General features: G+C 37.8%; 7 protein-coding genes across 13 annotated transcripts; 3 read left to right on the forward strand and 4 right to left on the reverse strand.

The window, feature by feature from the left end:
* Nucleotides 1–1017: 1017 nt before the first annotated feature.
* spi1a (Spi-1 proto-oncogene a) lies at nt 1018–3453 on the reverse strand. Of its 2 annotated transcripts, none has more exons than XM_044124441.1 (5): nt 3296–3453; nt 2902–2992; nt 2644–2828; nt 2010–2139; nt 1018–1913 (listed from the first exon to the last, which is right to left on the reverse strand). In XM_044124441.1, the coding sequence occupies exons 1-5, from the start codon at nt 3320–3322 to the stop codon at nt 1603–1605; spliced, it is 744 nt and encodes a 247-aa protein (XP_043980376.1). In that variant the 5' UTR covers nt 3323–3453; the 3' UTR covers nt 1018–1602. The 2 variants fall into 2 exon arrangements, with proteins under 2 accessions (XP_043980376.1, XP_043980375.1); XM_044124440.1 differs by having other exon boundaries at nt 2010–2172.
* Nucleotides 3454–5752: 2299 nt separating this feature from the next.
* On the forward strand, nt 5753–9264 carry tmem276a (transmembrane protein 276a). The gene is made up of 4 exons (XM_044124439.1): nt 5753–6573; nt 7032–7145; nt 7314–7451; nt 8414–9264. Exons 1-4 carry the CDS (start codon nt 6186–6188, stop codon nt 8659–8661), a joined length of 888 nt encoding a protein of 295 aa, XP_043980374.1. The 5' UTR covers nt 5753–6185; the 3' UTR covers nt 8662–9264.
* A 434-nt stretch (nt 9265–9698) lies between these two features.
* On the reverse strand, nt 9699–13922 carry fibina (fin bud initiation factor a). Of its 2 annotated transcripts, none has more exons than XM_044124443.1 (2): nt 13081–13921; nt 9699–9820 (listed from the first exon to the last, which is right to left on the reverse strand). In XM_044124443.1, exon 1 carries the CDS (start codon nt 13721–13723, stop codon nt 13097–13099), a length of 627 nt encoding a protein of 208 aa, XP_043980378.1. In that variant the 5' UTR covers nt 13724–13921; the 3' UTR covers nt 9699–9820; nt 13081–13096. The 2 variants fall into 2 exon arrangements, with proteins under 2 accessions (XP_043980378.1, XP_043980379.1); XM_044124444.1 differs by lacking the exon at nt 9699–9820 and adding an exon at nt 11320–11343 and having other exon boundaries at nt 13081–13922.
* A 10240-nt stretch (nt 13923–24162) lies between these two features.
* Nucleotides 24163–70217, reverse strand: ano3 (anoctamin 3). 4 transcript variants are annotated; one of them, XM_044124396.1, is made up of 25 exons: nt 70046–70217; nt 51084–51290; nt 48165–48295; nt 47894–48049; nt 47700–47800; nt 47579–47623; nt 44250–44384; nt 43008–43114; nt 41912–41967; nt 41615–41736; nt 39198–39332; nt 39007–39103; nt 36453–36513; nt 34583–34665; nt 34335–34475; nt 33862–34026; nt 33711–33747; nt 33482–33593; nt 33195–33252; nt 32807–32904; nt 32423–32586; nt 31319–31471; nt 29345–29495; nt 29043–29232; nt 24163–27788 (listed from the first exon to the last, which is right to left on the reverse strand). In XM_044124396.1, the coding sequence occupies exons 1-25, from the start codon at nt 70197–70199 to the stop codon at nt 27606–27608; spliced, it is 3042 nt and encodes a 1013-aa protein (XP_043980331.1). In that variant the 5' UTR covers nt 70200–70217; the 3' UTR covers nt 24163–27605. The 4 variants fall into 4 exon arrangements, with proteins under 4 accessions (XP_043980331.1, XP_043980333.1, XP_043980332.1 ...); XM_044124398.1 differs by having other exon boundaries at nt 24175–27788; nt 48165–48292; XM_044124397.1 differs by having other exon boundaries at nt 24175–27788; nt 44250–44381.
* Nucleotides 70218–74454: 4237 nt separating this feature from the next.
* LOC122835393 (small VCP interacting protein) lies at nt 74455–78387 on the forward strand. Of its 2 annotated transcripts, XM_044124450.1 has the most exons (5): nt 74464–74985; nt 75191–75241; nt 76375–76421; nt 76825–76938; nt 77202–77222. In XM_044124450.1, the coding sequence occupies exons 1-4, from the start codon at nt 74923–74925 to the stop codon at nt 76904–76906; spliced, it is 243 nt and encodes an 80-aa protein (XP_043980385.1). In that variant the 5' UTR covers nt 74464–74922; the 3' UTR covers nt 76907–76938; nt 77202–77222. The 2 variants fall into 2 exon arrangements, with proteins under 2 accessions (XP_043980382.1, XP_043980385.1); XM_044124447.1 differs by lacking the exon at nt 76375–76421 and having other exon boundaries at nt 74455–74985; nt 77202–78387.
* On the reverse strand, nt 78381–98767 carry LOC122835562 (growth arrest-specific protein 2). Its single transcript, XM_044124721.1, has 8 exons — nt 98625–98767; nt 94445–94606; nt 91869–91902; nt 86542–86720; nt 85445–85508; nt 85125–85347; nt 84942–85049; nt 78381–79838 (listed from the first exon to the last, which is right to left on the reverse strand). Exons 2-8 carry the CDS (start codon nt 94587–94589, stop codon nt 79629–79631), a joined length of 963 nt encoding a protein of 320 aa, XP_043980656.1. The 5' UTR covers nt 94590–94606; nt 98625–98767; the 3' UTR covers nt 78381–79628.
* Nucleotides 98768–99396: 629 nt separating this feature from the next.
* Nucleotides 99397–100965, forward strand: fancf (FA complementation group F). The gene is made up of 2 exons (XM_044124438.1): nt 99397–99479; nt 99724–100965. Exon 2 carries the CDS (start codon nt 99748–99750, stop codon nt 100813–100815), a length of 1068 nt encoding a protein of 355 aa, XP_043980373.1. The 5' UTR covers nt 99397–99479; nt 99724–99747; the 3' UTR covers nt 100816–100965.
* Nucleotides 100966–106869: the final 5904 nt, after the last annotated feature.

Raw genomic sequence — 106869 nt, forward strand, 5'->3', positions numbered from 1 at the left:
CATCTTCTGGTGTGTGGGCATGTTCGTGTGTCTCGCTAAAGTATTCATAGCCAGTGAACTTTTCCATCTTTTCACACACTACAACCACAAACCTCTGTGTGTTTTATGAGTTCATATGGTAGACTAAAGCAAATCAACACATTTCTGTGATATATAAGGAAAGTGATAATTGATTTTTAAAGTTACATTTGCATTTGTATTCAACACCTTTTACTTTGACATCAGAAGTCCCCCAAATAGTAAACAGACTCTGCCTCAATGTAATCGAAGGGTAATTTCAGTGGGTAGACTAATTGTCTTGCAATTGGAAGATTGCAGGTTTGATTGTAACTTCTGGATGTAGATGTGGGCAATGCACTTAACCCCAAATAGCCCATAAATGTGTTCACATTTGTAGGTTAAAGTTATTTTAGTGGTCAGTTTGACTGAAAAAGCATGTAAATGCATTCCATTTACCGCTGAATCGAAACTCAACATAAATCCAGCTGTTCTGTGAAGGCCTGAGAGGTTTGTTAATGAACAACCAGCAAGTTGTGGAGAAGTTTAAAGCAGTAGGGTTAGGCTATAAAGCAACCCCAGGTCTGAACATGTCCTAAAGCAGTGTTCAATTCACCATCAAGAGAGAGTATATGTCTGTGTATGTACTCTGTCAGGCTAGCCTGACAGAGTACATAGGGTAGCATTAAATCAGAGAAGCAGCAAAGAGCCCCACAGAAGAAGACGGAGCTCTTTTTAAGTTTCATGCTTCTTGAAGCAGTAGGAAACTTGAAAAGGCAGCCAAAGATTCACTCTCCAGCAGGGCAACAACCCTAAAGGTACAACCACATATACAATGGAATGGTTCAATGCAAAGTGTTAAACTACAGACCAAAATACAACTTAAAATCTGAGGCAGTTATTTTCATTCCAATCAGATCAAACTTAAGCCATTGTGTTAGGAAAAAGTCATACAAAATCTTAGTCTCCAAAATGCTGCAAACATCCCCCCAAAGAAGGGATAAATACAAATACAAGCCACACTTGTTGGATATTTATTTCCTTCCTGTTTACAATTCTGTGCAACTTTATGCTACCCTAGCCCATAAATTCCAAAATAATACATTGGAGTTTGTGGCTGTAACATAACAGAGAGTGAAAAACTTCAAGCTGTATGAATATTTTTTGCAGGGTGCTCTAGTATCTGTGCATTTAAATATGTCTTTTGGTACATTTTCCTTTTATACAACAAACACAACAGAGTTTTGATGCCAAGTTCTGACAATCAAGCGTTTCTGAGCCACTTCCAGCCAAACATGTACATTAACATAATTTGGATTAAGTTGTCTCTGTATATCAACGTCAAAGACACAGCTTAATATTTATTTACACATTTAAACAGCTACATTGTGTTTTTTTACAAAAAAAAATAAAAAATTCTTGTATAAAACGCCACTTTTAGAGGAAAATGAAATGGTGAATGTGGATGTTAAATGCCAAAATGTCATTCCAAATAAATAAAAAAATTGTCAGAAAGACAAATAAAACCTGCAAATCCACAAGTTAAACATCATTTTGGGAAATTTAGTGATCCGATCATTGTAACCAACAGCCTTTGTTTCCTCCTCAGTGATGATAATGACGTAAATAGAGGTTTTTGAGCACCTCTTCGCTGAACTGGTAGGTGAGCTTCTTCTTCACCTTTTTAATCTCTCCTGTTTTGCCATAGTTCCTCAAGGCTCTGGCCATTTTTTGGTAGGTCATTTTTTTGCGATTTCCCTTCTGGACGCCCCAATGGGTCGCCAGAGCCTCTTTGTGTTTGGTGGAAAACTGGAAGATGCCTTTGTCCTGGTCCACCCACCAGATGCTGTCGCTCATGTCGCCCTTTCTGAGCAGGTCCAGGAGGAACTGGTACAGGCGGATTTTCTTCTTGTTGCCTGGAATGGGAAATCACATTTTTGTTTATTAAGATTTCAGTAAAGGGGAGAAAAAAAATAAGATCATTATTATGTCATACATTTGCACATTTGTACCTGGGTCTTTCCTGAATGAGCAGGCGTAATCTTCATACTCATCCTCCCCTTCTGACACTTGCAGCGGGGGACTGACGGCTCTCTGGTCCTCCTCTGAGTAGTAACGTCGAGGTGAGGCCAGGGGTGGGTACTGGTAGCACAGGGATGGGGTGTAATATGGGATCTTTAGGGGAAATTTAAAGCATTTCATAAAGCCACTTTTTGAAAGAAGGTTTTGCAATCATGCAATGTCTGATATTTCTTTTTGCTTAAACAAAGCTATTGTCCTAAAAGAGGAAGTTGCTCTGCCAAAATAGATTCCAGTGCTCAGCAACAGCACGTGGTGTGGATGACATTTCAGTGAAAATGTCCCTGGCTTTCCACAACATGGAGGGTGGTTGTTGAAATCACAGTCAAGAGTCATTATTGTTTTTATGAAAATAACTTTGGATTATTTTGGTTTTTATTTGTAGCTAAATCTAAAGAAAATATGGATTCTAAAACCAGAGTAACAGCTGACATGAGGTGTTTTGGTCAGTTAAACAACAACAACTATTGTGAGATCTCAACATTTTAAAAACATAAGAAGCATAAAACATTCCTGGCTGGTCTGTTAATTTTTGTGTCAACCGTACGTTTGCACAACCAAACTCACTTGTGATGACAGGGTGAGCGGAGCCAGCGGCATCTCCAGCTGAAGGTGCAGAGACTCGTTGCCGAGGGGGAACGGCTGAATGAGCTGCTGAGGAGACACGGCCTGCAGCTCCGTCAGGTGATTCACGGGGGAACCCTCAAAGTCTGCCGGCTGGACCCGGTCAGAATGGAACGGCCATCTGTGGTCTGACAAGTGAGGGGTGTTAAAGCTGTGTGATGAATGATCATCTTTTTAAAGCAGTAAATCCCATATTCTCACCTTCGTAAATCTCCCCCACGTTCAAGTAAGGGTACAAGTCAACAGGCGGCCGATAAGTCTCCGGCTCATGTGGAATAGCATCCTCGGATGCCTATTTGAGATTTAAAAATATATTTATCTTCCAATCAGATATATACTGCTTGGACAGTAAAAAAAAACAACAACCTCTCAACATATTTGGATTAAACATCACTGGCTAAATTATAAACATACATCCCTGTAAAGTGCACAGAAAGATAAAAATCAGGTTTACTAATCAGTATGTTTAACTTTGTGTCCTTAACCTGTAAAACAATCAGTGAAATCCCTCCAGCCTCCCTCCTTCATCTGAACTCTGACCAAACACTCATCTCTCCATTTAACTGAAATTAAGCTATAAAATAGAAGCACTTACAGAGGTTATGACAAAGCCATCCATCATGTAAACAAGGCAGCATGAGAGTCTTGACTTTTACAGCTTGTGATAAAAGTTATGTTTTTCCTATTGCTACACTGAGAAACACGCAATGTCGGCTTCGGCAGGCAAAAATGGGAACTGAAAGTGAGAAATCAGCTAAGCTGGACCCTATGCAGGCGACATTCATAACACCCAATTGTCAAACTCATATGATCACCTAGTTCCTGATGGCCACTGATTGGTTTTAAATGCATTTCCTGCAGTTTTTTTAAAAGTTCAGACATACAGCAAAGCAGGTAGAAACCTGTTCACTGTTTGAGTTGGTATATTAAAATGTACATTTGTTATTATACCTTAAATAAAATGGATTTGCAACTCTTTCTGAATAGTATACTCTACTTGTGCTGTGATGTGATTACATTTTAATAAAACATAGCTTTTTCAAACAGGTTTTATAAGTGATCAGGAAAGCAGTTTCTCCCCAAAATCTGCTTCATGAAATGAGCTGATCAGTTGATCTCTCACACACAGATTTAATGGCAGTCTTACCTCAGTATGATTTATTCATGTAGGATTTTTAAAAATTCTTATTTTAAGCTTACTGCTCTCAGTAGCTGAAACCAAAAGCGAAGTTTGGATCCTCGCTTGTTCCCCTTTTAGTTTGGCATTCTGGTTTCAATAGAGGAAGTTCTGACCATGAGAATGAAACCAGTGAAAACATGACTGAAATGGTCTGAGGCTCCATGTTCCTTTGAGTCCCTTTTCCAAGCAAGCTGGGGGGTAGAAGGGGGGCTGCTAACATGCAAATAAAAAGAGGAACTACTTATGCGCAGTAAAAAATATGAGCAGTGTCATTTTAATCGTAATCTGAGTAGCATAGGTGCTGTATCTTTTACATGCATAATCGTTTTTAGGGGAATAAAAAAAGAAAATTACACAGGCTTTGTGATGTTAGAAAAGAAGTGCAGGTTTTCCTTCAGGCAATCAGGTGAACTGGTGGCAGATCAGCAACGTTTTTTAATGCAAAACAAGAATCCCAGACAGGCTGAGTCGAATCAGATGTAAAAACTAGGAGGTGTTTTACTCATTAGACAGGCTGCATGAGACAATCGATCCAAGTTTTGATTTATATTAATTTTGGAATCCTATAATTTGAGCTACACAGGATAATTTGTTAACATAACATATTTTAATGACATTTATAAGTAGCATTTATTCAAAAGAAACATGTTTCATGCAAGTTAAAACTTCATCAAATGTCTAAAAACAGGATCCATCCATGCTGACATCTTTTCTGGTTAGCATGGTCAGTATGAGGAAAAAATAATAATTATATATATATATATATATATATATATATATATATATATATATATATATATATATATATATATATATATATATATATATATATATATATGAAAAAGTGAAATATTTTTCAAAAGTATTTCAACAGTATTGACATATTTGAAAAATAAGACAAAATAATGCATACAAGTAAGAAAGGGAAAACATCGATTTTATTTTAAAAAATGTTGCTTCACCCATGTCTAAAATAGTAAAAATGCAAATCAGGACCCACTTTGAGTGGGAAATATGTTCATAACAATCAACAATATTATTCAACTTCAGTAACTTATCAGTTTTCTTACCAAAACTGCATAAAGGAGACCCAAGCAAAAACTTTCAGTTTGCGTAAAATCTGGGTTTTGATTGGATCAGAAATGAATATCTCCAATTGGCTAATTTGCCTTTCTCGTTGGCACTAAGCCAGATTTGAAGATCGTACAAATACTTGAGCTGTCGACACATCCCCCAGCTCCAGAGTTGAATCTGTCAGTACAGATGTCTTGACAGTTGTGCATCTGTCACTCTTTCTGTTTTTAAAGGAACAGTGCTCCATGAGAAGCTTAAATTGTTTTATGTTGTTTTATAACCTAACCATGATTTACACTTCCTCACAACTTTTCCGGTCTCCTTGCTGTTTGTTCGCTATTGTTCTTCAACAAGACTGAGGGTCTCAAAGCATAGCTGTGTTTGTATTAGATGACTTCAGAAAGCAGTTGGTTATAAGTGAATGTGCAAGACACTTTCTGTCTAGAGTGGAAAAAGTTTAAAGGCAGGTCTGGAGATACTTTTGCATTTATGGTCATACATTAAATATCATCAACACCACCCTTTGGCTTTAAATACTTAACAGTGTTTCTCTCCTAATCTACAGAAAGACCCAGACAGTTATTTGTACAGCTGTGCTGGAATGGAAATTTACCAGAAGCAATCTATTGGATGTGATGAAACCATTTCCTGTACATTACACAAAGGAAGCAAGGCCAGTTTGCGGGGGCTTAATATGGTCTGCCTTTCAGTGTTTTACTACTTGAGACAGCAACGGCTGTTTTTATTCAAGAGACGGTCCATTAAAGGGAGGAGGCAGGATGCATCCTCTTGAGTGGCTCTGGCAGGCTCTGGAGATCTCTTCCTACACATGATGGTCCTCGGTGCAGTGAGTGCAGCTCTGGGGCGACTGTTTCCAAATACTCGCTCTGTCTCCATCTGCTGGAAAGAGCTGCTGGACGCGACTCGTATCCGGGATACACTGAGTTCAGATGCATAAAGGAGACACAACCAAAACAGCGGATCGAGGCCCCAGTGTTTTTTTTTTTTTTTTTTTTAAATCTTCCTCCAAATATATTTGGTTCATTTTGATGGTCGGAATCTGGGAGAAATGAGGGCTTGTGTCCTGCATCCACCTTTCGGATTTGGACATATCGCTGAATTTGTTCCACACCGCAGTCAGTGAAAGCAGCAGCATCCAGGAGCCAGAGTTGCCCCTCCACCACCACCCCGTGAAACCGTCACGGCGCCGAGGACAGAAGCGCATGGAAACATGGCTGCTATGAGGACTTTAACCGTGGCGGGGCTGTTTTTGGCGTTCTGCGCGCTGGGACTGATAGCCGTGGCGATAAGCACCGACAGCTGGTACGAGACGGACGCCAGGCGGCACCGGGAGCGCTGCAAGAATTACTCCAACAAAAGAAACGACCCGGGCTACATCTACATCTCCAACAACAACCTCCCGCTCCGCATGCTGCCGAGGGAGAAACACGCAGAGAGGAAGGGCGATATTCTGCTGCGGGCCAAGAGGCACTTCTTGCCTCCCGCCTCGGCCATGGAGTCCCTCTGCAGTCGGCACTTCAACTCCACCATCACCGGGCTGTGGAGAAAGTGCCACCGGGAAGGATTCGACCTGGAGACGGAGGATTTAATCTTTAAAGGTCTGAATGTTTATTTGATGTTTAATGGTGTTGAATTAATCGTTTGTGTTGTGTGTATGAGCGACGCTGCGCTGTGTACTTTCGCTATCCAAGGTGCTGATGCTGCGCACAGACCGTCAAGGCCTCTACGCAGCAACATGGAGTACAGTTACAATGCAATCGACGAGCTTTGTGTTTTCATTTATTCCCCCCCCCCCCCCCCCCCGGCGCGAAACGGTGAGCTGTAGTAACAGGAGCTGGGAGATGCGTGCGGAAAAGCTTACTGTACAACAGAGTGGGTGGATAGATGGGTGGGTGGTGGTGGAAGAGATGGGAAGGATGGGGGAGGGTGGTGGGGTTGGTAGCTGTTTTATGGCGACGGAAAGAAAGGGGTGGCAGCAGAGAGCCGAGTGATATCCTTCCCATCTGATTTGAGCGCTAATGCGAGTGCGTCCTCTTTGTGTTGTTTATATTCTCAGGATTGGTTCCGCGCTGCACACCCATAAAATACTACTACTCTTCTGCAGCGCTGCCTAGAAACCTGCCAATAAATCTGACGAAGACTATCAGGCAGGATGAATGGCACGCACTCCGTGAGTAGACACCACATTTTATTTATTTATTTATTTATTTATTTATTTATTTATTTATTTATTTATTTATTTACTTATTTATTTATTTATGTTGTATCAGTCTGATTATGTGGAAAAAAGGATGCACCGCCTTAAAAACCCTGTGCTGTACGTTTATTTTTCTTTCAGACCTCCAGAGGATGACTGCCAGTTTCATCGGCATGGCCATATCCATCATCCTCTTCGGCTGGATCATAGGCGTGCTGGGCTGCTGTCAGGAGCATGATCTGATGCAGTATGTGGCTGGACTCCTCTTCCTCATGGGAGGTGAGATAGTCCTGCCTTGGCTCACCACACAGGGGCAGTGTGGTCTCTCTGCTAATGAGGGTGCTTTTAAATGTCTCATCCGCTGCTCTGGCCTCATTTCCCATTAGAAACGATATGTGGGCAAATCCACCATATTGTGAGTGGCAAGTTAATCTAGAAGACGCACGTTTACGAAGAACTCCTCCCCCCTCATAAAATAAAATTAATTTGGATAAATCTGTTTTATTTACAGTAATAAATTAACATATATATCCCTTGTGATAGGAATCATTTAGATACAAATGGATGATAACTGTAAATCAATGTAAGATGGAACAACCACTGTGAATCAGTAAAATCAAATTAAAGTGGCTTTAATTTAATTTGTAATTTGTTAAGAAGGAGTAACGAAGGAAACTGAAAGTAGTTCATTCAAGTAGTTCCTAAAATTAGTTAGTTACCTACCTAGCTAGCTAGTTAGCTAGCCACCTAGCTACCTCGCTATATCTACCTTCAGATAGATAGATAGATAGATAGATAGATAGATAGATAGATAGATAGATAGATAGATAGATAGATAGATAGATAGATAGATAGATAGATAGATAGATAGATAGATAGATAGATAGATAGATAGAACTGGAACACATACAGCTACATAACAAGATATAAACAAGACTGTGTACTGAAGACTGTCCAGGTTAATTAGCCAGTAAGTTATAGAGGTTTAAAGACATATTGAGAGCTGTGATTGAAAAAAACTTGTAAAAGTAGCTGGTTTGATCATTTTATACCCTTGAAGGCTTATCAAAGTTGAGCCTTAGACCTAAAAAAGCTTCACAGTATCACAACCCAGACACATAGCTCAACTCTAAAAGTTGAGCTATGTGGCTTGGCATAGCTCTCATGTCATATCTACTCTTCTATGTCTACGAAACTGTTTTGTAATCATGTCTAACTTGTTTTGTTTGGGCCTCCATCAGGGACATGCTGCATAATCTCCCTCTGCACATGCGTGGCTGGGATCAACTTTGAACTGTCCCGCTATCCCCGCTACATGTTTGGTATACCAGAGGATATCAGTCACGGCTACGGCTGGTCCATGTTTTGCGCTTGGGGTGGACTGGGCCTCACATTGCTGGCAGGCTTCCTGTGCACGCTGGCTCCTTCCCTCTACCCCCCACACACCCCTGTGGCTCACAAGCCCAGACCGGAGAACGGCTGCGTGTGACGAGCCGTGACCACCCAAACAGACGCCTGTCTCATCCTGAAACAGTTTCTGAGCCTCGCTGCGCAGACGGTTTCATCCGGGGTCACTGAGCGCCTTCAGGCAGAGAAAAAGCACAGGCTCCCAGACAGAACAAAATGACAAAGAGATGACATTTGCCTGAAGCTTAGTTCCTCTGGTGCTTTTTTCAGAACAAACTCTTATGTGTCATTGCTTGCTTTACAAGAGAGGGACATCATCATTTCTTCCTATAAATTCTGCTAGATTGAGAAGAAGAATAACAGAAAAAGAAAAACTGGCAGAAACTCAATAGCAGAACTTTGAAACAAACTGTATTGAAGAGAAAATTATTGATGTGCATCATCACATTTCAAAGGGCAACTGTGTATCATTATGTACCCATTCAAAACTATAAATATGTACATGTACTTTTTGAACTGTATGTATGCAGATGCATTTGTGTTTATTCAAGGAAAAATATGAGCATTAAGACCAAACAGTGTTTGAGGGAAATGTTTTGTTTGTTCTCGAGGTCTTACCTTCATCAAGATATTTTTGGAAAAAATAAAACAGCCATTCAAAACTAATAAACTGACATATAAATGTTTTATAGATGACGTTTGAACTGATGTGGGTTCACTGGTGTCTCAGCAGGCAGAGAAACAGCAGCTTGAATTTCTCTTAACTGCTTACATGTGCAAATCCAAGCAGCCAGAACATAACATGAGTCAGAAAACTAAACTGAATTATGAACTTTTCCCAAAAAGGACAGAAACAATTGGAGTAGTAATTTTTAGCTGTCAGTTTGAGGTAAATAAACTCCACTGAAACGTATAATACGATTAAAACCAGTTGTATTCATCAGACAGTCTCCTTTCTTAAATCAAAGAAGTTAAAATCAGTATTTTTAAAACAATTGCTTCACTCATATGTTTTTCCCATGATCCATTTTGCAGTGTAAAAATGTAATGAAATGTTTTAACTTTGAGGGGTTTTTCTGTGTAAAAAGTACATTTTAAAAAGAAAACTGTATGTGAGCTAAATGTAGCAGTGAAGTACTTATAGGGCTGACAAGACCAACAACTTCACAAAGTCCAGAACAACAAAAAATTGTTCCTCTGTCAACAACTATAGGGTGCCTCAGGTCTTCATGGTTCACTGCCTACAGAACAAAACAAACAAAATAAGCAATTAAATACGTTTCTTTTAAATAAATAAATAAAAACAATCAGGAAAAAACGCAATTCATAATTTTATTTGTCTAACTTTTGACTCCATCCATCCATCTATACATTCATCCATAACTTCATCCATCCATGGATACCTTTATGGAAATGTAATGTTTTCAGGAACAGCCTGGATAGAATGTATTTCTGGATTTGTTTCATTCTTATTTTAATTTTAAAATGAATTGTTTTAAAGTTAAATTGGACTTTAGTTCTGCTGTCAACCTAAAGGTCCAAGATGCACTTCCATTATTACACATGCTGCTAAATGAAACATGTGGTCACAGCTGACTCTGCTGTGTGGAAACAGCAGGGCTACTAATACACAATATACTTAGCAATTATTTATGACAGGAACACAAGTTCTCTTGAAGTTTTTTTTTCTCAGTGCAGAGAGGAAGGGGTCAAAGTTTTCTCAGGTCAACTCGGTGCTACATTCCTGACCTTTCTTTGTTTCCCCTGAAAATGTGTTTTACTGGGAAACAGTCGGCTCTCTTTAAACGCACCCTGTTGTTTTGCGCCTCCCCTCAAAAACCGACTAAATCCACAAAACAAAAACGTGCATTTGAGTCAAAAAAGAAAAAGTAAGCAAGAAAAGCTGGATATTTAAGAACAGCTGCAACCCGCTATACCTTAATCTTACACTGTGGAAAATTTACCCTTATTTTTCAGTCAAATCTTCTGAGCCCTGTGCGGTGCCTCTGGAAATTAAGAGCAGTGCAGACATATAGGGTTTCTGTACACACAAAGCTCCTGCAGTTCAGGGTTTTTTTGACGATGCCGGTTAGCCATGTGCTGAGCTACAGAGGGCTGTTTTAGAAAGGGGGTCCCTCAGGGGAAGCTGGACTGTGAGGAAAACCAGACAGAGGAAATCACACCCAGTGGCAGCCCATCTGGCCGTCCTCAAATCTGCAGAAAACATCGCTGGTAAAGAGTGGGCGCACGCTTCTGGCAGCTCGTTTGTGGCTTTTTTGTTGTTGTGTTTTGCAGATGCTGGGTGGAGCGGGGGAATTTTATACAGTAATTAAACAATTCACAGATTACAGAAGGCTTTGAAAATCTGGAGATTTGGGTATCACAGATGCAAACAGGCTGTAAACGTTTTTTTTTTCATTTCTAGGACAAACAGTATGTCTAAAATGAGAACTTATTTTTAAGATGAAAATAACAACAGGCGCAAACTGGATTTTGTTCATTGTTCTATTTACAATAAGCTGGCCTTATCTGGAAGTGTTCAGAAGTTTACCACAGTAATATTTCACATGAATCATGAACTGCATATGACAGATAAACGAGCAGACAATAGCGACAGTGGCTGCTTTGGAACAAACATGTTTCATACTTCGACAGATTACTTCCAGATGGTTCGCAGGAGGCAGCGACAGACTTTAGACGCTCATTAACCAGGTCCAATTTGAAGGGACAGTCGAGTCTGCCACTCGTGTGGTGCCAGGAATAACTGTAGTGACATAACATTTGAACGGAAAGTGAGGGGACAGTTTGTGCAAAATTCACAGTTCAAAGAAAAAGGGAGATTTACAGCAGGATGCCTGAGGGCTAAGGAAAGGCATGAAAAAATAATCATGACATGCAGACCGAAACACAGATGGATGCAGGGCCGGCGTGAGGTTCCATGAGGCCCAAGAATCAGTGTAATAACTATGCACTCTGGAGAGTTGGGAAGACCTGTGTTTGTTTTCATTAAAACCATAGAGGGAAAAAAATGCCATTACTTATTGATCTGTAAAAGGGTGTGCCTGGAATATGACACCAACTCTAAAACAGGCAGTGGAGATGGTTAAATTAGCTTCATAATGAGATTCTGTTCACATTATTTCTAATATTATAAAGATTTTATTTAGTGCAAGTGCATTTAAGCAATTGGAATATTATAAAATTAAAGAATTTATTTGTCCTAATTTGGAGGATTATGTCTTACAACTCATCAAAACCAAAAATTCATTTTCTCAGAAAATGTAGCTATTACATAAGATAAAACAAAAATAGTTTGTTGCATAAATGTTGTTAAGGCTTTCTTAGTCATGCTGAGTTGACAGTTAAGCAGACAGTCATTCCCACATAAGAGAAGAATGATAGAAAATTTAGTGGAATAAAAACGCGTGTGCAAGCCAAAGTGAGAACTTTAGTCTTAATAGTTGGAACTTCTATGAAGGACGTGGGCTACAACTGCTGCATTCATTGAATAAATTAATCACTAATTAACATGAGAAGTGTCTGAAGCTGGGAGAAAAAGCATCGGACTGCTGCTTAGTTGTCCAGTTAACTCTTTCCAGATGAACGTGATTTTTAAAGGTCAGAGTCTGGAGCATGAGTACACAGGCATGGAACCAAGTTACTTGAGGCTCAGCTTGAAGTTTCCATAATGAATGAGGATTTAGGGAACTATGTCATCTTCTGATGTTGATGACATCACTGATCCAGATGATGATGGGTTGGACATCAGATCCAAAGTCAGTGCAGGTTGTTGTAGAGAATTTTAGGTTTTTCCTCTGCTGACAATTTACCTTTAACTGGTCCACAGTACCTGCTTCAATGACAATAACATCACTGTGAACGATTGATAAACTAACTGGCCTGACAGTAATCCGACTGAGAATCTAATGGGAAATGCTAAGAGAAAGACGAGACACCAGAACCAACACTGCACATAAAATGTGGCTGATTTTTATACCTTTCTGTTTTAATGGTTTTTCTTTTATCAATAAAAATCTATATTTATATGAGATTCACTGTTTGAATCACTCAAATTATATTTTTGAGAAGCGCACATACTACTGATGCCTTTGTAAAACTTCCCCTAAATTCAATTTCTGTAAAATGTGCTCTAACTTTGGCCTGCTCATCCACCTGACTGCAACAAAGGGGGAAATTCATTGTTTTGAAATAGATATTTATTCAATGAACTATCAACAACGTTCAAATAATACAGATTGACATTAATAATTCTGACCGAATAAAGCTCTAGTGGTGGCACAGCCATAATTTATCCACCCATTGCTTTTTTTCACTCCTGTCTTACAGGAATGTGTCGATATTTTTGTTACAGCTCCCCGCATAGCTCCGCGTTACGAGAACACCCAAAAGGTCAGGGTGAAATACTTCAGAGGCATTTTCATAAACCACAGTACACTTTAAAGTTGCTTGATGAACTGGGTGGCTCTTTCATATTACTCACTGTCTCAGAAGCACATTCATGAGCCCACATTGAGGAACTCAGTCTTCAGGCGGCTCAGTCTGGTGCCATGGCTGCGGATGATGAGCGACAGCAGCTCATGTCTGTCTCTGAGTCCCTGAGAAATGTCGGTGGTTTCCCTCAGTGCCCCTCTGATGTCGCTCACTTGCTTCACCACGTAGCCGTTCAGCTGCTCTTCCTCCCTCAGCTCAGTCTCTTGACTTTGCTTAAACTTCACCTCCAGCTCCACCAGAGACTTGTCCACGCTGGAGAAGGCCTCGCCGATCTGGGAGATTTCCTTCAGAAGGAACTTCCCGTAGCTGTCCTCTCTGTCCAGGTCGTGCGCCACGGCGCGGCCGATGCCCTCCAGCAGCCGCGCCGCGTCCTCCGCCTGCAGCTTGGTGATGATGAAGTCGTCGCGCACCGCGGCGTCGCTCTCCTCCGCGGCCGCGCACGGAACCACGTCGGAGAACTTGAACAACATCTGGCAGTGCTCCGGGTCGACCGTCTCCTCATAATCCCCGTCCGGGACGAAGAAGTGATGGAAGGTGCCGTTGGAGATCTCCGGCTGGAGGGGCCCGTCGTAGACCGCCGAGGACAGGGGCCACGATGCGAGCAGGATGAGCAGCAGCGGGACGTGATCCATCCTGCACCTTCCGTCTCTGTTCAGCGAGCTGCATCTGGACGTGCAGCCGGATCCGGAGCACAGTTTTCATCCCGACTCAAGTTACACAGTCAGTCCCACTTCACATAAAAGACACAGACTGCCTCTTTCAGTGAGTGGGGCCCGGTGGCCCCTAAATCACGCACACGCATATTTTCACCGCTAATTATTTTGCTGTTCTTCTAATGTCTCATATATCAGAACAGAGACTTCTTCTCTGGTTTTTTTCAAATTAGTTTGTGGAAGTACATGGATTGACTGACAGTCTGTCCAGTTTGTATCCTACCTCTAACCCAACCCTGGACTGAGGTGGACAAAGTACTCGACTCTACTTGAGTAAAAGTATTGATATGGGTAAATCAGTTACAAGTTAAAAGTTCACTCTAAACTTTTAAAAATACTAAAGTAGGATAAAGTGTGACTAATTGCATTTCAGAAAAGAAAAAACAGCAACAGAAGCCTACAAAGCTACGCTGAGCTAAAAGGAACGAGTAAGACAGGCTGTAGTTGACAGCACTATGTTTGTTTTTGAAATGGAGTGGAGTGAAAGCTGTAAGATCCTCAAAAATAAATACTCAAGTAAAGATACTCAAAAATGTACTTAAGTACAAATATGTACTTAAGTACATTCTTCAAGTAAATGTACTGTCCACCACTGCTCCCCTGCAATCCTTCACATACAAGAGGTTATAACCAATGGATGGATGTAGTAAGAGAAATACAGTATTTTGTTAAAGTATAATGTTGTTAAAAAGTTTTTACCCCCCCAGAGATTACTTTGTGCTTTTTTTTGCCACACTCTACTGTCTCTGATAGGGATGCATTGATCCACTTTTGATGCAGGTGTCTGAGGTTTAGTATCGGCCAACATCGATCCGATTTGATGTGAAAAACTGCGATAAACAGAACTTAAATGACTTAAGATGTTTCCTTTTTGAAAACACAGACATAAATGTACTGAATTCTAAATTTATTTGACAACTTCGCACAAGTGTGATTAATGAAATTGAATAAAAATACATGGTAATCAGAGATAATTTGGCATTTAACAAGGAGAAGTATTTTTGTGTGTGTGAAGAACACATACATTTTGATTAAGGAAGCAACTGGCTACAGAGGAATCTTGTGAGTGTAGAGTACATAACAAATGCAAATGTTCAGTGACATTTAAAAGAGTCAAAACAGTTCTCACCATTGTGTCAACTTGAATAAACACACTATTTAAGTATTTGGGAAGCCAAGGTACCTGGAGGACACAGCATTCACAGTTTCCAAGAGACAAAATCCAATTTTCAACAATTAGGCTTCAGGATGATTTTCCATTTTGTCACTGTGGAGCTTAACTGAGCTACAGTCATGCAGAGACAGAATTCGTTCTGGGAAAATCTGAATGTTTTTTTATTTTTCCATGGTGGGAACTCAATGTGCATTTGCAAATGACAAGCAATCTTTCCTAAAATGGAAATATACCAATTATTTCCACTGCAGAACAATGTTTGTTTGCAAGGCGGAGCAGCCAGAAGTACTTAAGATCAACTCACTACTGGGTCAGAGGATTGTTGCTACAAAGATTTATTTGTGTTGTTTAAAGCTTTTTTTTTTTTCAATTATTCTTTATTAACATTAAAAACATGATTCATTGTAATAAATTGCCACACAGACTTTGCTAAAAGTTTTTCAACACTTTGAAAGTATTTCTGGGATTTTTTTTTTCTTTTATAATCTAATCTGTTGCCAAACAACCTTTAAGTTATTCGAAAAATGTTGTTTTTACATCGAAACACAGCATTTTTAGACTATTAGTGGGTGGATATTACAAAAATAAGGTCCTCATAAAATGAAAAGGATTTCATACTTGCCTTTTTAGTTAAGGTAATCAGTGTTTACTTTAAATTATTGCACAAGATTCCAGCTTTTTAAAGCTTCGTTGTACTTATTTCAATGGGGTTTGCTCCATCTGCATCAGAATGTCTGTAACATAATTATTGTAATATCATAACAACTCAGCGTTTACTTGTCCAGAACCCACCAGTTCCTGAAAAACAGAAAGGATGATTTAGAAAATGAAGATGTTTTATTGTTGGTTCAGTGAGAGACTCGGGACTCCTTCAGGTGATTTTATTGTTGTGGGCAGAGAGAGCTTCCTTTACCCCCACCGCCTCCTCCCACTGCGCTGGAGTCTCCTCCACTGAACATCCTGTGTCGGATAATCAGGCCGTCACAGGGTGGTCTCAGTTATGGCTCTCAGCTTGTTGGCACCATACAGAACAACTGGAAACACATGGGGAGCTGTAAACACGGGTTCACATCCTCTGTTTAATCCATCCATCCTCAGAACATACAATATCTGGCACTACATGGTTATTATGCAACACCATGTGGAAGGTTTAAAAATACAGTTTTCTATAAGACAATACACAACTGGCCAGTTTCGATCAGGTGACTCAAATTAAACAAAGTAAAATAGAAAAATGTGCAACAGAGCTGCCGGCTGTGAGTGCACCATATTCTGCTCTCCGTTATCAGCTGAGAGCAGGAAGCGGATCGGAGCAGCAGGATGAAAGCAGACTTAGAGGTTTTATCAGGAGCAGAGAGCCAGCAGTGGCTCAAGGAAAACTGAAAAGGTTCAGGAGGCTGCATGGCGAAACTTCAAAACTAGCATCACGAAGAATGGTTGGAAAAATTATGTGTGTAAATCTCTTTTGGGGCTGTTATAAAGACTGACGCCTGTATCAGGACAGGACTATTGGAACTAGATTACTATTGTGAGAATCCAATATGATCCTCCAAGAGATGCCTTCTGATTCTTGTCCCTGAAAGCTGAAATTTCTCTGATGTAGGAGAGACAGGAGGCCGATTAGAGGTGGAGAACTCGAAGCTTTTATGCCTAAAACTTTAAGAAATTATTGTCAAGTTGAATTCAGTATAAATCACAGACCTTCAAGGCATTGTAATTTTTGTCATGAAATGCGGAACTGGTGGTGAGGACAGGACGCGGCTGGACCCAGGCTGCAGTGAGAAATGATGTTTTTTAATGAGAATCACAAAAGAGAACAGAAATCCAGGCAGCACAGGTGAACAATGAGGCTAGGAACTGATGACACACGACAAGGATCTGACAGGGAGATTAAAAACACAGGTAGATAATCAGAGGAAACAAGAGACAGCTGGGATCAATCAGGGGTAGGAGGCGACAACACAGGGACTAAATTAACAGAAAAAACACGCAAAAAAATCCATATCCTCACAGTTTCTCCTTTTTTCCCCTCAATATTTGAGACTGAAAAATAAAATAAATATAACTAGGGAAAAAAGCCTTTACTGAAGCAGTAATGATTTAAAAAGTTTAAATAGTTGAGTAGGAACAAAATTATAATGAGTAATTTATCTTCTAGCTGCTGAATTTTGTTTTCTTTATTACCTCTGTTTTAGACCTTGCATTCTACATTAGATCATTTTACAGTTTGTTCCATTAATATTTTACTTAAAGCTCAGTAATATATATTTCCGCCGTGGTTCTCCAGTTAGTACCTTAAATCTCTGATAAAAAAAATCAACTTAGGACTCCTGTTGTTGGGGTTGTGGATCGATTACTGCCTTTTGTGTGTATAATATGCATAACTGTATCAGGGTGATACAAGTTATAGTAATTTGTTGATCTTGCATGTCCTATTTTTTCACAGAGCAACGTTTTGGTCCTGATTTAAAGAAACCCACAATTTCTGCACACCTTAGTTTTTCAAGCAGTTGTTTTCCGGAGCTCAGAAGGAAAGCTGAGCTAATTGCCTCCTTCTGTTTTTATCTCTGGTTCTCCAAAGACTCAACAAACAGAAAACAGATAACCTGAGAGAGTCTACAGTACACACCGTGCGGTAGTTCAAACCTAACTGGCAGCACTGTACTGTCCTCTGACACATTTATTGCCTTGTGAACCATAAAATGCCTTTAAAATGTATCCACTTACAACCAGGAAGTGAGTGTGGTAAAGACTGCTGGGATGAGATCCAATGTTTTTAAGGTGGTAGCATTTGGTTCTGAACTTTAATTGGATGTTAAAACTTTTATCTGAGTCCTTTATGTTTTTGGTCGTATAGTTTAGTTGAGTCCTGGTTTTGCACATTGCATTTTTGGGATCAAAAACAGTGACTCCTGTCTTAAGATGGTGGACAATCTGCCCCATCCTCTCATGAATATGTTGGACACAGTGAATAAATTATCATGTAAATGTAAAAAAAAAAAAAGAGTGGCGCCAAGACTGGAACGCCTGATGTTTTGCTTTAGTTCAGATTTATGAAATGATAAAATGATAAAGTAGCCCCATTCTTCCAACGTGGAGTTACCAGTAATTTTCCTTGGGTAGCAAAAATGCTTTTAAGAAGTACAGAGAGCTGAGAGAAAACTGCTGCTGGGTGAAAAGTTCACATATCGTTTCTCATATCTCTCCTAATATTTCCTCAGAGGCGTTACTTTCAGTATTAGTGCTGCTCTCTTTGCTGAATCGCTCACTTCATGTAAACCTTCATGACTTTGTTTGACATGTTTATCTTTTTTACCACAAAGATTTATGAGGCATGTCCTACATTTGCTCACGAATTGGGCCATAACGATGTCTGTAAAAGTACTGTTTAGTCCTAAAAACAGGAGGAAATGTTGCAACTGTTCTTCAGTCGAATCAGTATGAATCATCAGAGTGGTGAATTGTTTTATTTTATTTAAAATATTGTTTCTCATCCGACCGCAGAGCTTCAGTCTGCGAAGGCTTCGCTCTCCTTCCATGAGTTACACACCTGAACAAATACACCGTTTCACAGGCTAAACACAGATAAACCCAGCCGATCAGCTCGCCAAGGGCAGCAACACATGTAAGAACAAATATAATTTTAGTGGAGCTGGAAGGGATGTTCTTGTTGCTCCTCTGCTGTTTCATGTCATCTGTGTGTGTTTCTCTCTGGCTGATCTGAGTGCAGGAGTTCGAGGCGCTGCAGGCTGCGTGGGAGGCTGAAGAGAGGAGCTGCAAACTCACAGCTTTACAGTAAAGTCATTTCAAGTCAGTGTAGTAGTTCCCACTTAATCCTTCATTTCAGAGTTATTATGTCTACAGGTAAGAGCTGCCTGAACAGGAAGCCAGATGGTGAAACTCAAAGTGAAAGAATGTCAAAATAGATTAAAGATGAGGCCACTAATAATAAATCCTCCCAGATAAATACCACTAAGAGGAGCAGGGGCGTACAAAACGTTTGCTCCTTTTCTAGGGGCGAAGACATAAGTCATTTCAATCAGTCGTCAGTGAAATTATTATGCTAAAACACATGCAATAACCAGCAGCAAGAAATAAATTAAAACACAAAAAATTATTTGTTCTTTCATTCACTTTGAGGGATGGTTGTGTTGGGGGTGGAGTGCAGATAAGATAAGATAAGATAAGATAAGATAAGATAAGATAAGATAAGATAAGATAAGATAAGATAAGATAAGATAAGATAAGATAAGATAAGATAAGATAAGATAAGATAAGATAAGATAAGATAAGATAAGATAAGATAAGATAAGATAAGATAAGATAAGATAAGATAAGATAAGATAAGATAAGATAAGAAATTTGTCTTAGAAGATTGGACAAGTCAGGCACATGGTTTATAGTAACAGGAAAAAGAAACTAGACAAGAACAATCAGGTAAAGTAGCAACATTTTGAGATTCAACTAATCTAATTTTGTGCCTTCACATCTGAACTAAATGTTTCTGAAGCTGATTTCATGTCATGTATCTGTTTTATGTACCTCGACATATTAACTGTGTAACGTTTGTGCTGCATTTGTTGATGTTTTCAATCTCAATGGGTTTTTATTCTGGTAAAATGAAGCTAAAGAAAATAACGCAAGTGGAGCAAAAGTAATCTACAGAAAAGCTATTGTAGGCCGGAGGGGATGGGTGGAAACCCAGTTGATGCTGTCCAGTGTATTAACTTAGGAATTTCTGCTTCTGATCTCCTTCTCCCTCTTTGGTCCGAGGTTTAAGTCAAAGTATGTAAACAAGGATTCACTGCCATTCTGGTTAACATCTAAAACCGGATATGTTGTGAAAGCAGTCATGAGAAAGAGGTGGGGAGACATATGATGCTCGTCGGAGGGAGGCTCACATCCAAATACAAGTCAGAATGAAGAATATTTATGTTTGAAAAATGGGCTGCATGGTTGTTCAGTGGTTAGGACTTTTGCATATGGGGAAAGGAGGTTAGCATTCCTTCCTGGACTGTTTCTGCAATTTAAACAAGCTTGTTAACGCAACGCAATTTATTAGTTTGATGTGAAGGTTCATTCTGACATTATTGAGGAAGTGAGTTGTTTATATATTAAACAGATTACAAATAAAGCAAACAGCGTCTCAAAGAGAGAATAAAACCTTTGGTGAAAGGAGTGTCAGTATTTCAGACTGATTTTCATTCATGTTCATCTGCACTGATGACCTTTAGCATCCGTGCTTTTATTCATCTATTTTCCCTTCACATTCGAATTCCTGCGTCGCCCAGCTGAACGTTTGAACCTGGGCCTGCAGGCTGCTGTCTTTACTGAGCTGCTGTGTTCAGTTAATTATTCATGTGCACAGAAAGATAAATATTAGAGTTTCAAACATTCCTGCTGGGGAAAGTGCTTAATATTGAGACTTTATTTTAGGCTAGTTAATATCTTTATTTAAAATACTGCAATTAATAGTTTATGAGTACAGTTCAACTTGTATATTCAAACTTCCACAATATATAGGCTACACTTTATTCATTAAAAATAATGTTTAAAATTTGAATTCATAGACTTAGTCACTGCACTGATGGCATCTCCATTAAAAACACAAAGAGCATGTGAGTGCAACCTCCAGATATTTCTGTGGTTTCTTCATCTTCCCTCAATCACCTTCTCTCTGTAACTGAAACTTGCTGAACAGCTCAGTAAAAAAATACATTAAAACATGGAAAAAAATTGCACCACAATTTACAGTAGCTTCTAACCATCACCACATAAAAATGTAAATGTAAAGTGAGAGTGACATAAATAATCTCTGACAATAACTAAAATAAAAAATATCATGGGTGTTCGGAAGTATCCTTGTAACATAAAAAAATACAATTAAATATGTTAAGAACAAAAGCAAAACTCAAAGTGCTGCAGGTTCTTTTGGAATCAACAGAAAAAGAAAAAAAATATATATTTCACTAAAAAACTGAAAACAAACACACACAAAAAAACCCAAAGTGATATGTTTGAAAACTGAGATAAAAGTAGGAGTTCTTGGGTGTGAAGCATTTTTCAACTATTTAACCCTTTTTTTTTTCTTCAGAATTGACCTGAAGATTCTCACCTAAAACCAGGAAAACTGGACAAGTTCAAACACTGGTGGACTGATTAGTGCATCTAAAGTAAACTAACACAAAGCAAATTACACAGTAAGAAGTGAAATGAGTAGATTTTATATCCTATCATCTGTCAGGTAGAAATCTTTTCCTTTCTCTGTTTGCTGACCTAGCTGCATCCTGTTGTGATTTGTGGACTTTCCTGCTTTGACTCCTTTGCCCTCTGCAGCCAGGTCCTGTTTACAGATCAGTTGGATTTACGACAGCTGCAGCAGCACCCCCACGGATTATCTTCACAGTCCGTTCTGCCTCATGACGCCACTCACTCAGAGGTGTGTGTGGAGAAGAGGAGCTCATGTCTGAGGCCTGAAGCTGGTTGAAATCACTGGAACATCGAGTCTGTGGTTGGAAAACGGTTCCGTTCGAAATGTGAGAAACAACGATGTTGTTTTAGTGGTAGACTGACCCGAAGGCTCCCACTTCGGGGCCCTGTAAAAAAAAAGCCACCATAGGGTGATACACAGGCAAAACATATTTTATGAATAACCAGTGCTTATTTTCCATGTCAGGTGCAGAAGTTAGAAAAATACAATTTTATTGCTTTTCTTCCACAAGGATTTTCTCCCCTGCATTATTATGGGTTATAAATCAACAGAGTGAGGCCCACGCTGTTTGCATAAAGCCAAATGGTTTGGATTAGAGATCTACTGGTAGAGACAGGAATTTCCCCTGCTCTGACCAAAAGGTCAAAATTTTAATTTTTTTTTCCAACTCATTAAAAATATATATCCACATTAGTCAACATTATGTACCTTAATGCATTTAATGATTAAATCAAATAGACAATTCTGTATTTTTACCTTACTTATGCAATTATGTTATCATTTAATTTAATATAAGTGCACAATTTGGTTTTTAAAATAATAATTTCATTCATTTACAGAAAATAATAACTAATTCAACTCCTTCTATCTTTGTGAAATCATAAATGAATTGTAAAGAGACACTTTCCCCCCTGTTTCTATTTTACTAATCACACCAAAGCCTGATTGATTACTATCAGACCGGATACCGAAATTACTGACAAATCACTAATCTACAACCTGTATGACAACATGAAGTAGGCTAAAAGAAAAGAAACAAATCACACGCTGATCAAACAAATGCAAAGTCATTGACATCTATCAGTCTGAAAAGGGACACAAAGTCAATTCTACGGTTTTAGGAAACAAAGAATAGCATTTAACCTTTGCAGGAGAAATGATCCATTCAGGCTCATAAATTGCTCCAAAAATGCATTAATGATTAATCCAGGAGGCACAAAAGAATCTAGAAAAGCATTTAAAGTGCTGCATTTCTTACTTATTTGATAAAACCAGTGTTTATGATTCAACAATAAGAAAAGAACGGCCTAAACGTTTAACTGATTAAGGCCTGATTAAGAATGGATTATTGTTGATTATTTTTTCCCATGTGAACAGGGTGGTTTGGGAAGCCTTTCTCTTCAACAAAAGAAAGAAATTAAAAGTTGAAAACTGAACTTTGAATGTGCTTACACTTTCTTTACATGATGTTAAAAATATAACAAAAGAACGAGATAGAAGAATTGTCTGTTTTGATACATAAATTAGTGGCCATGTAAATAACTAATTTTCTGTTGGTTGTAAAACAAAAACAAAAACTTTGCACCACACTTTTTTCTCTTTATATGTTTTGCTCCTTGGAAGAAGAAAATCAAATCAATTGAAATTTAAACTTAACAGACCTCAAAGAAAACCAAAAATTATAAATATCCATAAAAAGTCTAATCTTTACATCTCTGTTTGGGTTATGTTTACTGCTGTAAGTATATATTTTAATTCAAACCCTGCAGCAAAAAGACATTAATCTACAGATGACATCATTTGTTGCTAACCACGTTATACGGTGGTTTTTTTCTTTCTCTCTCTCTGCTACTTTCTTTTGCCTTCAGTTTAGTCATTTTGTTAACCCATAACACAATGACCATAACGCCCGAGGCGTTCAGCATCAGCATGGATTTACAATGAAGCAATATTGCTGCACTTTAATGAAATATTATCTTTATTTTCTTCTGTAGGATCCAGCCTTGAGAATGTGAAATCAGCCCGGACCATTATGTAAAGTCTGTTAGTCAGCGAAGGTGAAAGGAAATATCATGGCGTGGGCAACATTACAGAGGAAATAATTGAAGCATCAACAATCTGTCATCAGAGCTCTGATGTTTCTTTTGCTGCATTTAGATCTCGCTGTAAAAAACCAAGGCCTGTGGAAGATGGAAAAGCAGTCATCATCCAGGGCCAAGCAGCAACGGCGTGAGCCTCAATGATGTGGTCGAATAATACTGGAAGAGAGATTTTGTTGTAGAAACACAATCTTCTTTAACCGTATGTTATGTGAACGGTCTCTGGCCTGGAGGTTTTGTGGTCTGTAATAATAGTGAGGGGAGAAGAAGAAAACAGCGTCTGCGTCTTGGTGGGCTTCAGTTTGCTTCATAAGCAGATTTAGTTCAGCTTGAACACTGTTTAGGATAATAAATGCCCACAGCCATTTCTTATGGTCATGGGGATATGACTGAAAAATGTAACAAGACATAAGCGTTTAATATCAGCTGATGTTGATAATTATTGGTTGGTTTAAATATCTGAAATAATGCCCAACTTGTGACAAATAGTGACAGTTTTAATTCCATGCTGTTTTTTTTTGTGTGTTTTTTTTAAGCAGTAATGAAGCACCGTGCACTGCCAGAAGTTGTTGCTAGGTAACTCATGAGTGAGAGAGTTGCTAGGTAACCAAAGAATGGGAGAGTTAGCTGATGCCACCGAACTCCCTTAACTGGTTGTGGCTAAAGTTATTTCTCTGCCTACATCTCCCAGAATGCCGTGCAGTTCTGGATCAGAGTTCAGTGAAATGATTGAAAATTCAATCTCATGTATTATTTATTGATATTGATCACGTGTCTATTGGAAAATGTATTGTTATTGATTAATCTTCCAGTCCTATGTCATGCAGTAAAACAGAAATAAAAAAATCAAGGAGACGAGATTTAATTTAAAAGTTACAATCCATGATTTATTACAGAAAAGAGTGATATCCAAAGTATTTTACATTATTATTTTTTTTATACATTTCAATGTTTGTACATGTAAACAGGAATGAAGTAAACAATACAGTCATATCATCCTACTAGAGTTAAATGCATGAGCTGACATTACTGTGCTTCCACATCAACTACATCGTTGCTCAAGCATGATCCTATCAGGAGGCAGAGCGTACCACATGAAGCCTAATCCCCCTCCGGACTGCTATGTTTTCAGACATGTGCAACGTCACGCCATTATTACTTATCATACAACACTAATGTTGTGCTATTGCCAAAGGTAGAGAAGGCTGGAGAAGCACCTTTCCACCGCTGTGCAGCATTTATACCTGTGAGAAGGTGAACTGATGAAGAGCCATTTAGAAATGATTACTAACAGGGTCATCCAAGGTCATTCCTAACACCCCCCTCGTTTGCCTTTAGGTTAAATTCTCGGGCCGTTCATGGGTGAACATCTTTGTGATTCTCAAACGAGAGTCCAAGCAGAGGAACTCTGAGGATTTACATCTAAATCTCCTTAAAATTCCCGGACAGATGGTGTTAAACAGTGCAGAGTCCAAAGCTGTGACTTAGAAAATACTCCTTCAATATAAAATCTTGACGTGACTCCAAAAATGAACAACACTGAAAAAATAGAGGTGATATGTGTAATAACTCTACAGACGCTGGCTCTGCTAAAAGCAGCCGTTAAAGACATGCATACTCTACAGTACGAACGTACCGGTGCATCTACATCTGGTTCTGCTGAAAAGAAAAGTAGCACTCGAGGATAACAACATGCATAGATTTTTAGTGTTCACATCGCAGGGAAGAGACTCTTTAAAAACTAGTTGATGTCAGTAAGACAGTGAAATATTGAATTGAGCACTTCCTGAAAGCGTAATTAGTTTTTGACCAACGTCCTGCTTCGCACAGCAGGGTTTCCACAGAAAGAGGACATTTCTGACCTACTTCACAAAGCTAAGGGCAGCAGTGAAAAAAAAAAGAGTTAAAATAAATAATAAAACCAGCTTTCTACCGAGTGTGCATATAAGTCATGCAAAGAGCACTGAAGCACAACAACATATTTCTAAAAAAATAACAAGAAAGGGATAGAAATCAGATCATCTGCAAACATTCAGCGGACACCTGAGAAATGTGGACGTTACATTGTCTGTCAGAGTGTGAGAAAATGGAAACTTGGGTTGATAGTGCAAAAGAAAAGGTATAAAATGCATGAATTGCATGAATTGATGTACATCAAAATTCAATTGAGTTTTATAAAAATGCCATGCAATGCACACTGGGTAATCTTTTCACATGATGAATAACTTCTTATGATTTATAACTGAATAAGAAAAGCACTCCCCCCTCACATTAATCCACCGCCTTGCTAAAGTAGTCAATCTATTTAAACTTTGCCACTTTTCCTGTTATTACAAGTGTAATTTATATGGGAATTATTTGTTAGACCAACACACATACACACACAAAAAAGAAAAATCACACAAAAGCAAAGTGAAAGAAAAGCACCTATAAACCCAGTACCTATTTGGATTCCACAAATCCAAATAGGTACTTTTGTGGTACACCTCTTCCAACTTTGAACACGGAAAGTTCAACTGTGATCTCATGAGATCAGAGCACGCTTCCCCAAATGTTTACTGTGTCCCTATGAGGCAGAAAACAAACACGGCTTTTCAAGACTTTCTTTTTAAATTAGAATTATATTCTAGGACAGTGGTCCCCAACCTTTTTAGTGGAGCGGACCGGTCAACCCTTCTGGAATTTTCTGCAGACTGGGTGGGTGGTGCGCGCCGTGAGGGTCGACACCGACGCCGTTGTTTATTACTCATTCTGCTGCATGTTGGCGTGCAAGACGTAACCAACAGCTTCCGGTTTAGTATTTTCAAAATAAAAAAGATATTTAATTATTTCTTGCGCGGCCCGGTACCAATTGGTCAACGGACGGACCGGCACTGGTCCACGGCCCAGTGGTTGGGGACCACTGGTCTAGGATACAGAATACAAATGCATTCCATACTTTTCAGATACTGAAAAAAAAAGAAAGAAAATGTTCTTCCATGTCACAATTATTACGTTGTGTTGGTCTATCATGCAAATCCCATTAAAATACGCTTAAAGATTTATGAGGTGTAAACAGCTTTCAAGGTCTTATAAACTTATAATTTTGGGGTGTTTGACTGAGGAATGATCCGGGTCTATCAGACCAAATCTAGCAGAAATGTTTTACTTCTCAAGTTCATTAGAAAGAAACATGCAGTTAAAATCCACGGCATCTTAACTAAACACATCTACACCCAAGCCACAGGTATTTCCAAGATATCCGAGTTTCAACCACATTACATGATTTCCAGTGGCAAATGAAAAACAGACTGCGGGGAGACGAATGGAACAGCAGATTTCTGGGTCCTGGAAAGCAAACACACGCATCATTCACGACGGGAGTCCAGTTACGACACATATACACTGTCGCCGAGACCCGAGAAGGTACTGAGGTGTAGCCGACATCCAAACCAAACATCTCTGACTGAAAAAAAAGGAAAGAAAAAAATGGCATGTGCTGACCAAGCTGTGGAGGGCGATGATGCTGTTACACTGCAGGCACAATCAAACTTCACCAAGTTTGCATTTTCTCAACTCAAGACAGTCAAGATCAACAGAAACAAAGAGATAACCTCACAACTCGCACTTACATGAGCCACCAGGCATCAGGACAAGTAGTTTCTCTATCAAAAGGTACAAAACAGTGTTACCATGCACTTTATAGGTTTCTTCATCAAATGCACAGAATGGATGTCAACACCCTTCACAACAAGTGATCTGAATTCTGTTTTTTTCTCTTTGCAGGTCATGAAATATCTAAAAAATGTCAGTGAACATGCTTTAACAGCGATATACAGTTACTTTGTAAGAGCAGTGTCCGTTTTATTTGGTAGCCACAATCACCAGTATCACTTGGCAACAAGGAAACGTTTAGTGCCACGTACACGTATCTCTGCAGAAGGCGACGATATAGAGAAGGAAACGCGCTGCCATGCAGAGTCGAAGCAAAGTGCTAGCTGCCACACAGAGAGAGGCTGCAGGGCTCGGGGCTGAGAGTGAGCAAGGGTCGACTGCAGCCCTTGATCTGCATAGTAAACATTACAATTGCAAAGGTTTTCCCACTGAAGCCATGACAGGGCACAGATCCAAGGGCAACCTGCCGGATGGAAGGGTGCAGAAAACACAAAGAGGAGTTCAGGGAGAAGATCTCAACAGGATGTCTTTGGTGTAGACTCTACCAGCAGCGCAAAGCTAGACTCTCCAAGCTAACATACATAAATAAGCAGAGGGGGGTGGGTTGTGTTGGTGAGCTGAGGGCTGAGTGATGAGCTACGGACACATCAGGGGGAGCTGAGGCTAAGGCCACTCATGGTGATAACGCCTCCCGTTTTTCTTTCGCTCTTTCTGCAGATGCTCCAGTTCTGCCTCGTACATCATCTCCTGCATCAAGTACTTCTCCCTCCTCATGCGGTCGCACAGATCCTTCGGCATGTCCGGAATTAGGTACGCAATGAAGGACTTGATGCCAAACACCAGGTGCTGAAAAAGGTAACGTAGCTAGTTGATACACAGCAGAAAGCTTTGACTCACATTCTAGACTCTAAATAAATTGTGCCTTGTAAAGAAAATCACACATCTGAACTTTTTCACATTATGACAAATTAGTTTTATGTCACTGACTAACATAAAGTGGTGCAGTGGTAAGAATATGACAGACAGAAACTGCGTTTCACTCTAAACACACAAACACCATGGTGAAACATGGTGGCTTGTGTGGGAATGTCCCAGTCAAAGTCCAGACCTAAATCCAATTGAACTTCAGAAACTCTCTGTTGGCCTGGATGGCTAAAAAATATATCACGATATAAGCATTACATATAATTTGATATGAATAATTATTGGGATGTTTTTTGTTGTAAATATCTGAAATACCACCAACTGGTAGCATTTCCTGTTTTATCCACAGATTTCAGTCACCGTTGTTCATTTTTTAGCAGTTCAGAGGCTCGGTGGAAAAACGTCTGCATGTTATTCAACAAGTTGTTGCTAGGTAACCAAAGAATGAACGAGTTGCTAGGTAACCACAGAGTGAGTGAGTTAGTTGATGCCACTAACATTTCTTAGTTGGCTGTGAGCTAAAGTGTTTCCTCTACCTACTTCTCCCAGAATGCTGTGCGGTTCTGGACGGGAGTTCGGTGAAATTATTGAATATATATATTATCTAATGATTTTGATCATGTGTATATGGGAATATGTATTGTTATTAATTTATTGTCCAGCCCTACTCTCCATCCAATCTGACTGAGTTTCCGCAATGTTGTTGAATATTATGACCAAACCTTTCAGTCTCTAGATGTGCAAAGCTGTTCAAAAAATAACCCAAAGCACATGCAGGGTTAATTGTAGCAAGTCTGCAAACTACTGATTGAACTGAGTGGAATACAAATGTATGGCCACTCGTTTTTCTTTGTAAATAAAGAAAAACTATGTGCAATGTAACAAAATGTGATAAAATTCAAGAGCCAGGTAAATATAAATCACTTGCAGCACACACTGGATATTTTTTGTGTGGTCTACAAGTGTTAGACATTGATCGCTTTACTTTGGCGTATAACTTAATTAAACCACAGAAAAGAACTTAAGGCAGGTCTTGAAGATTTTCTTTTAATAACAGTGTGTAAAAATACATCTAAAGCTGCTAAAAATATTAAAGTCAGACAGAGGGAAGGAATTTAGCTTTAGCCGCCTGCCTCGTTTATACGGACTCATGCATACAAGAGGGCAGTGACAGACCTCAAAGACGATGATGAATGCCAGCCTGGCAGCCAACACATGCCAGAACTGCAGGGTGAACTCGTAGGGCGCTGTGCTCCAGGGCGGCGCTCTGTAGTCTCTGTACCTGCAGTATCTGATCTCACTGCTGTTCTTCAGCTCCCACATGTCAAACACAGACAAGCTGCTGTTCATATAACCTCGCAGGCACCTGAGCCGATTGAAGAGAAAAGAAACTATCACACCACAACAAGTTCTGCACCTCCAGATATATTTGATCTGCCAGCAGCCTTCAACAAAAAACCTCAACAAAAACCGCTTACTCATCTATATGATGGGGCCCCTTGTCCACACAGGGGCCGTATTTGAAGGCGTAAACAAAGCGGGGAATGTAGTCCGAGGTTATAGCGATGACGAAGGCATTGGTGATGACTGCCAGAACGCCGATACCTTCCAGAATCCCATGCCAGATACCTGCAGTAGATAAACATCGTTCAATGCTTTATTAATCATAATGAGGGGCAGTAAAGGTTAAGAAAAATCCTCAAGCCTTAATGAGGGGGAGTAAATCATACGCTTTCAACTGTCTGTGACATTTTTATTAGAGCAACAGTAATTAGTTTTAGCTAGGGGGTAGAAAAATATAAACAGGACCTGGCTGATCTTTGACTGTGCTGCTTTGTCTGCTTTTGAGCTAATGTGCTCTAAGCACGCACTTCATCTTTTTTCTGTACAAAAACCTGCATCAACTTTTATTTACCGAAAATACTGAACAGAGAAAACAAGCAAGTTTGTGTTGAATTAGGGTTTGAACTATCAATAAATGTCGGAGTAAATATAAAACAGGTTATATCCGTAAAGTTTTCAGGGTTTGGTTTTTATTAACAGGGGAATGTGACACATGAAGGGCTCAGTGGAGCACAGAAAGGGTGGAGTTTGTTTATCGTATGGGGCAGTGAGCTGATGGAGCGGAAGGCGTAGCATATGGCTGCACAGTGGGACAGGATGTAGATGTGTCTGTCTCCATAGGATGGACTGTTTGTGGTAAGACTCTGTCCTTTTGTCTGTGATACAGAAATTTCTCAATTTCTGCAAGTCAGAGACTTGACCTGGTAGGCTTCCTTAGACAGAAAACGTATTAAAGGGGCAGTATTATGTATATAATATTATCCCCAAAAATATATCTGGAGTGTTGCTTTGATTCTTTCCTGCATGTTTGAGTAATCCCTTAATCTCCAAGGCAACCATTCAGCTGTGGAAAACACCTGGTTGGACCTAGCTCCGCCTTCAGACGAAGCTCCTCCTCCTAGCTGCAATTTCCAGGCTTCTGAGCTTGCACCTCACAGAGTAACCCTCCTCCACGACTCCCTCTCTCAGCTCCTTCAGACTAGCCAGCAGCAATTAGCAAACACCTGGTGGATCTGTGCATCTGCTGAGTTCATTATATGAGCTACATCTGAGTTCAACGCTGGTAAAAACGTTGCTAAAAGGTTAATAGAGGAGCAATGTTGTGATGACTTCCTGAAGGCGGCATTTCAGAAAGCGCAGGCGTGTTTAAAGAGACACAGGCCCAATTTCAAGGTTTTAAATTAGGATATAAAATTTATCATATTTGATATATGGAGCCTTTTTATAACAACTGAATGTAACATAGTTATTTGATTATGCTACAAAATGACACTGTGGGCCTGGAAAATACATTTAACTGAACTGACATTTTGTTGTTTTTTTGTAAAGTACGTTGAGATGACATTTGTTGTAAATTGGTGCTATATAAATAAACTGAGCTGGACTGACTTCATCACTGCAAATAGTGAAAACTGATTTTATTAAAGGGTTTCAAATGTGTTAAGGGTAATAGAGAGGGGCTCAATACATTTGCACAAGTCATTTTCATGTTTTTCTAAAAAACGTATAAACCATGTATCATGTACATTACAATTATGTGTTTGTTTGTGTTGTTTTATTACAAACAGAAACAATAAAAAAATAGGTAGTTGTAATTTACATGCAAAAAAAACATAAAGGGAAATACTTGGTATGAATACTTTTCATGCACAGTATTAAAAGCAGTTGTGCAGATTTTAAGAGGGGCTGAAAACTTTTCCCAGCACATTATTTATAAAGGAAAATAACATTCTTTCCCATTTGTTCAGTTGCATTACATGTGGAAGAAACTGAGGAAAAGAGGAGAGGAATTTAGATAAAATATAGATAATAGGAGATAAGAAAAATGGGGTCGTGTCTCTGATCCCAAAATAGTTCAGAGTCTGAGAGTAACAGAGCGAGACAACAACCTATATCTGTTGCCCGCGCTGGCATGGGCCTCCTCCACTGAGTGACAAACTTGTAGGCATCCAGACGAATTTCGATGATGTTGTTAAGCAGAGCCAGGAGAGGAGCCAAAGGGAAAGCTGCTACGAAAATGGTGGTGAAGCCAAACTGGAGAACTACAAAAGAAAAGAAAAGAAAAGTCTGCACTTTAATATGAAGAACAAGTTTTAGATTTTTGGCTTTTCAATTTTTAAAACATCCAGCATATTTGAGCAAAAAACATTTCCCTTAACATTCTTCTGAGGAAGTAATTTTTGTTTTCCATATGATATAAAAAACACAATCAAAGGCGGTTTGATTGTGTTTGTTTATTCAAAAATGAATAATTCTCTGCCCTCTTAAGTTACAAAAGACTATTTACAGCAGAGTTTGTGACTTTTCATACTATTTATTTCATTTTTTAAAAAGATGAAAACCCAAATATACAGCTCCAGAAAAAAGCTGTATAGAGCCCACTGCACTGAATCCATTGAAAACCTCAAATCCATCAAATATTGACTCCTGAACTCTTCCTGAGTTAAAACATTAGTATTGTTGTTTCTAAATGAATCTGAACTTGTTTTCTTTGCATTATTTGAGGTCTGAAAGCACTGGATCTATTTTGTTAGTGTGATCATTTCTAATTTTCTGCAAATAAATAAAATTATGAAACATGCGGTCAGTATCATAGAATAAAGGAACAATGTTCATTTTACTTAAACATATACCTATAAAAAGTAAAATCAAAGAAACTGATAATTTTAACTGGTCTCTTAATTTTTTCCAGAGCTGTAGAAGAAAAATGGCAACTTTTTTATTATTATTATTGAACAAATGTGCATTTTTCTGCAGGTTATGAGTCAACCAAGGATGAGGATGGTTAAAATCTCAAACTCAAGTTGTGATTGGAAAAACAAAAACAATGAACATTTGAAATAGATAAATCACCCTTATTCATTTCTTATTAAAGCATTCTGGTAAAGCAACCACAAAATAACAATTTAATTTGATCCTTTTACAAACACCAACAAGCTCAACGATTATCAGATAATTTCTTTCACAGAAAGTACAAGAGTGCAACATTTTACCCATTTCCAGGTATTCATCCACCAGTCCGTGTGCGTTCATCGGCTGCAGGTTCCAGTCCTTGTCCCACTGTGGCAGCTGGGTTTTGTTCTCAACATTCTGGCCTCCACCACCACCTCCACCTCCTTTCTTCATCTTCCTGCGAGACCACCAGTTCTGCAGCAAGCTAGGGATGCAGGAAGCAGTGTATCATCTCAAAGCAATTATTTCTGACAGTGCAACGGAGGCTTTAAAGGACAGAAATGATATTTACTTTTTCTTCACATGCTAAAGGGTAAAAAGACAAAAGGAGTTAACATATAAAGGGAGCAGGCCATTGAAATCATTAAGCATCAATGTGTTTTCATTGCAAACAAAGTGTGAAGTGGTATTGATGTATTACTTACGGATATCCAAGCTCCATGAAGTTGTTCCAGATTTGTTTGAAGAACATGATGACTCCCATTTGCAGACACAGATCAATCAAACAGCCGCTGGGGTGACACTTGAGAAAGAAACAACATTGAAATGATAAACAGCCGCTGCATCCATATTTCACGCCTTGTAATTCAGAGTTATGAGCGAATCTTTTGACACGCCGGCTTCCATTGTGGTTTTCTTTTTAGCATCAGAGTTGAAAATCTGAGTAATTGTGGGGCAGGATGAATGGCTCTCCACTGAAAGAAGTGGGCGGATCATTAGAAAGATGAATCGCTTGCGAGTTCTAAATATATCCAAAACGTAGAGAGTGATAATCAACTCTGTCTTCTCTGAAATAATCACAAATGCTCTCACCTCCTCTAGCCTCCATCGATTAAAGAGCTTATTGTAGCTTCCAGGCCTGCCAGCAAACCTGAAAATATTGAGGAGCGCATAATTAGGCTGTTGAATTTAATCAGTGAAATACTAATGAACTCATGGTGGAAACAAAATAATGCTCAAGGCTGATAATTATCTCAGGAAAACAACATTTTGTTCACTTTCTCTGACTGGAAGGAGCTTAAGCAGAGCTAAAACACAGAGTCTGAACCATACAACGAGTCGGAAAATATCAGGACACGGACAAAGTTCACAGCTGTTACCTTCCGAGAAAGAAAGCGATGTAAAACGTGGAGCTGTTCAAATTCACAAACTGGAAGAGAAACATCTTCAGAGCAAAGCTGTTCTCCCACTCAGACTCGGTGCGTGGGTGCTCTAGACAACAGGAGCAAGAGTGTCGGGTTAAAAAGGATGAAAAGGGGAAAAAAAACCTCTGCAGCCAAATATGAAAATAAATGCATAATGAAGATATGAGAGTACAAAAAAACTAACCTAAGTTAGTCAACAGGTAGGCCACCTTTTCATAAACCTGATAAAATGGAAACAACTCATGAGGAACGACTAAAAAAAAATTTTTCTTCCTATCATAAAACATTTTGTTGGACAGATTGTAAAAACAGTCGACGCTTGTCCAGACACCCACCACATTGAGTGACATGATCATCATAAAGTTGATGCAGACGCCAGTGCCAGACGTGGCAAACTGCCAGTTTTTCTGGATAAAGTCCCAGTTGAAGGAGGCAAACTTCTCCATCGCAATGAGACGGAAAACCACAACAGCAAACACGGCCGTCAGAACGAGGGAAATCTGAGGCGACGAGATGGTGAGATTACAGAGTTTAAAGACTGAAGAGACAATAAAAAACTGGGCCACAAACTGAAAAGAAATACTACTGCAGGATGGAAAACGTAAAATAGGAATGAAAAATAACTATATTATTTCTAATGTTTTCTATAATAAAACATATATGAGGTAAGAAAGTCCAGATGTCCATTTACTTGAATCATATTCTTTGGCCAGCAGGGGGAGACATAACACTTCTGCTGATGTCACGCTGATCAAAATGTGAACCCAGATCCCAAACAGGCCGATTCCACTCAGATCAAAAGGCTTACCATGAAGAATATTCCAGACACAGACACCATCAGGCGGCTGAGTTTGTCGGAGAAGGGCTGGAAGGGCTCAGGCTTTCCAGAAATGGGGTTAACTCTCTCCACTCTGAAGTACTTGGCTTCAAACTGAGGCCTCAGTTCCTCCTGATTAACAAAACACCACAAAATGAACTCAATTTACATGATGACTTTGGTGTAAAAAAAATTTTTTTGAGGTGATCTTAATAACACTAGGTCTCTTTCTGAGGTACCTCCTCCTCCTCCCAGTCGATGAGATCCCAGTCGTACGTCAGTTCTGCTCTCCTTCTTTTCCAAAACTCCAGGAATACGGTTGCTGCAGAGGCAATCAGGAATTTATCAAGCTATAGATCTACTCTGATATGAATCGGGCAACATCAGTATGTGCATAAGGGAATACATTGGAGTGGCAAACATCATGGTTTCAGACATCCTGAGTGAAACACAGACTGCAGAGATGTGCAATGTCCATTATGGAAACAGATTACAGCCATTATGCTGCATTGGCCCTGTGAGGAAGTAGTTAAGAAACATAGCAGCAGTATAAAAACTTTCTTGCACAGTGGTCAACAAAAGCATTCACTTATTCTCTGGTGTAAAACTTTGAAAGTAAAACCTTCAGATTGGAGGCTTTCTGTTTCTTTGTGTTGGTCTCTGTTGTCGCTGGAGCTGCACACAACAGAAACAATACTCTTTGACTGTCAGGCTGATTTATATCTGCTGGTTTAAAAAGGTTTTCTTAAAAGCTGGGTGGCACACACTACAGTCAGCCAACGATGTGCATATTTGTTTGTAAATTATTAGCTTCCATCTCCCTGCTGAAGAAGAGTAACATCAACAGCATGATGATGGCTAAGCCTGTGGCAATAAGCAATTAATCAATTAATCAGTTAATCGCACAATAAATTAAGATGAACAATTGCACTACCTCTATGCAATCTTAGTTTTATTTTTTACTATACTTTGTAAAGACAAATTAATATTTAAAGATCTTACATGTGTAAGTATAAAAAATATATATCTGTGTATTTTCTGACTTTATTTGAACTAAATGAACAACAAAGAGAAGAACACGCTGTTTAGAGACAATCTGTATTACTAAAAGAAAAATAATTGTCACCTATAAAGTCATTCACTTAGAGCATATAATTGAAAAAAACTGAACTGTGACCCAGCGGTGATAGGAGTGGCCAGGTGGGGCCAATAAAACGTTTAGAGTGGCAAGATGTCTGTATGTTATGGTATGAACTGAATGTGATTTATTAAATGGGGCAGAAGACTTCACTGGGGGCCCCAGTGGGGTTGCCGGGATTTTTTCAGGGGGGCCATGGCACCGCAAGCCCACCGCTTGGAGGCGCCACTGGCATGGCCTTAAAAAGCTGCTGAATTTCAGTCCTTTGTCAGGAAAACTTTGCTGTTAGACTAAAGACGCTGAAGTTTAATATAGCTTGACCTAGTTTTGTTTATAAAGACAGAGAAGCAGCCATTTTTAGAAGCCTGCACTCAGTCCCCAAGGCTAACCAAAGTTTTCATGTTGATCTCAGAAATCCACATAGATCTGAAGTGCATTTATCCATCTCTGCTACTTTGCTCCACATGGCAAAGAGGGTTTGAGTAGGAATCAGAGAGGAACCTTCCTCTCCTCCATTTAGTCCAAAAACAGAACTAAGTATGTCAGGTTGTTCCCTCTGGCGCAGGTGACTATTTACAATGTTGGTGGAGAGATGAGATTCTGCACATTGATGCTTACACACTGTGCTACAAAGATGATACAGCTGTGGGAAAGCATCTGCAGCAGACCGGTATCACTATGCAGTTCTGCAACCCTGCAGAGGCAAACGATAACCTCCCTCTGAGGATACGACTAATTATCCAACTAATTACATCCGGGCAGAGCAGGCAGCCAGTCAGAGAGGGATGACTGTGAGTTATCCTCATACAGACACATTACAGAGAGAAGCTCTTCTGTATTTCCACCGAAGAGTGTTTACTGTGCTGAAATTCCCAGCTGAAGAACTTAATGTGTTTGAGAGGAAATCTGAAACATGAGTGCTGCGTAAATAGAGGTGAATTCCAGAAGCTGTTGTAGAAAAACAAACTTACCCCAAATAGCCATGAAGATAGCAAAAAACACAGTGCCGCCGTTGTCAAATAGACGAGTTACCTGAAAATACAAAACATGCAAGAGAGAACTGTGACTTTTGGACAATGTAAACTTGAGCAGCTTTAGCTTTATCTGCAATTCACCAAAACCTTTGCCATTCAGGTGTCTAGCTAACCTTTTGTTAAAAATAATTATCTGCTTATCAGGAGTCAGATAAGCAGATTAATTACCGGTAAGTTATTTTACACGGTGGGAAAAACCCCCAACATTTATAAAATTGATTGTTTTTAACAAAATAACTTGTAGCACAGTTATTCTTAGAGCTGCTATTAATGCCTTGTACAACCCCTCCCTTCCCAAGAGGATAGCGCTTAGCCTACTGCTTTAATATTTCACCAGTTTGGGGCACAGAGAGGGGGATGTTGGAGCATTTATGTTTGCACAGTCTGTGTAGACCTGGATCCTCTGAGGAAATGTTTCTGTGTTTGTCTATCTGCCGGAAAACCCACTGGTGACCCATCATTAGGTCACTGTCAACAAGACAGTAAAAAAATAAATAAAGATTTAGATATAAAACTCCCATTACAGATCCCACACCATACTTAATGTATGAGATCAGGGTCTCTGCACATTTTCAGGTCAGAGTTTATTGGTTTTTCATGTTAAAATTTCCAGCTCTTAGTCTATATGAGATGATTTTATTAACAGTTATTAATATATGGCAGGATGTTTTACAGAAGTGAGGCCTTAAAATGGAAATTGGAAAAATGGAGACTTTAGGGATGGATGGATAAACAAATGGGTTGTTTGCACTTATGCAGCTTTTAAACAATGAAGTAGGAAACAAAGTTCGGAGACACAAACATTTTCCACATTGTTTTTTTCCAGGCTTCAGGTAGAAGCTGTTGTTTGCACTGTTGCAAAGCAGCAAGAAGATCATGTTTTTTTCCCATGGAGTTTGAATGTCTCTCTGGGAATAATTGATTTCTTTAATTGTTCTCAGGTCTGCGTGTGTGTGTGTGTGTGCATGATTATTTTTTCTTGTTTGCCCTGTGATCAACTGGAAACCAGTCCATGATGTAGTCCACCACTGCAGGTATAAACAATAAGATTCTTATTCTATACCTATATACTGCTCAGTCTTAGTTCTATCAGACTAAACCATGCTGCTCTGGTCCAAGTTTCAAATTTGCAAACATTTTTGATGTTTTGATTGCTGTTTTCTGGCACTACTCCCAAACTGGTTGACATGTAGGTAGCATATAACAGATGCAGTTTAACTTTGGGGATCTTTCAACCTCTTTTACCATTCTGCTCATTGTGTCATTAAAGAAACAGCTTCAGGTTCATTTACTTTAAAGGAATTGTTAATTATGTTACCTGTGGTTTAAAAAAAGTTTTTCTACACACATTGTTTTTAGTTTACTGTACAATGGTTCTCAAATTAAAGGTTAGGTTAGTGTGAGACTATAATGCTGCAATAATATGTTAATATATCATATATAATGTGTTTCTAATAAGAACAAAAAAAAAAACTTAATGAAGCAAACAAGAAGCAGAAATTTTACCTAATGGGCCAAAAACCACCAACTTTGACTGCAAAACTGCATGTATTTACAGAAAGTAAAAATGATTTGTTGAAATGTTTTTCTCCCTCACTGAAAGTTACATTGATGAAAATATGCAACCAAATCATTGGATATTCATTTTCTAATTGTGTATTTGTTACAAAAAATGTTAAATTATAAAACTGAAATTTATTCTAAGGATTCTGCATGCTATAGTTTGCAAGATTCTATAAAACTGATATAAATTCCGAGTTATTAGCAGCGTATTTAGACGTGTAACAGGAGAAACTTAAACATGTATGTCCAATTGACCCTTTGCAACTACGTCACTTAATATTCGAGGTGCCGATATGGACGTCCGAAGTGAGGGACCGGAGTATTGAGCTGAAATTGTTTTTCCAAGTTGTTTATGCCAGTTTATTCATGACGTCTTTGAGTCAAGCAAATTTATTTGTGAACGTAACGCACCCGGTTGGCTTTAAAAAACGTACAAAAGACGAGATGCTAAACATTTCTTTACACACATGCTAGGCTACATGACTGTGAGGCCCTGCCGGCGCTGTCTCCATGGTTACCAGTGGTTACACGCCTGGTTTCTCAATTTTTGATATCATCTTTCGAAACATACTTAGTTATAAAGTATATGACCGTTAATCCTACCTTGTGAAATCTGTCCGATGCGAATCCGCGATTACACAGAGGGCTGCCAGTCATTATGATTGACAGCTGCTATCGGGCATCTTTCCTCATTAAAAGTTACACAATAAAATGACAAATTTGGTTTCTATCCTTATCAGTTTGCGCAGCATCCAATGACTATTTTTAACGTGAAATCAACAAAAAAAAAGAAAAAAAGAAAGAAACGATATTAGACTACAGATGTCTGTATTTAGACTAGCTTTTAAGAAGCATTGAGTGGGCGGAGTTCTGACCAGAGTGACGTCACGTGCAAAGGGCCAATAGAAGCTGAAGTAAATGTACTCGCCTTTGCAAAGACGCAGCTGTCACTCAGCGTCCATGGCTTGCAGCTTTCCTCACACATAGGACACATGATGGTTGTGTTGGCTTCACAAATCTCCTTACTGATGGGACAATGAGTTTGGGAAGTTAGCCAGCAATTACCACCAGATACGTCTAGATCATATTGAATATGATCAGCTTAGAGTGTGAACTGACCTCACTTGACTGGAGTCCATGGTAAAGAGTCCATAGAGGAAGACAAAAACACCAACGAGGGCTGCAGGGATTAACATGCCTGTATACCAGCCCAACCATGCAAAGTACAGGCCAATCTTCTCCCCAAAATACCGCCTGGGAGCAACACAAAGGCAGAGATTCATTAAAATTTTACTAATAGTTTACGCTGAGCTTTAATTGAACTTGGCAGTGTACTTCCAGCGCAGCCTAGAGGGAGCATCGGCTTAGCTCTGAGGTGGCAGCTTAATGAATAAAAGGAGCTGTCGGACTGAAAGGTCACTGCGATGCGAAACAAATCGATAACCGTGACTGATTCCCAAACCGCAGCAGTCACAGTCTCAGTTAGGACGACACGTGTATCACAGAAAAAAAGCAAATAATCTCAGGAGCAATTAGTAGTTAGAGGGCAGGGCTCACACAACACTGTGGGGTCAGAAGATATGTTGAATCTTTGGTCGGTCTCTCAGTATTACACAACATCCAAACAATACTGATTTTCTCTGTAAACCTGAATAAGTGCTAATAAATATAAGCAATGAAAAGTATCTAACATAAAGTCATATTCAATAAATTTGAATATATGTTCCAATGAGTCTCATTTATCATATTTAAATATGAAATTAACAATCTTTTAGTAGGTCTTAAACATACATTTATTTATTCCACGTTTATGTTTTAAAAAATAGGTTTTTTTTTGGTCTAATGTAACTTCTTATTTTGAATATAATGTTTTAATGAGGTGTAGGCAGAATATTATGATTAACAGAAATAAATGGATTTGTGTGTCATTAATCTGTGTAAAATGTTATTCCTGAAATAAATGATTTTTTCAATAATCTTCCAATTTACTGACAGAAATAAGTCTCTACATATTATATCTGACAGCAGTAATCATAAGGATTTCCACATTACGATCATGAATAATTGTAAAGTGAAAAGATTAAACTTTGTATTTTTTAAAAAACAAATTCTTAAAAATGTGTAGAGTATTTGTATTAAAACTGCTTCAATCTGACATCCCAAAAGAGAAAATAAATAATTTGGTGAAAATCTCATTCCATTAACACAAGCAAGAAATTTTACTATTACAAATTTAAAAGTAATTGAAATAGCCAGTTTAGTAGCTAGCTCACTGGCGATGCTTCCAACTCATTTGAAATAAACTTTACAAGTTTATTCCACTGGTATTTTGAGGTCAGAAGCAGAAAAATTAGGAAAGATTGCTCTAAGCATTTCACTAATGCTACATAATGATAAACAACCGGTTGCAAAAATGCAGGAAAATGTTGCCAGTACTGTGGAAAAAATGCTGCGGTTGGAAGGAGGTCAAGCTGACTGCTGATGGATTGTGAAAGTTTCAAGTTGACCCAGAAAAAAACAACTAAAGAAAAAAAAATTAGCCAGTAAAAGACTTGAGAAGAATTGCTAGAGTTTTGGGGTACTGGACTGAAAACGTTCCTCCATCATCAGCACAAAAATGTCAAAGTTAATATTTACCAAGTATGACGCAATTTCTGCTGACAGACAAGTTGAAACAGAATATGTTGTCAGTAATTGGGACAGCAGGATTAGGAGAAAACATGGAGCGAAATTAATGAAAAGGTGCTGAATAAATCTTGGGGGCCATTCACTGTTAGAGCAAAGAGAAAACACGACAGTTAATAGTGACTGGTTATTAAATTTTTGATTGCTCATGTTTTGGGACATTAGAAGAAAGGAATAAAGCACAAATTCTACTACTTGGGTAAAGTAAAACTTCCTGTGTTTACTCTGTCGATTCCAGTACAGAATGGACCAAAACGCATCATCATCCCATCAGGTGAAAAAATGTCGACCTCCAATGGTGAAAAACATAACAAAAGATGTACATTTTTTGAAGTACTTATGAGTTTTGGCATACCACAAACAGCAATTTTTAGTTAATAGGAAAATGACGACATATTTAGGCCAACATGTTCAACTAATCTTGGATCCTTTTAAAGACACACATTGTTTTTAATTAGAAAATCAAAGTTGTGATGGACTGGTGATCTTTCCAGGGTCTACTCTGCCTCTTCTCCATGCTTCTAACAAATCTTAAACTGTTAGTTTAAGGGGGTAAAATAAAAGTTAAAGAAAGCAGAAGCCTCAGCTGTTACAATCTAATAGCTTAAAAGTTCAGAAATGTGACGTTACATAACAACACACAACAGAGGCCAGCTGTGATATTACGTCTTCAGCAAATAAATTGCTTGGATTACTTTGTGTTGTGTTTAAACAACTCAGCTTGTTCACTTGACGCTCAAAGAAGCCCAGGACCAAAAAGACAAAAAACCCCCCCCAAAAAAACAAAGCAAAACAAAAAGAGGGGATAAGTCCAAAAACATCTCCTGGTGCTGTGCTTCAAAGCTAATTACCTGATGAGGTCCAGAGGCTGGTATTTGTACCAAATCCCCCAGCGGGCCCAGCGCTCGTACAGAAGATGCCTTTGGTTCTGGGCTCCGTGCGTTTTAATTGGATGTCTGCTCTTGTAGCCACCCTGGGGAAACAAAAAAGGCCATTTCACAGGTAATAATTATTATCTTTTATTTCCTGCTCAGCTTTTATATGTTCACTTTTTTAAATATTGTACGTTTCTTTATGTGAACAGCCTTCAAATATTCTCCTGATTCTTGAATACATAACATTTTCATTTCAAATTAGAATGGGCCCACCTCATGTGGAGGAAACGCCGCCTCGTACGTGTTGTTGCCCAGTAAGCGGTTGATGCCTGCAGTAAAGTAAAGCAAATGATCTCAAGCACACCCTGAACAACAGCACATAAAAAATTCAGCAGCAGTCATTGATACAAACGGACCAGCTTTAGACTCACTGAAAGCAAATGTTTTCACAGTAACAACAATTTACCACAGTCTTTCTAAATTAGAGCTAGTTTAAAGTGATGAGTTCTCATTATATGTTTACTGCAGCGGTTGCAAAGATTTGTTTTAAAGTTTCAATAAATTCATAACTCTGCCTGCAGTTTCTGTCCTCAGTAAAACAAAAAGTCCCCAACTCAAGACTATAGAGTGCAGTTATTTTTTATTTTTGTTGCTGTTTTTTTCACACACAAAAAGCTGATAGTGAGAACCATAGGAGGAAAGATAAAAAGGATTTTCCACTCTTGAAGCCAAGCTGGTATCATGTTTTTGGGGGGGAATAAAGTCATCACTCGATTTAAATTATTAACTCTAAATCCGTTCCAGTGCTTCAAGGGCAAAATTTAATCAGCAAATCATGTTGGCAGAAGCCAGACAAGTGGGAGTAAAGAAACAATTCGGAAACAAAACTGGGTACAGATTTGTGATAAGGCTGGATGACGCCAACAGCTTGTAGAAATATATTCAAACCCCATGAACACAGTTCTCCATCTGATTTAGCAGAGCTAGAGCAAAACATGAGGGGCAAAAGTTTCAGTTTCACACGGTAATCGTATGCAGCTAAAGGTAGTTCTACTAGTTGATTCAGGAGACTGAATATAAATACAGATTTCTATTCTTATAAAATTTAAAAAAACACTTCATAACTCTGTAATATTTTGTGTTGGTTTCATACATTCCTCAAAAATACATCAGTGATTGTGGCTGTAATGTGAAAGTAAAAAAGTAGGATTACTCTACAAATAATCCTAAAGTCAAATTCAAAGAAAGATTTTATACGTTTTAGAATCTAAAGTTTGGTATGTTTTATAGGTATGTAGATGGTTCCACATAAAGTTGGGATTATTGTTTGGTATGTGTGGAAGCAAATGAGAGTGGAGTATCTTTTTACCCATCTTTGATTTTCCATCTTCATACTTGGTGCGCTGCAGGACGTGATGGACTATTCTGCTCCTGGTGGAATTTGAGAAGAACATCTCTCTGTTGTTGATAGTGAAACTGAAAAGAAACAACATCACACTCCTTTAGTTTCCCATCATGCAGCGGGGCATCGTCCCGTCAAAGCCCGTAATGTGAGATGAGTCAATAACGACGAGAGGGCGATTAGTTCGTTTAAACACAATTCATGTTGTCAAGTTTGTGCTCGTTAGCGCATCAATATTCCACTCAGCTATACACACAAGCAGACATACGAAGAATGGAAAGTTGGATATGCTTTTCCTGAGAAATGAGGTTAGATGATGCTATGATGGCTTTCTTCAGAAAGAAGCTTTCAGCATAGAATACTAAATAAATAAGGAAGAAATAATTTAATGTAAAACCGCTGCTGTTTTTGATGTTTTATTTAGGATGAACTAGTTTTGCTCTGATTTTTGTGACACTTATAAAAAATACAAGCACAGATTTTTATCTCAAAATTCAGACAGAAGCAGTAGAGTATCTGATGGGTCACTGAGTATCTTTAATATCTCTAATATCACCAAAGTTATTATAGTTAACTAAAACTAAATAAGAAAAACTGACATTGCCAGAACATTTTCGTTGGGACAAATAAAAAACAATAATTAATGGGGGGAAACTATAACTAATTGGAACTATACGCTGTGTTTATAAAGAGGAACTAAAACATACTGAAAGTATAGATGTGATATTCTTTGTTTTTGTGTTTATGAATCTATTTATTAGCCTTTTGAACTGATGTGAAATTATTATGTTTTTCCCACACAAGCAGTTGATAAAAGCTGTAGGCAAATTGCAGCACTTCACAATCCTCCTGCCACTACGACTGAACGCAAAATGGTGACAGCAAAAGTTGGAATAAAATTCCAGAGTAAGATGTTTTTAAAAAAAAAAATTGTATCTTCTGTTAAGTAGTATATATAATTGCAATAAAAGCCTTTGACCATTTGAATTCTGCACCCAAAAATGAACCAAAGTATGAAAAAACTAAAACTACAACGAATGAAAAACAAATAATTGACTAATAAAAACTACCAAACACACGCCAATAACTAATTAAAACAAACTGAATTAAAAAGTCACAACAAAATCAAACTAAACTATTGTGAAAAATCCAACACCACTGTATCCATGGTGATCATGCCTGTGAGTTTTTAATCAGGAGCGCTCTTACTGATGCATGCGCGCTCTGCTGAAGGGCGCCGTGTAGCATTCCGTCTCCTCCAGGTCGGGCAGCGCCTCTTTGTCCAGCTTCATGGGATTTTTGGGAAGCCAGCTTTTTATCTGCTGACACCTCAGATGAAACCTGCTGCACAGGCGCCGCGACAAAAACAGGATTAATGGGGCAGATTATCAAGCAGATTGTTTACTTCACTATGAGATGATGGCGGCTAACCTTAATCGCCGCACAACCTTGGTAGCCCCTCCTCACCAGAAAACACGTTTTAAAGCACATGTGTGGTGTCATCCATGCTGCTTATTTATTATTTATTTACATCTTTCTACGGGAACACGTAAGTTGGGCTAGAGACAATTTGGAGGATTAACTGCAGTTTTTCTTTTCAGCATCACAAACGTTGATCCAGACTCTGAAAGCTGGTTCTTATTTATGTACATAGTTTGTCACTATTCAACATCCTGGTTTTTGTGTGTTTCTATAGTAACAGCTAAAGCCAGAGGGGTGTTTCTACTATTATATGTCACTTTTAGTTGAGCAGGTTTGGCCTTTATAAGAGGAGCTGATTTTTACCTCGCTAGATGAATTAAGAAGGGTGCAAACTGTGGTGATATGCAGGTGGATAAGCAGAACAAACTGGCAAAACTTCCAAATATTGTATTTCCTAAGAGAAAGAGCGAATGAAATTTAGGAAAATATAAACTCTTAACTGCTATACTTAAGTAAACCTAACTAAAAATAAAGTATATTATAAAAATGTCTCTAAGTGATAGTTTTATTCTACTTACTAACTGTATTGTTGCACAAAACTCTTCAAACTGAATCCTCAAAAGTCCTCAATGATTGTTATTTTCTATCATAAATTGTGTTTAATTTTTATCTCACCTGACCAGATCACATTCTTCCAAACATTTGCTGTATTTCCAACTGACTTTGTGGCACAGTGCAAACCGTACTTTCTAATATCTTTTATCTTTCCGCTCTTTCAGAAAGGTCATATCTTTAGAGCGCACAACTACCAGCTCTGTCAGATCAACAGCTGCTCCTCCAGCGTTCCCATAAACCTCCTTTATGGATTCGCGCTGAGGGAATCATAAACAACTGTACCTGTTTTTAGTTTTCAGTGTGAACAAATGTTTGATCACAGAGACAGAAAATTGATTCAGAAGCCATTTCTGGGTGAAATTTACTGTATCTTTATAATTTGATGAATACTAAAGCTGCTCTACGGGATAAAAATTACAATATTTCGGACTTTTTATTGGTCTGACGCAAGATTCAAATCTTAAATGTTGCTTTTTTTGTTAGCTGTGAATAGAAAATCATGCTAATTATCAGATATAAAGGCTTAAAAACATCAACAATCGACACAATGTGTTTCACCTAGTGAGTTAAGTTACTGAAAAAAATTAACTTTTTAATAATATTCAGCTTTATGAATTGTAAAGAACCTACAGATGCACAAAGATAATTTTCTTCTGTCTTTTCTGCATTTTAACAACTTTATTTTTTATGAAACAGAAATTTCATTCATAGTATAAAATTTATTTTACAAAATAAGATTTAAATAAACTGCAATTACAAAATAACAGATTCAGTGATTTGTTTGCGACTTTTTTAAACAAACCACAGGCAGGTGGAAGAATAAAACAAAAACTGATTAATTGATGTGTTTAACTTGATGAACTGGCAGGAGAACTGGCTCGAGTGACAAACTGCTAAAGATGGTGCAGATGAAACAACGCCAGTTCTGATTCCAGTAACATTCAATCATAGCTGACATTTCACTCTGCTCAGCACCAGCAGGTAACCAAATCAGAGCCTAATTTAATCACAGTTGGCCGGATTCTGTAGTTGATGATAAATCTCATCCCAGTCCGCACAGTGCAGCCAAGTTTTCCTCAAATCCAGGGTATTAGATTCATATAATATAATGAAACTATGCTTTTTCTTCAGAAAGAAACCAAAACAACGAATACTTTGTACTTTGAATGTGTTATAAGGAGACATATTGCATTATTTTGATAATATAGACAGTATTTTGTAATTATAAATTACAATTTATAATTTAAATTGTAGAAATGGTCTTTTATGAAAGAGTTGTTTGCTTACACTGCCTCCCTTTGTTGATGTGTTAATTAGCAACAAAATAAAGGAAAACAATTTCCGCACAATAATATTACAGAGCAGAATCTTCTGTGTGTTTTGTTTGTTTTCGTTGTTAGAAATGCATCACATTCAGCCTGGTAGTTAGACTGTTTTTTTTATTTGCATCTAAGTGAGAAGAAACAATGAAAATTTTAATTTCTACTCTGAGTTTAAATATCACATCAAAGCCAAGTGCATCTATCTAAAAATAGTATGCAAATGAGCTTCTGTGGCTCCATTTATATTCACTGGAAAGTACGTTATTGAAAAGCGCAGCCAAAAGTAGGTGAGCCACTCTATTCAACCGTTACAGCGGAGATTTATGTGCTTTTATTAAAATCTACCAGGGTTGCTTTGTCAACACAAGGTGCATGTCGTTTGAAAACAATGACAAAATTAAAACAGCACACCTGCTGATTTGTTGGATTTCTTTCAAATATCTTTTTAAAAATAATTTCTCGTCATCTGTGAGGTAAATGGGAGCTGATATTCTATTCACCAAATATTTCAAAATATATAAATATTGAAAAATGACACTATAGGTGCAGAAATGCTTTGTAAAAGCTTGACTGAGTGAGTTCATTAGGACACAAAGAGCTTTTGTGAACCTCTGAATCTTATTGCAAGAGGGACATTTAGGATGTTTCCATTTCAAGATTGCTATCACATTACCCATATTAGTATGAAATATTCACCTAGTTGAGAATTCGTATTTGTATCTCTGTCATTTCAAAAGCCGTGAAACAACACAAGGCTGTAACAGGCGTCTGATCAGTCAATATTTTAACGGACTACTTAATTATTTTTTGGATATCAAGACAAACTCGAATCTTTAATGTGAAAAAATCTGAATCACTGATTTTAATGATTCAAACTACAAGTTTCCATAATTTAAAAGCTAAACAAAACCCAATTCAAAAACCTTGTATCCAGTTTAAATTTAACTTTTTGTTTAAGAGTTTTATGTGCCAAACCAGAATAGTTGTCAAAAATCTCCCCAAAACTTAGACTTTAATCTTTTCAATAATGAAATAATATAAAGTTTGGAAACTCAAACTTTAGTCCATAATCAGTTTTCATTTCTGAACACTTAACCAAACTTTCCAGATTTTTCAACACTTTCTGTAAAAACTTTTAAATCTAAACCAAAAAATCCCAAATATGTCAAATTTCCTCACCTGCCAAGGGTTTTGCTCCTCCAGTCAGTGAAGTAGCATTTTTTCCTGAAATAAACAATTAAAATAGAAAGTTACCAGTTGCTTTAAAACCTGAAAGTCTGCAGAGATTATTTCCATGTACCTGAAAGGCATACGGATGTTCATCTGCTCTGCATATTTACAGAGGGTATCCCAAGTAGCGTGAACCTTCACAAACATGATGTCGTTGTTCGTCAAAGAGGGCTTTGAAAAATAAATTAAAGAACATCAAAGATTGACAAGTTAGAAGTAAAAAAAAAACAAAAAGTCCATGAAGACCAAGGCAGAAATGTTTACCTCTTTCTCTAGCATGAGGCCCTCGGCTCGTAAATTCTTCTCAAATGTGCATCTTTTCTCCACCTGCGGGCTGGACTTCTTGTAAACCAGGATGTAATCGATTCTCTTTTTTCCATCTCGAAAAAGCAGTCCAGATACGTCTGACTGTTTTTTACCCTATAGAAGCAATGCGTCACATAAATTTCACTTTGCCATAAAAACGTCTGGAAGAATGGTTGAAGGAGCTGTAGATTTTACGTCAATGAATTTAGATGTGCAGTAAATGTGGTACCTGAAGAGAGTCTGCGCGGGTCCCTAATTTAGCCCGACTGACGGGCTTTTGCGGAAGAAATGTCGGGTTTGCTCTTGTTTCACATGTGCTTACTTCAGTCTCCTCAATGTAGCTGTCTTTGACATCCTCTGCTGCACAAAGTTACAACAAAATCAATCAGAAACTCTTATTGTACCAAAGCGAAAGCACTCAAATAATCCTTTCTGCTATAAGCATTTGTTTACTGCTTTTGTTAATCTCTCCACAAACACTGAAATTAGATTATGTGACAGACCAACAAAAAGTAGTGTGCAGCTGTGAAATGGAAGGAAAACATGTCATATTTTTAGTATTTAAGCCTCCTATTCTCAGTCATTCCTCACTGGATAAAACCCTAACACATGACGTGTTGATGCATGCCAAACATATATTTATATATTTCATATATTTCTTTGGAAAGTAATTTTTAAGCCGGCTTGTGTTGGTCTGTCACATTAAATATCCATAAAATGTGTTGAAGTTTGAGGCCATGACAAAATAATGTCAAAAATGATCAGCAAGAATGAATACATTTCCAAGTTCAACACATACACATCAAGCAAAAACTACCTTAAATTAAACATGATAGAATAAAAGGTATATCAGGAATCATTATTAAAAAGTACATTTATTTAAGCTAATGAATTGTACTCTGAAAAGTGCGATCAGACAGACACCCACAGCTGCATTAAAGGTTATTTAAATGCAAAATATGGGTTTAAATTCTCACAATATGCAAGCACAGCAGAAAAAGATGGGCGTAGTTAGTTTGAGTGACTTGCTGTACCTAATTTCAGCTGCAAGCAAAAAGATCTGTGAAGACAATTTTAGAAATGCAGAAGTTGTACTGTATTACTGCAGTGTTTAGATCTCAGAACACCATGCATATTTCATTAGGATCCCAGAAGGTTGTCAACCTCCGAGAAAACGCATAAAAGTTTTCTTTCATCTCTTCTCCTCTCATGATCACAGAAAATAAAAAATTTAAAGTGAACATTGCCAAGAAAGACCAACAGGAGCTGCAGCCGCACTAAATAATTGTCCAAGATTCCTCAAATGAGAAACTCAATACATGACTGCAGAACATGGGGAAACATTTCTGATTAGTGCTATTTAGAGGAATTTGGTTTTGCAAAAGTAAAATTGAATGTGCTAAACAATCTGTCAGGCTCAAACAAGACATGAGCCAGCCTAATGGCTTTAACATGGGAGATATAGCTTATTACAGTGGAGTACAAATGATCTCTCCTTCATTTCATGTTTGACAGCCTCCTAATTGATTCAATAAAATATATATTTGCAGCTGTCAGCTCATCTAGCTGTGACTCCCAATGCTGCAGTGGTTAAACCATCTGTGGAAATGGTAAGGGAAGAAATGATGCTCTGTGAGCTTCAAGACGTTTATTATTTTTTTTATTTTCAAACTCCCTGCACTTTGTAACGACTGCATTGATCTTGGACCTGTAAAAAATTTATCTGCTGTTTCCCACTTTTCACCGACACAGTAATCTCAGCTTGTGAGGGAATATCTATTACGCCTGCAGAGTAAAAACCAAGACATCGAGTATTAAACCGTTTCATCCAGTTGCCAACAAACGCTGTGACACAGATCCGCTCCTCAAAGCAAAGCTGATTAACACTGAACTCTTTTAGGTATCAAAGGGATTTTTTTTAAAAAACTCTCTAAAGTTAAAAATGTCCTTTTTTCTTTAAAGAAAAATGAGTGAAGCCCTCCAAGACCCTCAAATTCTATCTTCATGTCAAATTCATCAACAGTTTATCATTAACCAACCACATTTTAACAAGAAACCACTGGTATCTATCATAAAAGAAAAGTACAAAATCGAGTTATCTTACTGTGACAACTTTACAGATGGATGTATTTTTTGATTAACGAAACACCTTAACCGCAGATACAATCCATCTGTTATTGGAGCCACTTGCAGATGGATCATATTGAGATTAAATATCAAACCTATTATGAGCAGCCGGTGAGCGTTAAGATAAAACTGTCAGCTAAACTTACAGTAATGTCAATAAAACATGAGGATGTAATATTATACAAGGTCCAGCAGTCAAATCATGTCCTTGTCCTGCCAGGTGCTGTGTTTTTTTTTTTTTTTACCCATCTGTCTATTTTCTGTTCAGATTGAGGTAAAAATATTTAAAAAATCTGATGCTTGTCTGACATCTTGTCTCTCCTCGATGTCACAGCTTGTCAAAATTTTAAGAGAAATGACAACTGCTTGATTTTTCCCAAAGGTATTTCCAGTTTCACATCAAACGCTTGCACAGAAGGTATTTTTTAGATCTTACTAAAATAAAATTGTGCCCCTGCTGAAAATAGACCTCTCACTCTCACTTATTTCTGAATATTCCCCAAGACACCAGACAAGCGAATTATTCTCCTTGAATATAAGAGGCTCCATGCAACTCGTCCACGTGAGATTGTATAATTTTCCTTTTCAACGGATTTTGCTTCATTATTCCATCAGACAGCTGTGACTTTACAGAATGTTTCACAGATGCCCTGCAGGATTACGACAATCAGCGTGAGCGCTGTGAATGTTACTACAATCAGGAAAATCTGGGCAGCTGCCAGGTTTGTTCCAGTAGAATGCAGTATCAAGAACCAAGTTAGATGAGAGCACCCAGACTGTGTTTGAATTTATCGGTGTGTAAAACTAGGTGCAACAGATGTTCTTTAGCATTTACAGACCATAAAATAAAAATATTTACAGCAGCCCTTGCATGACAGGAGGGATTCAAAAAATAAAACCAGGCGAGTTAAAGTCCAGACATAAGTAATTTTGATTCATCACTGGAAATGACAACATTGGTAAACTTTAATGCGAAGTGCAATCAATGCAAGCCGCGTCTCTATCCAAACTTTAGACCTGCCTGTCTGTGGTGGCAGAAGGCTGCAGGAAGTGCTGATGCTCTGACTCAGATCGTCAAGGTCTGGTTTGGGATCTGGGCTCAGAGGCACAGACAGGAAGTGGTTGAGGTTGATGGGATGCGTCTGACTCTGAGCCAGGCAGGGCAGGCTGCGGCGAGACGGCTTCAGGCTCTTCTCCTTCAGGATCTCGCTGATGCTGGTGTGCATGCCTGAGGAGGGAACAAAGATGCAGAAAGGAAGTTAAAATAATTCTTTCTTGTGTTTCTCAGACCTTCTATTTGAGCAAATAAAAAAAAGAGGACAAAATAAATGCTAGGCCTAAAAAAAAGCTACAGCAGATAAACCACACCTATAATATATACATTAAAGTAAAATTTAAAAAATCTGGTAAATCTGACACAGAACTGATACTTCTCTGTGACTTTACAGCAAAACAATGTGTTAAAAACCAAAACACAAACATATATATTAAAAGGAACATGCAAATTAAATTAATAGTAATAAAATGTTCTCAATGGCTACGACTTGTTAGATACCAAGCTTTAAGTGTTAGACACCATGCTCCAGATTTTCTAACTGGATGCTCTAATAAGTAGGACATGTTTGGTCAGACACTTGTGGGATTATATAACCACAGTGATACGAACAGAGACTACCAACCAGGTTAACTTAACTGTAGGCTATGATAGAGGAATCTTTGCATCAAGAAGAGATAAAGTGAAAAAAAATGTCAACTTTGATTAACATATATATATTAGGAGACAATAAAAGTAGTAAAAACTGTTTTTAAAATGTGTAAATGTCCTAATCCACTTTCAGCCACGTGTTCTGTTATTATTCTTCTTTAAATAATTTCCAGGTAAAAGAGTCTGAAGTACTTCCATCCATCCATCCAACCATCCATTTTCTGTTCACCCTTGTCCCTAATGGGGTCAGAAGGGTTGCTGGTTCCTCTTCAGCTAACGTTCCGGGCGAGAGGCGGGTTCACCCTGGACAGGTCGCCAGTCTGTCGCAGGGCAACACAGAGACATTCAGGACACACAACCATTCACACACACACTCACACCTAGGGACAATTTAGAGAAACCAATTAACCTGACAGTCATGTTTTTGGACTGTGGGAGGAAGCCGGAGAACCCGGAGAGAACAAGGAGAGAACCCACCATGCACAGAGAGAACATGCAAACTCCATGCAGAAAGACCCAGGACCGGGAATCGAACCCAGGACCTTCTTGCTGCAAGGCAACAGCTCTACCAACTGCTCCACTATGAAGTACTTTCACAAGAAATAAGTAACACAGTAATCCTACCTTCCCTTCACTTTTCACAAAAATTAAGAGAGCACTTCAAATGATCAGTTTCTCTGATTTTACTTTTTAGAGAACATTGTTCTTTCATTCTGTGAACTACTGGCAACATGTCTCCGCAATTCCAAGCAAATATTTTGTATTTATTCGCAGAAAATGAGAAATGGTCAAAATAACAAAAACGTTATAAGGTTTTTTTTTTTACTTAACCGAAACATGTCCAGATTATTTTTGCAACAATGGTTTATTTTTTGTTAAAATAGTTATTTTTTTCTCTCTCTAGTCTCCATCTCTTGTTCTTCTAATTTATGAGTGTGTTTATAAATGGAATAAATCTATCAGGTATTCCAAAAACTGCACCCACAGTAAAGTAGTAAAGGTCAATAAAATACTAAAAAAACAAAAAAAAAAAAAAAAGCTACACTGACTAATTGAAAGCCAATCAGATGAATCATCAGAGTTATTCTGAACACATCTGCAGTCAGAAAAACATTGGAAAAACACTCGAAACCTCTTCTGCCTCTAATCCACTCAGCTGAGTGCTGAAGCTGAGTTTTTGAGTGTTTAAAATCAGTCAGACAGTTTTATGAAAAAGTAAAACTTTATAACCAGATTGTTCCTTGAATCAAGCAGCTGCTGCCACAACGCAAATGCAAGCACAAATTCAGCAATTTCATAAAACATATCATGTTTATGTATTCACTTTAAAGTTATGGTAATGTGTTTAGGAGTGCACATTTCTGCAATGAATTAAAATCACTGAAGTAAGAACTCCACACACCGCGCTGCCTCACAGCAGTAATCTGTTTCTCTGTTTCTCTGTTCAGTTTTTCTGAAGCTGCTAGAATAAATCCATAAAAAATCCAGTTTTATTTTATATTGACAGTTTTGTTGCAATTACATATTGTTATATTGGCATTTACTTACATTTATTACTTACAAATATAAGAAAGTGAGGGAAAAAGAAAAGTACACCAAGCAGTCCACCCTTTTTAGGAGCTTATTGGCATCAATGTCCGTCCTTCATGGACCAATGCATTGACACCATCAGCACATTCGCTCCATCAAGCCACATCCTTCAGATGAGCAACATAAAGACGCATCACTGCATATACTTACTAATTCATGGCATTGAAACATGATGAAATGTAGCAACAGATACATTAAACTAAGTCTATACATGCTAATTTTGCCTTTTAAGTCATAATCTAGAAGGTTTGTGTTCTGTTTTTGAGTTCTGCACCATGCATGTTGGTTTATTCAAATTACACTATTTACCAAAATCTGCTTCCCTCCTGCCTGCTTTTGGGTCCTACATCAGTTTAACTTTTGACAGAGAAGGTATTATTTGATAGGACATCTTTGCATACTGAGAAAAGTAGGAAATATGGCCTCAGTACAATTTAAAAATACATTTATTTGGTCTTTCAACTCATCATGTCTTCACATACAATTGTCCTAAATTACACGGCCCTTGTCTTATTAATGCAATTAAAGGTTATGTTAAAGGTGGTTAGCAGTGAGAGAGCAACAGAATGATATTGGGTCTAGTAGATATTGGAACAATCCAGAGGCTAATTACTGCGATAAACATCTTCTGTTTCATTGATCCTGACCTTCAAGTAAAGCTGCAGCTTCAGGGCTGAAGTTCAGAATACATATTCATAAAATGAACCCTCCCTCCCTTTTCTAAAGGGAACTTGACTTATTTTCATCCCAATTCCCTCTGCAGATTTTTAGAAACAGTCCACTGAAACAAGCATTTATTATTCACTCCTAATGCCCCCAGGTGCCGGCGCTGCTAGCTGCACAATAACTCATTTTCATGGCAGTCGTCTACATGGGGTTTCCCCAAACTGCTGGAGGAGAAAAGAGTCGGTTAAAGATGAGCCGCAAGGCCCAGCAGAGCCAGAGATTCTCCCATTTATTTCCTGAGCGGCCCCACAGATATTAAACTAATGAAAGCTGTGAGATATAACTCACATTGAGAAAGTCAAAAGAAATGAGGTGGACCATTAATGTAAGCTTAGAGCTACAATCCACTTGTATAAATTTAAAATTCTGATGAGTAAATGAAATTCAAAAATCTCATTTAGCATAACAGAAACAACAGGAGTAAAGAAATAATAACTGATTATCTTTGGCTCCCATTTGATCATTCCAGTTTTTCTTGAAACATGCTATCCAAAGCAAGAATTAGTTGCAGCCCAGTTCAAAAAGTATCTTAGCCTCCATCGTCAGCATGGGAACTGAGTAAGAGACAATGAGAGGATGTTCTGGAGAGAGCTGGAAAGCACCACAATCACTGATTTCTGAGCCCTACTTAGTGAGAGTTGAGCTGGTCTGCTACTTTATAGAAAAATAATGAAATATTCCACCAATTAGGATTATTCTAAGCTAATAAGATCATATTAGTTAGCTGCAAAACTAGAAAATTAGCATCACTCAACCTGAGCAGTTATTTTTGTAAAATTGTTTGCCAAGTACAAAATGACTAAACCGCCTTTGTACATGACAAAGTTTTAGAAGTCAAAAAAATACAAAGGTTTTCTTTAAAATGTAGATTATCAAAGTGAAAATTCTCACTTTCTACATTTATAATATTCATAAGTTTTCTGTAATAAGTCACCATTGAAACACTCGGTAAATAAAGACACTTTATTTGAAAGTCATGTTTTTAACTCCTTCGTGGTATAAACATGAAGGAGTGAATGTTGTCATGAAGGGTTACTCTGTAAATAATGACACTTAATGCAAAGTTGTACTAAAATTTGCATTAAAAGTCCACTAAAAGTGTCAACTTTGCATTAAAAATGTCATTATTTACCGAATAACACTTTATGACAACATTCATAACCATCCATGAAGACTCCTGCACGTTCATAACAGGTTTTATGTCATGTTTATGACAGTATTATATCAGTCTTACGCACACAACCTCAAATAAAGTGTTACTCAAAAATATTGGCTCAAACTAATTCCAAAGCTAAACTTTATTTTCACAAGGCAGCTGTAATTTTCTACTGCATTCACAGTCTACAAAGAGAATTGCCACTGCAGTAACACAACTTTCATCTGACAGCTGCAGCAGAACTGCTACAACTATGCAGTTCTGTACTGTAATGCAATTACCTGAACAGTGAGGATTAGCGTTTTGAAGAATATAAAGTAACACACAGCACATAGAAAAAGTGTCAGGCAAAAAGAGACCATGTCAAAACGCTGATACGCAGCAGAAAGTATAGCATGTATAGCTAACTATGTTTTCACCATTTTTTAAGAAAAAGATTTATGATATAATTTAGTTTGTTGTGTATGTGTGAGAACAGAAGTTTAAATAGCTCAGAAAAGCAGCCAATCAAAGAACGTCCCCAGTGCTGATTGCATTACAAACATTTGGATGTTAAGTACATTCAGTTCCATTATTTCAGAAAATTTAATTAGGTCCAATATTTTCAAGTCAATACTGAGCAGCAGCCTCTTAAGTAGCAACCTAAAAAGCAACATACTAATTACTGAGCATAAGCAGTGAGATTATAGAAAGGTAAGGCTTCAGGGTCATGTTTGTGACTCTCCGTGTCAACAGAAAACGGTTTCACTATCTCACAAAGCAGTAAATAACAGAGAGCAATAAACTCAGCTGAAGCTCTCTGGAAGTGTAGTTTATCTCCACTGTGCTCTTAAGTGGGAGCTACATAGGTGTCATAAAACACACACTTTTAACGGTTCAGATGATCCCAGCAGACGTAGGAAAAGCTCGACATGTCTGCGATGACCCGAGGGTTGAGCGAGCTAACGGGACTGTGATGCAGTTTGTTGGTCTTGTTACAGCTCACAGGATCAGTGGCTGTAATATGATAATAGCTATCTGATAATCAGAGCTCTGTCTCCGTAGCCTCATTTCTTCATGTGGGCTCCCTGAACTCTTCTACCAGAGCAGCAACCTTCTGAGAACGGTGCATTAAAGGGTTCATTAGTCCTGTATTTAATCTGTCAGTGCTGTGGCTAAAACAAGTTTATGCAGGGAATAGTAATCGTCTGTGTGATCATGGCCTGCATCTACAAGCAGGACTTCGTATGGGATTCAATGACTGTCAAAATTGTCAGACATGAGGGTTAAAAAATTAATTACGTTGCTTACATTAACACAAGAGAAATTCTAAATGTGTTGTATATCTGCACATGCTGCAGGGTTCATGGGATTTCTCTGACCCACAAGAGAAACAGAACAAATATTTCCATCAGTTACATCTGTTACATGTACAGCAAAGAGAATAAAACAATGGCTAGGTTTATGAATGTTCAAAACTCAATTTGGAAATCTAACAAAAGCACTCTGTAATACATTATCCAAATTTTAGCATACACAGATATGACAATGTAGATGTTTTTCAGACAGATTTTAAATTCTAAAAGGTTTTATTTGGTCACCTCAGCATGCAGAATGCTTGAATTATTCTGAAAATATCTATTTTACCACTTGGGGACATTTACTAGCTGTACATACATATTAACTCCCTACGAAATTTTAGGGAGTTAATAAATATTTAGTAACAAAATAGAATAAGCCAGAATTGTCACAGCAAAAGTAACTTACTATTTCCTGACAACATAAAAGTACTTTACAAAATACCAGCATGTCATACGCAAATCATAAACATATGTGAGGATGATACGGAAAATGTGCTGCATGTCTTTATAACTAGACCAAAGTAAAAGTTTGTTTTTGATGCATCTAAATAAGTGTCTTATTATAAAATAATGTTGCAGCAGCAATAGGTTGACTGGAGTTCATAAAACCTCCTGATACGAGGAGTTGGATGAGCTTCAGGGAAAGTTGTGATTGATTTCTCAGTTATTCTCCTGTGATAATAAGATAAAATAGATTCTGTTGTTTCTTACAAATTATGTTGTATTTCTCATACTTCCACTAGCATTTGTGAAACTCCTGGCTTAGTTTAGCTGTCATGAGAAATGTAAAAATGGCAACAAAGTCTGTTTATTCGGCTTCTCTTGAGCATTTCTGCTTCAATCTGATGCTTTTTCCTTTGTTCTAATCTGCCTGGTGCAAACCACCAACCTGGTGGAAGGACACACATTTATTTAATATACAGAACACTTTAATTTCATTCAAAAGCTTTTAAAATACTGCCAGAATCAGAAAAACAATCCTAAAACGATTTAAAAATCTCAATCAATGTAAGAACTGAGGCAAAGAAGTCGCACACAATGAATTCAGGTCACTGGGTCGTTTCCCATCATGCCTTGTATGATTCTCACCCAAAATCTTCAATTATTCATCTTTGTTCAGCTTGCAGAACATCAAGAGACACAATTTTAAACTAAAAAGCAATCACCATTTGCACTTTGTTTTAAAATATATATCTACTTCTATCCCCATCTTTTTGAACGGTTTCTTGTTTAAAAGAAGCAAATAAGAGACTGTTCCTCCCAAAAGGAGCAGAAACTAAAAGATGGTTTCAGTGTAATTTTAATTTCTTTTTATTTGCTCCTATGTTGTTAGAAACCCAACATAAAATCCAAGTATCAACTTCCAGATATGTTCTTGTCTTTATTCCAAACTTATCAAGACCTGAAAAAAGGTAAAAGCAAGTTTTATACTTTTCAATTCAATTCAAAGATATTTTAGTAACCCCAAATGGAAATTGAATGTTATATAGTGCAATTTATCCATATTTCTCCCTTTTTAAAGAAATCTGGAGACTTTATACTAAAAATTTGGCTTCTGATTTCTTAGAAGTGACAGGTTTTGCACAGATCTATCAGGAGATATTTTGTTTACAGCTGACCCATTTTCTCCACAAGTTCTCCAAACTCCACCATTTGACCTGATCAGAGAGATGCAGAACACTCGACTCTGGAAACCTGTGAGGTTATATCTCATGTGTTGCATTAAGTGAAAAGAGTCCAGTGATGGATGGCGACGTGTCCAGATTGTTCCCTGGCTCCCCGTCTGCGACAGCTGGGACGGCTCCAGCCCTCCTTTGACCCTGATGGGTTAATGCAGCTACACAGAAACAATGAACGAATGAATGCTTAACTCTTGTGATGCTGGATGCTAAAATACATGCAGCTCTGGAAAAAATGAAGAGCCCACTGCACTAAATCCTATTAAAAATCTCATGATTATTCCACCAAATATTGATTTCTGAGTTAAAACATTAGTATTGTTGTTTCTAAATTAATATAAACTTGTTTTCTTTCCATTACTTGAGGTGTAATGTAACTGCATCTTTTTTGTTAATTTGACCATTTCTCATTTTCAGTGAATAAATACAAAATTTTTGCTGGGGATTTCAGAGACATGTTGTCAGCAGGTCATAGAATAAAAGAACAATGTTCATTTTACTAAAACATATAGCTTTAAAATGTAAAATCAGAGAAACAGATCATTTTAAGTCATCTTTAAATATTTTCCAGAGCTGTACATATATAAAAAGGCTTTTTATCAGGTAAACCTGTTCAATAGCCAATCAATCAGTTGCACGGCAGCAGCTTAATTCATGACATCCTGACGTGTCTGAAAGATTTTTAAAACCTGTTTGAAAATGTATTTTTACTCATTGGTATTAAAAAAAATTAGACTTTATTTAACTCTCAGTAGCTTTTATTGTGTTTTGAATTGAGTTTTTGTTTTATTATCATCATTATTATTATTAGCTTTGTAACTTCTGCTTCAGAAATGCCTGATGTTAAAGTGCTCCATAAATAAAGCTGATAATGGTGATAATGACTTCCTAGAGTTCAAACTGTGCATCAGAAAAGACAAAAAAAGGGAATTTAATCGACTTTGTTGCTTGGGACAGAAGTGCCATTTTGAGAACAACTGTGATTTTGGCCCATCTCCATCGCTCCTGCTTACAAAGAATCTTCACTTTTCAAGTCAAACATGCTTTGTCAGACTCATTAACAAAAAGCTTCAGCATTAGGCCAGACAATTCTGATTTACAGTTGCAGAGTGATGAAAGTCTTGACTGTCATTCTGCTCTGCTCCCTTCCAGTTCCTTTATTAGGCCAGCTGTCTCGCCTGCAGACGCATTGTGTGAGCAGTTGGAGGGTTTTTTATCCTCCACCTGGCAGCACATCAAAGACCAAAGAGCTCGGTTTACATCAAGTGCTAAGAGCGACATTTATCATCCGCTGAATATTCAACTGCTGCTTTTTCCAACACAATTAGCTCTCAAGTTGAACCGGAAACAAATGAATATTGATGCTCAGTGGAAAAATGTAAAGATTAGTTATTTAAAATCCTGTCCTAATTGTGCTTATCTTGTCCAATCTAACAAACAATCTGGTGTTAATAATGCAAACAAATGATTGGAAAAAGAAATCATTTGTGGAAAAGGCCTCCAAGACATTTTGGCTGCAGAAATAATGATGGCTGGTTGGCTTATAATTTACCTAAAGTCGGATTTTCTGTGGAGGAGAAGGGATTATTAGATTTTCCATTTATAACCAAGAAAAACAAACCCAGAGTGACCTGAGCTGACCCACAGAGAGAGACTACAAACAACAATGAAATAAACTTTTTCAAAGTATTTGATCATTTACAACATTTAAATTGCTCAAGGCAATTTGAAAATAAATCCTGAGAAAACCACCTGCAGCACCTATTTTCACAAACTGTCTCATGTTTGGATTATTTTAAGATAACTGAAGTAAACTGAAGTTTTTATTTCAAAATCTGATCTTTTTTTATTTCAGCTTTACGGAAATGTTTCATCACGTCCTACATATTCATGGGAAAGAGAACAAAATTTACAATTTTCCAGCAGCCTCACATGAGGATAAACGACAAAAGGTAATTGCTAACAAGGATGCCAAACCTTATGAATAGAAAGTTAAGTAGAAGGAAAAAAGGTGCAGAAGTCACATGGATATCATTAGGCTTGCAGTATTTTAAATCAAAGCTCATTTGGAGGAAATTCCCAGAATGTGAAAAAGGAGCCCCTATCAAGTAAATGTAATTTATAGTACATCTACTTTTTAGTATCCCAATAATTTTGTGATTGATATTTGGTCCTACTTATTATTTAGCTTTTTTATTTTCATTAGCTGTAAGTTATAAGCCTGTATATTTATTGCTGCACTGAATCGAATGATTGGATGAGAAACCAGATTTGTGTGAGTTTGACTTGAGACTTTAGCATAAATCATTTAATAAAGAGCAACAAAACTTTAGATCATGAAAAGCAACATTTTTTTAAACTCTGCCATATTCAGTCACTGTAGCTACAATTAAATACTTCAATCAACAGCAGAATGACTTCATAAAGTTAAAAATAGCCCATAATCCCAAACGCAGTGCTGTTCTTGGCTCACTGTCACCAGACAGCCTGGCCGTAAACACACCTCAGAGCAGATGGCACGTTTTACCCATAATTTAGGATGAGATTATGCAATCCTGGCACAACCACTGGTTTGGATCATTTGAGGAGATTAAGCATCTTCATTTCCCTTTCCCATCTGCAAGTCCCTCCCTCTATTACCACAATACCACCTCCCATCACTGCTCATGGCCACAGATGGTTAACAAAGCTCCTCTGGAGTCCGTATACTGAGCCCTTCATAAACTATGTAAACCGCAAAGTTCAAAAGAGATTGTTTTGATCCAGTGATGCAATCAAGTAGAAAAATATCTTTGCTGAGTCTGTCGTTTTCTTATATCCTAGCAACAAAACAATAACAGACTTTTTGAGAGTCTGTGCCTGCTAACAGCTCTTAAAAGTGTAAGAACTGGTAGCTCCCCACACACTGGAAAAAGAAAAGCTCCATTGTTTGTTCTTTTTTAATACTTTTGTTTTTGGATGAATATCATATTCCTCATCATATTCCCCTTTTACACAGTTCAAACTGGTGACCGGCTAATATCAATAATCTCTTGAACGTAACGTTGATATCCATAAAACCAACTGCCTGATTGCAGAAGAGGCCAGGTGGTCTGAACTGGACTATGCAAAGTTTATACATACACAAACTCTGAGAACAAACATTTACTGTGCAAAATCGCACAAGGACAATGTCAGTGTAATACGTTTTACGAAAGAACAAACAGCAAACTATAACGTTTAATCTCTTTTAAGAGCAGAAAAATCTGTGTGGAAGAATGAACAAATCTTAGGTTGAATATGATAAATTTTCACTGCAGATAGATTTTTCAGTCTCTGTGAGTCAGTCCATCAGGTGAAAAAGCAAAGAAAAGTTTCTGTAGCAACAAACTGTACTGTATAGCAACCCATCTTGAATGATGGGGATGAAACTGGCAATCTAGACGAGACTTCCTCCAGCTGCCTGGTCAAACTGAGTAATCAAGGATCAAACAGAGGCTTGAAAATGACAGTTATCATTGCAGCACTGCAAAAATAGCACAGATAAAACAACTTCTGACTTAAAAACGTAAAGCAGCCTTCTATCACATGAAGGAAAGTCTCACAGTCCTCTTGAACCATTTGGATAAAGTTTCTAACAAACAGTATTGAACACAGGAATCCTAACCATCTATTTGGTAGCTCATGGGGATGGCAGCACTGTGTTACCCTGTGAGGATGCAGACAATTAACAGAGATGCACAGGAAGCCATGAGCAATTATTTCCAACCCTTTTCTACAGTCAGTTTAGATTCGGTGGTGAAGAGTCTAGACCTAAATCGAATAGAAATGTTTTCAAAAGCTCTATCTGATTTGATCTAATTCAGATTCTTCCTTAAGAACTATAATTAGCATCTTTCAAAGTATTTATTTCTAGCCTTCCTCCTCTTAGCAGTCTGTGTTAGTTTATATGAGAAGCAGACAAAATCCCTCCTTGTGTCCCAGAGACCAGATGCTAAAATTGTTTTTAGTTTTATTCCCAAAGAAAGACATAATTGTTATAGTTTACATTTTCAACTACCTTTGGCATTATTAATTAACAACAGTCTGTTTATTATCCGGAGTATCTAGATCCTTCTGTTAAAAACTAAATTTTATAACTTAATATATTCCAGAACAACCCAAAAAGATAAGATACAACCCTGCTGCATCAATGAAACGTCTCCAAAGCAAATTGCAGTATATCACTGACTCTAGCTCTGTGTTGTTTCCCAATTGAACACTTTGAATACCATAATTATTTGGGCTATACAAATACTTTGTCTTTTTAAATAGTTTCTTGGGTCACTTTGCTTCCTCTTGAAAATCCTTTCTATTACTGAAAATAGCTAATGCTGACCTTCTACCCACAGTAACAACTCCCACACTGACGAGTGTTGTTTATGCTGCCTGCTAGCACTTCAATATTGTCTATTCACAGTTTTAAATATATGAAAGTTTGTAACGTTTGGAAATCTTCTGAATCGAGTCACCAGCTGATTTCTCACTGCATTTCTACCGAGATGCTTTCCCTTATTTTTTGAAGTGTGATTGAACTGACTGCTGACATGTGATGGTAAGATACTGAGTGCTCCACCAATACCAATTTTAAAACAAGTGTTATGGCTTTAATCGCTATTATCCCTACTAATGCAAGCCTGGCATTTAGCATTAGTAAAACATCTAGGTTTGAAATGAAAAATAACACAATAAATTGACATATTTGAGTTTACAGACCTGTAGCTCAGTGATCGTATTTTTAAAGACTTGCCTCTCGCTTTATACTGATCAATTTACAGATTTTTTTAATTTCTGAAAGTTTTTCACATCAACACATGTTCAGATATAGTCCGTTTTTATACATTGTCCCTGAATGACTTTATGAAAGTGCAGAATCAATCTTAGAATTTTGCTTTAAGAGGATTTTTGCTGCCAAAAGCTCATTCCTTTTAGCTCTTTCCCTTTAACAGGGCACTCAGCAATTATTAAAATATTGAGCATCCACCCTGCCCCCTTGTAAGACTTTCACATTAATCTCATCTGCTGCAACATGTTTCCTGTGGGCTGGACTGAAGACAGGAAGGGACTTAGTCAGAGCTAGAAAATTAATAAATTGGGTTATTCTCTGGAACGTCAACAAGACAGAAAAAACGGTGCTAGACAAAAGTACATTTAAAATCTGGATAAAGAGAAGCATCAGATCGTTGATTCAAACCATATTAAACCACTTCTTGTGTGGTTATTTGCACATGTGGGTCACCAAGAGTTTGATTAAAAAAAGAAAGCAGTGAGAAAAGTGAACAAAAGGAGACTAGCTAACACCCCAGCAGGCTCAGTCACGAGCAGATCAGCTTCTTCACATGGGAAGCCAGAAGTCTTTCTAACGCCTCGACCGCATGCATAAACACTCCCTGTTTATCAGCTTGAGTCATCATTAAAAACACAGACCATTTCTCAACTATCCGCTAATTTTAGACAGCCAGGAACAGAAAGGACTCCAGTAGGACTAATTCTCTCTGAGGAATTGCATTTCTGGTTTAAAAATCAATACTGGTGCTATGTGCAATCGAGCTGCGATGGAGACGGTTCAGATGGGTTTTTACTTACAGATTGGATCAAGTTTACAGTGAATCTTAACATGAAGAAAAAAAATTCCATTTTGTCATGTTAAGATTTTTAAATACAATAATATCTTATTTTTTCCTGCCTGATACTGATTTTCAGTTGTCTTGGATGTCTTTCACCTTCTGGTTTTGAATACTTTTTTGCTTTTTTCATTGAATTACAACACATTAAAGAGACCGAGGTGACAGTTTTGATTTTAACAGAAGACAAAGCAATGGCAACGCTAAAAAGCATTCACACTCTTGAGGCTTTTTTTGTGCATTTTATGGACTTTTAATTGTTCTATTTCAACTATTTCTTCTTCTAGTTATAACTTGTATAGTCTTTAAAATATGTTTTGATATGTAGAATATTTATTACTGCCTTTTTAAAATAAAATTACAGTTTAACTTACATATGGGTTTTAATCAAATACTGCTTTTCTACTCCTTTTAGCTGAGCACATTACCAATTCTGAAACAATATATTTGCAAATAAATGCTTCCTACTGTCTTACTTTTACAAATACAATAAAGAATTTGAAAATAAAATATTTTTAATAGCGAGCCATCTAAAAATCAGAGATTTTCCAAGAAGTTATTGCAATGTTTCTCATTTCTCACACTATGTCTGTGTTCCTGCAACACTTGAGGAACAAAGTGTCTCAGGGTTGATGAAGTTCTCAGGATTTTTATTTCACTTCAGATCTCTCAGATAATTTACCCACATCCTTTCAGCTTAAAGCATTTCCACATTTTCACAAGGAAATTCACATTTTTCAAGCTTTTAGCTGAATTTTATTGAATAAGAAAAGTCATAGCATTTCAGTAATTTACCTGGTGATCTCCAATTTGAGCTGGTCAAGGAAAATGTGTTGTCTGGTTGGTTGTGCTGCCTTTTTTTGTAAGAAGGAGCTGAGCAAAAATGTATTTTTCTTTTGGCTGTGCAAAATAAAAAAAAGTTTATAATAAAATCAGTAAAATTTCTGTCAGAACTGAAATCTTTTGCAGTGTGCAAAAAAAAGCTTCTTTATATTAAACACGAACTACTCATGCAACTCAGAGGGTTGAAACAAAACTCACCAATGCTCAAACTCTGCACTTATTTAAATATTTCTAAATCTTTGGCGTTACTTATAAAAGTGCATCATAGACCGTAAAATTTTCTATCATATAACATATTCTCAGTAAATGTATTATGTAGAAAGTGGCACAAAGATCACTTTAGTTCTAATAATATTGACTTCATTAAAATCTGATCAGTGTAGCATTAAGTGGTGGATAATTCAGAGCGCACAGAAACAGGCTTCATCCCAGGAGAAGGACCTTGCGAAGCGTCCAACTCTGCGTCACACTCTCACCAAGTACAGACACCATCAGCTTGGAAACTGTTCATCACGGAGAGAAAAGTCAGCCCCCAGTTTTAAACAGAAGAACTACATATCACTCCAAAAAATAAACCATGACCGAAGCGACCAACCTTTCTGCTGTTTGAAGGACTGGATTGAGCCCGAGTGGTGCACCATGGCGGCTCTCGGTTGTTCTCCAGCGTATTTAATCAAATTCCCCGTTCGGAAGAGCTAAACTGCAGAACGCATGGGAAACTGCGGAGGGAACCCGCTCGTCTCCCATCCTGCTGAAACGATCTCACGAACGATGCGCAAACACCAGCAACACCTGTCTCCGCTCCGCACGCTGCTGCTCCCTCCTCCCTCCCTGCCCACCTCCTCCTCCTCTCCTCCGACCGCCACCATTCACGGCTGTCGTCATGGCGACGGCCGGCAGGGGAGGTCCTGAGATGGACGCGTCCTCCTGCGTCCTGATTTACGGACTCCAGACGCTAAGCTGCGGGAAATTACCGGGGCAGCGCGTCTTACGCATAAAAACAAGGGTATGTTCATTGATTGACTCGTCAGTCAACATCTGTGTCCTACTGGATGTCAGATATCCACAGGGTTACATGAATAATAATAATAATAATAATAATAATAATAATAATAATAATAATGATGATAATAATAATAATAATAATAATAATAATAATAATAATAATAATAATAATAATAATAATAATAATAATAATAATAATAATAAGTATTACATTTTACTTGAGTAAAAAAAAATCTATTCCTCCATAGATTCTTTTTGCCCCCCCAAAAGAAGCCGTGTTCAGGTCTACGTTAGCTGGCCTGCAGATCACAAGTAGCTCCAGAGCTGCAGGTTGTGAACCCGTATTTTAGGCTGAGCTCAATATCTAGCTCCATTTCTCTCTCTAAAGGAGAGAAAATCTGGTAGGATCATTACAAATCTGTCTTCCTGGTGATTATTTTCAGCAGGAAACATTGTTGGAACCTGGAAAAAAAGCATCCTACTGGAATGCATCAAGCAAATCATATGGATTATTTTATGACTTGGATGGAAATGATCACCAAGGAGCTTTTTACATAAAAATCAGACTATTTTACTCTGGTACCCCTAACCACACTGTGTCCATATGTTTATTGCTAACAGATTTTTCTGAAATCCATACAGTGTTCGCAAATACAGTTCCAAACATTTTACTGCAGCCATGCAGAACATTAGTAAAAAACTCTAATGGATTATTTTGACTAAAAATGATTTAAACCAGAAGAAAAATACAATGGAGAGCTGTTGCCTTGCAGCAAGAAGGTCCTGGGTTCGATTCCCGGCCCGGGATCTTTCTGCATGGAGTTTGCATGTTCACCCTGTGCATGCGTGACTTCTCTCCGGGTTCTCCGGCTTCCTCCCACAGTCCAACACTGTCAGGTTAATTGGTCTCTCTAAATTCTCCCTAGGTGTGAGTGTGTGTGTGCATGGTTGTGTGTCCTGTCTGTTTTCTGTGTTGCCCTGCGACAGACTGGCGACCTGTCCAGGCTGACCCCGCCTCTCGCCCGGAACGTAGCTGGAGATAGACACCAGCAACCCTCCCGACCCCTCTAAAGAACAAGGGTGAACAGAAAATGGATGGATGGATGAAAAATACAATGGATGAACTCAAACTAACCCTGATCAGTTGAGTTCACAAACTTTATTTTGGGAGGGTAGATTGTATCTTAATGTATGATAATTAACACAACTGCTAACAAATAGAAAAACTGACCATGACACATTGCTTTATAGGTGACAAACTACATCTACAGCAAGTTTGACTGACTACAGAATAATCTAACAGCTTTAATCTGAAAAAGCTCTTCATAACCTGCAGCCACAGTGTCTGCATTTCCATTATAAATGTGTACAAAACTTAGTTGGCATTCAACCAAAGTTGTAAAAACACAATTTTGCAATTGTGGTTTTCTATAAAATTTGAAATATATCATTAAAATCTCATATGCAATAGGTAATAAGTAATTAAAAAATAAGTCAAGCCATCATCCTCCCACCACTTTCTGTCTTCTTCTTTGTCTTTTCCGCCAGTAGTATCATCCGGTTGTTGATCACATGACTCGTGTGATGCAGAAAAAGTGCTACTGTAGTTTTGCAAAATAAACACACATACAGCTAAAAACCCCACCTTACCTTAAGCAAAAAAATAATATATACACATACTGTATATATACACACACACACACACATATATATATATATATATAACATAAGATTTTGTCAAATTTATTTTCACATTTCCAATGTGTGCAATTTTTAGGACAATGGTACGCAGCTAGTGATCACAAAAATTAATAAATATAAGAAGAAGTCAAATAGTGGACTTTTTTCTCCCAAAGGGGATCTAGATTCACCTTGGCAGGCATTTAATGTAAGGTTGTAAGGAAAACTCAGAGTAATCAATAATAAATTCACAGCTTCAGCTGCAGGATTCACACACCTCAGCTGCTGACACCCGCTGCACACTGCTGCAGAGGCAGGGTTTCCCTTGTTTGACGATAAATAGTGTATGAGTCCTAAAACAGAAGCTGAGCACAACAGCTTTTGGTTTATATGGTTGAAATAAAGTTTCATTATCTCACATTAAAACCTGCATGGCTGCTAACTGTCAGACTTGTTGTGTGCCAGTTAAACTCAGAGCAAACACACTGAGCATTGTTTATTTGATTAAGTTGTAGTGATTTATTGCTCAGCATTGTGATTGTATTTCACAGGCCTAGTTGAAATTGGTTGAAATTGTGTTCACTGGTTTATTTGGAGGTGTTATTTATATGTCACCAATTTGACAATTTACTTCCCTTTTTGACACTTCATATCTTTAATGCTGCACACTAAAGAATATGAGATTGGCTGCATTCCATTTATTTATCAACCAACAGACAATATAGTAGAAATAATTCAGCCCATCACATCCAGTCTGCAAAGCCACAAGGTTTTTTTCAGAATCAGCTGCAGAGGAAGTAGCAGCTCCTGATCTGAGACCCATAAGGGTTACACTCTTCACATTGTTTCTGTATAATTAGTCCAGTCTTTGCCACAGTGACTGTTTACACTTCAATCTGTGGAATAACTTTTGTTTCTCAATGTCTTTCTGTGGGGAGATTAACAGGAGTAAGTCTGGCATCTGTCATGGATCCAAATGCCATCTGCTTTCTTGCAGCCCAGCATGCCTCTACACCTCCCACTGTTCTGATGTTTATAAGGGGCCTGTGTAAGGGCTGTGCATGCAACCCGTAGTCAAATATCAGTCAAACAACCAGCTAAATCCGTTTGGGGGCTTCACTGGGGTGCTCAATAAATAAATCAGCAGCATTTCCACAGCAGGGCTAGTACTGTTTAAATGGCACCATTTCCCTTCATGGCTTTTAGTTGGGGGATGTGGGTCAGATGGTTGCACTGCAAAGACAAGGAGGTTTTAAAGAAATAAAATACTGCCACCCTGTGGAAGAAAATGGCTAAGCAAGCTGCTGGATAAAGGGAACAGCTGAACTACATTAATGTTAATGTACAGTGCCTTGAAAATTGCTTTATATGTTTTTGATTTTTCTTCTGACAGGCCAGTATAGAGTAGTGCATCACTGTGAAGGGAAAAGACACATGATTTTCATGTTTTGTACTGATAAAAATCTGAAAAGTGTACCATAGTTGCTCCAGCTGTAGCTGTCTTTTGGAGTATCTACCTAACAGTTTTTTATATTTATGCCGTCAAGTACAACAACAAAAAAATAACTCAAACTCATTAGATTGCATTAGTTTTTTTTGTCAGGATAGCCCTGCATTTAGCTCCCTCCATTCTCTCATGAACTCTGTCCCACCTTCCCTTGAAGAACCAAAGCAGTGTCATAAGATGATGCTGCCACCACACAGGTTTCACCATGAGGATGGTGTGTTCAGAAATGTCTGCATTGTAAAAGCATTTTGTCTATGACCAAAACACCTTTTTTCCATATACATAACTTCTAGAAAACTTCAAAAATGACTTCCTATAGCTTTCTTTTAACAGTGTTTAACCTAATTTGACCTGACTAAAAAAATGCATGCCACATTTTCAAGTTGTTTTTTATTCTAAAATTAGAACATGAAAACAATTGACCATTTTCTTCCTTTTTATAAGTATGCACAACTTTGTGTTGGTCTATCACATAAAATCCCATAAACTACATTGAAATTGAGGTTGTTACGTAATAAAATAAAAGTCTAAGGAGTGTTAATTGTAAGGCACTGTGCATGTCTCGAAATTCCAACTCAGTAATGCCATAAAGCTGTCATATCATTAAAAAAACTACAAAGTGCTTAATTATGTTTATTTGCATTATACAGAGAAAACTAAACAAAATCAAATGTTATAAGATGACAAAGTGATTCATCATTTGGTTTTATTATTTCACTCCCAGAATAGAATATGTGATGTGTCCTTCAGTCATCAGTCTTTATTAATGCTCCCAGTGTTATGTTTAGCTGTTCTCTGTTAATTTGTACCACACATAAACATATTATTTCCAAAAGAGTTCAATAACCATTAATGCACTAAATTTATGTGGTGAGACCTGTTAAATTGGCTGTGCCTGGTGTCTGGCCTGTGTGTGTCTGTACTGGTCTTGGGTTGGACTCCTGACCTGCCCTGAGTGTCCTCTGCCTCTCACCCCCTGACTGCCCTGTAACCCTGATCAATAGTATGTGTGTGTGGTAACAGTGTGGAAGACAGATAAATAGGTGGACGTGTGCCCATAGAGAGTGCCAGGACTGGTTACTGAGAAGGAAAAACTGCTAGCAAACTCACTGGACTGCTGCTCTGTTTCTATCTCCGAATCTCCAGAGACGGGACCGTCGCCAAGCGAGGAGCTCCAGGAAGCTGAACGGCTGATGGCTGGGTTGTAAGGAGCCTGACTGTCTGAGGACCTGGAGCACTGATGCTCCAGCAGGGGGCGGAACATATAGTTGTCTTGATGACATGATCCTGCAAAATAATAAACATAAACAGCTATGAAAAATACGCTGTTAACTCCTTCTTTCTCACATAAAGCTACGCTCTATCTGTGGACATTACCTGTGGGAAATCTACATATTTAGATCAGAAGATTATGAAGCTGAACACAGCAGCAGCTCTCAGCTGCCTCTCATATTACTCCACTCATACATTTTTAACACATCTATAAAAACCCTCTTTCTTCTGTGATACTTGACACTAATGGGACACAATAAAGCCTCTGGATTTCCAAAACCTAGTTAGCAGCCGTTAACACCGGTGTCAACACACTGAATGTGTGACGCATTTCTTTCCTTACAATGTTTGCTCTGATCTTTGATATTAACATTTAACAAAAAAATTTCTCAGTAGTGCAGTTTAGCTACTGACTGATGCTGCCAGCAGGCATTTTACTCAGTGATGCCATATGGTACCTCTGATTGTTTAAATGATTTCTGGCTAAGCTTATCAAAACTCTAGGTGGTGATTTATCAACCACTACAAAATAAAAAGCTGAGTTTAAATGTGTCCTTACAGTATATTGAAAAAAATTTTAATGACCTAAAAAAGTTTGAATATCCTCTAAACTGGGTAATGTTACTTTGATCAGCTGATTGTCATCATTGGGTATACTCCAATTGAAAAATTGATATTATTGTGACTAGTATCTTGATTTGAAAATACTTCAGGTTTAACACCACATAAACTATATGAAATGTGTTTGAAACATAACATAAGCATAAATATTTTGAGAGATATCTTGATTTTATATAAATAAGTCTATATCTAGGTTGCCAAATCTTAGGCTTCTCTGAAAGAAAAAACACATCACTTAAATCCACTTCTGTCCATTACAGCTCAGCAGCCTAAGTGCAATGATAAACTGTCCTTATCATATCAAAAGCAGAGAAACATTACAAAGATCAATTGATGAGCAGGTACTTCCTGCACTTCCTAAGGTATTGATTATTTGTTTGGACACACATTTAAAATCCCCAAGTTACCAAATTTCTTCATCAGGAAGTAAAAAAAAATAAAAAAAAAATCAAGTATTCATCACTTTACTTGATGAATGACAAGCAAAGTGTGAATCTCATAACAGGAATAAAGTATATAAATCTTTAAACTTACCAAACCTTTGAAAATTTTGTTACTTTGCAACTACACAGTGCATTTTTTAACAAGCTGAAGAAATTTCAAATTTGGTTTCTGCTTTCAAGAAATAAATATTTCCAGTCCAAAATTGTAAAATATTTTAGAAACCAGGTGGCGGTTTTTACAGCAATAGTACATGTAAGCTAGAGTGGATGTTTGGGATTCATCCTGCTGCATCCATCCTAACTACTCAAAGCCTGTGTGTGTTCGTTACAGCACTTAAACAGCTTACATTAGTAGGTAGTGATCACTTAAGGCTGCATAGATGTTTCACTTACGCTTCCCCCTTTTAAAGGGTATGCTGAAAATTTAACTAATTCAGTTCAGGGGGTAAAAAGCATAAATAAGATCAATCTTCTACATGCTGAAAAAATGAATAATATTATTAATCTTAAATAAAATAATAGACCTATTCTAACTACATGCTTATATTGATTTGTGAGCAGCAGAGTGAGTCTGTGCTGACATAGGCTCCTGCCTATCATGCAGCTCAATGTTCACAGTATTCACTCACTAGCTACATAAGTATTTACTAGAATAGTTGCAGCTTTGATTTGAATTTATTTTAATTTAGAAACTACATTTTTTTAATATAAACAAAGAGAAATCAAAAGACTTGCTTAAAAGGCAATGTCTGACTGTAACAAATTGGTTTTGGTTGCACATAGTGAAGTTTAAAGTGAAACCAATTATACCTAACATGATTGTAGGATTTCTGTTTGACTATATTATTCCATTTGTTACTGCAGATAATTGCTCTAGTATAATATTTTAATTTAATCATCACATATACTCATGATTTCTGCAGTATGAAGTCAAAACCTCTTGGGTTTGTCTGTTTGTAAGGAAAATGTGCAAGGAGCTCTGTTGTGTTCCATTCTTTGAAACTCTAACACTGTTTATGCATATCCATTCATCCATTTATCCAACTGCAAACTTCATGAATAAGTTAACCCCAGAGGATCAGTTTTCATACTCATTAATGGTAGGTTCCTCATGCACTGTGATTATCTGGTACATTACTCTGAAAACTTAAAAATGGATTTCAGAAGTTCTGCAAATGAAATCCCAACATAATTGAGATTCAAAACAGCAACTAGCAACATGCTGAAGAATAAAACTAAGACACAACTTATAAATGGAACATATTCTTCCACAAAATTGTGAGTTTAAATACTTTGTACATGTTTTCTGTGCAAGTAGATGAACAGAATGCAATAGAGCAACCGACCAAAAAAGGTCAGATAACAAACCAAGTTGCAATAATTACATATTTAACCTGCTGCAGCTTTACTCCGTCTCTAAACTCAGTGGTGAGGTCAACCTACCTGAAGAAGTACCAGCAGCATCTGACTCCATGTATTCCATTGTATTCTACAACTCCCCTATATATTTCCTTTCTGAAATGTTTCAAAACAATAAATTCTGCACTCGCAAAGGCTGTCCAGTCTCATGAACTTGTCATTCCCACAGCGCAACACAAGGAGCTGTGAAACAGCCCATGCAGGCTCTGCAGGGAAGATGAATAGGTGGAGTTGTTGACAGTAAAGAGGAGTACAACATTAAACTCTCAGACTATTGATCGGGGAGCATTGATTGGACGGAGCTCCTGCCCTATAGAACATCACTCACTTCACACAGGGTTTCTATTTTACTAATGTTGCTGACAACAAAGGTAACAACAGAGGATATCCTCCACTCACTTTAAAGGGAGAGCCATATCAACATGGACAGAAACATTCAAAACTTGTCACAAAAATTAAAGCAATCTGTGTATGAGAAGCACCTGTTAACATATGATTAAGTCTGGGATCTGAAGGGAAGTTAAATGTGAGCAATATTTTTAACCGGAACCATTCTTCCCAGAGTACATTTTATTAAGCACGGACAAATTATTCTTGTCACTCCACAAGCAAATAAAATAGATAGAGGTATAAATGTGTCGAAGCTGATGAGCAAAATCATTGACATATTCATTTTGGCCACAAGGTGGTGCTGTGGGAGCGGATTTAAGGGGATCACAGAAGCATGCACATCTACAGTGACGTGCATACTACATTCTTGTTAATGTTTTAACAAGAATTTGAAAAAATATATAACTTTTTGTCATGCTTCACAATGACAAAAATTGTTTGGTATTAATGCTATTTTCAAACAATTATTAGATCTAGTCAAAGGAGTGATTAAATATATATACTAACTTTATTTAAAAAATGTATATATCTGGAACGTTCTCCATCAATATGAAGAATGGTTTCTTATAGACATACATAAACACAATAAAATTCATAAAACTTTACTTACAATGAATTTCCTCAAGGAAATTAATTACTATCAAATTAAAACTCTATTTTTTTTATTTCTACTTATCAAAATTTTGAGAATTTTGAGTCTTCTTGTGAGTACAAAAAATTGCACTCAAGTAGACCAGCACTACTTCATATTATTATTACATAAGTAAAAGTTAAACAAAGCCATCCAAGAAATAAAAGTAATGTGCAAATTTTGGTATTTTAACAACTAAAATAAAAAATACATGTTTTAAAAAATAGATTTCATAATAAATCATAATTTAGAAGTAAATCTAGGCACAAGAAACATTTTTTCTATTTTTTATTTTCTTTCAACAAAGGTAAATCATCACCGGATTCATTCATTCATTCATTCATTCATTCATTCATTCATTCATTCATTCATTTATTTATTTATTTATTTATTTATTTATTTATTTATTTATTTATTTATTTATTCATTTATTCATTCATTTATTTATTCATTTATTCATTCATTCATTCATTCATTCATTCATTCATTCATTCATTTATTTATTTATTTATTTATTTATTTATTTATTTATTTATTTATTTATTTTACCTATATACTATTTATTTAATTTTGGCTGAAATGGCTCTCCATACAGTAGAGAGAAAATAAAATTAATAAAATAAAAACAATGCTATTTCAGATTTTGTCAACTATAAAAAAAGACCACTTTTGTCTTTCTTCTGTATGTCATATTTTGACCACGTTAACATTAAATGGACGTGACGTCATCAGCGCTTATTAACGTACCGTTATTGAACGTAACCGACGTAACATATTGGCTTCATCAGTAAAGCTACACAAACAAACGGGCATAGAGGCGTGTTAAACTCTAGGTATCTGACTGTGGGGTGATTTATTTTCCAAATGCGGCGCCGACTTAATAAAAGGTGCGGAGGGAAACAGTTTATTATGTGACTCAGAGAAGCAGCTTGGCTTGTAGCGGTAGCTTAAACTAGGCGGTGGCTAGAATGCTAATGTCCACCCCGGGCTAATAGCAGGAGCCGCTGTTAGCTAACGGAAACGGTATGTCCGCTGACCCAGCGGCTGCCAGCTGGAGTAGAAGCTGCCGCTTCTTTCGCCTTATTTACTACGCATACAAGTTGTGACTGGCCAAATATCCTATTAGGTTCCTGGTTTAACTAATTGCAAAAACTGATAACTAATTTTCTACGTCATTCTTTTACTGCGTGGAATAATAAAATTATTCCAGAATGGGAATGTGCTTACCGTGCCTTGGTGGAGCTGCTGACGACGTTGTTGTCACCCCGGATCCTGTAAGTGAATGTAATTAATTACATTTCCTGTTGGATATGTCGCTAGATAAGCCAGAATGACATACAGAGTAACAAAGCCAAGAAGAATGTATTTTTATTACTCTTTGTGCTGAAAAGGTCCTTATTAACGGGTTTACAGTAAACAGCGACATATTATCAGGGCTTCACATGAGTGTCATTTCATAAAGTTTTCTGTCTTAAACAGGACACGAGGAGACAACAATTGGCTGAAGCCGCTGAGAAGAGACAAAAAGAGGTCAGTAGTGGTTCCTGTTGCAGATTTTGAGTCAGACACTTACTATTTAGCTAAGCTGGTTTTATTAATTTAGCGGGCTAGGGTCACGCCCATCATTTAACCGTCAACAAGCCTTGTCAGACCAACACAAAGTGGTGCATAGTAAGGTACGTGTTGGTTTCCTTTTTTTGAACAACTGTTGTTCTCAAACGTTTATAGAGCAATATTTTCCTGTAGTTTTAGGCTTTTTGGGTTTGATTTAAGTGTAGGTTTTGATTGGGTCATTCTTAGTCATTCAGCCCTGACTGCACATTTAGGTTTGTTGTCTTTCTCAATAGTAAACTCCAACCTCAATAAATCTCATAAAACAACTTTTTTTTTTTAAAGCCCCATCAACTCTAACCAACTGTCTCATCCCTGTTGATCCAAACCTTCCCATCCATACAGCATAATGCTGCCACCACCATCTCACAGTGGGATTATATGTTCAGGCAACATTTTGCTTGTGGGCCAAAATTGTAAATTTTCTACTTATGTTAAAATGGTTTTTCGTTTATGGATTGAAAAGTAGATTACTGTAGATATATTTTTTTCATAACCAACTCGACCTATAAACTTGCAGTCAGTGGTGTTTCTTCCTCTGGATGTTTCTGTGTTGGCCTGCACATGACAGTTGAACAATACTAAGATTAAACTACACAAAGATGCACTCTGTTTAAAAAGTGACTTTTGAGGGATTTTATTTATGATCATTGGGTTAAGGAAGGTTGAATAATCAGTACATCATACTTTTCAGATTTTTATTTGTAAGACAAAAATCTTGATTACATCTTCCTTTTCATTTTGCTTCAAATATATATTGTGTTGACCGATCACATAAAACAAGCCTGTGGTCACAGACATAAGTACACAGTTTCCAAAAGTATCTTTACCTAAATATGATGATGAACACATTCACCTTCATAAAAAAGGGTCACAGTATAAAAACAGTCCCACCCGTGTGTCATAAAGGAAATGCCTCCTCTGTATATCAGTTTTCATCCATGCTATTCATGTACTCAAAAAGCCATTTCTTGATTATAAACATCTGAACATTTGGTAACTTGTATTTAAGAACTGCTGCGCAGTGTGGTGAGCATTTTTCTATTGTGCAGAAAAGACACTTGCAAACCAGTAAGAGCCATGCTAAAGTTAAATCAAGGTAAGTCAATTCAGATCGAAACGAAAGCCAACATCTGAAGTTGGCAAATATTTTTACTGCCACATTTATCTGCTCTCAGTCACTGTTGTGTTAACATTTACAGTTCAGGCTGCTGCAAGCAAAAGCACAAAGCTCTAACCCACCAATAGAGTAAGCAGCACACCAAGAGTGAAAGAAGCTGCTGTGTCTTTTTACTGTGATGCCTTATTTGGCTGTTGAATGCGTGCACACTAGATCATGCCTTTTATTCTGAAAGGTTGCAGCTGAAATGGAATATCTTGTTAAAAACACAGATGCATGCCTGTTAACACAGTATTTCTAACATTCAATCAAATCAAAAATGAGCATTGCCGTTTCCTGCTGGGTTTTCATTTTTCTTCTCCACTTCCTTTCTGACTTCCAGACGGCGTACAGGGGTGTCAAAAATCCAGAAGCAGTTGAAAGGAAAAGAAAGAAACAGGAAGAAACTGAGAAGCAGGCGATGACCCCGTCTGTGTCTGGTGGCGGTGGACTGAAGGTACGTTTAGCTTTGGCTTCATGCTTCTTTCTGTACATTTTAATTTTAAACATCAATTGTATCTTTTGGTAAAGCTTCAGGATGCTTACAGATTACAATACAATAATCCTTGCCATAAAAAGGACTATAATTATTGTTATCTCTGACATATATTTCTAAATGACCTTTGATCTTGATAACATTTACAGCAGTATTACATATGCAGAGGTTTCATGTTAGATGTGTAACCAGCTCTGTGGTTTGATCTTCCTTTTGGTTTTCAGTGGCAGGTTGGATGAAGTTCCCGATGGAGAAGTTGGACTTAAAAATGTCTAAATCCACATGAAGTCTGTCTGCTGGATCACTTGGAAAAAGTTGGAACTGCTGCCCAGTTGAACCTTTTTTTTTTTTTTTTTTTGTTTGATTTTATGTTACAAACATTTGACTGTCATCACATCAGGCAGAAAACGAAACCATATTTGCCAAGTTATAAAGGACAGGTTAGGACATTTGAACAGGTTGAGGATGACACATTACTGTTCAAACTTCTGATTAAACATGACTATATTAGCAATATAACAATATATGCGATTAAACGGGGCTCGTTATTCGAAAAATGTCTTTTAAAGAAAATGAGTTATCAGTTTTAGAGATCGTTGTCGTTTATTTTTTGTAATTTTCTTCTGTAATTAATATGTTCTTTTCCCCTCAGTACTGAAGCAGGTTTAGGTCAGAGCTTCTTTGTAACATAGTAACTTATGCAAATATGACAGTTTAAAAGCTGAACTATGTGTGCTTGGTGACTTAGGCATGTTGATGACCTCCACAGTCGCCACTGACAAACATCACCTTTCTTTTAAGGAACACAATTAACAATGTGATGGACTTTAAAAAAATGTTGTACTGGATTGTTTAAGGTGGTAGGAGACAAACATGTTTTCAACTCTGCTCTGCTGATGACATGATTTAGTTGCCACTTTGGTTATTCTGCTGATCATACTCTCAGCCTCTATCTGATAATATGCATCAATGATAAACGGGCTGAAATATTTTCCAGACCAGGCTTGCCCTCATCAACCTTGTGCATGTGACCTACGGCACTTTATAAATCAGTCATAATCCTGCTCTATTGCACTGGTTGAATTTCTTCATTTGAATTTAACTATAAAGCACTAATATGATTTAAAAACTAGCATTACTGTTTGTTGAATGGATATGCCACAACTCATAATTCATTAATAATTTATTTTCTCTCCTGTCTGTCACGGTTTTCTGGAGACTGCAGCTTTGCCTTTGTGCTCTCACATATGGTGCTGGATGACAATGTAGTGAATATTCTTCAAAGTGCTTAACTTAACTGAGATCTTTTCTTAAAGCTGCCTGATCCTCAAAAGCTTCTGGTGCTCTTGCCATTTTGTAGGTATAGCAAATGGTATTGCTACAGTTAATAAAGCACATTTGTGTTACGTATGTTTGGACTCCAGATGCTGATTTTTGGTTTTACTTCACAACACATAATGACAACTTCTGACTTTGTGTCTCCAGGGCTTCAGATGAACATTTACAGATGTTTTAATTACAAAGCTCATTCAAGGATTTTGATATTTGGAAATAAGAAAAGGTTGTCACAAACAATGAGACTTTATTTACAGTTTACTTAAAAAATTGGATTTTCACTTCTAAGAAACTTGGTGGTTTTTAATCAATATTCTTAGTACAAAACCAACATAATATTCCATAAAAAGTCACACATATCAATGAGCTCAGCTTTGATACAGGTATCATGTCTGTTATTGTGAGGCTCCAAAGTCAAAGATTGTTTTCATGTTGATCTCTGTTCTACCTCTAAAGGTCAGTAACTCTACGCAAAAAGAAAAACATAAGTAGCTTCAAGAGTCAAAAAACCCTCTAGTTCTGTTCTGTGAGAGAATATATTGTTGAAATAAAGATTATGGCACAATTTAGACATTAGATCAACTTAAAGTGGGAATGTTGCATGTAGTGCAAGCACTGCTTACATTTAACCTAATCAGAAATCCATTAAAAGAAATACTTGCTCTTTTAAGAGTTGGATTTTAGAGAAATCTTTTCTATTATGCAAAGACACACAATCTAAAGCTTTGGATAGTGCAAAGTTTTGTTATTCTAATATGTTTGTTAAAATTAGTTTGAAACATCAAAATATTGATACTTGTGGAATATCTCCTGCCTACTGTGTTAAAACGGCATTACATGACAAAATGTTAGTTTCACAAAGGTGCTGATGAATCCATTTCTAGTTTACATTAAAAGGATGTACTTCTGCATGTAGACTATCAGATTTACATAGGATGCCTCTGAATACTCACTGAAAAGAACCTACTCTTGCTTCAAGTATAACTAACGATTTCAACAAAATGTCACAAACTTCTACAACTTCCCTGCTAAACTCCTGTTTGAGCCACTACACTGTAATTGTGAACAAAATAAAGTATGAGGTTTTCCTAAGCTAAAGAAAATGAGATAAAGCACAAAATTAAATTGAAAACTATACGACCTATGATTTCTATTTTTTTTTTGCCCCCCAAATAACAAATCATTATTTTACAAGTCGGTTCTCTCTGTGTTTCCTCCACGTCTTTGCATAACAAAGCCCCGTTATTTGCGTGGACATAAAAAGGTCACACATACACCATGTCCCTTTGTGACCAGAACCACTCTGCTGTGGGGCTTCACTTCTTGCTGCGGTAGTGGGCCGCCACCACCAGGTAGCTGTCTGGGGCGAGGTCTTTGATATTGGGGGACTTGGTGCTGATGGGGGATATCTTTCCCTCCACTCTGGAAATCTGCAGCATGCGGCAGGGGTCGTGTTTCAGCAGGTAGCTCTCGAACGTCTCCCAGCCTCCGCCGACCCGCACCATCACATGCTTGTTGTGCAGCATCTGCAACAGGAAATTGAACCAAATCATTCAGAAATGTACATATATGTAGCGGGTTTACTTGCAATCTTGATGAAAATTTCTGTAATAAACTTCTTGAAGAATGCTAAAGGCTTTGTAGGAGAAAGTTTACAGTAACCAGGAAATTAATTGATAGCCACAGAACTTTTACATTTTGTCACATTACAGCCACAGATTTGAAGGTATTTTATTGGGATTTCATTTGATTGACCAATATAAAGTTGGGCTAAAAAGAAATAAATTGTTTCCAAAATTCTTGACAAAAATAAAGAAAAGCATAAATCCTTCCATCCAATTTATCCTGGCTCGCCTAAATAAAATCCAGGACAACATTAACAAGTCAATATAGTAGTAAAATCAAAAAAATTGTATTGGTCTCCCTGTAATGTGACAAAATGTGATATAAAGAGTACAGACTTAAAACGGTCATCTGAAATAGTCTCTTTATTGGCATCAAATTATATCCCTAAATTGATATAATTTAATAAAGATAATATAACAAACCAATATATCTAATTTATTTTAATATGTCCCAATTTATCTAAATTGATATCTGTATAAATACTGTTAGCCGATGCTTCATGTGGCCATTTTCTCAAAGCACAAGATCAAATATGGTTCTTAATGCACTATCCCAACTTTTGATCATTTTGTGATGATTAAAGATCACTTTGATCTAGAGGGATCTAACTTTTAGGATGTTAAACAGCCTGTTTCATTAGTGAAACGGCAGCTATCGACACAGTCAGTACTGCTGTAAAATATCCAGCCGCTTTCTCCACTCAGACTGTCTAAACCTGTGCTATGTTTGCCTCACAATTCTATAAAGTGATTTCTTTTATTTTTTTGCAGCAATTTTTCTTTAGCATGATGATTCCTGTCACATCAGGGCACATTCCTGAGGTCCGCTACCATGGCAACATCACCCATTATAGTAAAAGGAAGAAATAAAATACGCTGCTGTATTGGATGATCAAACGCTCGCATTCCCAAGAGGCTATGCTCATAAAACACGTCGACTACAGAGCGAAGGCTTACTGCCACTTTTCCTCATTACCACTTCATTACACCTCAGCAGAAACAAGCTTGTTTACTGTAGGAGGGTACATAAAAAAAAATCATAATGCCTTATTAGTCTTTAGAGATTCTAACACTGACTAAAATATACAGTTTGATGAAAAGGATAAACTACCTAGGACCTTGTCACTTCAGTGTGGTCAGATATGAGGCTTCTTGCCCTCCAGCAGTGTAACATACAACATTTATAAGCCTCTTACAAGAATCAATCTAGGGGGCAGCAGAGGGGCAGCACTTCCAATCATCTGCACTGGGCCCGGGGCTTTGTTACAGTGCACTTAATGGATCTGTGTGAGGCAACGAGGTTTCAATCATGCTGCTCTGGGACATGACTCCTGCCTGAGACGAGACCTTGATCAGGAACCCAGAGGACAGCGGAGGCCTGGGGGCCGAGCGGGGACGGTACCATCCAGAAACACTCTGAGGTTTCTTCACCGTCTCACGCTGAAACAACAAGCAGCTCATTTATTCCTACAGTGGGGAAAGTCAGTCATCTCGTGAACATGTTGACTGCCAGTAGTTGACTAATATGCATTTTTCTTAGGACCTCTGATTCTACTAGATGGACAAAAAACCGGAGTGAAGTGACCTCCCACAAAACCTTCTTCAAATTAAACTAAATTGGTGTCGAACAGGTTTTAGCCACACAAACCAGCACAAACAGTACGATTCATTTATACCAATTTTGTTTGATTTTGGTGTTTTAAAGTCTTAAAAATTATGACGGCACAAACGAAAATTTTTGCTACACAAACCAGCACAAACATAACACAGTTGACTGGCAAAAATTTCATTTGATTTTGTAAATGTGGACTGGTTCGTTGACCTTTGATGACCTCTGGAAACATTTATTAATATCTTTAAAATGATAGTGGCACAAGCAAACCATTTTGCTGCACAAACGTAGCACAGCTGATTGACACCACAATTCATTTGATTTTGACCTTTGATGATCTATGGAAATATTTGCTTATTTACACAGAGGTCATTTGTTGCAAAACAAATTTGATGCACAAATGCTTAACATCGGATTCACTTAATTTGAAGGCGATCGGATGCCAACTTTACTCAGGTGGACAAAACTGACTCTAAGTTGGCATAAAAAATTACTTGTGAAAATATTTTTTTTTGCAGTTGATGGCCACAAATGATGGCTGCAATCAAGGATGGAATATTTACACAAACAGCTTGCCATACCTCAGCTGCTTACAGACACTGACTGGTCTTACTGTAGCAGCTGCTAGCAGGGAGACCATGTGAGGAATGTTAATTAAAGCATTATCACCATAAAGAGAGCTGGCTGAGAGACAGAGCGACAGTCGTTTAATGCTTGTTTTACTTGGCATTATAAAAATGCCTGTTCTCTCTGTTACGAGATCTCTAGTTATTGTTCGGGATTTTGTTTGGAAAAACAGATAATTTCAAGCCTTTTCAGCTCATTTATGCTGCCAGTCGTAGAGATAAAAAGTACATCTGACTTTGGAGAGTGTATTCTGGGTACCAGATTGATCTGTACCAACACTTTTCGCCTCTTGTTATTTGTCCTTGGTTGCTTAGCAACACATTGGCGACTAAACCAATGGGTTTAGAGGCATTAATGATTTACATTCACACCATGTTATTGTGGCAGGAATTCTTTGATCTTAGCAGTTACGCTCCGATTGTCCTAACTGCAGATTATTTCACCAAAACCTTGCAGAAAATGAGAGATGATTGGGTGGCATATTTAGATTTGAATTGTGCTGCAGTTTATTGGGCCGGCAGCAGAGGACATCCAAGAGTAAACTCTCGTTTGCACGCCTGCAGATCTCAAACATACCACTGGCATGAATCACTTAGTGGGATGTGTGAATCCTGGATGTGGGTTGCCAAGTAACCAGAATCCCAGGAGGACAGATTCTCGTTCTCAGATCGGTTAGCCTCAATTTATCCTCCTCAAATACCAGGCATCCCTCTGCTCATGGACAGCTGAGAAACATTTACTGTGCTCACAGCTAATTGTGTTCCTCAGATCAAAAAGAAGTTTTTTGGTTTTTAACGATTAAAGTAACAGCCTGGCAATTAGAATATGTGGTTATAGGTGGATGTTTATTTTTCCACACAGCAGGAGTGTGGCATTATCTCTGATTAAGAGCTCAGAACGATGGTTGGCTCAAACAAAAAGGAGGATTTTTATCCAGAAAAAAAGAGTTTGCTGATGTTTGAACCATTTGTAACACACACACCGTACATATATATATATATATATATATATACATATGTATATATAAACTAATCAAAGGCATTTTCAGCTCACGATATTGAGAAAAGATTTTGGAACTTCAGGAAAATCCCGAAATCTAAAGAGGCAAGCCAGAAATCACTGTTGGACGCACCTGATGGTCAGGCCTCAGGCTGCACTACATGTGAAATCATTGTGCTGTTGTAATAAGCACAACCACCTGGAGCACATTAGAGGACCACTTTTGGGCAGTACATTCAGAAATGCTGCTGAGCTGGTATTACACCAGGGAGGAGCAATTTATCAGGCCGACAGGACTGAAATATTCTGTTTCTCCAGTGAAAGGCAGAAGATATTTATTCTGTGGCAGATAAGTTTCAACTTGATTGGAGTGAGTTGAGAAAAAAACATGTAAACTGCATTATTATCTACGTCATAGGCACATAACTTGCAAATGTAATGCCAAGTAAATAATTTCTCCTTTATTTTAGATTCCTAATGTTGCATCTGTTCTGTTGTACTTTCTGAGTATAATAGAGGTTAATTTAAATATTTGATTTCTTTGCTTCTAAGCTTAATTCACCAGTTTTTATGGGTTTGTTTTTGTTAACCAGTTGGAACAACTCTGTCCGACTTCCAACCATCTGAAATACCAGATGTGTGTTTCTTTTTTCTAGTCAGGCAATCGGAAACATATTTTTAGCTGTTATCACAGTGCTGCATCACCTTCCCCAGTAAATCAGACAAATACTGTCGAAAACTTTGCCCAGCTTTGTGCTGTTCAAGGGAAAACAGAGAAGATGACATGCACTGGCCTGCTGTTATTCAACACTGGTAGAAACTACAAGCTATCGACACCCAAACAAAATCTTGTCCTAAACCCAAAGTATGCTTTAAAAAAATACCATTTAGCTGCAGCACAGGCTTGCAAAGCCACAGAGGTACTATGTTGAGTAACCTCTGCTTTAGTAAGAGGTAGAAACACTGATGTTGTGTTTTGGCTTTTGGACAAGAGGTTTGTGACAAACATCATATGTAAATATCAAACAGAAAATGTTTTTCATTTTATCTGATTCGAATGGGGACCATTTGTTTTTCAAAATCAAAACTTCAAAATATTTTCCAAATTTATAGCACAAGCTGGCACTCATGGTGACTGCAGAGTCTTGGAGTTAGTATTTGGATGACTAACTCCAAATATATGACATTTTTGTACAAAAGTGTGTCTTTTGCATTCCTTGTTCATGTGTGTGATTTTATACTTCTGTCATGTTCAAATTAAACAAATACAATAAAATGAGCTTCGTGTATTTGGATATATTAAAGTGCAAATATATTAATCTTCAGCTGGATGACAATAAGGTCCAGTGAAAAATAAACACTGGAGCTGTTTATGGAAATAGAAGATCCATTATCAATTTTGTTAAGCGAGTAATCAAAAGAAAAAGACGAAAAATACACAATTATAATAAATATTAAGTTTCTGAAATTTTACAGCTTACAGTGTAATGTTTATGGCAAATGTCTTCAAATCCAGGCCTCGACGGCTGATTTTCTGCAACTTTTAGATGTGTCCCAGGTTCCAACACACCTAAATCAAATGGCTGAATTACCTCCTCACTGTGCAGAGTCCTGCTGATGACCTTGTTATTTGATTCAGGTGTTGAAGTTACAGGACCCTGGTCCTGGAGGCCTGGATTCAAAAATCCCTGATATATGGAATATTATTTTGTACACTGGTGACATTTAAACTCGATTTGTTTTATTGAGGCATTTGCTAAACTTACCCGTATAAAGAGCATCTTCTCTCCAACACGGTATCGACCCTGCGAATGTCTTTCCACACAGAACTTATTTGCACACCTGCAAGGTGGCTCGTTAGCGATATGTCTCACCTGCAACACATAAAACACTTTTGCACATTTTTCTGATCTGATCTGAAATGCAAAGGTGACCCGTGTGTGACTTACAGCATCATCCAGGAGCTTGCCTGCGCTCTTCTTGGACGAAGTGACTTTGGTCGTAGTTGGAGTTGAAGTTGGTGTCGGTGAAGAAGACGGGGAGGGGGATGAAGAAGGGGATGAGGGGACAGGCGGAGCCGGGGATATGGGAGATGGGGGAGGTAGAGGTGCCCTTTCTTCTTGTTCAATCTCTTTCTCCAGTTTTATAAGGCCTGGAGGCTCCACATTGTAGCTAAATATGAAAAAAAACAACAACAAAACAATCAGATGAATCATATCAAGGGCCTAAAAACAACAAAAAATGAAAACATAGCAAAACTGGAACAAACCGTGATGCTATCCGACCCAACTCTAGTAGACAGAGGCACACCTCTCGCGGCTGCTTATGCAGAACTACAGGAAGAGACTAAAGCTTAGCAGTCAGTTTTATAATGAGATACAATAATGCATCAAAAAAACAAGGCAATGAGTGAAGATGAGTGGCTTGGTGATGGTGAACAACACATAAAAACAAGCTGATGAACTCCATGCATTCAAAAGTCACTCAATTCCTTCATTCTCTTCCCTACAAATTACATGACAGTGAGTGAATCTGCCGAAGTTTGAGATGTTCGCTTTAACCTCCACCAATGGCAAACCAAGCAGGAAGTGTGCAGACAAAAAGACACGATAGATGTCACACATCCAACCATGCGATGCAGAAAAGAGATCCACTGTATGAGAGCAAACCTGGGTGTCGACACCTCTACTGTTGAACTCATAAGTTTATCCAAAGAAAGAAGGACAGAAAGAGAAAGAAATCCATCAGCTACTGTTTCTGGAAATATTTCCACAGATTTTAATCACAGTTGCATGTCTGCAAGGCTAGAAGGGGATTGTAATTCAGTGTTGACCTCTTACTCGGTATGCTGCCCGACCTCTAGAAATTAAATTATCTGCATACTTGACAATGATAAACTTCAGGATCAAAATGGAAAAAAATGTGGTAAATGACCCTGTAACATTCTGCACCTTATCTTGAGGACATTTATTTGGAGTAAAATAACATGCAAGGGAAAAAGGCTTGAGACAATGAAGAGAAAAATATTTTTAGTGGGAGAAAAACTCAGACGGTGTTGGCCTAGTTTTTCGCTTACTCACACACTTATGTCCTTTTGTTAAATTTCTGTATTTTAATTCAGATATTCTTCTTGTCTTGCAGAGTTACTCCCTCCATAGTGGAAGTGAGGATTGTGAACCTCAGAGATAAACAGTCCATTCTGCTCACTATTGTACCTGCACAATTAATGCTCTGAAAGGAGCCAGAAACCTGAGTCCGGTATCCTGGCAGTGCCAGAGTCAGGTTCTTTCTTAGCGCAGCCAGATTGTCCTACATTCGGATTTGGTGGCGGTCTGATACGAATGGGAAAAACCCAGTTCAACTCACCTAAGTCCTCAGACTCAAAGAGACATGTTTCACCCACTCCGACCTCACGGCACCAGGCCAGGAAGTTGGCTGTGTTGTCCCGAGCAAAGAAAGAACCGGAGGGAGCGCTCTGTCGGCATGGTATCCTCCGATTAGGGATTTTCTTCTGAAAGCACAAAGAAGAGACAACACGCAGATAAAGAATTTAAATAGTAATTCTCCAAATGATTTAAGATAAGATTAATTTTCTTGCACTTTCTATGATATCGAGTGGCCAGAATTTTTTGTCTTATTGTTATTTTTTTAGCCATCCTTCCCCATCATATTCCTTGTATATTCTGTTGATTTTATGGAAATGCTTTCAAAGTGTAATAAAAAGTTGCACACCCTTGACATTCCTACTATCTCAAAAGTAGAGTCATTGTATGAGTCATTGTATGAAAATGGCCATATAGGTAGTTAAAACCAAATTTCTATCTTTGTGTCGTCAATAATTTGTAAAACCGTAAAGCCTCTTTGAATGACCAAATGACTAGCTGATTTCCTTAAAAATGGAGATACACCATTGGCCTATGAAACATGTAAACCAGAATTCAAAATGTTCAGATCAAAAATTCAGATCGCAGTGAACCAAATCAATTTTTAAAGACTTTATCATCCCCTCTCATCTCAGTAGAATGAGTGAAGTAAAAAACATGATTGGGACAAGAGCCACATGCAGAGGGAGGTATGTAAACTTCATGCAGACAGACCCCAGACTGGGACCTGAGCCCAGGACCGTCTCACTGCAAACCCAAAGGTCCAAGATATTCCATTTAAATATTATTTTCACTGATCTATTTGTAGTTGATTGAGGCCCAAAAAGCGATTGAGGTGTATTTTCCCACGTGTGGCCCAGTCCAGTGTTTTGATTGAGATGAAGTAGACAGGAATGTCTACTTCATCCGCTCTGGTTTCATCCTGGTATCTGAGAGTCTTTTCTTTACGGATCAATATGGGAGATGAAGGCTCCGAAAACTGGAGCTACTTTACCAGACCCTCCGTGATTTAGGATCAAATGACATACTTATGGGTTTCAGCCCCCACGCGGTCCGTTCACAGAGATTTATGCGCCTTGCTGCGGTTTTATGAAGGATATGTGAGTCTGCGCTTTGAGAAAGGTGCAGTGAGCTCATGCAGGAAATATGGAAGCTTTTGTGGGTATTTTTCATTTCATTCCAGGCTCTCTTTTCTTCACTCATTTATGTTCCTCTATTACTGAACATAGCTGTGGAAAAAACGCTTGCCAATGGCATTTAATATGCCAATCAAAATGAAATGTATTTCTGCTGTGGCTTGTTATGTTATTATTGGCACCTTTGTCTGTTTGATTGCACATAAGGTAAAGAGCTTCATGAAAACATTATTTCTGAACAAATGGGAACATAAAGAATAAAAGCATACTTGAATAGAGCACGGGAGGTTTAAGGCAAATTTTCTGTTCACTTTTGGTGCATATGTTGACTCATACTTGTGTTATTATATATCTTATCTGTCTGTTCAACATGCAGTGGCCAGTTACTGAGTGATTGAAACGCGGCCTAATCAAAACATTTGCAGAACTATCTGAAGTTTTCTCACCTTGAGGTCTGTGTGGCTTTCTTCCCCAAATGGATACATGCTCCAATATATGCATATTATCTTCAAAATGTGTTTCCCATTTACCAAATATAGTGTTTTCTATAACAGATTTAACAAATTTAAAGTCTATGTTCAGCACATTTTATGTTCTCTCTAACACAATAATAAGTGGATCAGTGATAATGGACCAACAGGTCTATTTTACCACCAGCGTCATGTTTCAAAACTACAGGGATGTACAGTTCTGGTAAGAAGAATATTATTTTAAGTTTTTAATGAGGCATCCCAACAATTAATGAATCCAGTAAAAAAATTAAATAAAAGCAAGTTAAGAGTCATTACAAGCAGACTCAAATAAAAGCAAGCATGTTTACTGATATTTTTAAAAAGTTCTCACCACATAATTTGTGGCCATCTACAGGCCACAAGTTCATGCAAACTGATTAGGTTCCTGACAACATTTTCAAACAAAGTCCACATTCTCTAAAGCTAAAGCTTTTTTTTCCCAGGGTTGTTCCATTCAAACAGCAGTTTTGATTTACATTTGGGTTCATTGTCCTGATGCAACACTCAACCGAGTCCACGTTTCACCCATCTGCTATACATTCTGTGATGTTCAGGAATAATTCAGGTTGCAAGCTTCGTAGAAAATGTAAAACATCTTCAAATTGACCAAACTGAGACAAGTTTTACTCTTGCAAACAATGAGAGAGTGCTAACCAAAAAAAAGTACTGCTGCAAAACCAACGACCTCAATACTGACAGAAAATAAGTCTGCCAAGATGAATAAGCCAACTTTGTTTTAGAGGAAAGTTTTATGAACAGATGAAAAAAAGATTGAGCTGTTTGGCCACAGGGACAAGATATGTTTGGAGGACTTCAACTAATGTTGCAGTAGAGCAAGAACCAAGTGCAGAGAGGAACTTGTTGGTTTTAAAGTTAAACTATTTACTTAACAAAATATCAAAAACCAAAACCGTACAAAAATAAAAGTCCAGGCAAACCGGTTCACATTTTGAGTTTGAATGTAGTCTCAAACCTTTAGTGGACTTTAAGTTTGAATGAATTCAGTTTTGTGAGCTTGAATCAGCTTAACTGGGATGATGCTGCTGCGTTTAGCTTTTATTTAGGAACGCGCAGGCAAGAAAGCTAAATACTGAGCTGCTTAAATGTTCTGGCCTCATTTTTCCATTTGTAGAAGCATCAACCACTTTGTGTTGTTTATTTTTTTGGCTCATGATGTTACTAATCTGTTGGCAATTAAGCAAATTAGCAGTCAGAGGCCTTACCAGCTGTTTAGTATTACAGAGTTAAACCAGTCTTCATTGGCCTTTTTCTGAACTATCTCAAAAGTGAAGCCTCAAACTTCATGGAGTCTGCAGATTTCACAAAGTTTTCAAAGCTGAATGTTGCATCGTGCTTTCAATCACACATATCCCTAATCTATAATGTCTGTATTTTGTTTTTGAAATGGAATTTAGCACGAAGAGTAAGAAATCTTTTTTTTGTATCTACAATATCTAATTTATTTGTTCCTGCTGCTCAGTCACATGAGCTGATAAGACTTGACTTCTACTGGAGTTCACTTCTACACACCTCAGGGTAAAAACTGCAGCTCTTTAGGTGACTTGGAAAGCTTCAAGTGGGATTAAACAAAACTTTATGGAGCAAGAAATGTGGAAAGCAGGCTGTTCTGTTGTTAGAGTCTGACATTTACGCTGACGTATCTTTTAATTGTGGATAAAGAGCAACATATGTTCATCGCAAACGATGTGAAAACTTGAGACAGCTCTGCTGTTTTTCTTTTGCTCTCAACAATCAATGTGCTCCTTTATGTTCAGTAGCGTCTCTGCTGTCCCACGATCATTGACCTCAAGTATTTCCTCACATCTGTGCTGCTGCTGCTGCGCTCACACTCAGATCAGGAGACCCTTCGTCATCAGAGCAGCAATGCCCCAGTGCAAACATCAACAACCCTCACACAAGAAGCCACAAAAGATCCTTTGCCTTCATTTCCCTCTGAGCTGATAGAATTAAGTAAAGCCATTGTAATTATATTAAAATCAGGATTTTATATCTGTATTTTTCGTATTTTTTAGTAAAAAAACAAAACAAAAAAACATTCATTTACTTCATGAAAACATATTCTGTCATAAGAGAAACTGAAATTACTCTGATGACATTGACATAAGCAGAAAATAGTTGGGCTAATTTACAGATATCTACTTCCAAGGTTCATGAAACCCTCACTGAAGGCTCAAAGAACGTTCAGCGCAGTTCTTTCAATTCTCCCAGGGTCTGTGGGGCCCCGCTAGTTAACAAGCCCCTACTGCTTATTTTTTTTCCCTTCATTTCACCCTATTGGAGACAGAAAAATCCCATCCCCCACCGTTACTTTCTGTATATTTTTTTAAATTGTGGAGCTCTTGGCAAAGTTTGTATTCATCGGTCATGTTGAGCTCACTGAATTACAGCACCTAGCAAACCTTTTTCCGTTCTTGAACTTATTTTTTTTTTTTTTACATTTTACTGTCATACAATCATAAATCTGAATGTATTTAATTAGGATCTTGTGCAACAGATCAACACAAAATAGTGCCTAATTTGGACATATGATTTTCGTCTTGTTTTTTTTCATAAGCCTGAAAGAAAGGCCATTTGTATTCAGTCAAGCCAGCTTTTGCTACATATTACAGCTTTGAGTATTTAGGGGTAGGTATCTACTAGCTTTCTAAAGCTAAAAAACTGAGATTTCTGCTCATTTGTCTTTGCAAAATAGCTCAAGCTCAGTTCGGCAGAAAGTATATGTGTTTCTAAGTCTTGCCACAGAATCTAAACGGTCTGGGCTTTGACAGGACCATTCCAACACTCTACATTGATCTAAATAATTCCCTTACACATCTGACTGTATGTTGTTGTTGTTTCCTTGTTTGTGTTTGAACCCATGACCTAGGAATGCATCCCCACAGCATGACGTTGCCAGTTTGTTTCTTCCAAAATGGCTAGATTTGTTTTGTAAATGTCTGATCGCTACCTGGTCGTCAATTTCTTCTACCTGAGCTGTGTTTCTCTGCAGCGTCCCTCAGTGTCAAAGTGAATGTCAAATTTATTTAAATAGCACTTTTAAAAACAGGTTAAAGCTGCCCCAAAGTGCAAATATGTTATCGTTGATGAAAAGAGAGAGAAAAAAGGCTTATTTTAAGATGTAAACTTTAACTCAAGTGAATATTTTTGTAATTGAGAAAATTTAGAAGGCAATTGGTTGCGTAAAAAATTTTAGGGGCTACAGATTACATATGTATGGCACACTTCTAAAACATTTATTTGTAAAAAGAAAGAAAAAAGTTTAAAAAAGTGATCATTTTCATTCCATTTCACATTTATGCTCTAATTTGTGGTAGTTACAATAAAATTACAATAAAGCACATACTTGTGGTTGCAACGGGACTGACTGTGAAAAACTAAAGAACAGATCTGCAGGAGACGTTAGTCTTTGATTGTCTGAAGATTTTCAGTCTTAATGTCCTGTGATACTTATTTCAGTTTTACTGTCAAAGTAAGAGTTCAGAGATGCTGCCTGTAATGAATTTAGTTGTTTTTCAAATAGCAGAAAGTGACCTTTGAGAACTAACTGCAGCAGCATAACCCTTACAAAATATTAATAAACGGTTTTAGAAGAGCTGCTAAAAGACTCAAGACCGAAGTGACCTAATCAGTGAACATCTAACTGATCCATGAAGCTCTCAGCGGTGATTTCCAGACCTGAGCAGGGGACACATAAAGACAGGCAGACAGTCCAACGCCATAAATCCATCAAAAGTGTGCTCATTTAAAATATTCGTGAGTAAAAGAAATAAAATTCAATCTCCTGTTCATTCCTAAGCCTGATGTAATGCTTTCAATTCTCCAGAACTGCTTTAATGATCAAGCCTTGCTGTTCCTGCTGGGTTTGTAAAACCTCTCAGGAGGCCAGAGTGTAAAATATAGATTAGGAAGAATTTGGGGGATTTCCTGGTAGTCCAATGGCACAGAGGAAGACTCCGTTTACCCAAAATAAAGCCTTATTATGCTGCAGAGTTGCACATACATATTGGTGATCAACATGTGGCGTCCACTTGACTGACTTCCAGAGGACCATACTTTTGCGGTTAGGTCATCGGGAAATAGGAGGTAGTGGCAGGGGGTGGGGGATTTGTCTGTGGAAAGAAACTGGAGAGATTTCTTTTTTAATCCCATTTCTGTTTCTTATAAAAGGAGGGGTTTGGGGTCCCATGTTTAATGAGTTCCAAATGTTGCAGCTGAGCCCAAAAAAAAAAAAAAAAAAAGATCTATTGAAATCTTGAGAAATTTTCTGCAAGTTGCTGTCTTATGCTTGACCCTCAACCCCTTACTGTGTGAGCAACACATACAGCCACAGAGCCTTGAGACAAATATTTCAACTCAAGTAAATAAATAATCCCTTAGGTTTGTCCAAAACTCTCTCAACCTGAAACTGCAAACAATTTTTTTTTTTAAAGTAGCTCAATACATTCTGCGAAAGCACATTTGCTGTAAAAACCAAGATGTCTGTTGGGTTTGCCACCTCCAGGTCTCTGGTTCAGCTGGTTCTAGAGCAAACAGACAGCCAGAGATAACAAGAAAGATTATTCCTACATAGATTCCCATAAACTGGAGTCTGTTACAGGAACTCATCCTGCTTGCAGAAAAAGTAAGAAATAACTTCAGAGGACGTCCCCTGGAGAAACACCCAGTTATTAAACATAGCTACACGTAGACAAACATTGCTTCAGTATCTCTGAATATTATCTACGGATCCTGTTAGATGTTTATTTCCACTCATTATGGGAACAAATGTCATATTAATGTAGAAGATTTTAATGATGCATTTAAACTGTTCTTTTCACAGAATGAGATGATTAAATACCAAACTACTTTACAATAAATTGTCTAAGTTTGTCATATCTGATGATAAACACAGGCTAAAATATTTACATGCATCTCCACTAATATTCATTTAAACATCCCTCAATAAGTTACAACTCAATCCCATATTCTCTAGTCTCGATTAAGAACCTGTTACAACCCTGGCTGGATATTTGACGCCTCTTTTAAAATCAGAATTGATTGATAGACATCAGTTTCTTGGTTTCCTGGCATGTATTCAACTTTTAAGCACATGACTTCTTTAGGGCTGAGATTTCTGATGTGTTTTTAGTTATAAATGTCCACCCAGTAGTGTCCAAGTTTCAGCCGAAAAGCTGCTGATTTGAAGTGAAGTTGAGACATTTTTACAACCCAATTCCAATAAAGCTGAAATAAATAAAAATATAAATAAAAACAGAATACAATGAATCACAGACCTACATTCATTTGAATTCTATTCACAAACATAAAATTTACAGTTCAGTTAGAAAACTATACATACACCACAGCTTTTTTTTCCCTCGGTTTTTGTAAGATCTTCGCAGTGGATTGGATTCAGTAAAAACCAGACGTGATTTAAGATACGTTGGATTTGTAACCAAAACTCATAATTTTTGGAAAATCAGCATTAGACCTGCTGGTTTTGTAAAGTACTTTTAAGTGTTATAAACTGGAGGTATACACATATGAAGTAAACAAAGCCAAAAAGCTAACTAAACTATAATTTTAATGTCTCTAAAACTCATAGAGACATAAAATACAAAACTGCACTGGATTATGCTCCCTAATTTAATCTCATTCAGTTTAGATTGGGGAGCTGGATGTATTCACTTCTAATTGCAGTGATTAAAAACTAAACAGCAGCACAAAAAACCTCCATACTGCTTATTCTTTACCAGTGGCTCTGCATTATTTAAGAAAAGCTAATGATGTCCATTATTCTTCTAAGGTAATGTTTCGAACACCGACTCAGGGTCAGAGTTTGTTGACTTGAAAATGGGTTTGTAATGAGAATTAGATTGATTCCAGCTACCTGCAGAAGTGTTTACATCAGCATTACCACTTAAATTATCTTAAAGACAAGACAAGGAGCCTTGCAGAATTTTTTTTTTTTTACAGCACGGTTGCATTCAGAGGCCAGTGTTTCAAATGAACTAGCAAAATATGTGGAGAGAGAATAAAGGTTTATGTCCAAATAAACTCATAATTATGCAAAATGTTAAAGTGTGACAATATGCAAACATTATTTAAATAGTAATTTGACTGGATCCACATCACCTTGATGCTAAATGAGTCTCCAAATGAAGCTATGGCTTTACATATACAGATAGGATTTTCACCAGTCTATTCTAGACTAATATGAGTAGTAATAAAGTTTTACCAAGAATGTTGCTGAGCCACAGGGCAAGGTCTTCCTTCATGGGCAGCAGGCTGGCTTCATGTCGACTGGAGAGCCACTGGTGGTACTGCTGCATGTCTGTCAGCCCTGGACCGCAGAGCTGCTTTGGGCTCACCGAGCTGCACATGGTCGCCTGCTGATGGCCTGGAGCACAGTGAGGTGCAAAGATGATTAAATCAAAAGTTACATCAAGACAATAAGTAAAAACTGAACCAAAAACATCTGTAGGAGATATTATTTTGAAGTGTTAGTTTAATGAAATTTAAGTTCTAATTTGGCTTATTAAACTTGTTTGTGATTTTTACTGAATCTGCACAGCATCATCTAGACTTATGGGAATCTCTGGTAAGGTGTGCAACATACCATGAATACATCATCTATTGCAGTAGTGTAATCCAAAAGAATAGAAAACTGCAACAATCACAGCCTAAGCATTCCTAGTCTTATAGTGACTGAACAGTTTGTAAATGTATACTTCACTTCTATTGCTTTTATCCTCAAGGTTGAATCCCAGTATGGATTACACTGACCTGAATGCATTAGACAGCAACATTCCTCCTCCCTCCTTCATCGGACAACGGACACTTTCATAGAATACAATAGCAGTTTTATTAAACAAAGAGCTCTTTGAGTATTCCCTGCCACCAGTAATGGAGTCTATTACACCGTCTGTCTCAATCCAATAGTCAACGCCTCAGCAGAGTTTGCATGGATCAATAACTTTTGACATCAGTAATAAAGCTGATATTTAAAAAAGGACTTCATTCCATTTAACGGTGATGTCATTGATAAACAAGACATTTCTCACATCTGTTTGTAGTACCCAGTTCACTGTGTGAGCTATTGCGGGAAAATCATTCCGTTTTCTGTCAGCTGTCTCCTTTAAGAAAGCAAATAGCCCCCAGATGTAACCAGAGGAAGAAATCACAAAGTTCAGGCTGTGATTGTCTCTCTGAAGTAAACTGAACAACATTGTGATGCAGACAGACAGGAGACAACCTCGCACTCTATTAATACCTGCACCGCAAGGTTTTCAGCTGTCATTTTGTTTTTCTTACTCTGCTGATTCAGTTAAAGGGAGCTGGAAGAAAGGCTTTATTTTTATCATGAAAACAAGCGGGTGAATTTCAAAGGTTTCCATCCACACTGGAATATCTCACATGACTGCATGGCACGCAAAAAGCAGAAGCGTGTAATGCAAATTACAAAAAAACATGTCTTACGTGCAAGGAAACATAAATGCCATAAACAAACTGTTCAGGATGGCAGAGATTCCTGCTCACTGGAAAGACACAGAAAGAGAGAGAGAGAGACACGACAAAAAGCTGTGAAACATTTCAAGGTTCCTTGTCAGCGCGCAGCAGCAAAATCACACTGCTGTGACAAAAACAGACCTCAAAAACCTTGGAGTCTGAGCAAGGTCATCTCATCTCAACAAGGATGCCAGATTCTAGCAGCGTACACAAACCGAACGCTGGAGCTCAGCACTTATACGCAGGTGCAACATTCCCATGTGAGATGCGTGGACGGCTGAAGCAGCAAAATCACCAGAGCAACTTCATGCAGGTTCCTGCATGGGTGCTGCATGTAAATATGCATTGTTTTAGCCACATTTTTCACTATAATGTTCTAGCATGAGAAGTATTCATGCTAAAAAACTTTTCTTAGATGTTTATGAAGAATTGTGAATTGATCATAAGACTTTTCTTTGGTCACTTTAACTCCAACTTTGTGTTTAGAGTCAGCGTCCAGCTGGAAACCAAACCTTCGTCCCAGTTTTGCTGCCTCTGATGATTCCCTGTTCTTGTCTATAAAAAGACTCTTCACAGCATGATGCTGCCACCATCATGTCTCACTGTGCAGATAGTGTTTCCAAAACAACATTGGGCTTCGAAAGCAGGCAAAAGCATGTATCATCCAGAAGACATGTAGGAAACTCTGGATTTCTAAAGGAAAAACCTTTTGATAACAAATAGATTTTGTGAGGTGTACAGCCAATAGTTGCCCTGTCAACAAATTTTCTTGCCTGAGCTGGAGATCTCTGGTGAGAAAATGACGCTCATAATTAATACTCTCCTTGCAATCAGTTAAGCGGACGGCCATTTCTTGGTAGGATGTGGAAAACATTTTTGATTTTCAAATGATGGACTTAATGCTTCTCTATGTTATTGTAAGTCTCTGGATGCATCAATCCCTGCTTGAAAGTTCTCCACAGATCATTCCTGATCTGTCTGCACCAATCCTCACTCACCTTGATGCTGTTTGTTCTATAATGTGGTATAACAAACCTTTTTCAAGTTTTCATTTGTAAAAGATTTTGGTAACCATGCATCATTTTCCCTCCACTTGACAGTTACGCTTTTCGGTGTCAAGTCAAATCAGGTTTATTTGTACAACACATTTCAGCAACAAGGCAGTTCCAAATGCTTTACATCCTTAAAACATCATACAGTCACCATTTAAAAACATTACATTTTCTCAAATAACATAATCAAAATCATTAAGCAAACACATCAAATATATTGATCAATGATCTAGCTACAAATAATCAAAGGCAACTCTAAACAAGTGGGCTTTCTAAAGAAGAAGTCAGTGTTTCAGCTGTTCTCCAGTTTTCTGGACATTTGTGCCAAATTTAAGGTGCATAGAAGCTGAAAGCTGCTTCTACATGTGAGCAGCAGCATTCTGGATCAGCAGCAGCTCTGATTGACATTTTAGGCAGACCCGCGAAGATACTATTGCAACAATCAATACGAACATGGAGGAGTTTATCTCTCTGGAACATTAGTCCTTTAATACCTACTTTGGGTTGGTCACTCATGTAAAACCCAGATAAAGTGCATTGAAGTTTGTGGTTGAAGTATAAAAATTTCACTGTAAAGGCAGAATAAAAAAGTGTAATTTTTAGAGCAAAGACTCCATGTTTACTCCATGTTTTGTAAAGTACTGTGATATTTATGACCAGAATATGAGAACACATGATTCTCAATGTAAAACTGTTAGACATACTTCCTGCCTCTCACCACACTGTTAGTTGACTTGTTTGACCTCCGACCCAAAAAACACCACTCTCCTATAAGACATGTTTCATCTGCTGAATTTGCAAAATTCAGGTCAATTTTGTATTTCGCATTTCAGAAGATATTTAAATGAACAGATACATTTTATCATTCTGGAAGAATCTCTGGAGTTCCGCAAAGCCATTCAAAAGCGTCACAATTGTTGCAGATTGCTCCAGGAAAGGCATATGGATAGGAATCCTTACTGCGTATTGCATCAATTACAAAACACAAAAGTGTCTCTGTGCTCTTAGCGCACACTGGCCTCCACTTCTTCATCCTCTACAACAGCCAACTTATCCAGAGGTGGAATCACTCAACTAAACTAGGGGAATCTGCAAAGTTTCCATGGGAGATAAGCTTTGCTTGCACAAACCAGATTATAGCAGCTGTTGCAGCAACTCATTGCAGTGACAAACTCTTATGCATAAAATATTAACAAAACAGTGAATTATATGAACATGCACAAGATAAACAGGGTTCCTATTTATTTTATACAGAGTTCTTTGTTAAGATGCAATGATTTCTTGCAGATTGAACAACTTTGCTGCTAATTAGCTTTTCCAACCTCGTTAATCAGTTTATTCTCCATTATAGCTCTATAATTAAATCATCCAATAAGCAAAATGCATTAAAAATGCCACCATATGTTCCATTGCAAGTGAAAACTTTGATGTTGCTTCTGGTCTCTTGGCACTCTCCGAAAATTATTTTAAAGATTCAATTGCAATAACTATTTTTTTTAAGTTGTCTCCGTCTTTACAACCGTCACAAATAAAAAGAGCCACAAGAGTCAGTTTGCCAGTCTGGAAATAAGATCAAGAGTGAACGCCTAATGACTTATGTCTGAAATTCAGCAGAACGTTTTAATTAAAAGGCTCCCGCTGAATGAACAAAATGTTATTATCTGAGAAATTCAAGATGCCTCTCATTGCATCGGATAAATGAAGCCAAATAAAAGAAATCTTCTCTTCAGGAAATACTTAACTGCATCCTGATTTTGGCTAGAATTTTTTTTTTTTATAGTTCACAACAAGTTTGGTAATAATTAAAAACAAATTCAAAAGAAGAATCGCTCTGACATGAGACTTGAATAGGCTCACCCTTCAGCTCACTCGTCCTGTGAGCTGCTGAATCCCAGTTTTCATGCTTCTCAGACGGACAGGTTACTCTCCAAAACACTGACGCAATGTGAAGCAGGGAGGTCTGCCTCGCAGCGCACTGCACGGAGATCTGACAGACAAACACAAATACTCACAGCACGCTGCTCTTGTTGCTGCTGCTGCTCCTGCTGCTACTGATGATGATGATGGGAGGGAAGTTTAATCCAGCTGGTCGAGCCTCCCTCCTCCTGTTGCCTTCATGCTAAAGAGTAATACTAAAGTAATGTCTGATTAATCTGGGTCGAAACGGACTGGAATCAACATGAAAGATCTCTTTGTTCTCATGTGTGAATAGTTTCAGATTATTATTATTATTATTATTATTATTATTATTATTATTATTATTATTATTATTATTATTATTATTATTATTATTATTATTATTATTATTATTATTATTATTATTATTATTATTGGATGGATGGTATGTGCTTAAATTTACAAGACAAGAAAGATAGAAAGAAGAAGAAAAGACAGGAAGAAAGAAACTAAGGAAGAAGGAAAGAAAGACAGAGAAAAGAGTCTTTTTTCCTTCACTTCTTTATTATTATTATTATTATTATTATTATTATTATTATTATTATTATTATTATTATTATTATTATTATTATTTTGATGATGAGTCTGATTATGAGTTCAAAGACTGCACTATCACTCCTGATACGAATCTTATTTTGTCGAGCACGAGTGTCTTTTATTTTGAAGGGCTAAAAGTTAGGAGTCCAGCACGCATGCGCACAAGTAAAGGCGACACATACACAAACGGAAGACCCGGGTATTGGAAAGTAAAGACGAGTAAGTTCATAACAGTAAAACAATCTTGTTTATTGTCTTATTCTTTTTTTTATAGTAGGGCTTTAGCAGTTAGAGCAGCTTGACTTAAAACATGGTTTATTTTTGTTCTCGCGAAAAGCAGTTTCTAATGCTGTTTCTGGGGAACTTTTAGCTAGCTTACTAACTTCTTGAACTGAGACGAGACTGTTTGGGAGTTAAGGGGCTCTTAGGGTTCAATATGTAAGTCGTGTTTTGTCCCTATCAGTGCCAAACACCGGGAGCCCACTGGATGGGCTGTGAATGCGGACAGCGCCACATGGAGGCTGTGCTGAAAAACGTGAGCTGTACCGTGCAGCTGCTGGCAGTGGCTGCCCACAGCGGCGTGGTGAATGAGTGGGATGAGCAGACCGTGACCAGGGCTTTTCACTGGGCCAGGTACTGTGAGCATATTTACAACAGGTTCCACGGTAACCCCGTCATCAGAGGAGTCCTGGAGAAGCAGCTGCAGCTCACCAATCACAGTTTGAAGGAAGCTCTTCCTGAATACAACGCAGTGTCGTTTTTGGATCTGGGACGCTGCCAGGACCTGCTGCTTCTCTGCCTGTTGAACAACTCTGCATTGCCGATCTCCATCATGAAGATGCTCTTTGAAACCAAGGCCTCCGGTGATTGTACAAGCAGCGACTATGAAGACGTCAGAGGTCTATGTAACCAGATCATTCAGTGTAAATCTGCCTGTACAGTGCTGCGTCCCCTCCTGGGGACGCAGCACTGTTGGTGCTCTGTTGGTGCTGATGCTGAGGTTCAGGGAGAGATGCTGATGGAAAGGTTGGGGTCCGTGCTGAGCCAGAGCAGCGATCCCCACCTGGCGGAGGACTTTCTGAGCCCTGTCCTTCAGGAATTTGAGGTTGCAGTGGAGCATTTGTGTCCAGTCATCGCTGCAGCTCTGCTGACAACAGACTCAGCTGCACAAACCGCCTCTCAGGATTTTCTGCTGGACTGGCTGCAGAGTCGGAGCGGCATGCTGCAGCACATGTGCACTGCGCTGCCTTCCAAGGTTCTTGCAGACTTGGCAGAAAGACACCAGAAATTTAGAGATGCGTTCTGCAAGTTGCTGAAGAAATGGGCCTCGGAGATGGAGTATAGGGTAACCGAAGGCGAATGGGTTCACGCTGCTACAAACTCTGCGGTGTCTTTCCAGAAAATGACAGAGCATTATTTGACCCTGTTTGAAGCCTGTCCCTCTCTGAGGACGGAAATAGAGGATGAACTAAATGCACAGAGGATTGCTGATGGAGACTTTGATGTCAGAGGTCTGAGTGTGTGGGGGGACATTCTGTTGGCATTGAGAAAGTGACACTCAGACCTCTGGTTTCTTTAGAACTAGAAGATATCACCAAGTTTACATGGTAATCTGTCTGCGTGATGTCTGTAAATACTAAATAAAATAAACTGTACTGCTTTCCAAAAAATAAGACAAATAAAAAGATATTTGATCATCTGTTTAGTACTGCTTTTATAGTTATTTATATTTATTATACTGGTGTTTGCTATTGTTGAGCATTGTTCAAGAACGTTTTTTATGAAGTGGAATTGAACAATAAGGCAATAAAAACATTTTTCAGGTTATGTATTTATGTGTATTGTTATGTTTTGTATCATCAGGTATAATATCAGAACTAACTTTTGCATGGTGAGGACTCGTTCTAACCGTGCCAAAACATTTAAAATATGAAACAAAAAAAAAATATTGCTTTCAAACAGAACAACTTGAAACCAAAGCATAAAACTCTTTCAATTAATCATTACATTACGAACAAAATACAGCATCTGCCTGTCACTGTGGCCCATACAGATTTCATGCTTCACAATTTTTTAAATCTCTCTTCACAGGTTTTGTCAAATTGTAATCCTTATGAATGATTTGATCAAAAAGATCAAAAAGGCTTTGATGCAAATTTTGATTGCATATTTTCTTACACCGTGACCGACTCAAAACTGAAACACTGTAAATATTACAGAAAATACTTCAAATGTAAACCAAAATAAAATCAAAGAATAGGAAATAAAAAAACATTGAACATGTTAGAGTGAAATAAATTTTCACTAGCGATACTCTGTGAAGAAAAGCTTCAGTAGATTCACACTGATGTTGGTAGAATCAGATAGTTGGGAATAAAGGATTTCTGTTTAGTTACCATAGCTACGACAATGTCAGTGTTAACTGTTCTGCGAAAGAGTTGGGGAAAATGTGTCAAACCAATAAGAAATAGTTTATACATTTATAAGAGTCCTGCTCTGCTCTGCTGAGATAGTGATGACTGAGTTTATCCAGTTTCTTTAAGCAGGTGAAAGCAGTCAAGAAAAACTGTAAAACAAGTTTCATAGACTTTCAAAATTCCTCGCTTTATCTGTAGGATTGCAGAATGACTAATCATGATGCACAGTATATGCTACATTACGGGATATTGCTTGTTGCTGTTTGCTTAAAGAAATACAAACAAAGGTTTTTTTTGTCAGGTGTTGACAGGTGAAAAAATAAAAAAAGCTGACTGAGTTTTTTAGAATTTAGATCAAATCATTTTTATTTCACAATAGCCTTGACCTAAATCTAGTAGAATATATGCACAGATTTTTTAAAAATTGTTTTTCAATAGATTATTTCTAAGTTAAAATATTCAGATATAGATTTGTTTAATAAGTAATGACTTTAAAGTGCATAAAGTAATAAAACACAATCAGCAAAGCAGCCAAACACTGAATTCATTCAACTGTTTCCTAACTACATTCTCCAGAAATGATTTTTCCCTTTCTCTCACACTATCTGTCAACATCCCCTCCAGCGCTGCTCGCTCCAAACCAATACATTTTGACTGGCTTCATGCCAGTCATGTGACTGGACTGGTAATTTGCACATCTCAGACTTCACCTTCATGTCGAAGCACCTCTGTGGACGAGGGATCAATTAGTGAGACTCTGGCCTCTCCCTCAGTCAGCCGGTGTGTGACAGGTCTCTGTCAGACGGCGGATTAGAGCAGAGGAGGAAACACCAACACAGCCACGGCTCGTTTAACACGCCGCAAAGGCAATTCACGTAGAGACAGACGAGGGTCAGTGGGCAAGGGCAGCTCCTACACAACCAATTTATTTCCAGGCAATGAAAACATATGCGTCAGGCTGGAGGAAATCCAACGACTGAGTAATCTGACTGATCTATTGGGAACAAACACAAAGAAGAAGAATTTAGTTTAACAAACCAATGAGTTTTTAATATAGTCTTGCCACTAAGGAGATTGTGGTTCTCACTTTTACTCTCAGCCTCACACATAACTGGCAGGAGGTGTGAGCAGTCATGGCGATGACTCACATGTGTTACTGACTGACTTACTGCAAGATGACAAGGTTTGAAAATGCTCTGCCTATAAATGTCAAAGCTGGAACCTGATTTCCTTTTTGTTTTATTGAAATAAAATACCAGTTTGTATGAAAGAAAAGAAGTAAAAATCTTCAATATGTCATTTTAGAGAACAAATCTGTCTATTCTTGCAGGGAAGCAGGGTATTTTTTTGCATTTCCTCCAGCATCCCTCCTTCCATTTTGCTTTCTGATATTGTTCTCTATCAGCGTGGGGTGGCAAACTGCAGTGAGACGTGCTGAGAGGGGGCACTGCTGTTCTGCGGCGTCCACAGGGTCACGGAGGATAACATTCATTAAAACTCAGACCCAGCCACCATCTGGTGGAGTGAATAGGGATTTCTCGGAGGGGGTGGGCTGCTGAAAGGGTAGAGCCCTCCCTCGGCACGCGCCTAAGCCGCTCTGATTGAAAGGGGGGGGACCCGTGGTCACACCTGTGTCCCACTCAGAACATGATGGACACCACAAGAAAAATAATTCTGAGGAAGATCTGGACTCTGTTCTGCATTAGCTTCTCAAGTTAAATAAGGCTGCCAGAGGAGCTGTTGTTACAGTAACTAATTTGCATTTTAAAGAAAGGGAAGGGTTTTTTTTTTGGCCAATAATCTGCTGAAATATAAAGAAACTGAAGTGCAAAACAACATTAAGCAGGTTTTTATAGTTAGTTAGGGAAAAGTCAGCTCATTATATATCCAATATTAGAGAAGTAACTGTCATATCTGGTTTAAGAGGTTTAATTGGAAAATATCTGCTTTCCCTTTCAGTTTTAGTCCCGAGGAATTAGATAAAAAAAAATTAAAACTACTAATAATAACTCAAGAAACCTGATTGTGAATTGAAATAAAATGTTTCTGTTTTTCAAGAAAGGAAAACATATTCAGACTGTTTTAGAAGACCAGATTTCAAACATAACTCACAATATGTAATTTTCTGCTGTTTCTATCATTATCCCATCAGCTTTATATTGAACCTCTGTGTGTGAAGCTTTGCGAGTGTCTATGGAGGTGTCAGTGAAATCTGATATGTGGGAGGAGAAACTAGATGGACAACAGCTGGATCACATTCCTTTGTATTCAGCAAATCTAAAGAACAAAAAAAAAACAACCACGGACTTTCTTGTATTTCATTGGACCGATACAGAGCCGTGCATAATTGTGAAGTGAGTAGGAAGACATTTTCTTACAAACAAAAACAACATAAAAACAGGGACAGTGTGTGTAATTTACCGACCCCTGTGCCTCCCCCACTCAGCTCCTTCAGACTAGCCAGCAGCAATTAGCAAACACCTGTTGGAACCACTCATCAGCTGAGTTCATTATAGGAGATACTTCTCAGTGAAAGGGTGGTAAAAATGCTGTCAAAGGGTTAATAGAGGAACAACGTTGTGATGACTTCTTGAAGGCGGAGTTTCAGAAAGAGCTGGAGTTTCTTAAAGATACAGAGGCCTTAAATTTTGAAGTCAAATTTCTTTTAAGTCATATTTGACAAATACAACATTTTTACAACAACTGGGGGCAAAATAGTTACATGATTGTGGTATAAATGGCACTATGTGGATGGAAAACACATAATAATATCTTTAAGGAATGTTTAAAGAAGGACTAAAATTACCTCAGGTTATTGTTTTTAGCACTTGGTGGTACTGGGAACTGAACAGAAAGAAAATACCCTACAATTGGCAATATTTGCACTTAACAGAAGGAGGATTTTTTTTTCGTTTCACCATGCTGGCTGCCTCTCATGCCGAAGGATGATAACCAAGAGCAAGTGTGTGTGTGTGTGCATATATATATATATATATATATATATATATATATATATATATATATATATATATATATATATATATATATATATATATATATGGAGGAGACTCATTTATAACATTTTCTGTAAAGCCAGTCTCGGCTGTCTGACTCTCCACTAATAAAGCAATTAACAAGGGGATTTATTTATGTGAATTTATTTGCCCCTAGGTGGGGGACTGTGCACCAGGGAGGGTTGTCATAAAACAGTAATTACTCCGATGCTGCGTTGAAATGTGAATCTGTAATTACTTGATCTTTCAGCGTATGATGGAGCTGAATTTTCCATGGGAAATTAAGGGCTATTGAAGCGGCGAGGAGGGAATGTCGAAGACATTTGGAGGAGGGATCAGGAGGATAATTGCATGCAGACAGACTCTCAGGGGAAGGGTGCAACCTCTGTCATCAAACACTCATTCTGGCCAAGGCCTGATCCCATTACAGTCCCCAAGGAGCGACTCTGCACCTGCCCCAGCGACCCACAGCTCCTCAGCTCTCCTTCACGCACCCACAGATTACACAACCAGGCAGGGACGAGAGTGACTAAGCTTTGGGATGCAGCAAAATAAAGCATCAAAGATGCAGGCGGGAGAACTGCTGAGAGAGTTTCACCTTGAAATGCTGACAGGTTTCTATGCGCGCCCACAACAGGCCCGTCACAGGTGTAACAGCCATGACCTCGCAGCCTGGTTAGGCACGAGAAAACATGTTCCACATGAGCGGCGACACAATTGTGTTTTCCGTCAAATTAGCGTGCACTGAAAAGCGCGCGGTGCAACGGCAAGCGTTAATGGCCTCCCTCCTCGCCCTGGCGGATCATCAGAAGAGAAACTGGGATTTGTTGTAATTGCTGCCGGGGCGTCAGCTGGGGGGAGATTCAGACATGGAGCTGCTTCCTGTGATTGAGTTATCAGTCAGGTTTCCACGCTCAGACTATCAGTCATATGCAGAAAACCAGTCGACTGCTGAAGCTCCCATCCACACAGTCCAACATAAGAGAGCTGTCTGTATTCTGCAAGAGGCTGCAGTTGTTTTCAGTTTGCTTATGCACTGCAAACAACAGACAACGAAAAGCCAGTGAGGTGCACTGATAACACATTTCTTAAAGACCTGGAATCAAAAATAAGTCTTTTATCTAGGATCAGATTCACATGACTCATCGCCGCCCACAGGGAGAAAATGCACAGCAAGATCCACACATTTTAATACAACATGATGTACTTAATATAGAGATTAAAGAGAAATCTGTAAATCAACCTTAATTATTCAACATGATTTACTCTCTCATCAAGTTGATTACCAGATTAATTTGCTAGACTGACTTTAGAAAATCTGCATGTTATGTCTTCTGCTTTTCATTTTGACTTTCCGTTTTTATGAAGTGGTAAGAGTTTCTATCAACTGGATAAGAGAAGCAATTCACTCACTTGCAGATTTATTCTGTTTATGCTTTTTGTCACACTTTAATGTCAAATGATAGTAATAATTAAAAAAAAACTATATCAGACAAATACAACTTGAGTAAATATTTAAGTTATCATTTCACTCATTAATGAAGAAAATGATTCAAAACAACCTGGTTGTTTTTTCCTCATGATGCCATCAAACTATGAAAAGTACCAATGTACCGCTGCATCAAAGAAACTCTCATCATGATGCTGCTACACCCGCAGTACTTCAGACATGGGATGATGTTCCTTTGCTTTCTTCTGACTTTGCTAAAAATTCTTCAGACTTTTAACAAAATACATTATCAAAAAGCATTATGGGATTTTCAAAAAAAAAAAAAAAAGGAAAGGCCAATCAGATTCAATGTTCATGAATTTTTATACAGCATCCATACACACAGCTCTGGAAAAATTGAGAGCCCACTGAATTCAAGCACCTCCTGGTTATTCTACCAAATATTGATTCCTGAACTCTTCCTGAGTTCAAACAAAAGTATTGTTGCTTCTAAATGAATATGAACTTGTTTTCTTTGCATTATTTGAGGTCTGAAAGCACTGCATCTTTTTTGTTAGTTTGACCATTTCTCATTTTCTGCAAATAAATACTAAATCTGTGACATGTCATAAAATAAAAGAACAATATTCATTTTACTCAAACATATGCCTATAAAAAGTAAAATCAGTGGTCTATTAATTTTTTCCAGAGCTGTATTTTTTCTCAATGGTTTTCAATTTCTAATTTGC

The sequence above is a fragment of the Gambusia affinis genome, linkage group LG08, assembly GCF_019740435.1.
Source record: "Gambusia affinis linkage group LG08, SWU_Gaff_1.0, whole genome shotgun sequence".
NCBI lineage: Eukaryota > Metazoa > Chordata > Actinopteri > Cyprinodontiformes > Poeciliidae > Gambusia > Gambusia affinis.

What these genes read in the sequence shown, in the direction of transcription:
- spi1a (XM_044124440.1), bottom strand. Translation starts at nt 3,322, where the DNA reads ATGATGGATGGCTTTGTCATAACCTCT. An exon ending in ATGGCTTTGTCATAACCTCT is followed by an intron (nt 2,993 to 3,295) that starts GTAAGTGCTTCT and finishes AATCTCAAATAG; the next exon opens with GCATCCGAGGATGCTATTCC. An exon ending in CGCTCACCCTGTCATCACAA is followed by an intron (nt 2,173 to 2,643) that starts GTGAGTTTGGTT and finishes TTTCCCCTAAAG; the next exon opens with ATCCCATATTACACCCCATC.
- tmem276a (XM_044124439.1), top strand. Translation starts at nt 6,186, where the DNA reads ATGGCTGCTATGAGGACTTTAACCGTGGCGGGGCTGTTTTTGGCGTTC. An exon ending in GGATGAATGGCACGCACTCC is followed by an intron (nt 7,146 to 7,313) that starts GTGAGTAGACAC and finishes TTTTTCTTTCAG; the next exon opens with ACCTCCAGAGGATGACTGCC. An exon ending in ACTCCTCTTCCTCATGGGAG is followed by an intron (nt 7,452 to 8,413) that starts GTGAGATAGTCC and finishes GGCCTCCATCAG; the next exon opens with GGACATGCTGCATAATCTCC.
- fibina (XM_044124443.1), bottom strand. Translation starts at nt 13,723, where the DNA reads ATGGATCACGTCCCGCTGCTGCTCATCCTGCTCGCATCGTGGCCCCTG.
- ano3 (XM_044124396.1), bottom strand. Translation starts at nt 70,199, where the DNA reads ATGTTCCGCCCCCTGCTGGAGCATCAGTGCTCCAGGTCCTCAGACAGT. An exon ending in TATCTTCATGGCTATTTGGG is followed by an intron (nt 34,666 to 36,452) that starts GTAAGTTTGTTT and finishes TTGCCTCTGCAG; the next exon opens with CAACCGTATTCCTGGAGTTT. An exon ending in TGATCATGTCACTCAATGTG is followed by an intron (nt 33,748 to 33,861) that starts GTGGGTGTCTGG and finishes CCATTTTATCAG; the next exon opens with GTTTATGAAAAGGTGGCCTA.
- LOC122835393 (XM_044124447.1), top strand. Translation starts at nt 74,923, where the DNA reads ATGGGAATGTGCTTACCGTGCCTTGGTGGAGCTGCTGACGACGTTGTT. An exon ending in TTGTTGTCACCCCGGATCCT is followed by an intron (nt 74,986 to 75,190) that starts GTAAGTGAATGT and finishes TGTCTTAAACAG; the next exon opens with GACACGAGGAGACAACAATT. An exon ending in CTGAGAAGAGACAAAAAGAG is followed by an intron (nt 75,242 to 76,824) that starts GTCAGTAGTGGT and finishes TCTGACTTCCAG; the next exon opens with ACGGCGTACAGGGGTGTCAA.
- LOC122835562 (XM_044124721.1), bottom strand. Translation starts at nt 94,589, where the DNA reads ATGTGCAGCTCGGTGAGCCCAAAGCAGCTCTGCGGTCCAGGGCTGACA. An exon ending in GCTGAGAGCTTCATGGATCA is followed by an intron (nt 86,721 to 91,868) that starts GTTAGATGTTCA and finishes TATTTAAATTCT; the next exon opens with TTATCTGCGTGTTGTCTCTT. An exon ending in CTTTGAGTCTGAGGACTTAG is followed by an intron (nt 85,509 to 86,541) that starts GTGAGTTGAACT and finishes CTCTTCCTGTAG; the next exon opens with TTCTGCATAAGCAGCCGCGA.
- fancf (XM_044124438.1), top strand. Translation starts at nt 99,748, where the DNA reads ATGGGCTGTGAATGCGGACAGCGCCACATGGAGGCTGTGCTGAAAAAC.